This window comes from Tiliqua scincoides, chromosome 1 (assembly GCF_035046505.1).
Source record: "Tiliqua scincoides isolate rTilSci1 chromosome 1, rTilSci1.hap2, whole genome shotgun sequence".
NCBI lineage: Eukaryota > Metazoa > Chordata > Lepidosauria > Squamata > Scincidae > Tiliqua > Tiliqua scincoides.
In genome coordinates, this window is record NC_089821.1 from 234885861 (window position 1) to 235010996 (window position 125136).

Here is a 125136-nt window from a genome sequence, read left to right on the forward strand (position 1 = left end):
AGCCTGTGCTTTACTAAGGAATACCTTATATTAACATGGATGGTACCGGTTTTGACTCCACAGTTCACGATTTTTAAAAATATGGAGTAGCAACATTCACCAGCATAGAGTGGGGTGGTAATTCATAGGGAGTAGAAAATCTTGATGAAGTGAGGATGGCTGAAATTTCTGTCTGCAATATTTGCGGTAAACATAAAATGGTATATTCAGTTAAAACCCTTAAAGCCTCCTTACACTCAGTGTAGGTAAACTGTAGGTTGTTAGGAAATACTGGAAGTACCTGTTCAGAAACATTTGTGATTTGTTCTAAGGCTTAGTGTGAAGTAAACAGTAACACACGTGTCTCTGGAAGGAATAGACAGTAAAAGGTTCACATTAAGATAGCAGTACTATGCTGACTTGCATGGGAGTAAATCTCAAGGCACTCAGTTTGACATCTGAATAAAGATTCATAGATTCCAGCTGCATTACGTGCAAGTTAATTGGTACACATGTGTACACAGTGCATGCGTGTAACTGTGGGGACTGAATGTGTTCAGTGAGCACACTGAGGCCCAAATTCTAACCAACTTTTCCACACTCACACAACTGTGCCAATGGGGCATGTGCTGCATCCTGCAGTTGAGTGGCAGTCACAAAAGCATCCTCAAGGTAAGGGAATGTTTGTTTCCTTACCTCGGAGCTGCATTGCCCTTACCTTGGTGCTGGAAAGGTGGTTAGGACTGCATTCTGAATGTCCTCCATAGCCTTGCCTTCAGTTTCACTCCCTCTGGCTCTCATGTGGGATTACTTTATCATGGTACAACAACACAGTCCTGGAACGAGCTGGAATCCCCAGCATGTATACACTGCTGAAACAGAGACACCTGCGTTGGCTTGGTCATGTCGTGAGAATGGGCGATGGTTGGATCCCAAAGGATCTCCTCTATGGAGAACTTGTGCAGGGAAAGCGCCCTACGGGTAAACCACAGCTACGCTACAAGGATATCTGCAAGAAGGATCTGAAAGCCTTAGGAATGAACCTCAACAGATGGGACACCTTGGCCTCTGAGCGTTCTGCTTGGAGGCAGGCTGTGCAGCATGGCCTTTCCCAGTTTGAAGAGAAACTTTGCCAACAGACTGAGGCAAAGAAGGAAGGCCCACAGCCAGGGAGACAGACCAGGGACAGACTACACTTGCTCCTAGTGTGGAAGGGATTGTCACTCCCGAATCAGCCTTTTCAGCCACACCAGACGCTGTGCCAGAACCACCATTCAGAGTGCGATACCATAGTCTTTTGAGACTGAAGGTTGCCAACAGGTATAATAAAAGGAATGGAACAAGATTGGTCCTTTTTTCCCCAGTAAGAAGTACAAACCTGCCAAAGCTACTGATTGCTTTGAGATATAATTATCTATCCTTAGTGCTTGTAGTCATGGCTGTGGACTCAAATGACTCATGACATAAATACCTCATGACTAGGAGTTGTCAGCCCCTGAACTGGTTACCCTTCCAACGGAACCAACTAATGAATTCATTTGAGATTCACTTCTTAATAGAGAGTGAGGAAAATTTCAACAGCCTCAAAAGTTGTCAGGCAGCATTGCAAAATGTTTCACTCATTTCCAAAAACAGCCAAGTTACCGAAAGTGAAGAGGTTGGGTTTCTCAACATTGTGTTGCCTGTCTGCACTGCAAGAATTCTGAAAAGGGATAGTGGTTGCCATTGCAAAATGACCACCAAGAGAACTGAGAGCAGGCACAAAATAAGACCTCACACACATACATACTCCTTCCACCCACCCATTACCTGCTTGCAGGCCCGAAGCCAGGATTCTACAGGTGGGGGGGGGGGCAACCATTTTTTCAGGGGGGGCAAATATGTCAGGTATCTATACTGGTGTGCAAAATGAAGGATAAGTATGGAGAAACATCAAAGACCCATAACTAACCCAAATTTCATTAGGAGGAAATATTTTGGGTTGGTTTTTTTTTTTTTGAAAGATGCATTCATTATCTGATCTGCATAGAATAAATGCATCTCTGTATGCAATGTAAAATCTATTTGTCTACATAGAAATAACATGCAACTTGTCCTTTCATTTTGGACACCAGTGCAATACACAGACTTGCAACACTGCAAAAGTAAAACATATCACTATGATACAAGTAGTATTTACTTGTATTGAAAGCCTTTCATTTGCTGATGACAAAAGTAAATTTACTTTACCTAAAAGCAAGAGGAAAGATATTGAAGTAAAATATAGCAATGCCATGGGACATTAGTTTTTTACATTATTCATTACTTTTAAAAAGCAAGGTACAGAAGATTTGAAACTACCTAGTAGAGCTGAATTATCCTATCTTCCTGAGAATTGAATCTTCTTAGAACCTTTCCCACACTTAAATTCTTGGTTCTCTTTAGCTCAAAAGCTAGGTATACTAAATTAGCCATTCTTGAGTGAGACATTGATAGTCTTTGAGGTCTGTTAATTCGTGTAAGCACTGAGAAGGTCAATTCACAAACTGCTGTGCTACTTGCAAAAGTTCTTACTGCCGCTAACATACTGTAACAATCTTCAAAGGCACTCTGGTGTTTGTATATTTCACTGAAGAAATTTCGCTTTTCAATTTTGTTCTTCTCAAGGAAATGTTTTACTACTTTCATTTCTCCTTTACTTGGAATGGTAATATTGAATTTTTTTAGAAAATTAAGCCTACCATTTTCATCATCTAAATTTTCTGCTGCAATTATTGCCTGAAGAATCTCTTCATTGTCATGGAATCTTCTTTTTATTTCGGCTAGCACTACATCCAGAATTTCAAAAAAGTCATAAGCATGCTTACTGTGGGTGTCACTACATGATGCTCTGTTACCTATTGTTTCAGGCAACACATAATCATCAATTAAGGAATTAAATTTCCTTTTCCTTGGCATTTTTACTTCTTCCTCTTTAGCCAGTTTTGATTTTTCCTGCAGAATTGATTTCAAAGTCTCACTGTTTCTTAAGTCTTCTAGTGAACTTTCTGTAGCTTGAATTAAGTTATAGGCCTGCTCCAAGGAAATGTCATGACTTTGGAGTCCCTTATCTACTGGAGAATTTCCAAAATATTTTTCATTACCACTAGACAAAATCTAAATTCTTGCTTCCGCACTATAAGATGGAGACCAGTGCTAAGAACCACATCTTCCCCAGCAAATCTTTTTCCATTATTTATTAATATTAGTTCAAGAGTTTCTGATATATGTTTGTATTCTTCAAAAATTGTCCTACACACCTGAAGATGTCCGGACCATCTCTGTTCCAGCAGAGAGAGCTTTGCCTTCATACTCAGCAGCTACTACCCCACGGGACAAAAAGTTGTATAATTCCACACATTGTCCCAAAAATTCCCTCACCATTGGCACAACTTCAACTGCTTTAACTACAACTAAATGCAGCCTGTGGTTAAAACAATGGACGTACGGAATTTCTTTCTTCAGTTTTTTTTTATTAATGCCTGGACACCACCTTTCTTGCCACTCATAACTGATGCTCTAGCGTAACATTGGCTCAACAGATTGTTAGGATTTAAACCATACCTTTGGAACATATCTAAAGTTGTGTTTGTAAAAGTCTCAGCATCCAAAGCAGTTGTTGTCTCTATGGATAGCACGGATTTGTAAATTTTACCATCTTTAACATATCTAGTAGCAATTGCTATATTTTCTCTTCAATTTTTATCTTTTGTTGCATCTCCAAGACAGAAAAACTCTCTGCAACTAGCCAAGGCTACTGCCTAGCCCTTCCTTGGATTTATAGGTCAGATTCTTTCCACTTTTGAACCAGGAGATTGCTGTGACTTGGCAAACTAGTCCCATGATTCCTGCAATAAATGCAAGCCTCATCTTAGCAGATACTGATGAGTAACTTGGCCTTTTCATTGGCCTCCAGATCCCCCCAGCACTTGTGTCTGGTGTGCAGTCAGATTATACTATTATCCTCACAATAAAATAGAAATATCATGGTACCTATATCCTCCTCATTTCATGCCAGCCTATTGTGTTGTGCCAGGAATGCATGCTGTTATCCCAGCACACATAGTTTCCCCCCATGTGTGCATTTTACTTGCACACATGCCTGGTAACACCAGAGCCACCAAAAGGGGCAGAGCAATAACCCAGCTTATTTTAGTTACATCTTTTGGTTTTGTACATATTTTATAACAATGTAAGCAGCAGGCATGTGGGAACAAATTGAGACAATGACCTGGTGGGGGGGAGCTTTAACCCATTACCCCTACAGCTAACCTGGTCCAGATTGGGACTCCTATGCCTGCTATTTGCTGAGGGGGGAAATGGGTTAAATCTCAGTGGTAGAGCACATGCTTTGCCTGCCAAAGATCCAGGATCAATCCCTGGGGGGAAAAACCCATCAGAGAACTCGGGAGAATCACTGCCAGTCAGTGTGGACAGTACTGAGGTAGATGAACCAATGGTCTGACAGTATAAGGCAGCTTCTTGTGTTTCCTGTCATTGATGCCAATTGGGGGGGCCTGAGGTGGATTGCAGGGAAAGGTGGATTGCAGGTGGAAAGGGAAAAGGTTAAAGCCTTCTTTCCCCCATCTTGTGATTCCCAGATTGGGTTACCACATGCTTTTTTCATTTAAAAAAAAACGAAAGCAGGAGAAACTATGGCTGACAATCACCAGACAAGAGGAGGCAGCCTTTGGCACACTGCTTCAGGTATGAAGAAGTCTTGGGCTAGCCCTGAATTTTGGGCTAGACAGATTAATGATCTGATAGTATAAAGTGACTTTATATGTTCACATAACTGGGATTTTTCCCAGACCTGCCTGGTGATGCCAGAGACTGAATATGCAGACCTTCTGCATGCAAAGCAAATGCTCTGCCACTGAGTTGTGGCCCTATATGGCATCCGTGCCTTTTGTTCCAAGGAAAATTTTCCACTGGGATTGCACAAACAAAAATATCTAGATACTTATGTACAACACTAGAACTCTAAGGGCATATCTGTCCAAATAAACTGGCTCTGCACTCATTCTCTTACTCAAAGGAATGCTGGGATTTGGGGGGAAATAGGATTTTCTTAAGAGATTCTCAGTGCCATTATAAACTAAAGTTCCCAACATTTGTCAGGGAAATTGTCAGAGGCCTAGGCACACTTTCCTGGGAGTAAGCCACATGCAATCCTATGCACACTTTCCTGGGACTAAGCCACACAATGGAATTTATTTCTTAGTAGACACACATAGGATTGTATTGTCAGTCAAACTGGTACATAAAACCAATATAAGGTAGCAGTGTAGATATATCTGTATGAGTCAAGGCGAGTGGATGAATCATCATAAATCTACTTGTTCATGAAGGGAATATAAATAAAGGAGGCATATCAGAAATCTAGACCTCAGGTTGACCAGATATATGTAATCTCAGATCATGACAAAGAACAGCTATTTCTGGAATCGGAAGAGAAGAGGCTTTTGATCTGATGAAAAAAGGGTTGTGGTTTGGGACCACTGCCCACATCACTGTGAACATTCAGTGGATATGAGTGGGTGGGAAGTTTCTGCATGTTCAAAAACAGGATCAGTCTGTTGTACAATAGCAACCATGAAGAGAACTGAAAACATCTGTCATCAATGTTAGCTGTGAAAAAAAAGAATTCTGGGTAATTGTTCTTTAGTTACATATTTTCAGCTTTCCGGCTGCAATATAGGGATAATAATACTTATCTTTAAAGGATTGTTGTAAAAACTTGATCAATATAATACATGTGAATAGATTTGCACATTTAAAAGATTGTGAACAATTTAAGAATTAATAAAATATTGTTGCCACTTTCAGATGTTATGTCTGGTTCAAATTCTGAGAAACAGTTCTCTGTCATTGAAATACAGAAGGGTAGAGATCTGTCTAAATCCAGTGATTCTATTAGGAATGTTCACATCTCAGTTTACTCAGAGCTACCCTTGTATGTCTTTAAATCCTGCAGATGTACTAGGTAGGGTTTACCTGGATTTGCGATGGTTGTGCGTGTGTTAATTTAATGTTATCTCATCAGTGCTTGAATGATAGAATGTGGAAGGGGTGAGGGACACCTTCCCCCTTACCTTCTCTAATAGAAGAGTACAAGGAGCATTATTTGATTGACACTGATGGAGAATAGAAGATGGGAAGTGGATTTCATTAAGGGTCCCCAGTTGTCCCCCATAATTCAATCAATGTCTTGTTTGTTTAAAAATATTTCTCCTTTCCTCCTGTAACTGGAATGCACAAGGCGGCTCACAAAAAATACATTAAAACACAATACATACACTACAACCTAAGCACAATAAAAACAGAAAAACCAAGTAGCAAATAAAAAGTACCTAACACTTTCTATTTTTTTTTTACTTTTTTCCTACTTTTAAAGCTGTGATCTCAGGTTAGTTATTTTATTTATCTTGCATCAATTATAATTGAAACATTAAGAAAAATAAAAAATGGTAGCAGGCAATGGATTGAGACACAAGACAGTTGAGTTTGGGCTATTTAGCAAAAATATTCAGAGAAACTAGCTTTTTCAGCACCTTGCTCCAACTTGTGAATTATATTAATTGACTTGCTCTGATTTTTAGTTAGTCTTTTGAATTGTTCTGTGATTCTGCTGGAATATTCTGTTATTGGTATGGCATTTGTTTTTTGGATACCTATCAAAATTCATTTTTTAATTACAACCTACAGTGTAAATGAAACCGCATGCACAAGTTCAACTATTCAGGGCCCTAATATAAGAAAAATTTGTCCTAAGAGCAATTTCTCTTTCTCGTCAAAACAGGCTTTTAATTAAAAAATGCCATTGGATTAGAAAAAGGATACAACACAAAGACTGGAAACAAACAGCAATTTCTACTATATATCTGCTATATATTCCACTATATCCTGCATTTCAAGGATTAGTCCCAACTTTAACCCTTGCTAATTGGGTAAGAGGCACTTTTCAAGAGGGTGCTCCTCTTTTTTTTAGCAGGGGGAGAGTAACTGGCCCACTTCACCCCAGCAGTGTCTGTTTTAGTGGCTGTCTGCTGGTATTCTTTTGCATCTTTTTAGATTGTGAGCCCTTTTGGGACAGGGAGCCATTTAGTTATTTGATTTTTCTCTGTAAACCGCTTTGTGAACTTTTAGTTGAAAAGCGGTATATAAATACTGTTAATAATAATAACTTTACATCTACTTTCAAATGGAAAGGAAAAATGCAAAATCTTGGATAATGTAATAAAGCATTGGTACATTAGGGGGCCTAGTGCTTTGTGCATCTGTAAGTGCATGTGAGAGTGGAGGAAAGGGCTTGATATCCATTCACCTCTGTGCCACAACCCAACCTGGGTCAGAGGCCTATGCAATTGCTATTTTAAAACAACAACCCCCCCCCGTCCCCAAAGAAAGGACAATGACATTTGTAGCAGCATCTCTCGATTAGCTCTGCACGATAATGTTGTGTCAGAAAAAAACAACCCAAAGTTCCTCAATTTTTTCAGTTCCGTAATAGTCAGAAACTGAGCTGAAATTGAGTTGGGTTTTTGCTTCAAGTTTCTCTCAAAAGAAGCCCTTTTGAAATGTATGTGTGACTTATTTTTCCTTCCACCTGTCCTACCCAATACAGATCATATAAACTAAGCAACATAGACATGAATGACAGCTGAATGACTGGAATGCTGATGATGCCTGGCAGCTGAACTGAAGATTGGCATGGATGGGTACACCACAGCTGAAGCTGCTTAATATGTAAAGGCCCCAGAAACTTTCCTATGAAGTTCTTTTAGGTTCAAAGTTTGATTTGGTAGAAGTTGAACAGCTATTTCGTGTACTACAGAAGCACTCTCATCCAAACCCACTACATCACAAATAAAATGGGAGATCCTGGGACTTAACATTACTGGAAACTACCTCTTTGAATTTGAGAGAGAGAGAGAGAGAGAGAGAGAGACACACACACAGAAAGGCTGCTTTCATTTTTCTAATGGACAATATAAGGAAGTGATGTTTCTAGCATGCCTCTAACATGCTTCTAGCATGATTCATTAAAAAATGGAAGGCAAATGGTGTCGCATGTACTTCAGGGTGTTTTTGCACAACACGTTTTTTGTTAATTGCGCCGAGTCATGGAATGGAACTAACGCAGATAAACAGGCTCCACCTGTATTGCAAAAAACATTCACAGCTTCCATGGTTTTCTCTTCTTTTGTGAAGGATACTGGTAGAAATGTATTAATAGATCACTTCATTTATTCCAGTGGTTAGTACTAGAAAATGAATCATGGCCATTTACCCCCTTTGAATTCTGGGATAATTCAGAAATGAAAAGTTTAGAAAAAACCACTTGCAAATCTGACTTAAGTAAACCTGTGAATGTTCTTAATATGGCACAGAAAATGGAAGCGGTGTTATTTACATGTAAAGGACAGAATAGAGACATACACTCCTCCCTTCCCCCCTTTGCATTACAGTACAGTGTTTGCAAACTCTTGTCTCTGTCATTTTCTGGATGGTTCCCTCTCCTGGCCATTCCTCTGCCTGCACTGCCTAAAGTTTAACTAGAAACATGAGCCAAATGTCTCAGAATATATAAGCATTACAAATAAATAGCTGCCATCAGAAAATCTTTTACTTATTGGGAGAATATTTATGTCCTTATTTTAAAAGCTGATAAGACACCTTTCTATTCCTATAAAGGTGGCATCAGGGCCACTTATTTCATTAAAAACAGTTTTAACACCACACCTACTAAAAGCACAGGTGGCACAGTGAGCAGAAACCAGCCCCCAAATGGCCAAATGTAAGTCAAAGTAAGTACGGTCAAAAGCATAACAATCAAAGAAAAAACCAGATAAAAACCTTTTTTGCTCACTTTAAAATGTGCAGTGGAGGGGCCAGCTGGGCCTCACGGGTGAGGAAATTCCACAGCTTGAGCAGCAGCCTCTGAAAAGATCCTGTTCTGAATCCCCATCAGCCACACCTCAGCAAGCAGTGAAACTCCACAGTCTCAGATGATAAATGCTACTTGTGGACACTCAGGTATCAAGTAACACAAGGCTTTATGGGTAATAACCAGCCCTTAGAATGCAGTTGGAAAGGTAATAGAAGCCAATGCAGCTTGCAAAACACCAGCGTAATGTGTTCTGCCTGATGAGAGCTTGAAAGCACCCTAGCCTAGCTGCTACATACTGGGCCACCTGAAGAGACGGTCTTCATGGGCAGCCCAAGCAGAGTGTGTTACTGTGGTCTACATGCATATGAGTGAAGCATGAATCACTGTGTTCCAGTCTGCTTTCCTCAGAGAAGGAATGTGTACTAGGCTGGTACACCAACTGCAGCTGGGCAAAGGCACTCCTGGTCACAGCCACCACCTGATCATCAAGGAACAAAGGGAGGTCCAGGAGCACTCGGCGACTGTAAACCTGATCCCTAGAGGTGTTTGTTTCCCATGAATAAGAAAGGATTACAGTGCAAGTCTTACTGAACACAATGGGCTTTCTTCTGAGTAAATAACTCATTTTTCAAACACTTCTACTGATCCCTCGAGGAGTCCAACCCTATCCAAACAATTGTATACCACTGCCAGAGTCACATTTCTTATTGACTTAACACTTTCCTGAATTAATCCATTTCTGCCCGGCCCACAGGTATACACATTTGATCCCTATTGTATATATACAACATTGAGCAGAAATGGCTTAAGTTCAACGTATTGATCCACATCCAGTTCTGCTACATGGTTAATATTTTCTATGTTGATTTCCTCTTAAGGTGTGCAGGACACACACATCTAAACATACATGGTGCCATGTGCCTGCCTAGGCAGCAAGGGCCAGAGTAGTAATGTTGCTGTTTGTAGGAGTGATGGCAAGAGTCACAGATCTTCAGGTCAGGAATGCCACACTTGACACTGAACCATGTAAACACTCCATCCCCTGTTAATCTGTGGACTTCAGCGCTCCAGATTTGAACAAAGGCTTGTTCCTCCTTAAATTCAAATAGAGTTTTCATGCCTCCAAAATTTAAATAAAGATTTCCAGGTCTAAATCCTGCTGAAGCTGCATAGTTGGTACCTTGCAACAATAGCTACCTCCTAAGGACACCAGGGGAAAAAAATCACTTTTGTAAAACAAAGGTTTCACACCTCTAACAATCCTCTCAAACCAGATAATTGAGCCCAATCTTGGAGCAAGTCTGTTGGTCTCCAACTAGCTGTCTCAACTTGGAGAGAAGACAAAGGCAGGACCCAACAGGAGTCCTTCATCAGCAGTAAGAAATCTAATTGAGTCAACACCACCTAGAATCCCAGAGGTTACTATGGGGCAAGACATCTATAAAACCCTGTGCTTCAGAGCCTCGTATTGTTCATTCTCCCTTCACCTTTTGGATCCTACTTTGTTGCTGATCTGTGGAACATTAACCTGCTGGTTCTGCATTAAGCCATCCCCATTTCAGCTGTCATCCAAAGACCGGTGTCTGTAACAAACCATAACCCCTCTTCTTTCCTGGCTTCTCTCATTTGCAGGAAAATGTCCAAAGGACTGCAGTCTAAAACATTGCTTTATTCTACTGAATAAAGCTGACTGCCTTTTGAAGAATATTATTGTTCCTGTTCTTAGCAGGATATGATTTATTGTATTCTGTTGCCATGTCTTTTTCATACTACATAGTATTGAGATACAGTTCTATACACTGCAACTGCATGTTACCATTTTGCCCTAAAGCTGTGCAGATATTCTTTTCAGATGTCTTAAGTGACCAGAGACCTCAAAATTGTCCTCCTGAATTATTTGTTGATTTCAATGACACCCAGGAGTCATTTCCAGTACCTTGTACCTCTTAACTATCAATCACTTGCTGTCCTATATTCAGTGAAGAACATGTTCTGATGTAACAATGCAGCAGCTTCTTTGATTCCCATCTTGCATGCAGACTTTTCTAGCACACAAAAAAACTGTTCCTTTGTCATGTTGGTGTCAAGCAGATGTGAAGAACTGTTACGGGGAGTGCTTTTTAAAAACACATGTAACACGTGCATGTGGGGGAAAAACAATTGTGTGCAGGGATCCTGTGTAGTGACAGTGGCACAGCGGTATAATTTGGTGGGGGGAAAAACAGAGGTGAGGTTGAAAGGTGCAAAAAGAGTTATTGTAATGATCAAAAATCAAAGAAGAGGTCCAAACTGGAGTTTAACTAAAATAAGTCAGTTACGCTTCACTCTAGCCAGGGAGAATTCTATGGCTAACAAGAGTAATAATCTGAACATACAGAGTTTAGATGGGATTGCCAGTAGAATGTGGGAGAAGGGAGGATTTGTGGTGCAGGGAAGGAGGAAGGAAGAGAGGAAAATATTTTAGGGTTCAGGCTGCAGCAAATGGCTAGAAGCTGCTCTCTGTAGCCTGAACAGAGGGTTACAGGCAAGGAGGGAGCCTGGAGACACACCATGAATGCACTTCTCCACTGGTGGTAGGGGCGTTACTCTCTACCATTATAAGCACTCCAAGCTTGATGCTTCAAGCCTCCAAGGGGATGGCAACAGAATATTCTAGTTCTGGAGAGGTTAAGGCATACTTAACAGCTTATTCCCATTACAGTTTAAGCAGTGAAGCCAAGTTACATGCTATGGAGATTGCTGCCACTTGCCCAAATACTATACAGCCACAAGGTCCAGTTACCGCAACATCCGTAACATTTTTATGCTGCAGTTATGCTTTACATAAAACATAAATCACAATTCCAGTTTTGCTCAGCTGGAATTGATACCAGGTCTGCCAGACTAGACCACAGTGGCTCTAGCTATTTTTTGTACCTAGCAACCTAAACCTCAGTGTGGTGCCTTGGTAAAAACCATGTTTAATGGGGCTTGCACTAGTCAAGTGGTTTACGAATGTATATTCTGCATATGCTTTAGCCAACTGGAAAACAAAATGCTTTGGAAAATAGTGAATTATACAGCCATTATTCTGCATAACATTCTCCTGCTTGTCCAAGTTTGTAAGAAACAGAAAATTCAGTATTCAAGGTTAGTTCTGTGCAGACTTATCCAGAAGTAAATTCCCAACTTCAATAGTACTTACATTCAAGCAGATGTACTAGATAGAAGCGTTATTATTTTATCCATCTTTAAACACATGAAGCTAACTTAGAGGCAAACAACTGGTCCACCTAGCCCAGCGTTTTCTCTAGCGTATTGCATATTTTGTAACCCAAGAACTCAAGAATCTTTTCAGAGTAGAGATACTAAAGATTGATCCTGAAACCCATCTGCACACAAAAACATGCTTTCCAGAGGTGTATCACCCCTTCCTCATCAGAGCTTGAGAAGCCAGCAGTATGATCAAGCCACGTAAACAAACAATATGTATGTACTAATTAGTTAGCTACAGTGCTTTTATTTAAACCACCTTAATCCCATTCAAGTCAACAAGATGAAACCAAGTACATCAGTTTAATGAGTTCGGGGTCATTGCCAGTCATGAACTGGCAAAATTTTGAAATGCGCAATTCACTATTTTTTTAAATTCTCAATATACCTTCCCAGGAATGTATACACTATCAAATCTCAATGGCAGCTGAAGTAAACTATAGTACTTCTAGTCTGCCATAGCTGATGTTGAGGAAGACTGCAGGCTTTCGGACACTGAGTTCCGATACACACTACTTCTCAGTGGACTATTTTCACAAAAACAAATTGTGATCTGCAAGGGTAGTACAGGTATATGTACACTTTCCTGAACAGATAAACCTGTAGGCCATGCAGGCAGAACATACTGGATATCTTATTAGGAGAACAATATTCCTGGCTGTTCAGTAGTTTGTGATCATTTCCCCCATGTTACAGAATTCATATATTATGGTTACATACTCTATTAATAATTATTCAGCTACAGCATAAATCCAATGTGAAGCTTCAAGATTTTTTTTTGAAGGCCCTTTTTCTTAAATGCTAGTTTAAAACAAGTGAACAAATAAAATGTAAGCTATTTTATTAAATAATTCAAGAAAAGCTAAAGAAATGGTGTGCAAGTGAGATTTTTGGTTTTGTAGGATTTATACATCAGACAATGATTCATGGTTATTTAGCATATATGCTAGTAAGTCAAATGGTCCTCTTCAGATTGAATTAATTTCGATCCTCAAACTGTGCCTTATTTTTTAACAGATATGCTGCTAGGAATTCAATAGGATTCGGTGGTCTGCAAAAAAAGAAAGGGGGGAAGGAATTTCTTACGTAGCTATTATCTGAACAAATCTTTGAACTTTAAAACACCCAGAAAAAAATTCAGGACTGTGTCCCTGAACATACTAGATATAAAAGATGAAAAAGTACTTGAGCTGTGTCTGAGATCACCAAGCAATTTATTTTAATACATAAAGGTACATGGTATTTGGCACAGGCAGAAAGCCAACAGTAGACAAACAAGGCTACTTGCTGACTTTACAAATCTGGGTAAGAAATTTCAGATACCATGTGTTTGTTTTCAGCTTCATCTTCATCTGCTATTCCAGTACCACTAACACAGGCAAATAACTAGTAGTGTCCTTTCTGTGCAATATCATCTACGTCAGACTAAATTTTTAAACTGCAAAGGATAAGATTCTAAACATTCATTTGATGTGCTTTCTTATTTTAACTTGGAGATAGCACTGAATTCCTGAAAAAGTAATTCATGTAGCCCAAATTATTCTTGTCAATAGAATAATAATTCATTTGTATAAACACAAGAGTATCTGGCTGGAATTAAGAATGGAACATGAGAAGAGCTTCAATTTACTTCCAGATACAGTCTAACACTGCCCTTTCCTGCTTTGGGAGGAAAGAAAGAATTGGTGAGGAAATTGCTCTATGCATATCCATGAGCACAGAGAAGGGGAAGAAAGATCTGTAGTGGGAGTGAGAATATTTGGCACCAGGAGCTCTCATATTATCTTAAATTGTGTGCTCACCCTCCCATAGAGCTTTTGCTGTAAAAAGGGGTAAAATATTGATCCACAAACAGCTCTACCCTCCAAGACTGGCAAGGAGAATGAACATTGCCAGAGTAAAATGGGGTTGTTTATCACAGGTCTGTCTTTATTGCCACTTCAATTATTAACAGCTCCTTTTGGTTATTTCCTAATCTGACAATTAGCATCTATGTCATATTATTTCTAGTGCTCATCAAATGAAGGCTGACCAACAGTGTCAGATGAGGTCAAAGCAGATGAGGTCAAAAATCTGAGTGAAGGTTCACATGAATGATTTCTTAACCATACAAAACAATCCCCTGCATACAGAAAACAAGCATGTCAGAGAGAAGGCTAAGCCACAATACTTCACCCTAACATGCTACTTTCTGTGTGCAGAAAATTGTTCTTACTTGTAGCTATTATATAGACCTAGTTTTCACAAATAGATGGGGTGATAAATCTGTATGTGGACTAAACCAGTTCAGACTGGAGGTGGGGGCTCACATGAATGATTTATTCACCATATATTCATGTGAGCCCCCACCTCCAGTCTGAACTGGTTTAGTCCATATACAGATTTATCACCCCATCTATTTGTGAAAACTAGGTCTATATAATAGCTACAAGTAAGAAGTCAAGTAAAATATAAACATGAAAGACAAGTAGCTTACCTCTCTTTTGCAAGCACTGCAAGTCCTTGTAGTAAGATAGGCACAACAGTCTGATCCAGATAGGCACGTGTAGGCAATGACTGAAGGTCCACCTTCTGCTTTGATGTTTTCTCTGCATTAGCCTTCTCATTTTCTACTATCCGCTGAAAAATACATACCAGATGAAGATAGCAAACCAGTGTTTCACTGAAACAATTAAGTCCAATTTGAACTAGACTTATCACCCCACAAATAGCCAAAGATTTGTGCATTTTACTCCTCCACTCATAAAGTGAAACCAGTACATTTTTTTTAAATATAGCAGGCAGAAACTCAATTAATTTCGAGTAACACTTGCTAGATAAACACGAAAGTTTAAATATCTTCTTTGAAGTGTTTAATCAGTGACTGTGGCCATGCATAATGTCTGATTTTACAGACATCAAACATTTCTAGATGGGATTTAAATTTCCACAAAGAAGTTCACATAACTGTTTAAAGAGCAAAATAAATGAAAAATAGTCCTCTATCCCAAAAGGGCTCTTGATCATTAAAAAAGACAAGAAAAACCAGGAAATAGCCAATAAAAAGATGTTATGCTGAACGAAAAGGGGTATTTTCTGTCCCCATGCTAAACATAAATGAAACATCACTCAAAAGGTGTATCCTACCATGTAAGCCTATACAGGTCTAAAAAGTAAGCACCACTGACTTTAATTGAACTTACTTCCAGGTAAGGTAAAGGATATCAGGACTTAGGGATTTCACCCTTAGTCTATATCTATACACCAACAACATTTCTTGTTTGGGAAGTTAAAAAAAACAATCTCTGGAAGGCCAGTTCTCAATAATGCAGGTTCCTCCTCCCCCTGCCCTACAAGGTTTTTAGAAAAACCTCATTAAAATTCCATCTATTCTTAGTGCAACTACCCGCATTTCAACCATTTGTCATAACAAATAAGAGACTATGTGCACATCTGAGCAATAATGATAATAAAATCTAAGGAAAATCTAATTACCTCTACATTTTCGGTAAGACCATATTCTGCATGGGGATTTTCTGTAACCTGTAACACATCACACAATTAGAAGATTTGCAAAGGTGAGTGGCTCTTAAAAACAAGATATACTAAAATGACTGTTGCATTACCTGTGGCTGTCCCTCCATAATCTGTTCTGTGTCCATGGCTTGATGGGGAGAAGTGACCAAAGACAAACTAGACTCCCAAAAGAAAAACAAAACACTGCTGATATACAAGATACATTTAAAAGAAATTTATCTCTCGTTTGGAATGGGTCCTTGTGAATTACATTTTCTCATGTTCAAGTGTTTTGGGTACGCAAAATATGTTTTGTAAAAATGGGATCAAGTAGAAAATAGCCTTTCAACAAAATTGCATTTTTTTATGTGATCTTTCACTACTGATGTTACCAAAGGAAAGTGGTTTTTGTTCTGATGCTGCCTACTGAAGCACTAGGAGTGAACGAAGCAGTGAAAATTGAGACTGTAAAATAAACTAGATTTGTGAAACACGAGCGCTTCCTCAAGGCTTGATTCAGATGTAATGCTAAGCCATGAGCTGGTGCTATGTGAATAAGGGCACAATCCTATCCAAAACCAAGGCGCCGACTTCCAGTTCAACAGCATCTAGTTACATCCTCGCTGCACAGTGGCTGCAAGAAGACATAACCACAGATCAGTGTTTCTTACTGTTTGTCACCCACTGAACCGCTTCACATGGTCCGTCTATTGGAAGTACCACCAGAAGCAGTTGCGATTAGGTCTTTGCCAGTTACTTCTAGATTGGGAAGCCAGATACAATGTGACAAACGTTGGCAAAAGGCTCAGGGCAGACAGAAAGGCGTTTTTGAGCAAGTGAAAAGCGCATGCTGGCCGAACTGAGCAGAGCCTCCTCCGAGCTTGTCAGTTGCACTGCTGGTTTCACTGGCAGGTGGTGGAGGATCTGGAGTCCAATGAGTACCACCCGACATCAGCTCAAGTGAGTTTGCAAACGGTGTGCTGCAGGGCAGTGATCGAAGCTTACCAAGAGCCCAACCCATGCACATCAATTAGAAGTAGTCCCACTACAGTCGACGGTCTTCCTCCCAGGAAAGCGTGGAGAGGAGCGCAGCCCTAACCACACCAATGATCCAGCCCCCTGCCTGTCTACTCAGAAGCAAGTCCCACTACAGTCCACGGTCTTCCTCCCAGCAGTGCAGCCTCAGCCCTCGTTCCAACCGCAGCCTGGAGGCGCCCTTCAGCGCCGAGCCGCCGCCCGCCACCAGCAGCCCCCGCACGCGGGACGTCCCGCAACGCCCGGAGAAAAGCGCGAGAGGACCGGAACGCAGCGGCCTGCGGCTTTCAAGCACGGGAGCTTCGGCTCGCAGCCCCTCCCCTCTCACCTCCTCCCGGCCGGGGGGCGGTGGCTCGAGAACGAAAACAACGCGAAGGGCCCGTCGCGGAGCAACCAGCGAAACAACCGTCTGCGCGGGCCGAAAACCACGGACGCGGGGATCGTGAAGCACGGCGCCGTAAAGCGCGACAGGAGATGTCGCGCCTCCGGTGCGCCTGCGCAGAAAGAACTGCGCCTGCTCCTGAGGGTGGGGCGAGGGGAGGCGCTGAGAACAGCTCTTCCTCTGCATGGGCGGCTCTGGCAGGTCCGCGCTTGGCTTGGCGCAGTTCCCGCTTCTGGTTCCAGAAAAGACACTGGAGGAATCAGAGAGGAGGGTCTTTCATTTACTGTTGCATGACTGCAGCTAGTCCCTGTGCTTTTGGGTTTTCACACACACACACACACACACACACACACACACACACACACACACTCTCTCTCTCTCTCTCTCTCTCTCTCATATATATATGTGTGTGTGTGAGTGTGGAGTGCCTTTCCCATGCCAAAGCAAATTCCCAAGGCAGCTGCAACTGCTGCAGTTGCAGCTGGTGCAACTGCAATGCAGCCCCAGGGGGATAAGGGAACCAATGTTCCCAAACCTTAAGGAGGCCTCTGTGACTGCACCCCCAACACAGGGAGCAGTGCTTCCCCCATAGGCACAGCAGCACCGGCACTGGACGTTTGGATAGGACTGGGCTGTAAGGCAACAAACATCAAATGATATTGATAAATATTCTATTTTTTATTATTACTGTAATAAATTAATAATTTTATACCCCCTCCTTGTACAAAACCAAAGCTGTGTCACCCACTGTCAGGGACCAGACAACTGTAAATTGATAACAATTTAAAAAAAATTGATCTATATTCAAGTCATGAGTGAAACACATTTTGCAGGCAAGTAATTTCCTGGTATCTTCTGCCTTATTTTCAGGAAAGGTTTCCAGCAATCCGTCTGAAGGAGAGATGCTTTGTCATATACAGAGATGAGTGCCAGTGGATAATACAGCAGTAGCAAAGGCTATAATGGAGGCCATGCAAGTCCAATATTCTCCCCATTTTGTCAGCATATGGACAGTGACCATTCCGTCTTGAGGAAAGCATAAGGAATCACTGGGACTCCCAGATACAGCCTGCCACATTGCCCAAAAAGCAGGGTCTCAATCCTGAATCATCATCATGCATAATCAACACATTATTTCATTGGTTTCTGATCTGACGCTAAAATTTTTACTACCATGAATCACTTTTCAGGCACTTGCTGAAGGCTTGCTTCATATTATTGTTATTGCAGCTGTTTATAGTATAAGAAATATAACAGATGTCTCCCCCTCCTCAATGTATTTCCAGTATAAGGCTGCAATCCTATCCACAGCTACCTGGGAGTAAGCCCCATTGACTATAATGTGACTTACGTCTGAATAGACATGCATAGGATTGGGCTCTCAGTGATGGACTGTATAGTTTCTATGTTTGTTTTCTGTGAACTACAGTATTCACCCACACCCTTTGTAAGCAGTGAAGCTAAAAGGCCATGAAATGCAAGAGGCATAAGGGTCCAATCCTATCCAATTTTCCAGTGCCAGTGCAGCTGAGCCAATGGTGAGTGCACTGCATCCTGTGGTGGGGTGCAGGCCCATAGTCAGGATTCTAGATGTGGGTGCGTGACTAATGTTTCAGGGTGGGTAATTACATTGTGTGTGTGTGTGTGTGTGTGTGTGTGTGTGTGTATATAAATATAAATATAAATATAGCTCTGGCCCTGGTAGGGAGTTAATCATTGATGCTTCATCAAGGTATGTTCCCTTACCTTGGGGTTGCATTGTGATTGCACTGGTGCTGGAAAGTTGGAAAGGATTGGGCTTAAGGGCCAAATCCTATCCAACTTTGCAGCCCTGGTGTAGCTGCGCCAATGGGGTTTGTGCTGCATCCTGTGGTGGGTGGGTAATTATGGAGGTCTCCACAAGGTAAGGTAACATTTGTTCTCTTGCCTAGGAGCTGCATTGCAGCTGCACTAGGGCTGGAAAGTCAGATAGGATTGGGCCCTAAGGCTGCAGTCTTATAACACTGCAATGGGAAATAAAGTGACTACAGGTCCAGCCTATTTATACACGGATTTGACTCAACACGAATGGCCTGCAAATGAGAAGGAATGTGCTGATCCCTAGAGAAAGAGAAAATTGCATCCCTTTAAAATCAATAAAAAAAACTGAACAGTCCTTTAACAATAGCCTCCTTAATGAGAGAGAGAGAGAGAGGGCAGCTGGCTGACAATCCATCAATCCTCTTTCCAGCAGCCCCTCCCTTCCCCCTGAGCATGTTTGCATTGGTGAAGGGAGGGGCTGAGTGAAGTGATTGGAGGAGGACTGATTGATGGATTGTCTTAATGACTCTTATCTTAGAGTCAAAAGGTCATCAAAGCTGTTTTTAAATCACTGGAGCAAAGAAACTTTGTTTTTTAAATTGGTTTGCTATAGTGCTTTTTTTGCCATCCAGGTGAGTGCTTGGAAAGGACCCCTTGTGAATAATTAGTCTCAACCTGTATTCACAATAGTAATTGGCTGTGCCACAATTTTCCACTTTTGCTTTGTTAATGTAACACTTAGCAGCAGGAGAAAAATGTCTGGTCTCCATTTAAATGTCAATGAATATCAAATTGCTTAGGGCATAATTGTTTTTGGAATAATAACCCTGTAGCTGTTTGAAATTTTAGGCCTACCATTAAACAGAAGGAGAAAGACAAACAATTCTGCCCTGCAGCACAGTCCTAAATATGCTTGTTCAGAAGAAAGTTGAACTGAGCCCAATGAGGTTCACACTGTCTAGTTAGCGCATATGGGCCCAGTCCTAACCAGCTTTCCAAAGCTGATGCAGCCATGCCAACGGGATGTGCACTGCATCCTGTAGTGGTGCAGGCAGTCATGGAGGCTTCTTCAAGGTAAGGGGATGTCTTGGGACTGCATTGCAGCTGCATTGGCGCTGGAAAGTTGGATAGGACTTTACTATTTTAGAGCCCAAGCCTCTGTGTGTCTACTCAGAAGTAAGTCCCATTAAAGTCAATGGGGCTTCCTCCCAGGAAAGTGTGGATAGGATTGTAGCCTAAGAGCCCATGCCTATGCATGTCTACTCAGAAGTAAGTCCCACTAAAGTCAACGGGGCTTACTCTTAGGAAAGCGTGGGCAGGACCGTAGCCCTATAGTCTGCCAAAAGGAGAGGAAATCCTCGGTAGTGTTTAGCAAGGCGTTCCTCAAGGACTACATTTCCCAGCGTGCATCGTTTCCACACAAAGAGCCCAGTGTGCCAAGAGAAAAAAGACTGGCGAGGCTTCTCGCGTTTCAGGAGCCTCCCGAAGAGGAGGGAAGCATTGTATGATGGGATAGGTAGTCTTCAGGCCGCCCCTTATGAGCGCCCGGTGTCAGTCACGCCCCTTATTGTGGCTGCTGGGGCCGCTCTTCTAACAATAGGCTGCGGAACGCTGGCACGCCGCTGCCTATTCAGGAAGGGCAGCTGCGCAGTTTCCGTAGCGCGCGGCTACACCGGGCCTAGCGAAGGGGGCGTAGCGGCTTGTCATGGCAAGGCCGCGCCGGCGGGGGTTGTCAGTCGCTGGCAGCGGGTTATGGCGACGGCCGTGAATGAATTCTCCGGGAGGGAGAGGGAAGAAGAAGGGCTTCGCCGGCTCCAGCTCCCCGCCCCGGGCCGCCGGGACCTCCCCTTCGCGCTCGTCCGCGGCCGGGCCGGCTCCCTCCGGCCAGCGCCCCCAGCAGGCGGCGGCGGCGGCAGCGGCGTCTCCCCACAAGCGGAACCTGTACTATTTCTCCTACCCGCTCTTCGCCGCCTTCGCGCTGCTGCGCTTCCTGGCCTTCCAGCTCGGGCTGCTCTTCGCCTGGCTCTGCGAGCGCCTCACCGGCGGCGCCGCGCTCATGGCAGCCGCCAAGGGAGGCCCCAGCAGGGCCGGGGACGCCCCCGACGCCGTCCGCGGCTGCCACCAGCGCGCCTTCCAGTGCATCTCCGCCGCGCTGCGCATCGACGAGGACGAGGCGGGTGAGTGCAGCGCCGCCGCGGCGCCCGAAGTGAGGGAGGGCCGAGGCCACCTTGTCTGTTGGGCGTCGCATTGCTGCCCGAGCCTAGGCAGGTCTCCCCAGAAGGAAGGCCCACTGCAGCCAGTGCGGCTCGCTCCCTGGTAAGTGTGGCCGGGACTGCAGCCGTGGGAGGCACCCGAGCACCCGCCACCCACGCGCGACGCGCCTCGGGTGCCTCCCACGGCTGCAGTCCTGTCCACACTTACCTGGGAGCGAGCCGCACTGGCTGCAGTGGGACTTACTTCTGAGGAGACATGCATGGGATTGGGCTCTGTGACCAGCTAACTCAGAGTGAAAGGTTTATGCACACTGTAAGAGGAAGAAGCATGTTGGTGCCTGTGGAGGGTGTTGATGGGATGGTCTTGTGGGTGGAGTCTGAAGGAGGCTCTGCTGCTGTGAGTCTGAAAGGCACTTAGTGCCACCCTGTCCAGCTCTTTGTTCTCTGGGTTCAGCCTGTACTTGGGGTATCCATTATGCCAGCCGTTCAACCACTGTGCCATGGCACACTGGTGTGCCACGGGTGGGCTGCAGGTGTGCCACAAGAGTTTGGTGGAGGAGCATTTGTTAATAGGGCTGTTGGGGAATGTGAGCCCCTGCTATCAGTGTGGTATACCTTGTTAATTGTCAAAAAACTGATGGTGTGCCTTGACAATTTTAGTGCCTTGTCAGTGTGCCATGAGATGAAAAAGGTTGAAAATCACTGCATTATGCAGTTCCTTCCCTGAGGTCCTTCTGTCCTGCTCATCACATTGAGCTTTCTCAGGTGTTCTTAACATCTGGGATCTCTGCTGGTATTGAGGAGAAAACTGGTATCTATATTATTTCCAGTGCAGGCAAGTTATTCAGAATGGCCTTTTTGAAATTCCCATCAGGTAGGGTAGGAACTTAAGTGAGAGTTGCCAGCCTTGTGAGAAATCATGAAAACAAGTTTTGTTAGTCCTGATGCAAAAGTACAAGCTCTTGCTTGTTGCCTGCAGACTTTAAAGGAATAATGTGAAGCTTCCTGACAGTGATGCTTTGGGCAAAATATAAGGCATTGATAGAAGGCTTTTAAAAAGTGCTTTGGTATGTAGACTCTTGATCCTTTTAGTTGGCTTGAGCTTTAGTTTGGCTGTAAAGTTTGAAGGGATTCAGTGAATTGTATAATCTTGGTGATGATTCTGTTGGCAGTATTTTGCAACTCCTTATTCAGCTATATCAAAGTAGTGACGAAAAATAGCCTTTCTAAGGCAGTTACCTTTAGCATACATAGTTTGGAAAAAATGAATATAAAGCAATCATATTGGCAGTTACCACTGATCTATCTAGCTCAGGGGTGTCATATTTATTTCATATAGTAGGCTGAATAGCACTCGTGGTGCCTGCTGAGGGCCAGAAGTGACATAATTAAGCAGAAAGTGATGTCATGAAGCAGATGATGGCTAGAAATGAGGACTTTGTTCTCATGTAGAAGCTCATTGGCTGCAAATGACAGAAGAGAAAATATGTGGATCTTGATCATATTTTCAAGATATGGGAGAGCCCAATCATCACATGGGCTGCCCTTTTAGCAGCACCACTTCTGTCAAGGCATCGCTTTGCAGCTCAGCAGCTGAGGGGTGCTCTGCAAAGTGACACCTCTGCAAAAACAGTGCTGCTGATAATGGGGCAAAAGCAACCCATGTGATAATTCAACTCTCCCAGTGCCTCCACAGCATCTCCCTCTCTCACCTCCCTTGGTCTGCCCCTTCCTCTGTAGCATTCCTTACCTTCAGTGGTCTCCTTACATCTCTCCTCCCACAGTCTCAGCAGAAATGGCGCTGCTGAAAGGATGGTGCTGGGAAACCCAGTTATCACATGGCCAGAATAAAGAGCTTGTCCAGGCCTTATCCACTGGCCTCACATTTGACATCTTTGATCTAACCCAATATTGTTGCCTCCTCCAGTGAGAGGTCCAAGTCTTTGTATGAAATGCCATGTAATAAACATGTCACTAGAGATGCTATATAATAAAACTGATGCCATGTAATAAACCTGAATGTAGTAAATTACATTCCACCAGTGAGCTATATAGTTCATGTATGCTTATTTCTAATAGCACAATCTCTAGTTGTTGTATGATCTTTTGAAAACTCAAGTGTGCTGTATACCTGGTAAATATTTATTACATCCTATGATAACTCTTGGAAGTTCAGCCAGTTTGCTTGAGCATATTTTGTCATTATGTTGAGCAAACTTTAATACAGGAAAGTTCTTTTAACTGTTACAGGTACCTGGAAATATTCTTTGATATGTCTAAGTTATTGTATTTTGAATATCACAGTAGATGAATAAAATGTAATATTGCATTGTTTACAGTGCATTTAGTTCTAATACCTTATTTCTTCATAGTAAAAAAATATACAACAAACTTGTTTCTCAGCAGGACAAAAGGAACAAGCTGTTGAATGGTACAGAAAAGGAATTGAAGAACTGGAGAAAGGAATAGGTGTATCAGTTACTGGTCAAGGTAAGCCAACCTTGACTGTATGAAATTGGGTGTACTTAGTATTAATCTTTTTGTCCTGCAAGTAGACCATATTTGAGAATTCTGAATAGTGGAGAGGGCAAATGAAATAATTCAACAAAAATAACTAGTACAACAACATATTTCTTTAGTTGAAGTGAAAATAAAAACATCCTCATTTTCTCAGAAAACAGAGAAAACATTTCTGTTAAGTTCTCAGTTCCGGAAAATGTTATTGGAGGTTGCATGCTGTCTGTTTTGTTATAAGGGGGTAGGGGCCCTGTATCCACAGATCCTGTTTCTGCAGTTTCACTTATCCATGGGGCCCCCCCGCACCCTCTCTGGAGGCTCTTCTGAGACCCGTAGAAGGTGCATGCATTTGCCCTCAATCTCTGCGGAGCTAGAATGACTTTACAAGTGACAAAAGTTGCTTCTAGTTTTTCAGCAAAACCGGAAGTGATGTTTTAGAAGGCATTGTGAAGACTGGGGAAGTCCCAGAACCACAGATTCAGGTATCTGTGGAGGGGTTCTGGAATGGAACCCCTGCGGATATGGGGACACGCCTGTATTCTTTAATAGGATTTCCCTGTAATTATGGGTGTGTGTAAGCTGGCCCTTTTGTTGTTGTGCCTTTTAACTGCAGTGTGATGCTGTTTTGAGTGCTTCTAATTGAAACACAAAAGCAGGATACAAGTTGTCTTATAAATACATAAATGTGCAGATATGGCACTGAATATTTCTGCCTTTGTGCATGCTATTACCCCATGATTTAGTGCAACTAGCAGCCAGCATTGGTGTGTGCCAATATCCCACCAATACCCAGCAGGAGCGCCAGCCAGCACTCACTATCTTTATCTTCTTCCAGTGCTGCTGCTTATAAACTGGTAATAGGGAGTGTCTGGGATTAGAACCTCTCAATTTCCAACCTTAGAAGAAGCAACTCTGGAGAAGGAGAGTTTAGACCCTGCCCTGTACATATCACTCATTCTCCAAGACAGCAAGTGAGAGAGGATCAAGGCAGGAGGGCAGGTGCCAGTTTGCTACCTGCCCCAGCCTGCTGCTTTAGTAAGTGCTTTGGCTGACCTCATAGCTGGGCTGTGCCAGAGTCAGTAAGTGAAGCTTTTCACAGAATGAGGAAAAAACGTTATCACTTGCTAATGTATGCTTGTTGAGGAATTAAAGGAACAGCTACAACAGTCAGTTGAAAATTTGGCAGCCCTTCCGGTAAATACTGTGTTTGGCTAAAGTTAATCTATAATTCAGGTTGTACTGGAGTATTTCTGGATCAAGCCAATCAAAGTCTGGATAACTATTTGGCATGCTTGATCCTGAATTGACTTATAGGAGAGACTGTAACTAGCAGTAGAGCGTGTGTTTTGCATGCAGAATGTCGTAGATCGAATCCCTGGCATCTCCAGATAGGGCAGAAACAGTGGAGAGCCCTATCTGAAACAGTGGAGAACCGCTGACAGTACTGAGCTAGATGAAGCAATTATCCAACTTGATAGAAGGCTGCTTCCTATTTTCCAAGTTATGCAAGATAATACTGATTTGTAGAGTGGAATGGAAGAAGTTTAGGGTTGCTGCCTGGACAAATTAGACTCATAAACAATGTGAGATTGCTTCAGATCCATTAAAAGGCTATATCCCAAGAAAGTCAGTCATGGCTACCTTGTTTTCTTGATTTCGCTTGTGCTTAGCCTTGACTAATTTTTTTAGGCTGCAACTCAATAGGCTGAAGTAACATAACTATGCAGCGTTGCAACTCAATCCTGTTATGCATGTTTACTTACAATTGAAAGTAGGATTCTTGCTTCTAAGTAAGCATACATATTATTGCAATTTTATAGCCCAGTGCTAAATATCCACATTGGGAAGTCAGTGGTAGCCTTGTAAGCATGTACAGGATTGTATCTTGTGCACACCAATGCACGTTTACTCAGAAATAAGTTCCAGTATGTTCAGTGAGGCTTATTTTCTAGAGCAGTGGTTCTCAAATGTTTTAGTGCTGGGACTCACTTTTTAGAATGACAGTCTGTCGGGGCCCACCGGAAGTGATGTCATTAACCTGGAAGTGACATCATCAAGCAGGAAAGTTTTCAACACCCCTTATGCAACAAGATCAAATCAAGTAAATTAAAACTTTACAATAAGTAAAAAAATTTCTTTAAAATAAAGACGAAACCTCCTAACCCTCCCAAGCAGTTGCTGATCTATTTTTAAAAAATGCTCCAAACATCCCAAAGGTTGGAATCCTATCCACAGTTACCTGGAAGTAAGCCCCATTATCATTGTTAAAAGCATATACATGGTAACCTATTAAAAGTGCAGATGAGTAACATTTCCCCAAATGCAGTCACATACCATGGTAGCACCAAGTCCAATACAGTTCCAGCCTTGTTATACACGGATTTGACTTAACACGAATGACCCCCTGCAAATGAGAAGGAATGTGCTGATCCCTGGAGAAGGGGAAAAATGCACCTGTTTAAAATCCCAGTTTAAAAAACTACTTTTTACTGTTGCAGAGAGACAGTCATACAAATGATTACAGTATTACCTAAGTATCTGCAGATTTTTCTATCTCAAAGCTTATGAGAAGGGCCCTTTAAATTAGAGGAAAACAATTGTTTAATAATGCCAGAGAGGGCAGCAGGCTGACAATCCATCAGTCATTCTCTCTGCAGGCTCCACTCCTCCCTTCCCCCTCAGCACTTGAACTAAGGCTAAATGGCAGTGATTATCACCTTCTCCATTCTTTCCCACTTGCTGGGGCTCCTGGTGAAGGGAGGGATTGTTGCCTCCTAGTGAAGCCTAAGCTGCTGCAGAGATGCTGATTGCCTCTGTGTGCATTACAAAGGTCAGCAAGGCTGTTCTTAAATCACCAGAGCAAAGAAATTTTGTTTTTTAAATTGATTTGCTTTAGTGCATTTTTTGCCATCCATGTGAGTTCTTGGAAAGGAACCCTCGCGAATAATGAGGCTCAACCTGTATATTGAAAATAACTAAACAATGAAAGGAATGGGGACCCACCTGAAATTAGTGAGTCCTGACCCACAGTTTGAGAAACACAGTTCTAGAGTGCATATTTGGAATTGTAGACTCTGTCTTTTGATACTACCTAAAATACAGTAAGTGTTTGCTCTTCTGTGTGGTTAGGGACCACAGCATGGATGAAAGTTAAAAAATGGATGAATGGACATCCAAGTATAACCTTATCTATCTTGCAAATTTACTCTGGCTGATGAAAAATGGAAATAACAATATAATACATGCAAATGCATGCAAAACCTAAATGAACTGAAATAAAAGCAAAATAAACAATGTTGACAGACAAAAGGGGAAAGCACATGGATGAAATTTGAAATGTGGTTGTTATTGAAAATGGCTGAAAGAGCAAAGCAAGTGGATGAAAGTCAAGGTATTGCTGTACTGGGAGGCAGCTGCTCTTTTACTGCAAGCATGCAGCAAGTTTAACCATTGTGAATGCAACCTATCTGCAAGGGAACTTGCTTGCTAGTAAAATGTGTTTCAGCCCACATCATCCAAGAGAATTACGTACATTCCAGAGTCAGCATGAAAGGGGAAAATCACATATAGCCAAAATTGCCTTAATATGCAAAATATATATGGTCTCTTTAAGAACTAAAATCACACTGGGAAAGATGTGGTAATTGGGGGAATAGCAGATTCAGAGCCTAATCCTATTCAATATTCTAGTGCTGATGCAGCTGTGCCAATGAGGTGTGCCCTGCATCCTGTGGTGGGAGGGCAATCATGGAGGTCTCCTTTAGCTAAGGGAACAAACATTCCCTTACCCCAGTCCTGCATTGTGGTTGGATAGGATTGGGCCCTCATTTTCCTATCTTAGTCTCACTCCAGGGCATATAGTTAGTGAATGGAGTGGTGGGTGGAATTGCCCACATTATTTAAATGGTTTTTCTTTTCTTTTTTTGTTTGCCGAGCACATGATTTGTGCAGGTTGAAGGCACTTGAAGCACACCCACTGTATTCACCTTCATATCAAAGTTCAGAAATAAAGATTTCAATGACAGTTCCTACAGTTGCTGAGATTGGCAGAAAATGAAATTGGAGGGAGGCTCTCTGTCATGTACAGATACCCTTTTTCACCCTCTTCTACTAGGACTCCTTCCTGCCTGCTGCTTCCTAACCCTTGAAAAGAGCAAAGAAGCTTGGAAAAATCCAAAATATAAAAAAAATATTTTCATGTGGATAGATGTGCTTGTTCATTCTGGTTGAAGTCAGTGGGTGTATCATAAAGGTTTTTAATTGAACTCTTATGAACAGTAACTTATGGCTGTTTGATCTTGATTTTGTTATGGTTTGGGTCCCACAGGTTTCCTCTGACATTCATTCAGCTTCTGTTCGTGGGGCGGGAGGGGGGAGGCTTCAATCTGGCTTCTGGTTTTCCATTTTGATTCCCTAGTACATAATTCTTTGTTCTTGATATTAATGGTAAGACTAAAACTTCAAATACATGTTTCATTTTGATGTCAGAGGAGAGCTGTTTTGAACCTAATTAGCAAATTATATACGTATTAAAATTTTAGTATGACTGAGAGGAGGCTAATGATTAACCTTCAGTGATATCTTGGATGTTTCTTTTGATTATACACTTTTTTGGAGCCAAAATCCAACCAAAGCCAAGCAGGTGCTTAATTCTCTCTCCCTTACACACACTGAAATTTGTTAGACTGAAAAGTACATGTCTTTGACTGACTCTTAAGATTGGTTTATGTAATTGAATATGCTATTTTTCTAAAAGAATCTTTATATGCATTAGTTCAATGTGAGCATTTTAATATGTTAACAGGGAACAGCAACTATGAATGGGAAACAAACTATGCATATACTAAAAAGTATAACTGGTCTGTACATACTCTTACTGCTGTGTTCATTTGGATCCCTTCCTTGTATGTGTGCCTGTCCCAAAAGAGGGGAGAGAATGTGCTCTTTTTTCAGTTGTTCTGCATAGTCACCTAACATTACTTAATGGAGTCTTCTGGCTACCTTAGTCACTTTTAGAAACATTTACATTTTTAAAAGTTGATTCTAATTTTAATTGCGTATGGGAGAGACGTTGCTGATGTAACTGAGTATTTAACTTTCTCTTTAAGGCGAACATTATGAACGAGCTCGCCGTCTCCAGGCTAAAATGATGACAAATTTGGCAATGGCCAAGGACCGTTTGCAGCTGTTAGGTACTACTTAATATTGTTGTTTTGTAACACTGTAGCAGTGATACTTACCCAATGCATAGTTTTTTGTTAATACTGCACTGGTGAGAAAAATGCTTGAATTTTTTATTTTTTAAAGCCTATCCAAATCCACTGTGTCTATACATATATACTTTTTTGTGGTTTAAAAAGAGAGTGGGAAAAGAACTTCCCTGGTCTCAAAGACCAAGAACTAGAAATGTTGCCTGAAAGGGTGGTACTACTTGAATTCAATCTGCTTTTGAAGCTAAGAAGTTTGATTTTTTTCCTACTCTAAGTGCACTTAGGGCCCAATCCTATTCAGCTTTCCTGAGCTGATGCAGCTATGCCAAGGGAGCATGCGCTGCATCCTGCAGTGGGGGGCCAGTCTCGGAGGCGTCCTCAAGGTAAGGGAACAGGTGTTCCCTTGCCCTGGGGCTCCATTGTGGCGGCATCAGTGCAGTGGCGTAGCAAGTGTGGCAGCCCATCCTGGATGCCAGATGGGGTGTTGCATGAGGACCGTCAAAGATGACTGCAAGAGAAGCTGCAGCACTTTGATGTGACCAGCACGTCCTGCTTCCCTGCTGACACTTAACTGTGCTCTGAGAGAGGGAGACAAAGCACCCTTTAGCTTCCTGTTGAAAGGTCTTCTTGAAAACCTAGCAATTAATGAAGCAACATATCACAGCTAGATAATGCTCATATCATTAATGTTTTAGGTTATAAAAATTTTTTAAAATGTTTTTATGTTTTACTCTTCCTATTCTGACTAGCCTTCCTTTTTTACTTTGTTGTAGTCTCTCATTATCTTAGTCTAGATTGTAAATAAAACATGCACCTATGTTAGGGGTGCTCAAACCCCGGCCCGGGGGCCATTTGCAGCCCTCGATGACCCCCAATCTGGCCCTTGGGGAGCCCCGAGGCTCCAGTGAGACTCTAACCCTCTGGAGACTTGCTGAAGCCTGTGCTGCTCAACGCGACTCTCAGCGCAAGGCTGACTGTTTGACCTCTTGTGCGAGCTGCGGGCCAAGGGCTCCTTCTGTTGCTTGCTGTTTCACATCTGTGAAGCAGTAGCAAAGGAAAGGCTGGCTTTGCTTTGTGCAAGGTCTTTTATAGGTCTTGAGCTATTGCGAGACCTTCATTCATTCATATAAGTTCCATCTCTAATATATTCATTTATGTATATTTATTCAAATTGTAAATATAAATTATTTTCAACCCAGCCCCCGACAGAGTGTCAGAGAGATGATGTGGGCCTCCTGCCAAAAAGTTTGGACACCTCTGACGGATGTTTTACTTGTGCTACTCTGTCAAACACCCTGTATATCAATGGTGTTATACTTACTAATAAAATAATTAGTTGTAGATGGATCTTTTTCCTGTAATTGGGTGCTTAGGTATCATTTTGTTCTCTCCAGTGGAATTTATGGTTCAGGGAACAATTTATTGCCTTTTGAAAACTCCTCACTGTTGGCCAATAAGATGACTGTATTCTATCAGGAGAGAAACTTGGTATTGCTTATTCAAAAAGTTATTGTCGTTGTAGTATATGCTGTGTTGATGTGAATTGTTGTCTTGCATATGGGATACACATTTTAAGTCAACCTTGTTAAGCCCCAAAAGTCTACTTGCCTGCAAATCTTAGTTGCTTGGTGGTATGTGGTGCAGAGGGAGCTTTAAAAAAAAACTTCTTTGCCATGCATACCACTTGAGTCAGTGGCTTCATCAGTCCTTCAAAATGCTGCTCCTGTTCCCAAAAGGGACTCAGTCATTTTAAACAAAACATTTTACCACACTTGTGCAGCTGTGATAGTTTTAACAGTGATAATGTCCTTGGCTACTGGCTCTTGTGGTTGCTTCCCCCCTTCTCTTTAGAAAGGGTAAGTCAAGAAATTACCCTATGTTGTGTTGTAGGATCCCTTCCTACATATTCTAAAAAATAAAGAATGGTGACTAGCAAGAGTCAGTATCTCTTGTTCACTTCTTTGACTTCTCATCTTCCTCACCTGTGTTTCCAGTCACCAGTGAATTTCAAGTCTTCTTTGCGTGATCCTTGCTTAACATATGAAGGAGGAGAACGCTTTTGCTGTGGAAGCTCCCAAATAATTTTTTCTACTTTATGGAAGTTGGGTTAATGTTGAGTCCTGCTAAAGAATGTGGTAATAGTTAAGTATTTAAGGGACCACAGTATTTTTTTCTTTGCTGCAGAGTCAGGGTGATAGTATATGCCTGATTTCTGCTTGTTTTTGTTTATGCACCATGTTGAGAAACTGTTTTTAGTTCGTAGTTTTTATTCTTTGAATTTTAAGAGTTGTCAAATGTTGTATTATGACGGCAATAGATGAGATGAACAGAAGTTTTTGGCATAAGGCCTGGTACTTGCATGCCTCTTATTGTACATTATACCTCATCTGATTGAAATTTGGAAAAAAAACTCTTGTGAAGTTTACTGATATGCTCAGATATATTTATTTATCACATTTTTATACTGCCCTTCCTCCAAAGAGCTCAGGGCGGTATACACGGATGCTCCCCTCCTGTTTTCCTCACAACAACCCTGTGAAGTAGGTGAGGCTGAGAGAAAGTGATTGGCCCAAGGTCACCCAGGAAGCTTCATGGCTGAGGGAGGATTTGAAACTGGATCTTCCAGATCTGAGTCCACCTCCCAAACCACTATACCACCCTGGCTCCTAATTAAATAAACTAAATGTCAGTCAAGTTGATGGTGAACATTCTTTCTTTGATATGCCTTCAAATTTTGATGTGAGTTTTGTCTTTGCTTCCTGTTTCTGGTACCCTTATGCAAAATTGAGGCAGAAGAGTGTCCCTCTTTTATTCATTGTTAGGGTCTGATATGAAACAACTGGCTGAGGTGACATGCCTTTCCTCTTTGGGAAGTGGAATGCAATCATTACCTAGAGCAGGGCTCTCTAAACTTTTCGGCCAAAGGGCCGCATCAAATTTCTGGCATAGTGTCGAGGGCCGGAAAAAAAAATTAAATATAAAATTTAAATCCATACATTAGAGATGGAACTTAGATGAATGAATAAATGTCCAGGACTTCTTCAAGCATGAACACAGCCCAAGAAATAAAGCACACACTTAAATGGACCCCCATTTCCCTCACCCCACAAGCACAATTGTGGTTGTGTTTGGTAAACTGGGCCAGAGGCACTCAGGGGATCAGAGGCTGGCCGCAGGCCAGATAGAGGCTCACCTCTGCGTCTGGTGGGCTGCATCTGGCCCCCAGGCCGGGTTTTGGAGAACACTGACCTAGAGGATAGCAAGATGGATTGTTCTGGTAATTTTTTTTAAATTTGTGTTGGGGATTAGTAAATTCTAGGAAGAAAGATATAATACTTCAACGTGCTGCAAGTATGATTCCTAAAAATCCAGCACTACACAGAACAGCTCTATGGGAGACATCATTGCTCATACGACAGGAAACTAGCACTAATTGGCCCTGTGCTGCTGAGAATGCATGGCTCTCACTTGTTACAATAGTTGTCAATCATATCCAGGATAAAGAAAAAAGTAAAAAAAGGCTAAAGGGTGCTGAAGTAAAAAAATACTAGATGTAGTGTTTAGTACAGGAGTGTCAAACACATTTCATACAGAGGGCCGAAGTTAGCATTCAGGGTGCCTGCTGAAGGCCAGAAATGACATCATTAAGCAGATGATGGCCAGAAATAAGCACTTTATTCTCACATAGAAACTCATTAGTAGCAAATGACGGAAGAGAAAATACACAAATCTTGGTCATATTTCAAAATATGGGAAAGCCCAATTTTCATGTGGGCTGCCATTTCAGCAGTAACACCTCAGCAGTGCTCAGTAGCTGAAAGCCTGAGGGCCAGATAAAAAGCTTCTGGGGGCCGCATCCGGTCCCCTGGGCCTTATGTTTGACACCCCTGGTTTAGTACACGTTGCAGCAGTACTTATTAGATTTGGATATTAATGAAAGTTGAGAAACCAGATTATGAAATGGTATTGAGAGCTGAGTCATAACAATGGTTCTAGCTACCTAATAGCCTGATGGTGAAATCTTCTACAAGGCCCTGAAATGAGAGGTTCTGAGCTTTTGGAAGTGTTGAGAAAATGAGAAGCAAAGGAAGTGTGAAGCTAAATTTCACACGCTGTTTAGAAATATCTAGCCAGATGTTTGGCTGCGGGTCATTCTTTAAGGTGTGTGGAGGCATATGTGTATGGATGCTCCATTCACGTATGTCTTTTAAGAAGTCATGGAATGATATATTGGAGTCATCTTATTGACTAAGACAGCTGGGTTAACAACTCAGTGCAAGGAAAGTAACTGGATTGAGAGGCGGTTGCTCAAACATTTTTATAGGATGGCTTGATAATAATCTATTTTTATTAGAATCTTCCATTATACAGCTTATCATTCCATGGTTGATAATTAGGACTATCTTTGTGAGAAAGTTTAGGAGTTAGAATATAATTTTTAACTTTGTGTTGCTAATGACATTTTTTATTAATGGCATTTCTTTGTTAAATATACTTTGCAGTAATCCTTTCTGTGAACGTACAAGTGACGATAGCTAATGGAATCGTAAAAGACACAGAATGTTAAATCAAACCAAATCAAAAACCTTTATTGGCATTAGCAATAAAACCAGGATGTTGAACAGAAAATTATCCATGTACATTAGACTCAACTTCTTGAGACAATTCTTGAATATATACAGTAAAAGTACAGTACTTTGCCATGATGGTAGTTAAAATCTCATTTCTAACGGTTAGTAAATATCTAACCATGTCATTTTCAGACACAGAATATGTGCTGAGATGGGGTAGGGTGGAAGGAAGTGGTAGTTACAGAACACTGTACGTTTGTGAGCCAATTTTTAAATTGGAAAACTACTACTGTTTGACAATAGTTGTTTTAAAATTGTACTCATACGAAATGGGGGTTGACCTCTTTCTAAAACAGAGGAATGAGAAGATCCCTAAATAAGAAGCTGACAAGTGTGGATGCTGGTGATTATTGTGGTCAGTCAGGCTGAGGTGCGTATTTAATAAGAGAAGTACATCGGAGTATAAGGTCCTTCAGGAAGGTGACAGTTAATGACAAGTGTAGAGGCAGTGTAGAAATTGAAGCAGTAGAACTGCTTAGAATATGATATCATGATTATGAACTGGTGAGATTTATTTTCTCATCTGCTACCTGTGTGGTAATGTGATATCCTCTTCAAGGTGTCCATTTTAAGAACATTTACATTCATGTAGGTAATAACTTTGGGATTTTAATTTGAACAGAAAAGATTTAACTTATTCTTATGAGAATTGTTTGGCAGCTTGTAATCAGCTAAACATTTTGTACCATAGCATATATTTGACAGCTAATGCTAGTTAATTGTCCACACGAAGCAGTCAACAAAGCTTAATATGTTAATATAAGCAACTAGATATCTGGTTGCTGCTTGAGCCAATTATAAGTGTTAGATTAAGAATTATGCCTCTAAGATTAAGATACATGCCTCTTCTTCACAGAGATGATCATTAGTTGTTGAATATTGCAGTGAAAAGTTCCCCATCAGTCTTTCTCATTCTTTCTTCTGATTAACTCAGTTACTGACTACAGTTCACAACCTATTCATAATAGTACTTCATTCAGTAGATTTTCTTGTAATTTCATAACATAGTGAATGTAAGACACATGTTTTTTAACTTTTATTCATATCAAATCAACTGAAAGCAAAGTCATGTTGGTGTGATTTAGTGTGTGTAACTTTCATTGGTTCATTTTTTTGTTTTTTATTTGTCCTTTTCCCCCCTCTGTTTTGTTACATAGAGAAGATGCAGGCAGTTAAGCAAATTCCCAAGCCGCAAATGGAAGTCTATAGTGACAGTACTAACCTGGTATGCCGCAATGGACATCTCCAGTCAGGTGGGTTTGGTTTTCACAAAATGCACGTGGGAACATAGAGGAAGGCCACATGGATATGGAAGTCAGGGTACTATTGATTTAACTAGGAGTTCTGCATGTTATGCATGTATGTAATCAATTTGGAAATCTGTTTAGTTAAAGTTTTAGTTAGCTTCTCTGGCAAATGACAAGTAGAAAGTTAGCAGGAATTTGTGGCAATCTTGGAGCATTTGTCACACTTTGTAAGAAAGCTGTTTTCAAAGAGTTGAGAGAGTACTGTTGAATGCATGATTAAACACAAAACATTTATTTTTCCACCTAAAGTAGTAATTGCTAAAAGTCTGGAGGTTGTACACAAAAGCTCCAACACCAACCCTACCCAAAATTGCTTCACAGAGTCAGTTGGAGTTGGTGTAGGAGTCAGAAGCAGTTTTGGGTGGCATTGGAGTGGGAGGTATGGAGTTGGAGGTTTTGCATATTGATTTCACAGCTCTGCTCTTTTGGTTATCATCCAATCAGCAACAGTATGTCAGCAGGGCTGAGGAATCATTATGCAAGATCTCCAACTTCAACCCCACCCAATATTGCTTTTAACTCCATGGTCCTGATTGGTGCTACTTGTTAACACTTTGGAAAGCTGGTAATTTAGACTCTTATCCTGCTCTTTTCAAAAGAGACCTGGTTTGGGGTCCGGTCTAAACCTTTTTTAAGCACTTGTTAAAATTAGGCCAAAATAGGTGTTTTCTGCTGTGTCAGAGCTTCCTTGAAAGCTGCGGACTATCTTTAGATGGTTTAAGGTGATGTGGGGTATTAATTGCCTGATAGCAAACAAAAGTATTGGTGCATATTTCTGCAACATCCATTTTTTTTCCATTTTGGTAATTCTGTTACCCTGCACATGCCCGATCTTGTCTGATCTCAGAAGCTAAGCAGGGTCAGGCCTGGTTAGTACTTGGATGGGAGACCACCTGGGAATACCGGGTGCTGTAGGCTTATACCATAGTCTTTCGAGACTGAGGGTTGCCAACCAACCATTAAAGTATCTATAATTTCTGTAAGGGCAACAGAACTTTGCTCAAAGTGCTACAGTGGCAGTAGTTGTGCTTGCACAAATGCAATGAGAATTAGTGTCAGGATGTTCCTTCTTACAGTAGGAAAGCTCTTTAGTTGCTTTTCCTAGCCTTTTATAGCTCAATGGATTTGTGGAATTTACTAGGACTCGGTGGTTCCCAAACTTAACATTGCGATCCACCTGAAAAAGTTTCTCTTTACTGGCCACGCAAGTCTATGTGGCTATAATGGCGATTGGGCAGCAGTGCTCCCCTCAGGTAGCAGCTGGTTTAACTCTTGATGCACTTCGCCTAATCTGCCTTATCAGTTTCTTGGCCCACCAAAAATTGGGTTGTGACCCAGTAGCAGACCATGGACCCACAGTTTGGGAATGGCTGGACTAGATCGATAAGTTCCACACAATTTCATACCTGAGACATTTGTAAATGTCCTTTTGAATTTGAGGGCATTGTTGAGAGGGAAATTTGGTCTTGTAGCTTGTTGGTCTTGGTTGTGTTCCTGTAAAACCTAAGTTGAATTATGGGAGACATACTAAAAATAGAGTTCTGCAGTAGAAAACAAAAAGGGCAACCTGTTATCTGAGCCTGAGAACCTTCCTGTTCTCACTCTTTCCAGTTGTTAAAGGGTGTTCATCATGATACAGAGAAAAAAATTGTTGATCCTTATCTATATATCGTAAAGCTTACATGATGCTTATAAGAATAAAACTTGCTCTTTTCCCTTTAATTTTGTATTACAGTCTGTAAGGAATTTCAACCTCATAGTACCTTAACGACCGAAATTGGGTTGATAAGCTTTTAGTGCCATTTGAATTTCATCTGAGCATCTGGTTCAGATGCAAGTACTATTAAGCTGCAATTTGTACTCTCTCCTTGTGGTCATGAACTTGGTCAAATGCAGAGAGACCCCTACTTCTCTAATACCACATATACTGGCATCTTAGTGATCCTGTGGAGAAATTGGTCATGTTACAAAAAGTTGTTAGACATACTTGACAATCATGTACTGTACATGTTTGTGCAATCTTATTTGTGCAATCTGCTTTAATGGAGTAGTGCTTGTTGTGAAATATTTAATACATAGTAGCAAATAAATCTGATAGGCAAATTTTAGGTGACATTGTGAGGAAATGCCTGTAAACTCTAAACTGACATTATCTGATGCTTGATCTATCCCTGTAGTTCTCAAATTTCCTGCTGGAAATCCTTTTCCAAATAAGCATCTCTGTGCAATTTCCTTGTGCATTGTAGTGGATACTATTATGTGTTTTAGTTCATGCTCTGTTTGCATGAAGCACTGAATCCTTTTAGGCCTAACCATTTCCCTGCATGAATTATGAGTGCACCCTAGAACAGGGGTTTTTTTAAAACTGAAGCCTATTAACATATTTCAGGGTGTGTGTGAACTAGGTACAAAAAAATTGTGCATATGTGTATTTTTCTGAGGAGGGGGTCCATAGCTTTCAACAGATTCTCAAAAGGGTTTGTGACCCCAAAAAAGGTTAGACACCACTGCCCTAGAATGTCTTCTGTATACCCTGCAGCTGCCTGTATCAGAGAAAAGTCCAATAATGGTAAGCCATCTGTCTTTCAGTCTGTCCGCTGTTGTTGATCTCATTGCAGAATGGTTCTCTAGAACAGCGCTTCTCAAAGCGTCTGCTGTAATGGATTGGCAGTCTTCCCATGTGCCATATACCTATGCTATATCATGCCAGCCTATGACAAGAACCTTTTTCTGCTTCTTCTAGGTTCTTGGAGCCTTTCGTGAGGGTTGTCATGTCCCTTCCCTTACTAATGCTAATTCTAGTCCATAATCATTACAAAGACTTCCTACAATCTTAAATGTATAACAGCTTGTTTCATGAACTGAGCTGAAACTTCTGTATCTCCCAGCACTGTCAGGCATCCAATGGAATTTATTTATTTATTTTTAGGTAGCAGTATAAGTTTATTCAGTTATTTCAAGCTTATGTTATTTTGAAATAAATAGTGCTGATGGACAGAATCAACAATGGAAATCCCTTGGCACAATGATTGAAGCAATTAATATGGGAACAAATTAGCCTTTAGTAGACAGATTTGGGAGAAGTCTATGTGAAGGACATGTTCAGAAGAAATCAGATTTTTAACTGCTTCCTCAACTTTTACGCTGGAAGCCGAAATGTTGCAAATGTGACTATGTAAAGATAAAGTACAATATGGCATAGATTAACTAATACCTCTCTGCAATGACTCAGCCACTGAGATGGTATAGGTTCTTAAATTGATTGTTTAGGTGTGTTTTGAACTTGGAATGCATTTTAATTTATAAGTGTTAGTAAATTCTCAGGCCACAAGGGCCCATTTAACCCAACCCTCTTCCTTCCCATCTTCTCTCTCCTGCTACTTCATATCTTCCTTCTCTGTGTTCTCTTTGGTCTCCTGCTTCTACCTCTCTCCACTTTGTCCTTGCATTCCACTTCTTGACCAGCTCAGGTCCCCTGCTGTCTTGGAATGGAGGCAGCTTGTGACATCATCACAGATCCCTACAGAACTCTGTCAAGTGCATGCATCCTTGTTTGCATGCACAAGTTGGTGTTGATACGCAGATACTGTATTATTATTGGAAGTTTTCTCATCAACATGGATGTTCAGAAGACATTGTTCATATTACATGTTTTGTAGAGTCAGGTGCTTGTCAAATTTGACTGATATTGACAATCGTTATGTTGGTTGCCAGTTCTTACTTGGAAAAAAATTGCTTTTTGAAGCTCTAGAGGTCAGCGGTTCTCAAACTTTTCCATCTCCGGGAGCCCTTAACAGTCCTAAAAGGACTGTTAGGGAGACCTGTTGGCACATGCATTAAGTCTTGGAGTTCACCAGTGCAAACTGGGCAGGGGACAGATGGCAGCCACTTACGGTGTGCTCATGGAGCCCCTGAAGGGGTCTTGGGGAGCCTCAGGTCTTCTAGGAGCACACTTTGAGAAATGCTGCTCTTGATAAAGGGTGGCATCCCAGTGAGTGCTTCCATCATTGGAAGCTCCCTCTGTGAGTGGAAGGAGCGTTTCACTTGCACAAAGAGGTTTTTGGAACAAAATGCTCCTTCTGTTCATGGAAGGAACTTCTGACAGCGCAAATGTTTGAAGGGATACCACCACGTTGGGTAATTTACTTCTTGTCTCATACTGGTATAGTGTCGTAATTAAAACTGAGCTTTGAATTGGAAAGTCCCCAGCAAATGTTCTGTGATAATTCAGTAAGTAGACCTGGATCACAATCTATGTATGTTTACCCAGAAATAAGTCTCACTATGATCAGTTGTGTTTACTCTCAGGATAATGCACCTTGATTGCAGTCTTAGGCAAGTCTTGATATCAATGCCCATTTGCCGTATATGAATAATACTGATTGACCTTATGAGCCATTGTAAGGATTACATCAGGGTAATGTGTGTGAAGGTCTTTGAATGCTCTAAATTAGTGGTTCCCAAACTCCTACAGGAGAGTTGGGAACCAGGAAAGTGTTTGCATGGGTAGGGAGAGGGGCAGTGACAGTGCCAGAGCAATCACAGTGCTGCCGAAACCAAGGACTGTTTTACTTACCTGTTTTCCTGCAAAAACCAGAAGTAGCTTTAAATCAGACATAAGGGCTTTGTTAAGCAGCTGTGGAGGAGATCAGAGGGAGCTGCAAGCCTCCAGGAGCTTGCAGGATGCCAGTGATGCCCCCCAAGTATGTAAAATAGCCCCTTGGTAGTGGCTGTGCCGCAATAGCTGTGGCACCATCACTGCTATTGGAGCAGGGCCACTTCCCTTAAGGGGAAATGCCCTGTTTCTGGTTCTCCTAGTGGGTTGTGATCCACCAGTTTGGGAACTGTGCTCTAAAAGTTGTCAAACATAAGTCCTGTGAGCTGAACGTGCCCCCCTGGAAGCAATTTATCCACCCCCTCCTTATAATTGGGCTCTCATGTTTTGAAAATGTGAACAAGACTTTTACATTTTCTCTTCTGTCATTTGCAGCTAATGAGTTTCTATGTGAAACAAAGTGCTTATTTCTGGCTATCATCTGCTTAATGATGTCACTTCTGGCCCTCAGCAAGCAGCATGAATGCCAGCTTCAGCCCTCTGTATGAAACAAGCTTGACACTCCTGCTCTAAAGCACTGTATAAATGTCAAATAGCTGTATTCTCATAACATAAGGCAGTAACTGCAGTAATGTATACTATGAGGCTAGCTATTTATAGGATACTAAGCACTAGGACAGTTACTGCCAACAGTTTGTATTGTGCTAGTTCAAGCAAACCCCCAGTTTATAACTGAAGAATTTATACAACTGTAGAGCTTAATCTCTCCAGTGGAGACCCAGGAGTGGTGAGAATTGCTCTGGATTTAGAGGAATTTTGTACCAATGATGCAGGCAGAAAAAGTATTCTGTGAATGTTATGAGACTAAGAAGAAAAAAATAGCATTGGTAGTATTTGCAAATAGGGCCTATTTGAAGAAACTGTTGTAAGGTAGGATGTTCAGTCACGATTCTTCTTGTTATTGTTGTTAAGCAATGAAGATATACAAATAGCTGTTTTATTTTAGTGTACCCCATAGTGATGTCTGTTGTTGGTGTTTTTTTTTTTCTAGAAAGTGGAGCTGTTCCAAAAAAGAAGGGTCCACTGACTCAAACTAGTAACTCACTCCCTCGCTCAAAATCTGTGGCAAAAGCTGTAGGCCCTTCAGGGCACCAAAGAACACCTAGTAATAGTGGAATACCCAATTTTTCTGCACCTAGACAAGGAACCACTCCAGCAACTTCAACTCAGAAGGTAAAGTGGTAGCTTCCGAGCACAGTGTATGCAATATTTTGCGTTTGGTGTTTAATAGAAATGTTGCAATTCCAAACTGAGGTATTTGATAAAGGCAGTTATGTGGGGGAAACATTCTAAAAGCAGAGAAACTGATGAGAATCTGAACTGGCAGTGGCTAACAGGAGAGAGTTTATTTTCATTCACTTTACTATTAACCCCTCTTACGAAATTAAACTTTTTCCCCACACAGCTGCACACATAAGTTGTGCTTTTCATTGAATTATCCAATACAACCCCAAATCTATTGAAATCATAATGTGATATAAATGTGATGGAGCCACATTTGAAGCCACATTTGTCAGGTGCAAATCCTTCCAAGTCCAGTTCACTGGAAAGGAAGGAAAACTTCAGCCTAGTAAATACCTGAAGCATTGAGAACTATCTTCACTGTCAATCAATACTGAATATTTGAAATACTTGTTTCTTCAGACTACCCCAAAAAACAATAGAGCCAACAAGCCTTCAACGCCTACATCTGCTGTGCGAAAAAAGAAAGATGTGAAGATTTTTAGAAATGTGGATAGTAATCTTGCTAACCTAATTCTCAATGAAATTGCAGACAGGTAAGTAACAGCAATGCTTGACTTTATTAAAATTTAGGTAATTTCAGTGAGGAGGATGCTGTTGAGGAAATGCCAAATCATTTCTCAGGGCAACTGATACAAACTATTATTTCCACATTCTTTAAAAGCAGAATTATATGTACATGGCTAAATAAAATACAGATGCATGTTCTTAGGAAATGTGGCACAAATTGTGTAAACTTCGTAATCTTAATAGGTTAAAAAAAAGCCTGAGACATATGAAACTAGCCAGCTGCTCCCGAACAGAATGAAATCTCTATTATCACACTAATTAGTATTCTTTATCTGTTCAGTGGGCCATCTGTCAAATTTGATGATATTGCTGGGCAAGAGCTGGCTAAGCAGGCCCTGCAAGAAATTGTTATCCTTCCTTCCCTTAGACCTGAGGTAAGAAATTTGTTTTCTGTCAGTTTTTATATTGTACCTTGGAGATATTGGTTCAATAATAATTAGAATGCACTGTATCAACATTCTCCAACCACAGCTTGCTACTTAGATGACACATGCAAAAGAAGATCAAAATTATTTCCAGAGATACTGTGCTATATTTTCATCACTCAATTGATAATAAAAATCATGATTCTTCCTTTTAACCCCTGTCTCCAGGTCATTTATGAGGAGGTTGAAAAGCATCAGTCCCAGGACAGATCTTTGGGGCACACTGCTTTTCACTTCTCTCCATTGTGAAAATTGCCCATTGACACCCACTCTCTACTTCCTGGTCTTCAACCAGTTCTCAGTCCATGAGAGGACCTGTCCTCTAATTCTCTGACTGTGGTGTTTTTTCAGTAGCCTTTGGTGAGGGACCATGTCGAACGCCTTCTGAAAGTCCAGATATATAATGTCTACGGGTTCTCCTGCATCCACATGCCTGTTGACCTTTTCAAAGAATTCTATAAGGTTTGTGAGGCAAGACTTACCCTTACAGAAGCCATCCTGATTCTCCCTCAGCAAGGCCTGTTCATCTGTGTGTTTTGAGATTCTATCTTTGATGAGGCATTCCACGATCTTACCACAATCTTATAGATGTTAGGCTGACTGGCCTATAGTTTCCTGGGTCCCCCCTCTTTCCCTTTTTAAAGTTCAGTGTGACATTTGCTGTCCTTCAATCTTCTGGCACCGTGGCCATTTTGAGGGACAAGTTGCATATTTTAGTCAAGAGATCAGCAACTTCATTCTTCAATTCCTTAATAACTCTAGGGTGGATGCCATCAGGGCCTGGTGACTTATTGATCTTTAATTTATCAATGAGGTCTGAAACATCTTCCCTTTTAACCTCTATCTGACTTAATTCCTTGGTCAGGAGGGGCCATTCGGGCAGCGGTATCTGCCCGAGGTCTTCTGCCATGAAGACAGATGCAAGGAACTCATTTAATTTCTCTGCATCTCTAAGTCTCCTTTTATCTCCCCTTCCCCTCCCTCACCACCCAGAGGGCCAACCACTTCTCTGGCGGGTTTCCTGCTTCAAATATGTTAGAAGAAGCTTTTATTCTTCTTCTTAATGTTTCCGGCCATGTGTTCCTCATAGTCTCTCTTGGCCTCCCGTATCACCTTCTTACATTTCTTTTGCCACAGTTTATGTTCCTTTTTATTCTCCTCATTAAGGCAAGATTATGGAAGGAAGCTTCCTTGCCCTTTACAGCCTCTCTAATTTGGCTCGTTAGCCATGCGGGCACCCTCCTGGATTTAGTGGAGCCCTTCTTCCTTTGTGGTATACGCCTCTGCTGGGCCTCTATTACTGTTGTTTTAAGCAGCCTCCATGCACACTGGAGAGCTTGGACTCTTTTTACCTTCCCTTTCAACCTCCTTCTAACCAGCCTCCTCATTTGAGGGAAGTCTGCCCGTCGGAAGTCAAGGGTTTTTGTGAGAGATTTGCCTGGTATTCTTCACCCAACGTGCATGTCAAAATGGATCGCAACATGATCACTGTTCCCCAATGGCTCCGTAACATTGACATCTCTAACCAGGTCCTGAGTACCACACAATATTATTAACAGTATTTATTATTAACAGTATTTGTATGCCGCTTTTCAACTAAAAGTTCACAAAGCGGTTTACAGAGAAAAATCAAATAACTAAATGGTTCCCTGTCCCAAAAGGGCTCACAATCTAAAAAGATGCAAAAGAATACCAGCAGACAGCCACTAGAACAGACACTGCTGGGGTGAGGTGGGCCAGGTACTCTCCCCCTGCTAAAAAAAGGAGCACCCACTTGAAAGCACCCATATTAAATCCAGAGTCACCTGTCCCCTGGTGGGCTCCATGACTAGCTGCTCTAAGGCACAGTCATTTAGCATGTCAAGGAATCTGGTCTCCTTTTTGTGACCAGAACACAAATTGACCCAGTCAATATGAGGATAATTGAAGTCCCCCATGATTACAACCCTGTCCCTCCTTGTCACCTCCCTGATCTGTTTCCTCATTTCAAGGTCCCCTTCTGATTTCTGGTCTGGAGGATGATAGTACGGCCCCAGTATTACATCGTTCCTCAGGCCTGGTAATTTAACCCACAGAGAGTCTACAGTGGAGTCGGACCCACCTTCAATCTCTACTTTGCTGGATTCTATCCCTTCCTTAACTTAAACGGCCACCCCACCTCCAACACGCCCCTGCCTGTCCCTCCTGTAGAGTTTATAGCCTGAGATTGCAGTATCCCACTGATTTTCTGCATTCTACCAGGTTTCCATTATGCCCACTATGTCAATGTTTTTCCTAGTCACCAGACATTCCAGTTCTCCCATCTTTGCTCAGAGACTTCGGGTATTTGCATAAAAGCATTTGTACACAGAATGCCCCAGGATGGGCTGCTTATTCGCTCCTTTGTCTCTGCATCCTCTTATTGTGCCAAACCGTCTATCACATCCCATCACACTACCATTCTCAATTTCTTCTCCTACTCTGCCTTTGTCTTGTTGTTCTCTAATCTCCCCATCCTCGCCCCATAGGGATGAGGAGTCCCAAACCGGATGCCCCTCGGCTCCTGTCGGCCTTCCCCCAGGGATCAGTTTAAAAGCTGCTCTGCCACCTTTTTAATGTTATGCACCAGCAGTCTGGTTCCATTCTGGTTCAAGTGAAGCCCGTCCCTCTTGTACAGGCCCTGCTTGTCCCAAAACGTTCCCCAGTGCCTAATGAATCTAAACCCCTCCTCCCTGCACCACCGTCTCATCCACGCATTGAGACCCCTGATCTCTACCTGCCTAGCTGGCCCTGCACGTGGAACCTCAAACGCTACCTTTGAGGTTCTGGCTTTCAGCTTCCTATCCAAAAGCCTAAATTTGGCCTCTAGGACCTCCTGGCTACATTTGCCCACATTGTTGGTGTCGACATGCACCACAACTGCTACCTCTTCCCCAGCACTGTCTACCAGCCTGTCTAGACGAGAAGTGATGTCCGCAACCTTTGCACCAGGCAGGCAAGTCACCATGCGGTCCTCACATCCGTCGCAACCCCCCCCTCTATGTTTCTAATAATCGAATCCCCCACTACAGGAAGCCCCCGACCCCCTTCCACTGAGGAGTATCCTGAGTGCATTTGGATACGGGCCCGTCCCCTGGAGAAGGGGCCCCCCCTAGGGCATTATTTCCCTCCTCTCCAGGATGATGTCCTCCAGCCCAGAGACTTCCCACCTGGGCAGCTGAGGAGCTGCACGCCTGAGGTTGGGTCGAAGCCTGATCGTCCCTGGAAGTCTCCCCATGGTCCTTCTCTGCCTGCCTCTGCTTCTCCAGGTCGGCCACCAAGGCTACAAGGGAGCAGACGCGTTCCCTGAGACCCTGGAGCTCCTTGCACCGAGGACACACACATGACTTATGCCCCAGAGGCATATAGTCATACATGTTAACACTCGATGCAACACACTGGATAGCCCTCACCCTACTGCTGGCTGTCTGACTGCATAGTTTTGTTTTTTTTTACTTTAGGGGTACTTAAAAAACCCTAGACTGGTTTGCTGCCCTCTTCTCAAGGGAAGAGAAGGGCGGTGTCTGGGGCCCTGGCTTCCTCGCCCCGCTGCTGAACTCGCCCAGATGCTAAACTCGCAGTGCCTTACCTGGCACTTTGTTCCCAGAGGCACTTGGTGTCCCAGAGGCCACGCACACTTCTGCAGAGAGTTGACCTATATGTTTGTATGTACCAAGCAATAGGATGCTGCCTATTAGAGCGAAAATGAATTTGTCCAGAAAAATTCTGCTTTGTGAATATTGATGATGATTATTCTCTGAACAAAGTGAATAAAGGGCTTAAAGGCAGTCTTAACTTGAACACTCACTAGTTGTTAATTTGCAACTTGTAAGTTTTGACAGATGTGTGGTCCTAACAGAGCAGTTTAAAAAAGAAAATTCTTGCTGCACTTGTGTGGGCAGCATTTCAAATGCTGACAGCATTCTCATCTTCTAGCTCTTCTCAGTTGTCATTTGTTCCTCGGAGAAAGGGCTAGAAAACTGCTTAGTGTCATGCAGTGGGGCCATTTCCTGGCACATTCTAGAGCAATGCTTCTCCAAATTTTTAGCACCAGGACCCATCTTTCAAAATGATAATCTGTCACAACCCATTGTGTGCGCACACACACACAACTGGGTTCACATGTAATCTATGGCATGCCAATTACTGAAGAAAATTGGAAAATGTGACATCTTAATTGGGGGGTATGGAGATTACCTCACACCACAGGTTAGCATTCCCACTAACAATTTTCTTTTGCAGACTGGGAAGGGTATTTGCAAAGGTTATTTTTTAATGTTTCAAAAACTTTTTGTGACCCACCAAAAATCAGCTCGCGACCTATAGGTGAGTCCTGACCCACCATTTGGGAACCACTGTTCTAGAGGAAAAGAAATTGGTGACCAGCAGAATTGGTGCCATAGATTACATGTGCATAAAAACATAAGAACAGCCCCACTGGATCAGGCCATAGGCCCATCTAGTCCAGCTTCCTGTATCTCACAGCGGCCCACCTAATGCCCCAGGGAGCACACCAGATGACAAGAGACCTCATCCTGGTGCCCTCCCTTGCATCTGGCATTCTGACATAGCCCATTTCTAAAATCAGGAGGTTGCACATACACATCATGGCTTGTAACCTGTAATGGATTTTTCCTCCAGAAACTTGTCCAATCCCCTTTTAAAGGCGCCTAGGCCAGTCGCCATCACCACATCCTGTGGCAAGGAGTTCCACAGACCGACCACACACTGAGTAAAGAAATATTTTCTTTTGTCTGTTCTAAGTCTCCTAACACTCAATGTGAACCCTCTGAAGTGCAGGAATAAAATAAAAATTTTTTTTTAAGTTTCATTACCAACCACTCACTTGTCAAAATTTATAAGTTAATAAGTGGACTGTTGTGTAGCAGAAACTTTTTTTATATATAAAGAAAAGCTGCCCTCCTGTCCTGCAGCTGAAGAGAAACTAAATAGTAACCTGGCTGCTGAATCTGTTGCCACTAATAAGCCCTCTGCCGGTAGGAGAAGAAAATTTGAGGCGCATTGTTAAGTTTTCAGACCTTTAAAGTCTGAATTGAAGTGATACCCAACCACACAGGATAGAGAGAGCATTAAGTGACCAAAATCTGGTGGTCGCAGAGAGCTTAAAATACCAATACATAGTGATTAGGGAAATATTTGTTAGATTCTTTCATTTGTGCTGACAAAATATAGAGGGGGCCCCCATATATGTGGGTCCCATATCCACAGAGGTACTTATCCTCCCCTTGCCTCCAGAGGGTTTTCTGAGCTCAGGCACTGAGCCTTAAGATGTAAAAAATAAATTGCAACTTCCAGTTTCATGGAGAAATGTTTCACAGAGAAGCCAACTTCTGGTTTCACGATGTGTTGTGTTTTTTTTACCTTAAGGCTCAGTCTGAGCCCAGCAGAGGCTGTGGACAGACGTCTGCAACCTCTGTTGTGCTCAGAGGATGCTCCGGAGGCTCAGGGAGCAGAGCTCCCTTCGGCTCCAGAGGGTGGGAACTGCAGGGGGTTCCAGAACAGAACCCCTGTGAATACGTGGGCATGCCTGTATTGATGTCACACTTGATGTCACACAGTTTCATGCAGAATCTACTCTTTTAGTTGTTTACAGGACTTAGGGCTCCTGCACGTGGACTACTGTTGTTTGGCCCACCAGGAAATGGGAAGACGATGCTGGTGAGAAATCTTCTTTGCTCTAGTGCAGGGGTCTCCAAACTTTTTGGCCAGAGGGCCGCATCAAATGTCTGGCATGGTTCTGAGGGCTGGAAAAAAATTTAAATATAAAATATATATAAATAAATTAGAGATGGAACTTAGATGTGTGAAAAAGTGAATGAATGGGCTCATTCATTCAACCTCTCTGGCCCTTAGAACACCCTCCAGTTGCAACCAGAGCATAATTCCAGTCATGTTTGGCAAAGTGGGCCAGGGGCTTTCAGGGGACAAGAGGCTGGCCACGGGCCGGATAGAGGCTGGCCGCGGGCTGCATCTGGCCCCCGGGCCAGGGTTTGGAGACCCCTACTCTAGTGCATCATCTAACACATTATTTTAAAAAATTTCTACAATTACTTTACTTTCTTGAGGAAAATATTCTCTAATCTTCTGGAAACAGGATCTTATTTTAACATTGGTCAGTTTGTATTCTGACTGGAAATTTTGCTAGGAAAGTTTGTGGGAATTAGCGCAGTAGTTTATTGTCTTTTATTGACAAGTTTATTTAGCATCTGTTTCTTGCATAGTTCAGCAAACAACCTTTAATCCTGGTAGTGTGCCACAGCTCTAACTTAGCACTTTGTTTAATTCCAGGCCAAAGCAGTGGCTGCGGAATCAAATTCAACCTTCTTTAACATAAGTGCGGCAAGTCTAACCTCAAAATATGTGAGTAACAATTGCACATTTTAGCCATGTGCTTAAGAGAATACCCCAGTAGCAGCTGGTTTATTGGGTTCTGCTTTGGAGAAATACTTGCACTGGGTTCTGCTATTCTGGAATTGCTTTCTTTACTGGCTTTGCTGCCAGCTTTGTTTTTTTCCTCCAGAGTTGCAGCTATGAGAAACCTAAAGCTTCATGAACAGAAATAGAAAGACACAATCCTGGGCCTCCAATAGACAGTCATTAAAATATAATAATGACTTTTATATGTCCAGAATTCAAATGTAGTGTACATACTCACCTGTCCTCAGACTGACTTCTGAGCTGCTTTGGCAACAGTGACAATGAGGAAAAGAATCTGTATTTGCAAGCAAACTTAACAAAAGATTACAAACTGTACACTTTGGGAGGATAATCTGTTTCATTAGATTCCTTCATTAGTCTGCCAATAACACTCATGTTGACCAGAAGTTTATCCATGAAACTGAGATGTACATAGACATTGGTTTATGCTCTAGCTCTCTTCTGATTAGAGTAGCTTCTGGTTTAATTTACAGCAGTGATTCTCAAACTTTTTAGCACTGGGACCCACTTTTTAGAGTGACAATCTGTCAGGACCCACCCACAATGATGTCATTAACCTGGAAGTAATGTCATGACTGGAAGTGACACCATCAAGCAGGAAAATTTTTAACACCCCCTTATGACAAAATCAAATCAATTAGTTAAGTTTATGATAAGTTTAAAAATTTATTTGTTTGGCTCCAAAATTGAGCCATTTTGGTACGAGGGTGTAGTGCACGAGCATGGGGGTAATGTGGTGATGTGGGGGGAGGTCATGTTGCTGTTGTGCCCCACCCTGGATGCCATTAGGCCCCAGGACATGGCAGATGGTTGTATTCAGAATATTACTTCTGTGAATGCAAGCTCCCTCCAAGAACAGAAGGAGCTTTGCAAAGGAAGCTTGTGTTCATAATGTGTGCTTCCGTTTATGGAAGCATTACTCTGGATACAACCCAGGAGTAAATACATTTGTTTAGAGCATGCAATCTGGATTTTTCAGTTATTTGGCAGCGTTGCAATGCAATTCTAATTACAATTATTTTACAATTACATTGTGTTACAATTATTTTAAGTTACTATACATAATCTTTTGGACAACTATAAGGAGATTAACAATTTTACTTTTACTTTTGTCACAGTCATTAAATGAAGTAGTTTTTGGAAGATGGCAGAGAGCATATATCAGAAGTACAACTTCAAAGCTGGAACCATGAGTTCATGAATGGAAGTTTGTCAGACTGGTCTTGTTTCAACAAATTCTGGTGATAGGAATGAGCAGAGGTTAAAAGTACTTACCTTACGGACCTAAAGCAAATCTTTCAATTCTCTCCCTTCAGGTTGGTGAAGGAGAAAAACTGGTCCGTGCTCTTTTTGCAGTGGCCAGAGAACTTCAGCCTTCTATAATTTTTATAGGTAAGGCCTCATTTGCCTAATAAGCTTTTCTGCTTGCTTTTTTAAAAATGAACTTAAAAATTTGCTCTGATTAGGTAAACTTGTATCTTAAGTTATTGTCCATTAAAAAAACACGAAAAAGAGAAAACTGGAACCTGTGGAGAAGTTCTGCTAATAGTGTGCATGAAGAGACTAAGAGAGAAAGATGAGAGAAAAATGATTTTTAGATAAATGTGTTCATGCTAGATGGTGTTATTACCTTTTTTAAACAGCTATTTAAGTAAACATTAGATGACTTTGGTAAAAAGATACATTATTTTAGTTACATTTTCTATGCTAAATTAAATAGTACTGACACATTTATTTTTCAGATGAAGTGGATAGCCTATTATGTGAAAGACGAGAAGGCGAACATGATGCTAGCAGACGTTTAAAAACAGAATTCTTAATAGAGTTTGATGGTGTAAGTACAGTATTTGTCTTAGTAGAATATAACAGTACTAGGAGTTGATAAGAACATGAGAAAAGCCCTTACTGGATCAGAGAAGGGCCCATCTAGTCTGGCTTCCTCTGGTCCACCAGATGCCATCTTGAGTGCACACAAGACTGCAAGATAGCTGTATCCTGTTGCCAAGTCCTTGCATCTGGCATTCAGAGAGAGGCTATCTCTAAAACCCAGATATTTCATACAGTTGTCATGACTTTTCCTCCATAAATCTGTCCAATTCCCCTTTAAAAGCATCTCTGCCTTGACAGCATCATGTGGCAAAGAGTTCAACAGGTAAAGGTAAATTACATGTTAGGTAAAGAAATATTTCCTTTTGTCCTGACTCTCCCACCATCAATCTGAGTTACAGCATGACATTGATTACAGCATTCAGGGGGTTGTATCTGGAGTTGGCACAAGTGGGAGGAAATTTGCTGTCCCCTCCTCTCTGAAGTGGCCCCCTTCTTACCTCAGCAACTTCTGGAACATGGCAGGATGGGATTTGAGTGATTGAAGGGGAAATCTGTTGGAATCATGCAGAGGCACTTTCCGTGACACTAGGTCAAATCTCATAAGGTGCGTCCACCCAATTTTGACCGACTTTCCATCTAGAGCAGGGGTGTCCAAACTTTTTGGCAGGAGGGCCACATCATCTCTCTGACACTCTGTCGGGGGCCTGGGGAAATTTACATTTCAAATTTGAATAAATTTACATAAATGAATATATTAGAGACAGAACTTATATGAATGAATGCATTTTACTGAGCTTTTTTGTAATACACATGAGATGCAGAAAAGGGGGGTTGTTAAAATAATTCCTGACACATATAACACACCTCTCTTCTCCCCTGCAGTGCCAGGGACTTCTCCCCTGCAGTGCCAGGCCCGGACCCCAAGCACATTCACAGTCCAATCAGATCAACACTTTCCTGGGAGTAAACCCCACTGAGTCTGATGGGATTTACTGCTGAGTAGACATGCTCTCCAGAGCATGAATTTCTCCCTTGCAGCGCCTGCCCCCCAGCACACACAAGCAGCACAAATAGAATGACAGTTTCCCCTCCCTCCTCAGTGCCTGCTGCCCCAAGCCAAACTCAGGCAGGACAAACAGACCCAGGACTTCTCACCCCCATCCAACGCCTGCACTCAGCTGCAGCCTCCTCAACCTAATGGGAGGGTTGCAGATGGTCAGGGCTCCTGCTCTTCTGTGAGTGCTTATCCTTTTCCTTGCTGTCACTGTAGCTGCAAAGAGCAGTCGCCTCTGCTGCCCGGGTGGCCCTGAGTGGCCTGGGGGCCGGGGTTTGGGCAACCCTGATCTAGAGGAATTCCCCTCACTCACAGAAGAGGCCTTTTAGAAGGCTGCTCTGCAGAGGAGGTGGCAGCAAATTCCTTTGCATTATCTTAGTTGCATTACAGGATGCACTTCACTTTTATTACTAAGCTCCTGTCAGAACAAAGATAGCAAACTGGGAGAAGTGACAGGGTACTTCTTGCTGGAAAAAATGAATTGCTACTTTTCTAATTTTGCCAGACTTCCCAGGTGTTCTCCAAAGTGGTCTCTGAACTGGCATAGTATGACCTCAAATTGATTTAAACAATGAAGTCAGATTATTCCAATACTTATCTAAGTGCAATATTTGTATTTTGTATACATTTGTACAGCTGCGAGGTCTGTGCTGAGCAAAAACATATCAGTTTATAATACTGATATATCGTCATTTTAGGGGGTGTTCACCTCATTACAGCATTCTTAGTTTTCTGTCTATAAATTTCTTAACTTGCTTTTTGGAAAAAAAAATAGGTACAGTCATCAGGAGAAGACCGAATACTTGTAATGGGAGCAACTAACAGACCGCAGGAGCTTGATGATGCTGTTCTCAGGTACTTTAAACCATGCATTATTTTATTATTTGCACTCAGCCTAGTTGCTGTTTTTGAACTCAGTAACTTGATAAGACATGTGGGTAGGTTCCAGTATTTCTGAGAATAGTTCAGCATGCTTGGCTAGACTACTTTTGATTCTGATGAAAAATGGGAAGAAAATCTGCCTTGTAAATGCACCATCAGAAAGGAATACCTGACAATATTTCAAAACGACACAAACTGTTCTTGGAACAGCAACACATCTCTTAATTTTACGATGCAAATTTGCTGCCCTAAAAATGTAAGGCAGTGGTTCCCAAACATTTTTGACTGGCAGCTCCCTTGACCTATTAGGCCATTCATTGGCCACAGCTCCCCCTTAGGGCTACAGTCCTCTACATTGTATATAGTGGTGGGTTTTTCACAAGGATTCTGCTGCTTCCCTAGTTGGTTTCTGCTGCTTCCCAAGGAGTCACAGCTCACAGTTTGGGAACCACTGATGTAAGACATAGTGATAAAAGCTAGGTCTGTATGCTTTTGACATGATATTCATAACTTTGTTAGGCCCTGTAATAGTATAGTAACAGTTGAGTTTATTGAAAAAATGTGTATCCAACCTTTCCCTTGCCTAAGCAAATGTCCAAGGTGGCTTACAAAGTTCAGTAATAACACAATAAATCAATTGATGAAAACAGTTGGGGATTGGCTATTTAGACTGTAGTTTAAAACAAAGCAGCATCTATGAAAGAATAGCAGCAAAATGATAATCATGTATAGAGGCACAGGAGGTTACCACTAACCCATCACTCTAATGTCTGACAAAACAAAAAATGTTTTGATCCCTTGCTGAAAAACCATGAGGGAAAGGATAGGTCTTAACTCTCTAGGAAGGGAGTTCCATACTTGGAACTATAGTTGGTCATGATGCCCTATTCCTTGCAAATTCTGATTTGTAGGGCAGTTTCAGGGTGATTTCAGGGTGGCTTCACACACAAGATGTGTGAAGATAGCTGAGGGAGTGCAAGGCAGAAATGTGATGAAGATGCAACAGTTCAGGTTCTGCAGTTGGGAGATAAGCTATCCTGAGAAGAACAAATACTATTAGAAATTGGACTCTGGGAAAATACCTGAATTAATCACAGCACTTTTCTTCTCTTTTGTGCATAAGAGGAGGAGAGTGAAACTTCCATTTTTAGTTTTGAATAAATCACAGTTCCCCATTATCTCTGAACCTGGGGCAACGTTGAACTGTTCTAATTGTGGTTAATTGACAAACCAGATTTGCAATTACAATTTAATTCTGGTTTGTTTTTGGTTCAGTTGATCAGTTCCGTTTCCCAAACTTGGGCATAATGGGAAATTGCAGTTATTCAAAACTGAAAATGTAAACTTTCGGTCTCCTCCTTTTGTACGTGAAGAAGGGCGAGGGAAAGTGAGCTCATGGCTTGTTCACCATATAAACCTGTCCATATAGTAAAGGGGGGGGGGGAGGTACAGGTCAATCAACGTATCACTTGAACTTTCTACTTAAGCATATTTCTTTTATGTGAGTGTGTGTCTTGGTTTCCAGCTCCTCAGATGTTATAATGGGTTTACTATAACAGATCTATGTGTAAATAACATGTTTGCTAAAATTATTTTCTCACCTTAGAAAACAGAACTAAATTCATATTGCCTTCATTTTAATATGACTTGGCTGTTGGTTTGTGGCGTCCCAGAGTGTTCTGTTCTGTCTCCCATGCTCTTTAACATCTAAATGGTTGCTGAGGGGAATCACTCAGGGGTTTGGTGTGAGGTGTCCACTAGTATGCTGATAATGCCTAGTTTTACATCTCTGTGGCACCCCCTGCTGGATACCTTGAATCAGTTCTTGAGTCATTGATGGGCTGGATGTGGATGAATAACCTGAAACTAAGTCTGGATAAGACAGATCTTCATGACCAGAAGACTTGTTGGTCTAGTGTAGTGTGTTCACTTCTTCTAGAGGGGGTAACACTCCCCTGAAAGAACCACATTCAAAGGTTGGGGTTCTCCTGGACCCATCCTTGCATCTGAATGCCCAGGTGTCCACCATGTCTCAGGAGAGTTGTTTAGCTTCAGCTGGTGCACCAACTGTGCCCATTACTGACACAGTTCAGTCCTAACCCCTTATGTCAGTGCTTTCCAGCACTGGCATAGTGGTGCCAATGGAACATGTACTGCATCCTGCAGTTGAGTGTAACTCATGGAGGCCTTCTCAAAGTAAGGGAATGTTTGTTTCCTTACCTCAGAGCTGCATTGCTTTTATGTCAGTGCTGGAAAGCACTGATGTAAAGGGTTAGGATTGTGTCCTCAGACTCCTGTGGTTGCCCGTGACTTGTCTTTACTGCAGTCTGTTCTGTATGGGGCTGCCCTGAAGACCATCTAGGTGGTTCAAAATGCAACCACAAGGATGGTAATAAGGGCACGATATTGTGATCATGTTATGCCCTTGGTGTTTTGGCTGCATCCAGTTTTTCAGAAATAAACTCCTAACAGTTTGGAACTAGGATATTTGGAACAGTTTGGAACTTTGGAAACTGTTCCAAACTAGGAACAGTTTGGAGCTCTTAATAGTGTGAAACTAGGACATCTGAGCAACCACCTTCTCCCATGTGAATCTACCTACACCCTGTGATTATCAGGGGAGGACTTTCTTCCATGTAATTATTTAACATAAGATCAGAAAGGACACACAGGGGTTCCTTTTATATTGTGGCTCCCTGCTTTGGGATTTGCTCCTCTGGGAAATCTGCTGTGTGTGTTCCTTTTTATGTTCCATTGTGCCCCAAGAAATAATAATAATAATGGATTTCCCAGGTATGTTTAGTTGCTTATTTGGTTACTGTACTTCATCTGTAGTCTTAATGCAGGTGTTTTTTGGTGTCTTATTTGTTGCCTTTTGTTTTATTGCTGGCCATTACATTTTAAACTTTTTTAGCTGCCTTGGATCCTTTCTGAAAGAGGCAGGATAAAACTTTATTAAATAAATATGTAAATTTGAAACTTCAGCAAATTTTTTTTTGAAACAAAGTGTTGGAGCCAAGGAGACTGCAGGACAAGTGTAAGAAACTTCTCCTACAAGAGTGTGCATGTGCCCCTAATTCCCCTCCTTCCTCTTGCAGTTTCCATGCCACATCCCACATGATTCCTATGGATCCCCTGACTATCCCTGGTTGGTTTTCCATAGGTTACAGAACTGTCAGTGGGGAAGAGGGGGCAGAGAAATATCATTTCATAAATGGAACCCCATTTGTGGGTTGTTAGGATACAAACTGTAATTTCGGTGTGTAATTCATGTGAAGGATAATTTCCTTCTCTGTCTACAACCATTCTTTTCCATTCTTAGTCAGAAAAGTATGGTGTCCGGACTTAAATTTTGGCACACATATGAGATGCGGCTTTTGCCAGATGTTACTCTCATAACGATAGCTTCAGCTGTCAATTTATTGTATTTTTCAGACGATTCACCAAACGGGTGTATGTATCTTTACCAAATGAAGAGGTATGTGATTAGTGAATATACTGAGTATACCTCTGTACTAGTTTCCTTTGGGTGCAAATTATGTGATAACATAGTTCCTAAAATTATTCATTCTCAGTGTATCTTGTTCATGAAAGGTTCATGTAGCAGGGAAAGCATTTGTTTAATTTATAATTGGATTGTGTTTAGCTTTAGAAAATCCTAGCTTTCTTTTAAAAAAGACTTCAAGTTCATTTTTGTGAAAGAAAAAGCTAGATATGCTGACAGGATTTAAATTTGAGAAACTCCCTGAGACTGCACATGTGCCAGTGGGACTCCCTGAGACTCCTTTTAGGAAGGTAAAGGGCTCTGGAGACCAAAAATTTTGAGAACTGCTGCTGTCGTGCATGGTATCAAAATACTTCCATGAGCAGAGGAGGATATCTTTTGGGTCCAACCTAAGCTGTGAACATCACAAGGAGAAAATAATTCTACATTGTCATGTTTAGAATGTAGAACTTTTAGAACTTCAAAACTAATTATACACTGAAAAATTCTGAATGTTTCTTTTATAGACTCGGCTGCTGTTACTGAAAAATCTCTTGAGCAAACAAGGAAATCCATTAACCCAAAAAGAGTTGGCACAGCTAGCCAGGTGAAAAACTATTGGGTAACTTTGCTGATGTTCATATTTAGTGGTATTCAGAACCAATGCTCATCAACAGGCATACTAAAATGTTTGTTCTTGAATATGTGTTATGCCAGGGGTTCCCAAACTTTCCAGCGCCACAACCCACCTTGCCCTCTGCAGTGGATTGTGTTGCTGCTGGCTGGAATGAGCTTCCAGAGGCCTCTTCCAGGTTGTGCCGAGCCTGCGACCTATTGCGAGCCTGCACTCTATTGGCCTCAGAATGGCCTTCAGAAGCATCCAGAAGTGACTTCTGGTCAAACCGGAAGATGCTTCTGAAAAGCTGGACACTTCTGGGGCCATTCTGAGGCCTATGAAGGCCAATAGAGTGGGTTGCGGGCTTGGTATGATCTGAAAGAGGCCTCTAGAGCAGTGGTTCTCACACATTTAGCACTGGGAAACACTTTTTAAGAATCTGTTCAGGACCCACCGGAAGTGATGTCATGACCAGAAGTTACATCATCAAGCAGGAAAATTTTTAACCATCCTCGGCTGCAGTCCTACCCACACTTACCCAGGAGTAAGTCCCATTGACTATCATTGTTAAAAGAATTTACAGAGTAGCTTGTTAAAAGTACAGGTCTGTAACATTTCTCCAAATGCAGTCACATATCATGGCAGCATCAAGTCTAATATATGAAAAATAAAATATTGACACGCATGGGGACCCACCTGAAATTGGCTTGTGACCCACCTAGTGGGTCCAGACCCACAGTTTGAGAAACACTGCTCTGGAGGCTTCCTGCCCAGCTGCGTCCCTGGTCCAGCTTCCAGAATGGCTCCTATTCAAAGCCAAACTGGCACAAGTGTGGGTGGGAGTGCACAACTCACGACCCAGCACACATGGGCTAATGACCCACTGCTGGGTTGCATCCTACACTTTGTGAAGTGCTGCATTACACAAATGCTTTATTTTCTAGCTTTTCATTAATACTTGCTGTATTACATATCATTCACAAATATACTAATGACACTGACATCTGGATACTTAGGCAAAAATTTAAGTGGTAGGATTTTAAATCCTTCAATAAAACACATTTTAATGTATTATTAGTTTTCAGTTAGTATTTAAAACATTATAGGCTTCTTATTCATAAGGTCAATTTGGTATGTGATATATAAAGTAGCACTGAAAAGAGACTACAGCTTTGTTCAGTTTTCTATAAGGCAGTGTTCTTCAACCTTGGGGTTGTGACCCCAGTAGGGTCGTGAAGCCTCAGTTGTGGGTTCACGGCCACATATGGTAATGAAAGATTGAAGACCCACTGGACTAGAGCACCACCAGGTAAAGGGGGAGGCATCTGGTGGGACCCCTTCAGGTACCAGGAGATTGTGATGCAGTCCTGCTCAAGTTCTCAGCAATTGTTCTAAAATAGCTTTCAGTAGTGCCAGGCTTCATGGTAACTTTTTCTGTTGTCTCTGATAAGGATATTTGGTTACAGTGAACCATGCTGTATAAACGGTATGGAGAGTGATGGGGAGAGGTGGGTTGATAGGGTCCCAGGATGGGGGCTGGGTTCAATGGTGAGTCCCCAGTATCATACTTATTTATTTGATTGAGGTTGTGGCATGAAAATGATTGAAGACCACTGCTGTAAGGCATTGGTACATTTTACATGGGTGTAAATTGTGTTCACTTTCTCTTTCCCAAGAATGACGGAGGGATACTCAGGGAGTGACTTAACAGCATTAGCAAAGGATGCAGCACTGGGCCCTATTCGAGGTATGCAAGATTTATGTTTAGTGATAATTGGAATTGAGAAATATACGCTTGTAAAATTGTTAGAAACACTTGCTTAGGAATTCCTTTCCATGAACCAGGATCCACAAATCTACTTCAGGTATGCCCAAGAGCTTGAGCATGTGAACAGGAAGCTCACATGCCATGTTAACAGACTGTTTTTGAAACTCTGCTTAATTCCATAAAGGTTTGCTATGCAGGTTGAAGCACTAAATAAGCATTTCTTTGAATCCCAACCATTCAGTAGGTCTTTATAGGAAAGTCATATTAAGAAACCTGAGTCTCTCCCATTCTGTGTAACTTTGTTTTCAAAGACTTTTTAAAAAGTCAAGTTGTTGTTGGTAGAGACAATGTTCTTGTTGTGCCCTGTATTGTGCAGAGGTTACAGGATACAGATGGTGAAGTACAAAATCAGAATTCTAGGATAATTTATTTCTCCAGGCAGTGTTGAATAATACTCATTTGGACTTCTGTATCCACAGAACTAAGGAATACAATGTTGGCCCATCTTGACAGTTTTTGTTTCACGATCCCAAATATTTAAACTTGGATTGGTGATATTTATATTCTCTTGAAGCGAGCTGATTCTGATTTCTTTTACTTACAGAATTAAAGCCAGAGCAAGTGAAGAACATGTCTGCCAGTGAGGTATGCTATGCAACATTTGGTTTGGGAAACAAAACAAACCCCTTTCTTTGCTTTTTATTTTTAGTCTTTATGAACCTGAATACACTCTTCCCTCTCTATCTGTACATTTGCTATATAGATTTTCACATATCCTTACTGCACATATTAAGACCATCTCTCTTTTTCCATACCAAGATTGTCAGGACACACCTCCGGAAGCGGCTGTGTGAGACACACTGCTTGATGGATAGCAAGTCACCACGCTTTCAAGGCACATACACTGTAAAACAGAGTGTGTAATACATCTGCGTTTGTGCTGTGTTTATGAATAATTGTGAATATGGGTCCTAAAGAACAGAAAAAGATGAAAAAACCCCATGGGAAAAATGGAACAATATGGAAACCGTAATTGTTTGGGGTTTGCAAGTAAAAGTTGGGACTAAACCTCATTATGTAATAGTACAACTTTTTTCTTTTTTATGTAATGCTACAACTTCTGAAACACTTACATTATTTAATACTTTCTTGATGCTGTATAAAGTTGTTGGCTATTCTATTACTTGTAGTTTGAGATACTCCTCTGAAAGCAAGACAAATTTGTATAGCTTTTGATATTTGTTCTTATAACAATTCATATTGCAAAGTGAGTTGACTGTTGTGCATGAACTCTCCAATGTGGTCAAAAGCCAACAAAACAGCATGAGAACATTTCATTTCAGTAGAATGCTTCTTTCTTGATCATGTGCCTTTAGGATGAACAAAGCTAAAAATGGTCACTATTTCCTTTCCCAAGCAGTGTAAAGTTTTTTAAATAAGAGAATGCCTTAGGATGTATAGTAATCCTGTCACTGGCTACACTCAGATGTACCACACACAAAACAAGAGGCAGCAACTCATTTTAGGAGCAAGAGGAAGAGACAAACTCCACAAAAGTGCAGAAAAATGGAATTTTAAAAAAATTATATGTAAGTAGGCCCAACATGTTCTGATGAATGTCTTCTTCTGGAACACAAAATTCCTTCCAATATGCATTTCCATAAAGTGGGAGTTTACAGCAGATTTATTATTTATGGGAATTCACCATTTGTGATAAGCCTGTGTCTCGTTTTGTCTCAGCATGGGAAACTGTACAAATCATAGTTCGTTACCAAACAAGGTAATCAAACCAGGATTGTTACAAACTATAGACAGAGGCTTCAGATATTTTCTTTTGTGCAAGGAAAAGAAGATGGTATGCACAAGCTTCAGGTTCATCTTAGGGCCCGATCCAGATCTTTGTGTGCCAGCACACTGCTGCCATAAGGCACGTTTGCAAGCCTAAAGAGCCACCGCATAATCGAGTAGCCCCATTGCCGGGTTATTTCCTTTACTTGGTGGAAGGGGACAAATGCCCTCTACTCCTGAGGAGCTGCCAGTGGCTGCCTGGCACGCTCAGGATGCCGTGGTAACCTTTTTGGCACCATGGCAGCCCTGCGTGCTGGGCAGCTCAGGATATGGCTTATAATGTGTGTTTTTTTTATTTTATTTTATTTTATTTACTTACTTTAAGACATGGGTACAGGAAAAATCACAAACATATATGTACAGGGTAATACACAAGGGAAAAAACACCAGGAAATCGCAGAACTGTAGCCGATACTCTTATGTTTCCCTACCTATCATCCTTGAATAACTTATTGTTTATCTAACCACTCATACAATGGTTTCCACAATTTCTGTATTCTCTCTATTTCGCCATCTCCCAATCTTTCCGTCAATACATCTATTTCAACCATCTCATATAATTTCTCAATCCACATCTCTACAGTGGGAGTATCAGGGTTCTTCCACAATCTAGCATACACCAATCTCGCTGCAGTAATTGCATACAACAAAATATGTTTAAGATCATTGTTATAACTTTCAGGAAAAATACTCAAGAGAAACAGTTCTGGTTGGAAATGTATTTCACAATTAAAAATAATTTGAATAGTTCTATATATTTTTTGCCAAAAATTTTTGGCCTTAGGGCAAAGCCACCACATATGATAAAAAAAACCTTTCACCTCTTTGCATTTCCAACACTTATCGCATGTGCCGGGATACATTTTTGCTAATCTATCTGGAGACAGGTACCATCTATAAAACATTTTGTATATGTTTTCTTTCATTGTTACTGCCTTAATTATCTTCATATTTCTCTTCCAAAGCTGGTCCCAATTATTCATTGTTATATTATGTCCAATATTTTTTGCCCATATAATCATTACCTCTTTTACCGATTCGTCTACCATTTCCATACTCAACAAATATTGATACATCCTTCTGATATAATTTTGATATAAATTTTATATCATATATAAATATGATATATTTAATATATGATATTTAATATCATATATTATATTCTGATATAATTTTGCTCTAGAGAGTTAAAATTAGAACTACACGATTTGCAGGTTGGTCCACATGCCTTTTTGATTTATGATAAAGCCAAATATCATAGTTACTTTAAACAACATCTGATAAGAAGAGCATTGTTGTTTGTCTGGGAACAAATCAGATATAAAGTTTACGAGAAGATTCCAAGATGGGTGAAACCGTTAGAAATTGATACTAGGCCAATGTGGTTGCGAGGTTCACAGAATAGGAGATATGATGAATTATTAGATGAGAAAGCAGTTATGTACTCAAAAGAGGTATTGTGGGAGAAAGGGATTGAACTGGATTGGTTGACGGAGTTACAGATTAAAACAAGATGGTTGAAAGATAAAAAAGAAGGAATCTACCCAGAGGAGACGGAATTTGATAAAATATTTTTATCAAATGAGCTTATAATGTGTTTTGAGAATGTCTGCTTTTGACCACTGTGTTTGACACTAAAACCTCAAAATTCAAGAGCAAGAACAGAAGTTAGAGATCTTCTATCCATAGTACTTGTGAAAGGAATCAACTCCCTAGCTAGTGTTGGGTATATAATAGTCACAAAATATTCAATGTAATGTCAAGCAGGCATGCAACTGTAAAGTGTGTTAAAATGAGTTCAGTGTTCAAATCATTCAAATATTAAGTGTGGACACCCAGAAATTCTTGCTACACTGAGTTCAGGTGTATTGGCACCACCTAGTGGAATGAGTGGACCAGTAACATTGGCACAAATAAAACTTGTCATCTCTGCCCCTTATCCTGCTGCTTTGTCCTATCATTTCTTTTTTAATTGTATGTTCATTAGCATCTTAAAATTAATTTTAAGTTTGAGTTTTAAACTTTCTTTGTTTTAGATGAGGAACATCAAATTGTCAGACTTCACAGAGTCCTTGAAGAAAATAAAGCGTAGTCTCAGCCCTCAGACACTGGAGGCTTATATTCGGTGGAACAAAGACTATGGAGACACTACAGTTTGACATGTAGCTTTGGAAAATTGAGGGGAGAATGTTGCCAGCAAAGGACAGTTGATACAAACTGCTACTGAAATGCAGCCAGAGTTTACAGAACTTTACGGATCTCTAAGTATCTGCACTAAACAGAAGACTGTTAAGGAGAAAAAGGTCTAGAAATGTGGTGTTCAAGTTCTTATAAATTTTAACATCTGGATTTACGCACAGGGCACTGTAAGAGCACAATAAAATATTGGGTAAGAAGTATAGCAATTGAATGATGCTAGGAAATGTAATTTGTATATTATTGCAGATGGCAATTTTTCAAATGGCATTATGAGTTGGAAAAATTGTTTTAATTTGTTCATGGTAATTATTTTCAATTGCTTTCAGTTAATCATTAATGGTAAATGTCAGTTTCATTTTCTTAGCCTATATATTAATAGTGGGCCAAATCAAAATCCCAGTGCATCAGGAAAAACAGCACTATGAATAAAATTAGAGAAATCCCCAATACATGCAGCTGGCCTGTTGCTCTTTGTTCTAATGGAAGTCTGCAGTCAATAGAACAGTTTAGGTCTTTGACAGCAGCACAGCAAAGACCACTAAAACTGATGGAAACACCAAATGGCTTTACATTGCCAAAATAATTCATTTCCTGCAGTATTTCTCTAATGTATTTGTAAAACATTCATGGTAGGATATTTGTTACTTGTTCTTTATATTGTAGACTTGCAGAACAAGAAATAAGAGTAAATGGTGTTAACTGTCAACTGAACTTGGTGTTTGTTTCATATTTACAATGATGGAAAGCGAGAAGTTACTGCTCTGATTTTTTTAAATCTATGCAAGTGATCGTATCTGTGATTACTTGTTTAATTGCATTCACCTTTTATATCTGTCATGTGCTTTAGTTTTTTAGAATGTCTGAAGATGCATAACTCTGTTTATACAAGTTGATTTTTATGATATGAACAATGTATAAATCTATGGCCTTTTAATATTAAAGGGACAGGCATATATGCCCCTTTGTTTGATGTGTTTACAAAACTGCATTTGTTCACCTGTTCAGTTACTTAGGATTAAAATACCATCAAGTAAATGTAAGAACAAATGTTCCATTTTTGAACACTTGATGAGGTAGTGGGAAAGACAGAAAAGACTGAGGGAGGGAAATGTGAAACTTTCTATTAGGATTAGGAAAATAAAAGTACAAATCATTTTAATTACTTTTAAAATAGTAAAAATTTTTCTGAGAATATGTTGCTCTCTGCAGCTGAAATAAAACTACTGACCTTGAACTGATAAGCATTTAGCACTTCTGAGCTCATGCCTAGATATCTAGTGATGAAAGCAGAGAGCACACTGTAAGTGCATGCTACAGGTGCACATGGAAATCTTAAGTGGTTCTCAAAAGTCTACCATGAATGCTAAAAACTAAGACATGTTGATATTACAATTGGATTAAAACATGATTTAATATTGCATTACAATGGCTCTTAAGTGGCTTGATTATACATGACAGGTGCCCATGTGTGAATGTCTAAAGCTTTTGGGTACATGAATTGTGATTCACCTCCTTTTAGGAGCTGGAATACTCTTATTGGATGTCTTCCATACTTTCTAGAATTATTTATTTTTCTCTCATTTGATGCTCTGCTTTCCACTGAAAATGTAAAGTGTCTGGCATTGTTGCCCAGCTGGATTAAAATGTGTCCTATGCACTAGCTATGGATCATCAATCTCCTCAGATGCCTAACTGGTCAGAATCATAGAATTAGAAAGTGCCCACGAGGTCATCTAGTCAGTTGGACTCTCTGCCTGTAGCAGGAAATACTCCTATAGCATCTCTAGCAGGTGCCTGTCAAACTTCTGCTTGAAGATATCCAAAGAGGGAGAATTCACTACCTCTTTCTCTCCCACTTCTAATTAAAAATAGCTTTTTTTCCCTTCGACATCATCTGAAGGCAGAAATATTGTGAAGGGTTAGTTTTCTCCAAAACTCTATTAATTGTAAAGTAACCTATTCACATTCACACGACTTCACTGCCATCTTGATAGAAAATCAGCAGTTTTGATAGGTAAACATGACTAAGGATACATACCTGCACTTCCCTGGTTTACTGTAGGAAAATGCTGGTGTAGTCAAGACAACTTGATTGTGAAGTGGCTCTAATTATTCATTTAAAATTCTAAGTAGGACAAACTAATGTAGTTTTAACCTCAGATTTTACTGGTCCAAACCTGTCCCGTTCTGAATTCAGTTTACATATGATATCGGGCAACTGAAGAAAACTTTTATATTTTCACTTTACCTTTCTGATGTAGCTGAATTTTGGGAGATGTCAGTTAGGAAGGGAAGAAGCCTCGGTAAGGGAAACTAGTAGAAATGCTATTTTAAATGCTCCAACTGAAATTTTTAATACCTCTGTTATGGGGTATTCCCAGTCATTGATTGCAGGCTTTGTTCACAGCTAATCATTTGCCTTAAGCTTCAATAACTTCAGTAGGACTGAGCACTTCCAATTGAATTTAGGATTGCAGTCAAGGTAACTGCCTAATGAATTCCAGAGAAAGCAATTTTACTAACAGTATAAGAAAGAACGTGACTGCCTGGGATATTGCCCTCTGTATTCACCAAATGGATCTTTCATGCTGTTGGAACCAGAAGTACTGAGAATCTGTAAACAGATTACTTGATGACAACAGTTAGTGAAATACTTTTAGACTGTATAGGGAGGACTTCAGCAGCAACTGCTTATTTGAATAGAATAATGCTCCCTGTATCCTCCTTGAATTTTCCTTTCTGTACTTTGCAGTCTATAGTTTTTATTATGTGTATTACATGTTGTCCCACAGGAGTTTGAATTGATTTAGTTTGCATTATCTGTATTGGGCAAGGAAGGCAAGGCTTGTAGATGTGTTCTTTTTATATTCATTTTGTGTTAAGAATTAGTCCTTGTCATTCAATGTTACATAAATGCATGTCTTTAACACATTAACAAATACACTAAATTCCCTATGTGCGTACAGATTAGGGTCCAGGAAACTATACCTAAGTTGAAACAAATGTAGATTGAAACATCTGGCTCTTGCTGGCCCAGCGCTATTGCGCCTGTGTGAGGACATACTGCACCATTTAGCCATCCATAACTCAGCCAATGTACAACAAAGCAGAAGGGCTACAACCATGTGAAGCAATTGGTAGCTAAATAATGCTGTCACCTTTTTATAGTCCTGGTACTACTTTATTTCAAGACAAATGTGGATGTCACTGTAATGCAGGTTCATTCAAGCCTGAATGAGTAGTACTGAAATACAGTAATGAATATAGTATCAACAATTACTCATTTGTTTCAAGTCTCACTAGAAGAAATTCATAAATATATGCACTTTTGTAACATACCAAAATACTCCATTCTAACCCCTTCCTAGTCCTCTGTCTTCTGTCATTTCCCTGGTTAAATGCATATTGTATTCCCACTAGTCTATAAACATTCTGCTGTTTGTAGGAACCTGGCAATAACTCTTCTTCTCAGGCAGGGACTAGATTTTTGTCTTTCATTGATCAGATGTACATGTTATGTCCGTATGTTCAGAGACTTATTCATTACAGTACTGGGGCTTTAGGCAAATGAGAAGAAACTAGCAGATTTTAAAAACTGCATATAGCAAAGAACAAATATTCATACTTCTAGATTACACCTATTTTACTTCTTGAAAATGCTATTTTGTAAGTGTTATTTGATTTCCTTTGAGAGGTTTCTTCTAAAATAGTATCCTCTACAAAGGACCCAGAGATATGAATGGATAGTTTGAATTTAAAAACAAAGGTGCTGCCAAAACTAATTTCTTCATAGTGGCCAGATTTTCAGTTATGGAAAACCAATTTCTGTGTGCTCTGTGAGAGAATTCTCAGATGTTCTTTCCTAAACTTGTTTTTCCTTACTGAATTGCGATCTTTCTAACTTTATTACATACAACAATTTTACTGGGAAAACAATGTGTTAAAAGCATAAGATTAGAATTGATTAAATTTAATTTTTCTTGATAAAATGCTGAATGTGTCTTATTGATTTTTATTCCTTACTAGGTTCAAACTTTCAAACCTGTTGCCTGTTAAGTTACCAGTACTGTTTATTTCTCATGTGAGATAAGATCATGGAAAGCTTTTTGCAGATTTCCATTTCTCTGAGACAAAACTAAAAATCTTAACTAATGTAAGTTCCAATTAAATAAAATGTGCTGAAATAAGCTTTTTACTACCTCGATTTTGTTAGTCTAAATAAAAAAGGAAAACAATAATTTGAGTAACTACTTTAATAGCAAATGCCTTGTTTCCCATGGTGTATAAACAAGGCTACCTCTGGATCTATACAGATTAGATGGATTTGAGCAGCTCAGTTTGGTATTTCAGAAGTTCAATAACTTCTCTAAATATTAGCTACATGATTTCCCAGATATTTGCTATAATGAACTTCATTTACCAGAACCACTTGGATTCAAGCTTTATATTGATTTCTAATCCTACAGAGGGAACTGGTTACCATAATTGTTTCAATTTACTTTGTTAAAAAGTCCGTTCCCTATATTATACATGTAAATTTAACACTGATTCATGTGATTTTTAAATTTAAGAGTCTTTCCATTGGTTTTCAGTACTACCAATATTGTATTGGCAACCTTCAGTCTCGAAAGACTATGGTATCGCGCTCTGAAAGGTGGTTCTGGCACAGCGTCTAGTGTGGCTGAAAAGGCCAATCCGGGAGTGACAATCCCTTCCACACTGGGAGCAAGTGCAGTCTGTCCCTGGTCTGTCTCCCTGGCTATGGGCCTTCCTTCTTTGCCTCTTTGCCTCAGACTGTTGGCAAAATGTCTCTTCAAACTGGGAAAGGCCATGCTGCACAGCCTGCCTCCAAGCGGGCCGCTCAGAGGCCAGGGTTTCCCACTTGTTGAGGTCCATTCCTAAGGCCTTCAGATCCCTCTTGCAGATGTCCTTGTATCGCAGCTGTGGTCTATCTGTAGGGCGCTTTCCTTGCATGAGTTCTCCATAGAGGAGATCCTTTGGGATCCGCCCATCATCCATTCTCACGACATGACCGAGCCAACGCAGGCGTCTCTGTTTCAGCAGTGCATACATGCTAGGGATTCCAGCACATTCCAGGACTGTGTTGTTAGGAACTTTGTCCTGCCAGGTGATGCCGAGAATGCGTCGGAGGCAGCGCATGTGGAAAGCCTTCAGTTTCCTCTCCTGTTGTGAGCGAAGAGTCCATGACTCGCTGCAGTACAGAAGTGTACTCAGGACGCAAGCTCTGTAGACCTGGATCTTGGTATGTTCCGTCAGCTTCTTGTTGGACCAGACTCTCTTTGTGAGTCTGGAAAACGTGGTAGCTGCTTTACTGAAGCGTTTGTTTAGCTCGGTATCGAGAGAAAGAGTGTCGGAGATTGTTGAGCCAAGGTACACAAAGTCATGGACAACCTCCAGTTCATGCGCAGAGATTGTAATGCAGGGAGGTGAGTCCACATCCTGAACCATGACCTGTGTTTTCTTTAGGCTGATCGTCAGTCCAAAATCTTGGCAGGCCTTGCTAAAACGATCCATGAGCTGCTGGAGATCTTTGGCAGAGTGGGTAGTGACAGCTGCATCGTCGGCAAAGAGGAAGTCACGCAGACATTTCAGCTGGACTTTGGACTTTGCTCTCAGTCTGGAGAGGTTGAAGAGCTTTCCGTCTGATCTGGTCCGGAGAGAGATGCCTTCTGTTGCAGTTCCAAAGGCCTGCTTCAGCAGGACAGCGAAGAAAATCCCAAACAAGGTTGGTGCAAGAACACAGCCCTGCTTCACGCCACTTCGGATGTCAAAGGGGTCTGATGTGGAGCCATCGAAGACAACAGTGCCCTTCATGTCCTTGTGGAAGGATCTGATGATGCTGAGGAGCCTGGGTGGACATCCGATCTTGGGGAGAATCTTGAAGAGGCCGTCCCTGCTGACGAGGTCAAAAGCCTTCGTGAGATCTATGAAGGCTATAAAGAGTGGCTGTCGTTCCCTGCATTTCTCCTGCAGTTGTCTAAGGGAGAATACCATATCAGTGGTGGACCTGTTGGCTCGGAATCCACACTGCAATTCTAGATAGACGCTCTCTGCAAGTACCTGGAGCCTCTTTAGTGCAACTCGGGCAAACAACTTTCCTACAACGCTAAGGAGAGAGATGCCACGGTAGTTGTCGCCTTTGTTCTTGTACAGCATGATGATGTTTGCATCCCTCATGTCTTGAGGTACTCCACCTTCTCTCCAGCAGAGACAGAGGTTTCATGCAGCTCAGTGACGATGATCTCTTTGCAGCACTTTAGGACTTCAGCAGGGATGCTGTCTTTTCCTGGTGCCTTGCCAAAGGCAAGGGAGTCCAGGGCCACGTGAAGTTCTAGGGTTGGTTAACTGTCAAGCTCCTCCAACACAGGCAGGCACTCAATGTTGTTGAGCGCTTCTTCGGTGACTACATTTTCTCTGGAATATAGCTCAGAGTAGTGCTGCACCCAGCGTTCCATCTGCTGTGCCCGATCCTGGATGACCTCGTCTGCTGCAGACTTCAGAGGGGCAATTTTCTTCTGTGTTGGACCTAGGGCCTGCTTGATACCATCATACATCCCCTTGATGTTGCCCGTGTCAGCTGCTATCTGTATCTGGGAACAGAGCTGGAGCCAGTATTCATTAGCACATCTCCTGGCAGCCTGCTGGACTTTGCTGCGAGTAGCTCGGGGGTCCTGCAGGTTGCGCTCACTGGGACAGGCCTATTTAACCTATTTAACTCTCACCTGCTCAAAGTTGTCATTTACATCCACTTTCATCTCTAAAAGCCTCTCTGATATTTCTGCTTGGAGACATTTTAGACTCACAATTCAGTATTCCCAAACCCAGTGGGGATTGCTTGCACCAATATAGTCCTCCTGGAGTGGGAGCAAGTACCACTCTGGGACAAGCCAGAGCAAGACAGCTGCTACTGCTTTAGGTGTCCATGGAGAAGAATAAGAGAGGAAGATGCAGGACCAGCCATGAAGGCTGGACCATTAGTTCTCTGCTTTGTTTAAAGGGACAAAAGCTCTTCCTTTGGATCTGGTAGCCTGATGTTTATAAAGCAACTTTCCCTTGCTTGGCTTTTCACCTTCTACCATCTACAAAATGATTTCAGTGAGTGTGCACACAGTTCTAGTCTCTTTGAGAAGGGCAAGAGGGCTGCCTCTGGCCACAAACTCTTTAAAGAGAAGGTAAGATTCTGCTCTCCCTTCTTGCCCTTGACAGTGTGTGGGGTGGGAACTTCAGGAAGATACAATATAACAAGTCTTCACAGAAAGCCCTTATATTTTACTTTGGTAAGTATTCCAAGCTATTGTTCGTTTTATCACAGTCTATTTTGCCTTGTCATTTGGTTGCTCTGCCTATTTTGGAAGTTGGTGATTCTATCCCTTTTCCTGAAAACCATTGCCTAGATTGGCTTTTGAAATATGGATTTTAGGTCTCATTTTATTATTTGCACATAACATGGTGTTTTACTTTGTTTGGTGCCTAAAGGACAGTCAGTCAAAGCTGTTGGATTTAAACAGGTTTGGGTTGAGAAGGGGTTAATGCAAGTTCCAAAAGATTTGTTTTTGCTTACCTAAAATATGTGGCTGTGTTTTGCATAATACTGAATCAGATAATGTCTGTTTTGATATGTTCAGATGGGTTTTTGCTGGGAAGGAGTTAATAAGCTTTCAGGTCTAAAACTACTCTCAAGTGTAATGCTGTGTATTGCGTCATTTATAAATGGCCTTTTACACCATCTCCACTTTTTCTTTTTTTTGCTCCAATCTGTCTCACAAAGGGTTAAGCTCTCTATTGCTGAAAGCCTGAATTTGAAACAGTGAAGTGAAGGAGGAAGTGAGGTGCTTCAACCATTTGCTTCCAAATCCCTTTCTTCATCTGCTCCCACAGTGTAATTTGGTTTACTCCCACAAAAGTGCCCAGTACTACACACATAGAAAGTTAGCAGTTTTTAAATGGTGATTAAAAGGGAATGAAGCCATACAGTGCTAAAATTCTGGTGGAATACATAGGTGTCATCTGATTGCTTCCTCAGGAAATCAATCACCAACAATCTTGTTTCCCATCTATTTTTAATTCAGGGAGCTAAGTCAAAATGACTTACTTGTTTTGATTTGATTTGTCATTTTGACTTAGCTCTCTGAGTTAAAAACTTACTGTTGTTGGGGTTTCTTTCAGCCATCTAACAGAGGAAATGGTGTGTTTATATCTGCTGTTTGTAATACTGAAATGCTCTAGTTCAGCAGTTCCCAAACTCTTCGGCACTGCAGTGGATCACAGATGCTGCTGCTGGTTCTGGAGGGAGCATCTGGAGGAAGCCTCTAGGTCAGGGATGCCCAAACCCCGGCCCTGGGGCCGCTTGCGGCCCTCGAGGACTCCCAATGTGGCCCTCAGGGACACCCCAGTTTCCAATGAGCCTCTGGCCCTCCGGAAACTTGCTGGAGTCCGTAATGACCTGACGCAACTGCTCTCAGCGTGAGGGCGACTGTTTGACCTCTTGCATTCGCTGTGGGATGAGGGCTCCCTCCACTGCTTGCAGTTTCACATCTGTGATGCAGTAGTGGCAGCAAAGAAAAGGCCAGCCTTGCTTTGTGCAAGGCCTTTATAGGCCTTGAGCTATTGCAAGACCTTCATTCATTCATTCAAGTTCCACCTCTAGTATATTAATTTATGTAAACTAATGTAAATTTATTCCAATTTTAAATGCAAATTAATTCTTTTTTTCCTCCGGCCCCCAACACAGTGTCAGAGAGATAATGTGGCCCTCCTGCCAAAAACTTTGGACAACCCTGCTCTAGGTCATGCCAGGCTGCAGACCCAGTCTCTGTGTTACCTCAGAATGGCCCACAAAAGCATCTGGAAGTGGCTTTCCAAAAACCAGAAGTAGCTTCTAGAGGCTTGTGCGGGCCATTCTGAGGCCATGTGGAGGCCAATAGACTGGGTCTACAGCGTGGCAAGACATGGAGGAGATCCCCTCCCCACGCTCCCAGTAAGTTCATCTTCCAGAATAGCTATTTGGGGCAATTTGGGAGCAAGAGTGGGAGGGAGGGAACAACTTGTGTGGGCTCGCAACCCATTGTTTGGTAACTCCTGCTCTAGTCATTGTGCTTATACAATACATTGTACATTCATCTGATTAGGAACCAGAGCATGAATGAAAGTCAAAAAATGAATGGATGTCAAAGCTTAGCCTGCAAATTTATTTGGGTTAGCGATAAACAAAAATAGCTATATAACATATGTGAATGTGTGTGTAACCTAAATAAACAAAAGAAAAACAAACAAAACTAAATAAAATGATACTGTACAATACCTTGAAATATTTTTATTCTTGCATAAGTGGATGATGAATATATTTGAATATTGGTGATTTATGGATAATCTAGAAGCCATCTCATTCTTTTTGGAGAAGGGGACTCTGTTGGAGATGAAACAGGGGTTGGGGCTGATGTTGATGGCATGGAATCTAAAGAGCAAGGGGGAGGGATGATTGGCCATGGTTCTGGTGGTTCCTCCTTAAAAAAGGAAATCAAGGAAGTTTGCCGCATTGATGTCTTCTTCCTTTCTCTAAGAAGTTCTTTGTAACAGGCTATTTGGTTTTCTAGGCCCCTATTTACTTTAGAACTTCTTTCAAAATTGGGATCGACCTTTTCCCAAAATGCAATTGCGTCCTCTACTTTGGCAATTCCTTCTTCTAATTCTTTGGTTGTCAATTCCCTAGGCTGAGCCATATCTTCAGCCTGAGACTCCTCTTCATTGAACAGTCTTCTCTGTTCATCAATCTGCAGAAGATCCTCATCAGTTAGGGGCTGGTCATGTGACTTGAGCAGTTCCCTAACATCTTCAGTCTCTACTTGTAATTCCAACTGTTTTGCCATGTCCACAACATCTGAAATGACTGCCTCCACTGTCTCGCCAAACCCTTCAAAATTGTACATAAAGGAGGGGATCAGCTTCTTCCATACCCCTTTCAAATTGGTTTCTTTTACTTCATCCCATGCATCTCTGACAGTTTTGATTGCATCCAGAATATTAAAACCTTTCCAAAATGCTTTTAATTTATTATGCTTACCTCCCTCATCAACATCTGCAGTATCTACTGCAGCTATAGCCTTTGCAAACGTCCTTCTCAGATAGTAAGATTTGAACAATGAAGTTACTCCTTGGGTCATAGGCTGCAGCAAAGCAGTTGTCTTTGGAGGAAAAAACACAACTTTAATTTCTTTGTGGGCCTCAATAACAAGTCTTGGATGGCTTGGGGCATTATCCAAAAGCAATAGAATCTTAAAGGGAATTTGCTGCTGTTTGCAATAAGTCTCAACTGCAGGCTTAAAATAATCACTGAACCAAGTTGTAAATAAATCACCAGTCATCCAGGCTTTTTTATTTGATTTGAAATGAACTGGGAGGCTAGACTTGACATAATTTTTAAGGGCCCTAGGATTCTCAGAATGGTAGATCATCATAGGCTTTAACCTGCAATCACCAGCTGCATTAGCCCCTAGCAACAGAGTGAGCCTATCTTTGGCAGCTTTAAATCCAGGCATTGATCTCTCCTCTCTAGCTAGGAAAGTCCTTGATGGCATTTTCTTCCAAAAGAGGCCAGTTTCATCTACATTGAATATCTGTTGCTTTGTATATCCACCATCTTCTATAACTTTTTCAAGTTCTGCTGGGAAAGTTTCTGGAGCAGCTGTGTCTGTACTTGCTATTTCACCCTGCCCTGCTATAATATGTAAATTGGACCTTTTCTTAAAGTTATCATACCAGCCTCTGCTAGCCCCAAATGTTTCTTCTGCTGATGCCTCTCCTTTTTCAGCCTTCATTGCATTAAATAGTGTTAGGGCTTTAGCCTGTATAAGGCCCTGGCTTAAAGGAATGTTGTGGCTGATTTGATCCTGAATCCACAAGTTTAAAACTTTTTCCATCTCACTAATTAAACTGTGTCGCTTTCTAATGAGTTTAGTATGCACTGGTGTAGCATTTTTTATTTCCTCTAACACTTTAGCTTTATTCTTAAGAATTGTAGTAACTGTTGTGCGAGGGATGCCTAGCTTGCGGCCTATATTAGCATGTGACATACCTTGCTCATTAAGTTTGATTAGGTCCAGCTTTTCTTGCAAGGTGAGAACATTATGGGTTCGTTTTGCTTTAGTATCACCACATTTAGGACCCATTATGAAACACAAAAAATAAGTACTGTATTTTATAGTACTGTAATCACAAAAATAGGCACAGTGTGTAACTACTGTCCAAATACTGTAAAATGTTATCACAAAAGTAACAATGAATTGTAAACAGCTGCCTGCTTCCAGCGGCCGGGGTGCTTGAAGGTCAAGGCTGTCTCTTGCACCCTGGCGTCTGGGACCAAGTTGGATGAGAGAGACTCATAGAAGGGTCCGACAAGGACAGACCAATGCGATGGTGAGGAGGCCCGACTTGTAGTGGGGGCTGGAAAGGCAGTAATTGCTCGTGTTGGCCGCTTCCGTTGGGTGAGCCAGGTAGCACTCCAGAGTTGGCAATGTGCTGCCTTGTGCCTGCTGCAACTGATTTCAGTTTGAAGCGTTGAACGAAGAGTGGGAGGGGCACACAGAACGCTGCAGTTGGACAAAAGAGGAAAGCACGTGGACAGAATCTGAAATGTGGTTATAAAGTGGAGCGGCCACACAAGTACAGTGCTGCAAGTCAAATGCATGCAATCCAAGGGCTGCATGCGCTAGCAAGCGTGGAAGCCCATGTTGGGAAACGGTACTTGTGCACTGCTTATTTTTTCACAATTTATACCATCCTTCCTCCAAGGAGCTCCGCGTCATGGGCGGGGTGACCTCCTTTTGTCCTTACACCAACCCTGTGACGGAGGCCAGGCGGAGAGACAGTGACTGGGCCCAGGTCAGCCAGGCTGCGAAGTTCCTTCTCCCACTAACCAATGCTGGTAGAGTGGCGGCTCAGGGGCCGGGGCCGGTGCCCTCCTGGCAGAGGCAGGAGCTCGCCTCCCTCAGCGCCATTCACGACCACTGTTCCAGTCCAGGGCAGCCGACGCGGCGCTGGCAGTGCCCGTCCGGAGGGTGAGGGCTGCGGCAGCAGCTCCCGCCTGCCTGGTCCGTCTCCGAGGGCTTGGCCCGGCCCAGGGTCTCCTTCCGGCGACGGCGTCCGTCCCGGAGGCCTGTGAGGCAACGAAGGGTCGCGCCCCTTCCAGCTGCGGCTCCTGCGACCGAGCCCCGCGCGGCGCTCCTTGGGAACTTACTCCCGAGTCGTCACGTCAGCGCTCCCATTGTTAAGCTGGGTTCAGCTGGGCTGCGGCAACGGCGGCGACGTCCGCTCTTCCGGGCTCGTCAGCGAACTTCCGGTTGACGGCTCCGGGCACGGTCCGCGCACGCGCACTTCACTCCCACCGCGTTTGGAGCCACGAAGGAACTTGCCGTCAGTTCCTGTCCTGGCCCAGCCCGGCCCGGGCCTGACCAATGACACATCAGCTCACGCGCCTGCCGCCTCATCTCCATGGTGACAGGGGAGCCCGCCTTTTCCGGCCCCTTGGGGGAGCCGCTTGTTCCTCAATATGGTGAGTTGGGTTCTATTCACCCCAATGGGGAGGGGGGAGGGGTGCGAGGCGACGGTTAAAGCCTCGTGCAGGGCTGCGCGCGCACACCCACCCAGCGGCACTGCTGGTGTCCAGTGATGGGTTGCAGGGTGTGCCTGTCTGAGGTCCCTCCCCACTGTGGGTCGCCTTCCCCTCCTCTGGAGCAGGGAAGAGGCTCTGGCTGTGTGGCTGGAACCCGTTTCTATAGGCCCTTTGCTGCCTTTTTAGTAGCTGCCAACAAATAGAAAAGAGCTCTACTCTGACCCTTTTCTACACAGGCAGTGTGGAGTAGTGGTTAGGAGGGCCAGAGTAGGGGGTGCAGGCTTTGAACCAGCCCCTGCAGCTGCTCCTTTAGCAGCAGTTGAATCTGAAGTAATTCCAGGAGTAGGTGGTTGCGCTGAGATTAAGATGCTTCACCTTTCTGTATATCAAGTCTCTGCCTAAGCCATTTTTGCCCAAAATATTGTGTATGTGCAACAGGGACCAAATATGTGCACCTCTGGCTGGTCGGAAATGGGTTAAACAGGCAGGGGCAGTCCAGGGTTGGTGGTGATGGTGTTGTAGTGACCACTTTGCCACTGTAGCAAGGAGACTTGGGTTCAAACCCCACTCAGCTATGGTTGCTGCTGAGCATTACTGCCAGCTTAAAAGACCTCATAGGAGTGTTGTGAGGATGATACCTTTGAGGGTCTGTTAAATAAATAAATAAATAAATAAATAAATAACCTGCTCACCCAAGTAAAAGGGTGTGGAGGTTAGAAATGTGGCTGGAAAATTACCGATATGGAGCTATGGTTGTTGTATTGCTGCCTGCCATGCAGCTCTTAGAACACAAGAGCTTAAGAAAAATACTAAACAGTTTGTTAACCCATTTTTGCCCGTCCCACAGGTGTACACATTTCGTCCGTGTTGCTTATATGTAGCATTGGACAGAAATGGCTTAAAATAAATTAGTGGTTGTGTTCATATAGGAGCTGAAAATACTTAATCATTGTATTGAAGATAATTCATCATTGTATTGTGTGTCAATGAAGATTCCCACACCATGGGTTGGATCCTAAGGAGGGGTGGCTCCATGGGGCATGCGGCAGGGATCCATGCTCACATACAGGCCCGCACCTGTGCTTAGCAAACCCCTGAGGCAACAAAGTCTTCCTGCTGCTTACTGAGCCACTATGAGGTAGTGGTGGAAATGTACTTTTGGCCCTCTTTTTCTCTCCTGTACCATTTTACGATTCCCGGATCTCTAGTCTTCCAATGCTGTGTTGGGGGCATCCAGAAATTAATGGCCAGGGAAGAAAAGATGGACTACTGCTGCTGCCTGTGTGTAAGTCTTCCCATAGGTGCCCAACTGGGAAGGCCAATCAGGAGCTGGCCGACGAACTGGAGGGAGTACTTCATTATTGCTGTATCAGTGGCCACTGACATGAAGGTGGATTCACATCTGTATGCTGCTAGACACCATGGTTTTTGAACACCTTGAGATGGTAACTGGTATGCACATGTGCTTTCCAAAGTATGAGGTTGTGTACCATGTGGAGACCATGCAGATCTTTTGCCGCAGGGTCCTCCCAAAACTAGAGCCACTGCTGATCCAAAGTGGTTGGGAGAGAACTTTTGCCACCTTCCATATCCATGGAGGAGAGATTGGGGAACTTTTGTTGTGCGGACTCTCTTCCATTTAAATAGGATCCAAACCCATGGTTCTGTATCCTAATTTTTCAGACTTGTTGATTGTTGTGCTTTGCTCTAGTCAGTCAGCATTCAAAGATGAAAGAGCTTGTCTGATTCCATAAGCAAGTATTGTGCTGTTGTGCCTTTGTTTTTTGCCAATGGCCAAGGCTGGTAGTGTAATATTCTATTACAAAAGAATCTTCAGAGATCTTGTCTTCAGAGATCAAGCTCATTTAATGGGATTGTTGGTAAAGACAATTGTGATTACTTTTTTGTTTGCAGGGAACGATACATTTATTTCGCAAATCACAGAGATCGCTACTTGGCAAGTTAACACAGGAATTTAGATTAGTTGCAGCCGATCGAAGGGTGAGAGTTTTTCTTTTATAATACAGAAACCAAATTCTTGTTCAAATACGTGCCTTTTCAGGAAAATGTCTAACTTGTTGTTTTTCAAGTTTTAAAACACGTATAAATGTTTGTTTTTTGGACTCTTTATCTCAATTTTGATTTTAATTTCAATTGAAATATTCCATTGGGGGCAGTCTCCTATTTTTTCAATTGTTTCATTGAATGGTTTATAGGATTAATGTGTATGAGCTGCTTTGGGTGCTTATTTTGGAGAAAAACAGGTTATAAATTGAATGAATAAATAAATAGATCAGTGAATTACTTTCTGCTTTATGTATCCACATTCTTCTACCCAAATGATTGCTCTGGTTATATCATTGATCTTTTTTCTAAGTGTTGTTTGCTTGCTGACTTCTCTGTCTTGGAGATCTAATTCATATAAACTCCTCGCCCTATACATGAGTAGCTGCAGCCCTTCTTTTAACAGATGTATGCTCACCATTGTATAGCTATTGTGAGCCAAGTGGTATTATACTGTATAGCTGAATCCAGGCTATATAGCTACATCCTACTTTTGTTTATCATCTGAATGGCTGGAAAAAGTACTTCTGTAATTTGTGAAATTGTTGCTGGCTCTCTGTGTCCATTATGTGTATGATGCTACTGCCTCCCCCCCCCCCCGCAATCTCAGACCGATAGCTATTCATGTGAAAGGGAACCAGATTCCCTTTCTGATTCTGGATTTCTCCTGGATCACTTGACCAGTTTTCACTTGTTTCTCCATCTGGCTCTTTCCATGTGTCATTCCTTCAAATTGCTCCTTTAAAGCCAGTTGCTTCTTCCTCCTGCTTACTTGCCTGTTTAAAAAAACAGTTGGGTGAGCAAGGAGCATGGAGTGCAGCATATCCTGAACAGCCCCCCTGCTGCTGCTTCATCTTGACTTCCATTACCTTTCACATGTTCCCACCTGGCCAGATTCAAACAAAGACTGAGCAGAGTGCTTTTCTGTCCCCCACCTGCTCTGCTCTGCTTGTTTGTTTGAACCCAGCTGGTTGGGAACAAGCGGAAGGCAATAGAGGTAAAGTGGAGAGCCCTCTGCTGGCTCCTTGTCCACCTAGCTGAGGCTGGGCAGGCAAGAAGGAGGCAAAGCAATCCTGTTTTGATGGCTTGTGGATGGGAGGTGATCAGGATTGCTGTGGCATCATGCTCTTTTTCTATTGAAATTGCTTGTGAAATTGAAATTTGAAATTTGCTATTGAAATTGCTTGTGGCAGCTGCATTGGAAGATTGCTGTTGCTGCCCCAGTCCTTCTCCTGCATGCTCTTAGCAAGCAAGAAGGGTATTGGAGCATAGGATGAAGCAGCTGGGTGGGTGACAGGCCAGGGGAAGCAGCATACAGATGCAGACACCCCTCATCAGTTTGCTGCTGCCTCTAGTCCACAGCTCAGCACAGCTGCTTTAGTACTCCTCATGGCTGGGTTGGCCCTGTCTGGGATCAGTAAGGGTTTGAAGTTGAGCCCATTCAATATGTATATGTACTGTACTTCAGGTTTGTGTGTGTATCAAGTTTTTCTTTAATTATTTTTCTAAGTTGTTTAACTATTTTCTTCTCAGTCTTGGAAGATCTTGCTATTTGGTGCAATAAATGTAGTATGTACTGGTTTCCTGCTTATGTGGTGCAGTTCTACAAACAGCATAGGTATGTTTTTGTTCTTTAAATGCTTTCCATTGTTGGAAATGTACATGGACTAAGAGCCTACAAATTGGATATTAAGGCTGCCACTTGTAACTGGAGCTGAAAATGACCTTGCCTCTTCTGTTGTCATTTTTGTTCTCAGTTAGGCTTGACACAGACTTCCCTTTCTTTCTTTATGTGGTTTTGTCCTGGTGCTATTATTGTGACAAATTAAATTGAAACTTTAAATTTGTGGATCAGGGTGAATGAGATAAAGATTTTTAAAAACATAATGCTACTCCCTTATCTTTGTCCTTATTGCCCTTCCTGCTGTCAGACCTGGCAACAAGACAGTCCTGATTGCTGTATGCATGGATCCAAACTGAAGGACTGGAACAGAAAAATTCACCCTGCAGCTGCTTCTTGTCTTCCAGCAGCAGTGGATCAGTCTGAGTTTCCAGTATTTGTAGATATTGTATTTCAGAATCCCTTTGGAGCCCTAACTCATAGTTTCACAGTTTAGGTGAGGGTTTTAAAGGGATGCCTCTAGATGGAAAGTGTGTTTGTGTTGAAAATGGTATGTAGTCACATACTATTTTTATTCTTAAAAATAAGCCTATTTTGTAATAGGTAGAAACAGACGTAGAATGTTTCTGTAAGATAATAATGTAAATCTCTTTGTTTCTACAGCTTTAACTGCATATACCTACCTGACAATCTTTGATCTTTTTAGGTAGGGTTGACTTTTTTTAACATCTTGATCCAATTTTGTAATGCTAATGAGAAATGTATATATCCTTTATCCTATTGTCTAAAATCTTAATTAAGGGCAGATATATATATATTTTACTAAATAATAAATATTGCTTCTCAATTGGAGAACAAACTTCAGTTCCCTAGCATGTGCTTTAATGTCCTGATTTGCTCTAACTGTAGTTACATTAACAAACCACAGTTCCCCAATTTTATAAGTATTGGGAACTGTGACTTGTTCTTATAATAAGACATGCCCCTCCTCATGTATAGTAAAATGAAGTGGAGTGGAGAGGATATCAAAAACATATGATCCCAAGACATGCTGTGACTCTTTCTCAGTAATCTAAACTGTTATTTAGATTATCATCTGAACTAGGCTTTTATGTTCCTATCTTAAAACATCAACTTGTAACTCATCAGTAAAATAAAATTGTTACAACTTCATTATGGTGGATGTAATCTAGAAAAAGTATGCTGATGTCCCACTAATCATAAATCAATAGAAGCTTTATGTAGACTTCCCCTGAAATATCTGCTGGGTTGCTTCAAGAGCTGGTATAATGTTTCTGTTAAAACGTTTTTTGTTGTGTTGGAAGAGAAGGGACATCTGATGGAATTCTTCCATTTGCAAATCTACAAAGGGCTTGTTCTTGTGTGGAACATAAGAGATCCTACATCTGAAACCCAGTTCCCTGTCTCCTGTTGTTAATCATGTTGCACTTCTGCTGTCCTGAAGGAGGGTCAATGTGAGCAGCAGGCATACCTGTAGGAAAAGCAGGGAAGGTCCCCATCTTGCTTGTTTCAAGACAGTATAAGCATCACATTTGCACCTGAAATGGGGCTTCGTAGTCTTCTCGATTTGTATGCTCCCAAGCAGTAATGGTGCCTGCATTACTGATACTGTGAGGAGAAAGTGGCAGCACCTTCCTTCCTTTAACAAAGCCTGGCACGTTTGGAGGATAATGCACAGCTGTATTGTGCTCCACCCCACTGAGATCCTTGTTACCAGCTGTTTCTGATCATAATGTGTTTATTTTTTTTATTTTTACTTGTAAAATGCTTTGCATTAGTTGTTTGAAAGGGAGGGCATTCACCTTGCTAAATACATGACTCTAGTAGAGGTGTGCACCGCTTAACAACCGTTTGCTTAACGACAGACTGCATATATGACAATGGTCAAAGCACAATAAAGATGCTCTTAATAAGGCAATCGCGTCTCCTATAGCCTGCAACAGGGTGTCTGTTTACACACAGAGAGGCTCTTAATGCAAAGAAGAGGCAATCTATCTCCAGTAGCCTGTGCAGCCAGCAAGTGTCTTGCAGGGAGTGTCTGTTTACACGACAAAAGCAATAGATTGGATTGAATGTTTACTTAATTACCTAATCAAAGATCAATAGGGATCCGAGAATGTATCCCTGTCATTAAGTGATGCGCACCTGTACTATGTAATCCTTAACTGATAGTAATTTTATTCGGTGAGATTTTTTGAAAGTGGTTTCAGTACCACAGACTGGGTTGAAAATTTTACCGATGCTTTATCAAAATATTAAAGTTATGCTTTGAAGTGCAGGAGTTCTTTAAACTCTTATGAGTTTTTAATAGCTAGATTGTACCTAATTTATTTCAATTGCTTTCTTTTAAATTTAGCTTAATCACATGCTTAATAAATTATTGGGTTATGATGAAGAAGCCCAGCCCAGTCTATTCATTTGGGTAAGTTTCTATAATTCAGTGGTGTTTCCTGTGCCATGAAAATACAACCTAATTATATTTGCAGCCAGCCGTGTCTAAAGATTCATGGCAGGTAACAGATATACAGAAAGAGCAGTTTAGCTATTATGTAACCTCACATTCTTAAAAAGATTAAATGTCCATTGCTGAAAAGCACAAAATCAGCCAGCATTAACGATGAGGATTGTTACAGCCCACCATTCAGATTTTAGGCTGAGGATAGGTGTTGGATTGATTATTTTAGGAAAATGGTACTCAAGAATGTATAAGAGTGACCATATGCAATATATCTGCCAGTCTTGAATTAAAAATAAAAAGATGGGGCAATATGTGAGACTATATTCACATTTTCAGATTTAAATACATAATTCTTAAACAGCTTTATAAAATTTTGTTTCTAAATATCCAGGTTGTTACTGTGCATTGAATTCCTGTTGATTTCAGTGATGAATCATCCAGGATTCCAGCTATACTTATATGACTAGTAGAAAATTTTATGATCCTTCATTCTAATTTGGTACAGTTGTTGGTGGGGTAGTAGCTCAGAATGAATGATATGTTATTGTATTTAAAACATTTGCTTTTTAAAATTTCAGGTTTGAAAGATTTGAAGTTGTAGCAGTCTTTGCCTCCACAGTTCTTGCACAACTTGGGGCTCTTTTTATACTGAAAGAAAGGTAGGAATATATCCTTCTTCATTCTTGGTAGACAGAGAACATTGGCATTTTAAATGTAATATGTCAGTATTTCCAAAGTTGGATGAAAAAAAGAGCAGTAAGAAGAAAAGGGGCAGAAGTGGCATGAAGTTTTATAGCATGCCTGATGTTTGCTGATTTCTCCTGGTAGTTGTGTATATAATGAGTAATATTTTTATTAAGAATAATTTTAATTTGACATAAATTATTATATTTTATAGTGCTGAACGATTTGTGGAACAACCAGAGATTCACACGTAAGATACCATTCTTAATATAGAAGAGTATTGTAGTGAATATCACAGGAATAAAATGTCAATTAATAGTGAGTTCATTTGGCATAGCTTAGGATCTAACCCTGCAGATCTTTTGCACTGTGGCAGTCCAAGCTCCTTCTGTGAAGAAGGAAAAGAGAATTGCATTCTAGTAAGGGTCCTTTTGAATGCACAGTTCTCCTTCTATTCACAAAGGAGTTATTGGCCTCGAAGTGCTGACACTTCAAAGTGTAGGATCCAACCCGCACTTAATAGCACAGATATGTAAATCAAGTTTATGCTGACCAGATAGGTTGCTGTTCACATGACACTGAAATTGTGACAAAGCTCTTTTAATTTAATGACTGAATTGTGTCTGCAGTTATAAATCAACTTGCATAATTAAGTAACTGGGAGAAGCAAATGACTTGGTTTTGCAAAGTTGTGCATTTGCTGAAGAGATCCTAAAGTTCATAGGTGTATGTTATGTAACAGAATATATACCCTTTCATATAAATCTATTTTTCTTACACTTCAACTGTTATGGTAAGGGGGAACTTTCAGTTCCCTTCTGGTTTCAATAATAGTTGCAGGTGTTTTTAAATACAGTTTTGATTAGTATAAAATGTAATGATAAATAAAGGATGACTAGAAAAGAACTAGCTAATGTAACTAGTAATTGTATTTAGCGGCATGTTATGTGGTTGGTGAATGGTGTTAAAAATGAAGATGATTTCCTTCCTTTTTTTTAGAGGTCGATTGCTGGTTGGTACCTTTGTGGCACTCTCCTTCAACCTCTTTACAATGCTTTCTATTAGGAATAAGCCTTTTGCTTATGTCTCTGAAGGTATGCAAAATGTGAAAGAAAAATAATCAATGCTACAATCCTGTACCCACTTTCTTGGGAATAAGCTCTTTTAAACACAATGAGACTTATTTCTGAGTTGACATCTCTTATATGCTGTAAGAGAAATTGGCAAATATTCCTGTGTCCATAATTTTGGTTTGATTTATTAGCTATTATTTGTTGTTGCAACAGTCTCCTCCCCTTCTTTTCCCTGTCTGAGTCTTCTGGCATATGTAGAAGAAATGGAACTTCTCTTATTTGTTTTAGAATGTGGGAAAAGTAATAAATGGCAGGGGTTATTCCTACCTTGATCTCTTGACTTTGGAGAAAGTATAAGATGTGAGATATGAGAGTTTCAGGGGTGGGAATCAGAGATCTGTGTGTTCTGAAAGGCCATAGCACATACAAGCTGACAAATTGCAAGAAAATAACACAGTTGCCGTGCACATGCCTTTTTCTAAATGTGCATTGTTAAATAGTTAAGTGTTTGATTTCAGATATATAGATACTTGATAAAATTTTTTGCCAAGTAATCAAGCTCCAATTATCACTTCACCTTATCTCCAGGTCAGTCAGAGGGCAGAGCCTTTCAACTCTGAAAAGTTTTCTTGAGTTTGTTTCTATAGTAACTTTTCTGGGAAATTCCAGCCAAAGTTAACTTTTTATTCTTCTGCAACCTGGTTCCTTTTTGCAAATGCATTTGGCAAAGGTCTCTTTTTTCAACACCAGGATCCTCCTTCCATTTGAAATAAAGTCACAGGCTACAACTCAGTGCACTATTATTTAAGAATAACTCCCATGGAAAGCAGTGGGTCTACTTCTGAGTAAAAAGGTTGCAAATATATGCAGCTGCATCTCTCTGCTATGAATTGAATTGCACAGTCCCAGTTATGTGGTATGGGTTGTGTGTTATATGTAGAGTTTCTGGCTTAACACACCAGACACCTTAAAGGTGGATTTGATTCATGGTTCTCCTGCAGTGGTTCCCAAACTTTTTCTTGGGATATCTTATGGAAATGGCTTGCATATCTCTTGGCAAGCCATTTCCATAAATTGTGCCCTTCATATTAGCAAAATGTTTGTAATAATACAAGCCCTCCTCTCAGACTTCATGTATTCATCACATATTTTCTCTTTTCATCTGTTTGAAGAACAGAAGACTCTGCCTCTGCACTGTTTTGCACCAGAAGTGTGCTGAGAAATTCTGGGTGATTGATCACTTTTCATATTATGTTTCAGCTTTTTTACTGTGCTGGTTTTCAATCACTGGTTCATACATGAATTGATGACCAAAAACTAGCTATTGGTGGGGCTTTCACAGCCAGCTAGCTACCTCCCTTCCTGCCATGCTGGTCCTTGCAAGGCATTCTGGAGCACAACCTGCTTTTTTCTGCCATTCTGCCATTCTTTTTCAAGTACCCCTAAAGGTATTGTTGAGTGTCCCTGGGAGTACATGAATACCAGGTTAAGAGCCACTGTTCTACTGGTATGTTGCTTACAGTGCACTTACTCTGATAGTGTTTACAAAAAGGTGGTGAAGACCACCTTTGGCAAATATTCCTGTGTCCATAATTTTGGTTTGTCTTATTAGCTGTTATTTGTTGTTGCAACTGTCTCCTCCCCTCCTTTTCCCTGTCTGAGTCCTCTGGCATATGTAGAAGAAATGGATCTTCTCTTATTTGTTTTAGGATATGGGGAAAGTAATAAATGGCAGGGGTATTTTAAAAGAATAAAAATGTATCTTATGATCTTTTACGATGTTTTTAATAAATTAGAGGCTACAGTTCTTAGGTAACAGTTAGTGGTAGGTTATTTTTCAGGATCTGTCCTAGGGTAAAATCAGACAAAACTATAGTCAGATACCCCCCAAGTTTAACCCCCGACTTATCCGAGGGTCATAGGAAATTCCATGATATTTTTTTACTCAAAAGCTGCCCTCGACTTATCTGTGGGATTGACTTATAGGCAAGTATCTGCGGTAATCTAGTGGCCCAATTCTGTGGTCATTCTGACATTGGGCTTAGACTTGAAAGATCCAGGTTCAAATCCATGCTAAGCCGTGAATCTTTCTGGGTGACCTTTAGCCAATCATTATCTTTCTACCTAACGTACCTCACAAGGTGGTTGTGAGGGCAAAAAAAGGAGCCATGTATTCCACCTTGAGCTCCTTGGAGAAAGGGTGGTATAGAAATGTGAAAACTAAAGAATGCGCACTTCTGTGTCCCTGCTTACGCTAATGTAAGCTAGTTTCTTTCCTGCTGTTGACTAGTAATCATAATTTTAGTTTGTAATGTTAGAAGAGCACTGTGTACTATGCAGGTGCTGTGGCTAAGTGGATTTTGCTGGTGCAAGGATACATGTATTTCATCCTATTCACTTTTATGCAGATCTGACTAGAATATAGGATTGTACTTGTAATTTGTTAGACTAATTTTTAAAAATGCAGTGGTATAAACATGCCTGAGCATGCTAATAGCTGTTACCTGGCAGAGGAAGGGGCATTCGTACTGAATGAGAATGCCGTCTTGCACCAGCCTCTTGCACCTTAGATAGATAAAATTTTAATGGAACCTCCTTGAGATTCTATGACTGAACACAGATTTAGGGTGATGTCTGAATCACAATGAGTGTTCCTTTAATGATAACCAAAGCTACTTTTTTGTATAGCGGCAAGTACAAGCTGGCTTCAGGAGCATGTTGCAGATCTTAGCAGGAGGTAAGAGAACATTTTATAATACATTTTGTAGGTATCAGCAAGCCCTGGCTCTTGACCCACATCTGGCCCCCTCAGTATTGCCTTCTGGTCCTCCAGTTGCCAAGCCAGGGAGAAAGGGTTTATGGAGCAAACAGAGACTGGCCTATGAATCTTGTGGATAATATACTTTGACGAGATACAGGTTACTTCTAGTTTGCCTCCAATAGTAAAATTTCTCGCTGGTGTGTGTGTGTGTGTGTGTGTGTGTGTGTGTGAGAGAGAGAGAGAGAGAGAGAGAGAGAGAGAGTGAGAAAGGTGTACAAGTTACTTCTGCCTAATTTTTGCCAATTTCCCCCCATCCTGCTTTTGATGGATCCCATGACCCTCAGGGGCAGATTTTGAGGGGGACGAAGGGCCGTGAAGTAGGGAGGAGGGAGTGGGAAAGCCCTTTTCTGTGAGCAGACGTGGCTTCTCTGGATCCAGCCTGAGACGTTCAAAAGATAAGGTAGTCACAACTTCTGTGTTAAAAATATTCCATTTGCTCTAGCTTTGAGGCATAGTTTAGAAACTGACATACTTATTAAGCCATCTCCCATCTGGTCTCTTGAGGGGCAGGTTCCTGGAAAATGTTTCAGGCCACATTTAAAGAATTTTAAGAAATTTAAAATTTAAAGAAATTTAAAAATGCAAGTTCAAATATGTTCAGAATTTGTTTCAAACTATGTTAAAGCCTCCTAATATATTTTTGAAATATCCTTTTCTAACTAGCGAGACTGTTTCTGTTTTGTGTGAAAGAAAACTGAGTCTGGACTATTTCCTGGTGTGGCTCTCTTGTGTTGTGTTGCTGTCATATCTGAGCCATTTGTATATATGGAGTGCTGTTCTGCTTCTGCCACCAGAGTCTGATTTAGTAGAATGTTGCCTTCCTGCCTTGTTTGCTCATAGCATTTCCTCCCAGATGGAAAGATGGTTGTATTTTCCTTTGAGGGGGCTTAGCAGAGAATCTCTGCTTAGTCTGCAGAAGACTGCAATGCAACTTGTGATCAAAGTCATAAGAAGATCTTTGTTGGAGATAGTGAGAAGGATACTTGATAGCATTTGTCTATTTTGATTGACATATCTTAATACCTTACTTTGAAATAGGATCTTGCATTGGTCTACATGGAAATGAATTTTCCAGTAACCAAATGTCCGTGTCTCTCTCCCACCACCCCCTTCTGCTAACTATCAGGTGGTAGAAATGAACAAGTTGACTTTGCTACATCCTACATTTTTTTTTTAATCCTTGAATTCATCCTAAGTCAGAGGTTCCCAAACACATCAGTCACAACTCACTAAGGGAACTGGAAGAGGTCCATTCTCCCCTAAGTGGTGTGGCCCGGAAATGGGTAACCTGACAGTGCCTCAGCGATAGTGGTGCACCTGGGAACAAGGTTTTTTTTTTTCAAAAAAAACTTATCTGGGGAGTGATGCTGGCCTCTGGGAGGTCCAGGATTCTCATAGCCCCTTCTGCGGGTCTCACCACTGCTCCAAAGAGCTCCGATTGCCAATTGGAACTATTTGGAGGAACGGGGAGGCTCACAGAGGAAGCTGCAAGCCTCCTGGATTCTCCCGGAGGCCAGCACGACCCCCCTCCCCAGTTAAGTTTTTAAAAAGCTTTTGCTCCCGGGTGCACTGTGATCGTTGTGATATTGTTAGGGAATTTCCTGCCAATACTTACTGCAATCCCTGTGTCCAAGACAGGTCCAGTTGCATCTCTTGCAGCAGAGAGATACTGTAAGAGTCAATAATGTACATAAGAATGGGGTGCGTTGCAAACTCAGATGCCTGTACTTAAGATTAGCAAATTCATTTTATTTCATGCTTTCTCCTAGTTTGTGTGGTATCATTCCGGGGTTGAGCAGCATCTTTCTTCCACGAATGAATCCTTTTGTACTGATTGATCTTGCAGGAGCTTTAGCTCTTTGCATTACGTATATGCTAATTGAAATTAAGTAAGTATGCTTGAATTTAGCAATAGTATTTATAGATATTGAAAAACAGGTACGTCTTCTAATATTGCACTTCTTTGTTTCAGTAATTATTTTGCTATAGATACTGCCTCAGCAGTAGCCATTGCCTTGATGACATTTGGTACCATGTATCCCATGAGTGTCTACAGTGGAAAGGTATTACTTCAGGTAAGATGACAACAGCCAGTGTAGTAAAATGTTAAGCCAGGACTGGCATTGCACCTTCTATTCAATAAAAGAGCTGCCAGAAACAGCCAAATACATTTTTATCTGTATCTGGCGAAACTCAAATATACATTGTAGAATATTGGTTTACAGAAGGCAGTTTTGAACCTTTTAACGTTATTTGGGAAAAAAATTGGCTTTTGCTTTGTGAAATGTTCAAAAAAGTGTTAATATAGAAAGAAACTTGCTGAAGAAAGCACGTTTATGAGAAGGTTCAAAGTACTGAATTATAGTTCCTTCCACATGAACTAATTGCTGACAATATACCAATTAAGAGCAAAGATCTTGATACTACTTTGTACATGATGAAAAGCTGCACAAAGCAGAAGTGTAAAAAATGCTCCCAAGAGGAAACTAGCAATCTAAGGAATGATTTCCTCAAGCAGCGTAGCTTTTGGCTTTTCCTGCCCTACCATTTATTGCTTTGCATTTATAGGCCCATTTCCCTTGTGCTTCAGTCCTTCTTTCCCAGTCCCTTTCATCCCAAATTAATGTGTAAACTCATTCACAAGAGATAATTCTTAAACTACTAACAGAACAACTGTTTAGGCATAAGTCAAGATATGAAGTTAAACTTCAAAAAGCTGAAACATAGACAGAGTTCTTGTCAAGACTAATTAGAAAATCATCTAAAGAAAAATTGCCTAAGACTCTTTAGAGAGACATCTACTTAATACATAGGGGGGGGGGGAAAAACGATTATGTTTCTTTTGAAGCAGAGGGCATTTACTATGTACCAAATGGGGAGGAGATATTTTTTCTATTAGGGATAGTGGAGAAGATTTGCAAGTAAAATGTATTTGACTACCATCAGTTCTGTATTCTTGTGACTTGTTTCCAAAAATTTTTAAGAATAGGTTTAGGACGTTACAGTCAATTTCGTATGAGGCTTAAGGGTACAATCTTAACCTGCACCAGTACACGCAGGCTGCATAGCCTACACAGTTTGGGAGGCTGCTGGAGGTCACCTCGGGGTAAGGGGGTATTTGTCAAGCCCCAGCCTGCTATATGGGGCTACTCAGATCTCTGCCAGCTATTTAGCTGGTGCAAATCCAAGCAGCCTGTGTAAGGCTTCCTCGGCCAGGGACAGGGTTTAGGATACGGCATGATCTTTAATGTTATTATTTGATGTGATAATGTTAACAATCTTTCACATTGGTTAGCAATAATATTACTGAATAGAAGTGGAAGGGGAATAACCCAGGGAGAAAGGGATCTGACAATCCATAACATTTTCTACAATTACTGGCCTGATCATAAGCTTAGTATAAACTTCTTGTCTTATAGTTTTTCTTGTAACAAGGTTAAAGAAAAAAAATTAATTGTATTTTGTTTTTCCAGACAACACCACCGCATGTGATTGGACAGTTAGATAAACTTATAAGAGAGGTAAGTTTGGTATACATTGTTATACTTGTACAAAACGACCAGTGCTAAAGTTCTCTTCTCTCAACCCCCCCCCCCCACACACACACACAATGTGTTCCTGAAAAACACTCTGGCCTTGAGGAGAGAACAGTATTTCCTTCTACTGGTAATCCTTCACACCTCATGAGATGCTACTGTGGAGGGTCCCCTGACCTTGTGGGGATGGTGTGTTTGAGAGGTGGCAGTTAGAGAAAGAAACTGCAGTTTCTTTACTCTTTTTTAAAATGCTGATTTGGAAAGCTGTTCTTGGAAGCTGTCTGAGACAGGTGCCCCTGAAATCAACAACTGTTCTGAAGAAACAGAGTTCATTTTGATAGGCAGGAAATCTTTGTGAGAGATTGCGTCTTATACATCTAGTGCATAAGTGAACACACCCCCTCAAGTGAAATGAGGTGGAGGGGGTGGAAATGTGCTTTTAAAAATGTACCATTTTGTGTATTGAGCTAGGTTTCTACTTTGGATGGAGTATTAGAAGTTCGAAATGAACACTTCTGGACATTAGGATTTGGGACTCTGGTATGTATGTTTTTTTCCTCCCCAGAACAACAATTTTCTTTAAAAGCAAAGCATGAATCAGTCCTACTGAACCATAGTTCAACAAATAAAATCCACTAGTTTCTCATGTAGATTGAGGTTATATTATGTAATATGTTAGTATGGAAACTATGTTATGCAGTATCTACTATAAGTGTTGATGTCCACTACCAGACTCAAATCTTAACTTTCAAGGGACTGATGAGCTTACTTTTAATTTCTTTTTAGGCTGGATCAGTCCACGTGAGAATTAGAAGAGATGCCAATGAACAAATGGTGCTTGCACATGTGACTAATCGGTTGTATACTTTAGTATCTACCTTGACTGTTCAGATTTTCAAAGACGATTGGATCAGGCCTACATTGACTTCTGGACCTATTGCAAACAATATACTGAACATTTCAGATCATCACATCATTCCAATGCCACCTCTAAAGTCTTCAGAAGATTCTAACCCCACTACATCTACTCCAGCTAAACTAACCAGCCCACCTCCAGAATTCTCATTTAACACTCCAGGAAAAAATATGAATCCGGTCGTTTTCCTGAACACTCAGACAAGGCCCTATAGACTAGGCTTCAACCGTGGAACTGTACCTTACAGCAGTATGTTTACTCAAGGATTTGGAATGCCAGGAATGGGGACAACCCAGGGATTCAGGACTGGCTTAATAAATGCCCCACACAGATATGGAGCTGGCAGTCGAGGACAGTTCAGACCCTAGCAAACTATTTCCATATTTATTGTTTGAATTTTTGTTTTTTTCACTTGTTGTAGTGCTCACCTTTTTACAAGACCAATTTTCTGGATGACTGGGAGAAAATGTTTTTCCGTAATCTTGACATAAGTTCATAGTTTCATTTTCATTTTTGATGCAGTTCTTCTCATAAAGCTCTAGCTTTATGAATAGTGAGCTTACTCCATTGTTTACTAGTGATTGCAATATAATATGAATGGAACTCCTGAAAAGAACAGATCTGCAACAGAGTAAGATCCTTCTCATAACCTGATGATTATTAAGGGACTGTTATTGTTAACATAAAATTCTATTATTATTTTTCAAAAACTTTGGTGCCTCTTTGATGCAATCCTATGATCATTTTGAGAGATACATTTTCCTTGGGTGGAAAAGTAATTCACATAAAAGGGTCCACTTGAAGGTCAACCAGACTCCTAAAATTCATTTTGACATTATGAGATAATTATTTTATATATATTGATGCCAAGTTTATAAGAGTTTTGACAATTCTTCTGTGGTCATAGTTATTGCAGGTTCATTTTTTATGTGACCCTTGACTTCCACCCAGTGAACTTCCCTCAAATGAGGAGGCTGGTTAGAAGGAGGTTGAAAGGGAAGGTAAAAAGAGTCCAGTCTCTACAGAGAGCATGGAGGTTGCTCAAATCAACAGTAATAGAGGCCCAGCAGAAGTTTATACCACAAAGGAAGAAGGGCTCAACTAAGTCCAGGAGGGTGCCCGCATGGCTAACCAGCCAAGTTTGAGAGGCCGTAAAGGGCAAGGAAGCTTCCTTCCATAAATGGAAGTCTTACCCTAATAAAGAGAATAAAAAGGAACATAAACTGTGGCAAAAGAAATGTAAGAAGTTGATACGGGAGGCCAAGAGAGACTATGAGGAACACATGGCCAGCAGCATTAAGGGGAATAATAAAAGCTTCTTCAAATATGTTAGAAGCAGGAAACCCGCCAGAGAAGCGGTTGGCCCTCTGGAAGGTGATGGAGGGAAAGGGGAAATAAAAGGAGACTTAAAGATGGCAGAGAAATTGAATGAGTTCTTTGCATCTGTCTTCACAGCAGAAGACCTCGGGCAGATATCGCTGCCCGAACGGCCCCTCCTGACCGAGGAGTTAAGTCAGATAGAGGTTAAAAGAGAAGATGTTTCAGACTTCATTGATAAATTAAAGATCAATAAGTCAGTGGGCCCTGATGGCATCCACCCTAGAGTTATTAAGGAATTGAAGAATGAAGTTGCTGATCTCTTGACTAAAATATGCAACTTGTCCCTCAAAATGGCCACGGTGCCAGAGGATTGGAGGATAGCAAACGTCATGCTGATCTTTAAAAACGGAAAGAGGGGGGACCCGGGAAACTATAGGCCGGTCAGCCTAACATCTATGCAGGGTAAGATGGTGGAATGCCTCATCAAAGATAGAATCTCAAAACACATAGACAAACCAGCCTTGCTGAGGGAGAATCAGCATGGCTTCTGTAAGGGCAAGTCTTGCGTCACAAACCTTTTAGAATTCTTTGAAAAGGTCAACAGGCATGTGGATACGGGAGAACCCGTGGACATTATATATCTGGACTTTCAGAAGGCGTTCGACACGGTGCCTCACCAAAGGATACTGAAAAAACTCCAGTCAGGGAATCAGAGGGCAGGTCCTCTCCTGGATTGAGACCTGGTTGAAGAGCAGGAAACAGAGAGTGGGTGTCAATGGGCAATTTTCACAATGGAGAGAAGTGAAAAGTGGTGTGCCCCAAGGATCTGTCCTGGGACCGGTGCTCTTCAACCTCTTCATAAATGACCTGGAGACAGGGTTGAGCAGTGAGGTGGCTAAGTTTGCAGATGACACCAAACTTTTCCGAGTGGTGAAGACCAGAAATGATTGTGAGAAGCTCCAGAAGGATCTCTCCAAACTGGCAGAATGGGCAGCAAAATGGCAGATGCGCTTCAATGTCAGTAAGTGTAAAGTCATGCACATTGGGGCAAAAAATCAAAACTTCACATATAGGCTAATGGGTTCTGAGCTGTCTGTGACAGATCAGGAGAGAGATCTTGGGGTGGTGGTGGACAAGTTGATGAAAGTGTTGACCCAATGTGTGGCAGCAGTAAAGAAGGCCAATTCTATGCTTGGGATCATTAGAAAAGGTATTGAGAACAAAACAACTAATGTAATGCCGTTGTACAAATCTATGGTAAGGCCATAGCTGGAGTATTGTGTCCAGTTCTGGTCGCCGCATCTCAAAAACGATATAGTGGAAATAGAAAAGGTGCAAAAGAGGGTAACTAAGATGATTGCTGGGCTGGGGCACCTTCCTTATGAGGAAAGGTTACGGCATTTGGGCCTCTTCAGCCTAGAAAAGAGACGCCTGAGGGGGGACATGATTGAGACATACAAAATTATGCACGGGAAGGATAAAGTGGATAGAGAGATGTTCTTTACACTCTCACGTAACACCAGAACCAGGGGACATCCACTAAAATTGAGTGTTGGGAGAGTTAGGACAGACAAAAGAAAATATTTATTTACTCAGCGTGTGGTCAGTCTGTGGAACTCCTTGCCACAGGATGTGGTGATGGCATCTGGCCTGGACGCCTTTAAAAAGGAATTGGACAAGTTTCTGGAGGAAAAATCCATTATGGGTTACAAGCCATGATGTGTATATGCAACCTCCTGATTTTAGAAATGGGCAATGTCAGAATGCCAGATGCAAGGGAGGACACCAGGATGCAGGTCTCTTGTTATGTGGTGTGCTCCCTGGGGCATTTGGTGGGCTGCTGTGAGATACCGGAAGCTAGACTAGATGGGCCTAAGGCCTGATCCAGTGGGGCTGTTCTTATGTTCTTATGTGTCTTCTATGTTTGACAGTCTGCTGGGAAATAAAGAACAGAATTTAAGAGTTCTACTTTTAAGCGATTGTTAATCTTGTTTGAATAATTCAAGGGGATACACTGGTGTGTAGAATGAATGCTTTGGTTAACTCACCAGGTGCCTGATGTGTAGTATTAAAAACAGTCTTCAACTGTTGTCACCTGGGAGATGGCAAAGTACATACACTTCTGTGTTGCCCTTCTATGGTTTTTCCATAAAGAGGTAATGATATTACCAAAGATGGTATGGATTATTGGAATTTGATTAAATGGAAAACATGCAACCATTGTGGCTTATTCTAAGTTAAATAACTCATCACCAGGCAGAATGCAAAGTTTGTATTCTCTGGGGGCCTACACCAGAGATCACCAAACAGGAAACCTCTGTGTCCCCCAAAAGCCCTCCCCATCCGGAGCTGCGCTTACCGTTCTGCCACAACGCTGTGTGTCTTTCAAGCTGGTCTGGGCACAGGGATGCAAAATGGTAAGCGCTGCTCTTGGGGGGGGGGGTTTCCAAACCCCAGATCTGGCCCATGGATTGGGGTTTGGAGAGCCTTGGCCTAGATCAATGTAAGTTGGTATAGTAGAGAACATTATCTCATCCATAATCTATATCTCATACCATAGTCCTTCAGACCAACATTACCTGTAAACATGGGGGGAAAATTAAGAGGTTTCAGATGATTTTTAACAAGGTTTATTTTACTATACACTGATAGTCTATAAGACACTTGTCAATTCAAAAGGAAACAAAACATCTGGTGCCCCATTCAGGTCATGACATTTTAATGAGATCAGACTTAACCAAAATGATGGCCTCTGTTAAAATGGTAACCAAGGACTGTAAGGTGCTAATTTAGTTTATTTTCTTAGAAAACATTTTTGTTCTGTGGCATATGCAATGCAGTCTGATAATGCTGAAGAATGTTGGTGGAAAACACTTCTGCTTATATTTCTGATTTTACATTCCTCTTTCTTATGTTGCACATTCTGACTGGTACACTTAAGCATTCCATGATGTAAAGGAGTTCCTGCAATAACAGGCATGTTTAAATTTTCATTGCCTATGGGCCTGCTGCTCTCCCTTCCTGATACAGTATACGGAGGCTGTTTCCAAGAAAACTGTAAAGTCTCTTGAATGACCTACCCTTTACTGTTCTTATTAGTGTAATCTAGCTAAAACAGATTTTTCCATCCTTATACATAATCCACAACTTTTCTTCTTCTGCTATGATGGGCCAGAATTTAATCTTTCAGTGATTTTACATTGGTGTGATCAATTCTGGGTTTTTTTCTCTGTTTATAAATAGTGTCTGTTCCCTTAATCATGGTGATTTATACCAACACGTGATAATTTCTCTGGAATTTTCAGCCCAATCCTATCCCCTCACCGACTGATGCAGTTGTGCCAAAACAGCTCATGCTGCATCCTAAGGGGGCAGTCCCTTTGGTCTTCTCTGGGTAAGGGAACATTTGCTTCCTTACTCAGGGGTAAACCTATGCAGCATGGAGGGGTCTCTTCAGACCTGTCAGAAATTGCTGGTGGAGGTCTGCATGGATTCGTGTCAGGTTCAGGAAGAGGGTTTGGATTCAGCAGATGCTACTGCTGCCAAACCTGCCCCCTTCCCAGACCTGATCTGACCTCCTCACCTGTGTGAATTAGGAACCTGTTCGTGTTGCCTAACAGTGCTTGATCTGAAGCAACTCTTACGAGTGTGGTGTTTCAGGACAGCTTGATTGTGTAAATGTTAGAGTGACTGTCCAAAATTGAAGATTAACAACCACAAAGGAATGCTACCAGTCCTGCACATACCTAGTGTATGTCTAAACATTTTCCTTCATAAATGCACTCCCCCTTTAAAACCTATTAAAAGGTAAATTATGCTAAAAGTTTCACCCCTGTGTATACCAGTGTCTAACATTACAAACATATAGAAGTATGTAATTATGTGGACAATGCTTGAGGCAGGGAGGTTTTAAAGCTCACCTTTATGAACTTGCACAATAACTCGTGTGATTGGGCACTACAATTTTTCCAATCAGCAGCTGCCATTGGAAAGGAGGAGGTAGAAAGTGAGTGCAGGGCAGACAATGCAGCATCTCAATAGTGGAAATGCCTGGTACAGAATTTTCAGTGGATGGGAGTCATTAAGAGAAGGATGCTTTAGCTATAATGGCTAAGCCATTATCTGTGCTGCTACAGCTAAAGTGACATTAGCTGAAATTAGCAAGACCCATTTTCAATCTTGATTTCCACTACTGAATAGTTTGAGATACCAAGGTGGTGAGCAAGACCAGCCTCTCCTCTAATAAATGGTTGTAGTTGACTGTGTATGGATAATTATGTTTTCATCTTGTACACAGTGTTAACCCATTTGGAGACTCCGTGTAGTATCCCTATATTAAGCTAAAATACAGGAGATGGAGCCCTGCTTCAATGTAGCATCTGTCCTAGTTATTGTAGTAAACTGCCATATAAAGTGTGCTCAGAATTCTCATCTTTTAAGGAAACAGGACCCAAACACATGCTGCATTAACTAGGTGACAATGAAATATGCGTCTTTGGGCACAATCCTAACCAGGTCTACTCAGAAGAAAGTCCTATTTTGTTCAATGGGGCTTACACTCAGGAAAGTGTGGTTAGGATTGCAGCCTTTGTTTTACTCAGGTGTAGCAGCTGTGCAGGTGTGTGGTATGGAGGTAAGGGGCATTGTAGCAAATAACACTTCAAGGTTTAATTAGTTGCTTTGGAGGCACAATTTTCAAGAGGAAAATAGTGCAGAGATGACAGGTTAAAATACCCTTCTACCTCTACACCGTGGTACTAAGTCACGGCCCTGTGTGACTGCAACACATGGGTAAAACTGAGACCCACACTGTACTGTCCCATGGAGAATGTAGCACAGTTTTGGTCTAGTACTTTCTTAGGTTCATTACTTTAGGCATATTGAAATATCAGTGGGTAGAATAATGAAACTGAGAAAATCACTTGGCTAATCTATGATTCCAGTGTGACCTAGTGGCTAGTGTATTGGACTTGGACAAAGAGAATGGGGTTCAAATTTATGGTAAGCCATGAAGCTTGCTGGGTGACCCTGGGCTATCTCTCAGTCTAACCCAGGGGTGCCCAAACCCCGGCCCTGGGGCCACTTGTGGCCCTCAAGGCCTCTCAATGCGGCCCTCAGGAAACTCCTAGTCTCCCAATGAGCCTCTCTCCCTCTGGAAATTTGTTGGAGCACACACTGGCCCGATGCAACTGCATTCAGCGTGAGGGCGACTGTTACTGTTTGACCTCTTGTGTGAGCTGTGGGATGAGGGCTCCCTCCACTGCTTGTTGTTTCACATCTGTGACGCAGTAGCAGCAGCAAAGGAAAGGCCAGCCTTGCTTTGTGCAAGGTCTTTTATAGGCCTTGAGCTATTGAAAGACCTTCATTCATTCATATAAGTTAATCTTTAATATAGTCATTTGTGTAAACTTATGTAAATTTGTTCAAATTTTAAATGTAAATTAATTATTTTTTCCCCGGTACCCGACAGTGTCAGAGAGACAATGTGGCCCTCCTGCCAAAAACTTTGGACACGCCTGGTCTAACCTAATCTCTTCCAGGGTGGTTGTGTCCCATTCCCCACCCCCCATTATTCTCACACCATATACATCACCCTGATTTCCTTGGAGGAAGGGTAGAATAAAAATGGAGGTTAGTCAGTGTTTCATTGTACATATTTGGATTTTTTAGGTTAGAGTATGGTATAAATGGGTTTCTTGTTAGCGCAATTGCCACTGTGCCATAATCAGTTGCTCTCCTCTGTAGGCTACCTTAGAAGAAATAATTAAGTACTACCTAAAGATTTTACTGTAATATTGAATCCTGAAAGACTTATTCTGTTCCAATTCTCATCTAGAGCAGGGAGTAAAATAAGAGATATTATTTCTAAACAATTTGGAAACTGCAGAGCACCTGATGATAGTATTTAAAAAAGAACAGTGATTTGGCAGATACAAAGAGAGTATTAGGGCAGGTTGAGGTACTCCAGCACAAACACTTTTATGATTTTGTTGAGGTTGTCAATGGTGGGCTTGTCAAGGTTTTCTTCATTGTCTTTCATGGTGTGCCACACTCTAGGGAAAGGAGACGGTATCAAGTGAAGGATTGGAACACCTGATTGGAAGAGAAAATCAAGTAAGTAAAGATGATGACCTAAAAATCAGCCCACTTTACTGTTTGCAATGAGGATTGAGTTGTACCAAAAGTTGGGAATGCAGTGTGACTTGATGGCATATATATTACACAATTGCTGTGAGAAATTGTGTGCTAGCTAGAAAACAATTCATATCAATTTCCCTACCCCTTCTTAAAAATGGAACATGATCGTCCTCAACCGGATGTCTTCGTAAGTCACCCTGGAAATACCGACTTTCAGAAGAGTAGTCTTTCAACAAGCCGAAATCATAAAGAGTTTTTTCTGCAGTTAAAAAAAAGGCAATGTTTGTAACCATTAATGGCAATATAATGGCTAAAAAAGACCTGAAACCACATTAAAAGAGGGCAAGAAGTTCCTTCCAGTGATAATGTTCTACACAATTTGATGCAATAAGTGTGAACAAAGCCCAGTTTGCTATGATTGCTAGCTTCCCCTTTAGTATTTACTAATTTAACAGTAAGAGCTGTTTAACAATTACCTATGGGAGAGGTCAGGGGTGAACTCTCTCCCTCACTGGCAGTCTTCAAGCAAAGGCTGATCAGCCATCGTATATTGGGGATGTTTTATCTGCGGCATAAAGCAGCAGGGTTGGACTAAACCTACAAGGACTGACTCGATAAGTCTGCTATGGTCTGGAAAGCTACTTCAGAACTGGTCAGAATTAGGTATTTCACAGGAAATACTGATAAATCCTGTGTTAAAATCTTGTTAGCTACCATGTTAGATATTCACAGTTTGGTTAACATTTGTGCATAGTTCTTTATCTTAATGTGTGGACCCTGTTTTTTTTAAAAAAGATATAGGGAATGTATGTATGAGTGATTTTGTATGAGTACTGACATTCTGATGGTACAATAGTTGTGGCACAAAGGATTTTTTTTCTTATATTTTCTGTCAAGAACTTAACCTCTGGCACACATAGCTCTTAAGAGCTCAGTTTCTACCACTGTATTTGAGATTCATAGAATAGGTTTTGTTTTAATTGATTTCTTTTTGTATTAGCGGCCCTTACCAATTGCTTCAAGTCTCCCAAACCACCGAGCTGTATTCATAAAATAAATGGGAAAAATTGGATTTCGAGCACCAATTAAATCCAGTAACACAAAGAGGTCCTGTAAGAAATCAATAAAGAAATAAAATGTCACTTTCAGGTTTCAGTGGATACATTACTGTAGTATATATACAAAGTTTGTTATGGTCAAATTCCATTCTACTTAATGGGATTTAGGTTAATCACAACTGACTTGTCTTATTGATTCCAGTGATGCTTACTCATGACTTATGCAACCCACTGACTCCAAAATTTGGTAAATGTTGACAATCCCAGAAAAAAATTGTCAGTACGTCACTCAGTAGACACATACTAGTGAATGTTGACAGATCTCACATAGGCAATGTCAACATTTATTGGTTTCTGAACATCTGCGCTTCTGGACAGTTGCAAAAATTCATCTGAGGTTGTCAGTATTTGTCTGTGAATAGCAACATTCACCACATTTCAGATAATCACTATTTAACAGAACTATCACATGATTACTGATAACATTAAATGAACAGAAAATCTTGCTCCTTTCTTATGATCATTCTCACTAAGGAATTGAGCACTTCATTTTATGTTGCTGGCTAGAACAAATATGGGCGGCATAAGTGAACTCTGCATAAAATCATAAGAACAGAGAAAACATCAACATGAGACCATGAGAAATACAACAGACCTGATTTCAAATAACTGCCTGTTGGCTGCATATAAGAAGCTGTTGCAACAGATGTGATTGGCTTGGAGAGTCTTGACAGTGATCCATTGCCCTTCATCTTTAGTGTTATCAAGTTTCCCCATATAGTTGCACTTCTGCAGATTGGCTTTAGTATATACAGGATATTATAGTTTTACTTTTATTATACAAGAGCTTTTGTTGAGAAGCGGTATATAAGTATTCTTAATACAGACTGGGCATTCTTTATCCGAAGTGCTTGAGACCAGAAGTGTTTTGGATATCAGATTTTTCCATATTTTGAAGTATTTGCATATACGTAATGAGAGATCTTGGGGCTGGGGCCCAAGTCTAAACACAAAATTCATTTATGTTTCATATGTCCCTTGTACACATAGCCTGATGATAATTTTATACAATATTTTTAAATAATTTTGTGCATGAACACAGTTTGTGATTTCCGTTTCTCCTCAAACTTGAGAGCAAGAAGTATGTTGGCTTCTTTTGGTACATAAACCCTAATTCTTGGGATTCTATGTCAGCTCTTACTGTGCTAAAGAACATACTGTGCACTCGGTAGTGTGCTTGCAGTTTTTCAGGTTTCTAGACATATTAGCTGTGGACTGTGGTTCATATTATAGGCAAAGGGTACAATGCAGCTTGCTTCATTTCAGTGGGAGAGAAGCAAGTGCTTAAATGCTTCCACTAAGATCAATGAGACTATTACATTTTTGGCAAAAAGACAAAATCTGCCAATGTGTCTAAGGGCACAATCCTAACCCACTTTTCATCACTGGCATAGCTGTGCCGGTGGGGCATGTGCTGCATCCTGTAGTTGGGCGGCAGTCACAGAGGCCTCCTCAAGGTAAGGCAACATTTGTTCCCTTACCTTGGAGTTGCATTGACTTTACTTTGGTGCTGGAAAGTTGGTTAGGATTGCGCCCTAAGATTGATACACTCTTTTCTGCCTCTATCTCACCATAGTCCCAGAGTCCCAAAAGCTTTTTCTGAAATAACTGCAAAACAGTTCAGACAGTTGCATTCAGAGAGTGGTGTCAGAGGCTGGCCAGGTTAGGCACTGGCTGAGGGTCCACAGCTGTAGAGGGCCTACATAGCTAGGCCAGCTGCTGTACCACCCCCCACTATTAGTGGCAGTGCCCCAATGTACCACAAGGGCACGGGTGGAATCCATGAGAGGCTCAGAGCAAGGTTTTACCTCAAGGCTCCCAGCAACCCGGCACTGGTTGTACCAATGAGAAATCAGACCAAATATTTCACAAGCATTCTTCTGCTGCCTGGATCAATGGCTTTAATGTCCCTCTCTCCACACAAATTTCACTTACAATGCCCTGGATCTGATTTGTATTTGTGGCACCCGGTGGATGAGGGGTGGACGCCATTTTCTGGGCCAGGTGGCGAGCGCCGTACAGAGAATCGGAAGGGGACCATCGAACAAAGGCTTCTTCACCATCAAAGAAAATGAGTTGCAGGGAGAGTTCTGGTGGGGACTTTGAGCCAGCCTGCTTTTCAGAGGGTGGGGAAACACAAGAGAAAGTCATGGTCAGTCCAGAAAGCCATGACCCATGTTTTCTTGGTCACAGTCAAGGAAAAAACAAAACGCAACATGCTAGAGACAGGAATACCTTCAGAGAGCGAAGCTGTTTGTCCAGGGAGCGTGCCAGTTCCAGCAGCATAGCACAGGGCACCGCTGAGTCGGTGGCTCCAACAAACACTTGGCCGTCCAATCGGGGAGGGAAATACTTTGAATCATAATGGCAAGCGAGCACCAAATGGCGCTCGGCAAGGGGGTTGAGGGTGCTGATGATGTTTGCAAATGTGCGGTATCCATAAGGAGTGTAGCTCTGAAATGTGTCTTCTTCCACCACCCAGCCAGCCTTGAGTCCTTGCAGTCGGTGCTTGATATGCTGAAAGGGAGATAGGCGCAGGGCAAGTGAGATTAATGCTCTGGACTTTCCAGCAGGTGCCTTGCAAGTGAACTCTTACAGCTAAAAGTACAAGATGCATGTGGCTAATTGAAATGGGATTGTTTTGACTTTTCACCTCGTTTTTATTTTCAGTCGTAAGCTCCTTTGGTGGCCTAACGTGCTGGGAAAAGCAGCTAGAAACGTCAGTAATATGCCGAGATCTGCCTGACAGCGGGTGTGACTCTCTTCCGAAATGTTAGATTAGAGCAGTATCTGTTTACAGCTTTCCTATCAAAACTCAACTGTATCAACTCAACTCAAGTGCAAGGTGCGCCTGATGATGAAGTCAAAGGGCTGCTGTGCTTCAGACTGGGTTGATCTTTAAGGCGAAGGAAATTTTGGAAGAGGAAGTTGCACGTACCTTTAAGTCTTTCGTAATGAAGCCAGTTGCCTATATGGCAGTGGTTCCCAAACTGTATGCTGCAGCACCTGAGGGTGCCAGAGTGAACTCACAGAGGTACCAGAGGATGTCCCTGGCAGTCTTTTTTTACCAGCTCTCCTGGACACTGCCATCTTGGATTGTGCAAGAACTTGCATGCTCCAAGATGGTGGTGCTGCAAAAAAAAAGGTGCCGTGACCATGGTAAGTTTGGGAAGTGCTGCCTATATGGAGAAGCTGGCTCAGGGGGAAAACCAGAGGGGAGTCAGTGTGCAGGTGAGTGGGTGGATGGGCCGGCCAGGCAAAAGGCAACAGAAGCTTGGAGAACACGAGTAAATATGTGGGAACATATCGATATATTTTCTCACACATTCTTGGGGGGGGGGAGAAGAAAGCAGTTAAAAATGTAAGGGAGTGGCATGTTTTGCATGCTACAAGTCCAGTTTGAAATACACAGGAGAAATTCTATGAAAGCAACCACATGCTGGGCTCCAGCTGCTGTTCACTTAATGACATTTAATTGCCCACCATTGATGATAGAGCTTTAGATGTTTCCTTAGCAATATGCTCCATCTGTGTTGGCAACAATCCCTCTGGTACATTAACTGTTATTGGAACCAAAGACTAAATGTGCCTTCAGGCTGGTTTATAACATGTAGCTCCTTGCCCATAAGAAACATAGATATATGTGAATTACAGGGATGTGATTGAGGGCTAGTCATTTACTCACAAGGTTACGAACTGTTATGTCTATAGAAATTAAACTAATGAAGAGGAAATCCAAGACTCAGTGCTTAGCAGAATGAAATCACACAAGTCTGAATTAAATATGAGTACGCCACTGGACTTCCTTCTCCCACATGACACTGCATATATCCTGCATTCTTCATCAGAGGCCCTGCTCTGTGTCCTGAAACATGGAGTGCAGAGATGTGCAGTGAGGTCCAAGCCAGGGGAGGCAACATACATTCACTCTCCCCCCTTAAGCTCAGTCTCTGAAATACATTCTCTCTCCCCCCCCCCCAACAAAAATAAATAAATCTCAGCTTCTGGAGCACTCTCCCTCCCGTTTTTTTTTAACTCAACTCACCTCTCCCCCCCCCCCCCCCACTCATAGCTAGAGACAACTCAGTTCAGGGCTCCTGAAGCAACTAGAAAATGGCTGCTCCTGGTGTTTTGGAGAGTCAGCCCACTGTGCAGGCGCCCTGCTTTTTCATGGTCTGTTTATGTTTTTTAACAGAAGAGAAGCAACTCTTCCTGCTGCTTCCCCAGAGCTTAATGATACAGACATCCTGCTGTTTTTTTATTGGCTAGCTAGCCGCCCTGCTTCTTTTTTCTTGAAGCTAGCTATGAATATAGCCCTAACCTACTGGAGGCAAGTCTTCCTAATGCCTTTTCAGAGACCAATGATACAATCGCTGTCTTTTTTATTACTGGGCAAATGGAAGCAGCTTTTCCTGGTGCCCCTCCTCTTTGGTGTTTAAGTGCATAGGTGTTCCGACCTATTTTGTACCTTGCAAACTATAGCTACTAAAATGATTGGTAGCTCTCATTCTCTCTATATCTCTCTCTTTGTGTGTGTGTTGCTTAAACAGACTGAGCTGAGCAGAGAGGGCAACTTCGGAAAGGGAAAGAAAAGGTATGTTTTTTAACGTACATCACTGATACACTGGTCAAGGCCAGCCTGTCCATGAAGTGACGTGAAACCATCACCCAGAGCAGCAAAGTTGGAGGACAGGCCAACTTCCTCCTCCTCCAGAAAGCTGAAGCAGGTGGTGAAAATTCATTTATTTCAGTTGGCTTTCTGTTGACATTGCTCTGATTTTGGTTGCTTCTTGGTTATCACAGTATTTTATTGTCTCTTAATTGTTGTTATTGCAATTCTGTTGTATTTTTAAGTGATCCAGGTTTAAGATCCAGGTTCAAATCCCTGCTCACCATTCCTGGGAGACCTTGGGCCAGTCACTATCTCTCAACCTCGCCTACCTCACAGGATTGTTGTGAGGACAAAAGGAGGGGAGGAATGATGTACACCACCCTGAGCTCCTTGGAGGGAGGGTGATATAAAAATGTGAAAAATAAATAAAATTAAACAAAATTAGTAAGTGTTGTTAGCTGCCATAATGGTCCTTTTGGTAATGAATAGGCAGGAAACAAATATTTTAATACATAAAAGTCGATCAGCATAGGACTCTGTGTATTTTCTAGGAAGGAAATCCCAATTAAGTAAATGGTTCGGAGAAACTATCTGGACCAATCTGATGTTGGCCATCTCTGAAGTTGAGAAGGTTGAATCGTTTTTGGAAAAGATTTTTACACTTTTTACCTTTTACACTTTAGAAAGTACTAGAGAAGCAACAGAATACAGACATAACAAGAAGAAAAGACTGATCAATATTAATACAGTATATGAACAGGGAACCCAGAGTGGAGTTCAGCGAATCAACTGTTTGGGGACAGTTTGGGAAACTGATTCTAGGCACATACCCACAGGTGATCAGTGTTATCCTAGCTGACAGCACTGATAACCTATTTGACTGTGAAATCCTCAAATGCAGAAGACCCTTTCCTAAGGGCAAAACTGGCAACTAGGCATTGAATGTACTTTCGAGGAAGCTTTATTTTCAGGTACCCACAGAGATACAGATTCTTGTTTGAACATGCCCAATGGTTTCTATGCTTGCGATGTCACTGTTTTTCTCTTTGCTTAGGCTGTCTGCCAGTAGATCTCCAAGGAAACAATAGAATTAGGTGCAACAGACACACAGTCTTTCAAACAGGTTCTTTCTGCTTCATCAGTTGCAGGTCACTGAGCTCACCTGTCATTACATCTGCTCTTTACTGAAACAGATTACTACTGCTTTAGCATCTCTCCTGCTTATCCCATTTTAATATGATAAATGTTCAATTGTTACAACTAGGTTTGGCCACTCTGGGTACCTGTCTTTTAACTTAAGGATTTCACATTTACCCAGCACCAAATGTGTGATATTTTGTGGCTGGGGAATTCAGATCTTCCTTTAGCTAGCACTTCAATTGCTTTTTATGTTGCCAATATAGAATGTGGCTGTTGATTTAAAAAGACAAACTACTTTTTATACTGCCAGCAATGCCATGGCATCTATGTTCATGTGCAAAATGGAAATATCTTTGCTCTGAGAAGCTTACATGCTAAATTCTTTTTACATCAGGGAAGATAGAGAAGGCAGGTGATGGGAAGATGAGATGGGGTGGAATGGTAAGGGATAAATGTGAACACAGGCACTGAGCTCTTGTTCACAGTTGGGAATGAAGATAAAAGGTTGCACAAATGTCATAGGCACCTATGGGTTTGTCTGTGATGTCCTCTAGAGATGATGATACAACTCCTTCTTCCAGGCCTTTAATTTTTATTTTAATTGTGTGATTTTTTTTTCAACCCTGTATTCTCACTGTGATGATGCGCTTGATTCAGTGTATAGAACATTTAGGGAGGACTTGCAGCTACCATAAATGAGAGCCTCTGCTTTGCATTTACAAATGCTTTTGCATTGACTTATTGATCTTTAATTTATCAATGAGGTCTGAAACATCTTCTCTTTTAACCTCTATCTGACTTAATTCCTTGGTCAGGAGGGGCCGTTCGGGCAGCGGTATCTGCCCGAGGTCTTCTGCCGTGAAGACAGATGCAAAGAACTCATTTAATTTCTCTGCCATCTCTAGGTTTCCTTTTATCTCCCCTTTCCCTCCCTCACCATCCAGAGGCCCAACCGCTTCTCTGGCAGGTTTCCTGCTTCTAACATATTTGAAGAAGCTTTTATTATTCCCCTTAATGTTGCTGGCCATGTGTTCCTCATAGTCTCGCTTGGCCTCCCATATCACCTTCTTACATTTCTTTTGCCACAGTTTATGTTCCTTTTTATTCTCCTCATTAGGGCAAGACTTCCATTTATGGAAGGAAGCTTCCTTGCCGTTTACAGCCTCTCTAACTTGGCTCGTTAGCCATGCGGGCACCCTCCTGGATTTAGTGGAACCCTTCTTTCTTTGCGGTATACACCTCTGCTGTGCCTCTATTACTGTTTTAAGCAGCCTCCAGGCACTCTGGAGAGATTGGCCTCTTTTTACCTTCCCTTTCAACCTCCTTCTAACCAGCCTCCTCATTTGAGGGAAGTCCGCCCGTCGGAAGTCAAGGGTTTTTGTTAGAGATTTGCCCGGTATTCTTCCCCCGACGTGCACGTCGAAACGGATCGCAGCATGATCACTGTTCCCCAATGGCTCCATAACATTGACATCTCTAACCAGGTCCTGTGTACCACACAATATTAAATCCAGAGTCACGTGTCCTCTGGTGGGCTCCATGACTAGCTGCTCTAAGGCACAGGCATTTAGCATGTCAAAGAATTCGGTCTCCTTTTCGTGACCAGAACACAAATTGACCCAGTCAATATGAGGATAATTGAAGTCCCCCATGATTACAACCCTGCCGGTCCTTGTCACCTCCCTGATCTGTTTCCTCATTTCAAGGTCCCCTTCCAGTTTCTGGTCTGGAGGACGCCCCCAGTATTACATCACCCCACAGGCCTGGTAATTTAACCCACAGAGATTCTACGGTGGAGTCGGACCCGCCTTCAATCTCTACTTTGCTGGATTCTATCCCTTCCCTAACATAAACGGCCACCCCACCTCCAACACGCCCCTCCCTGTCCCTCCTGTAGAGTTTATAGCCCGGGATTGCAGTATCCCACTGATTCTCCGCATTCCACCAGGTTTCCGTTATGCTTCAGGGCGTTTTGCTGAAGGCAGAGACAGCACATAGTAGGATATTATCATAGGCCATCATGTGCAGAATAATTTACTGTGAATCGGTGTGAACCAGTATGACTAGAAGTAGGAGATAGATGATGACAAGGAGAGAGAGGGGGCAAGGGGTAAGGTTTACTGTGGAGATCAGCATGGTCTGCATTCTAAACTGTCCAGTCTTACCTGCCGCACAGCATAACTCCCTGGTGATCCTGGGTATCTCTCAATCAGAATGGGCTGCAAGTCATTCTGCCACATCTGATTGATGTCTGTGTGTGCAGCAACTTGGTGGATGACTGTCGCATTTAGAATAGTTGGACGGTGGGAATACTGTGGAGGGAATCAAAAGCAAGGTTATGATAACAAGCAGGCATAAGAAAGAGTGGGTGCCTGTCATACATTGCTTATGAAGGTGTTTTTGTTTTTTGTTTTTCTAGCAGGAGAATTAGACCAAGCCAGTGTATGGAAATACACATACACTTAGGCTGCAATGGTGTCCACAATCAACCTAATGTTGGCCTTCAGATCCACCATAGTCACTGGAAGGTGCCTCTCTCTACCTGAGGAAGTATGATGAATTAGGTTCACCTAGAGTCCATGTCTATTAGAGGGCACACATGGCTACGCGAACCCCAGAACCTTCTATATTGGTTGCAGTGGTCACATCCAATGTGACCTATAAGGTCCTATAAGACCTATAGGTCCACATTGGACCTATCCAATATGACCAAATGGCCTATAAGCCATTTCTGCCCAAGGTTGCATATATACAACAGGGACTAAAAGTGTACACCTCTGGGAGGGGCAAAAATGGGTTAAGGGGCAAGTGGAGACCATCATGGGGGCTTTGTCGCAGGGCCTAGGGCACTCCTCCTTGATACAATCCCACATGGATGCACATGAATAGCAGAATCATGAGAATGGGGCCAATTATGTGGATCTTTCCAAGCCAATCAATGGCAGCTCCTGGGGGGGGTGCAGGGGATGGAAATCATTAAATGGGATAAACCTTGATGATGAGCCCCCACCCACATGATACTGGTGTTCAGATACCACAGCCTTGTGGGCTTGCACTGCAGAGAAGTGATTTCCACCCAAGTGTGTATGTGATAGATAATTAGTTTGTAATTACTATTATTATTAAGGTTTATATACTGCTTTTCAACAAAAAAGTTCACAAAGTGTCTTTATTTATAAATAATAAATCGCCCCTATCCCAAAAGTGATCACCATCTATTTTGTTCTATGCCACAAAGTCCAATTAAATGGGTTGCACTTGCTGCACAAGAGGGGAGTGTCACAAGAGAAAATAAAAAGCAGCTACACAGCACAGCTGGTTCATTAATTTTGTTCCCCATTTCACTCTAAATGCTTGGAACACAAAATAATGCCATTGTATAAATCGATGATAAGGCCACACCTGGAGTATTGCGTTGAGTTCTGGTCTCCCCATCTCAGAAAGGACATAGTGGAAATGGAAAAGGTGCAGAAGAGAGCAACCAAAATGATTCCTGGGCCGGGGGCACCTCCCTTAATGAGGAAAAGCTACAGCGTTTGGGGCTCTTCAGTCTAGAAAAGAGGCGCCTGAGGCAGAGACATGATTGAGACATACAAAATTATGCAGGGGATGTATAGAGTGGATAGAGAGATGCTCTTTTCCCTCTCACATAACACCAGAACCAGGGGACAGTCACTAAAATTGAGTGTTGGGGAGGTAGGAAAATATTTCTTTACTCAGCGTGTGGTTGGTCTGTGGAACTCCTTGCCACAAGATGTGGCATCTTGCTTAGAGGCCTTTAAGAGGGTATTATGGAGAAAAGTCCTTCATAGGTTACAAGTCATGATAGGTATATGCAAGCTCCTGATTTTAGTAGTAGGCTACCTGAGAATGTCAGATGCAGGGGAGGGCACCAGGACGCAGGTTGTGTCTTGCTGTCTTGTGTGCTCCCTGAAGCATTTGGTGGGCCACTGTGAGATACAGGAAGCTGGGCTAGATGGGCCTTTGGCTTGAGTGGGGCCAGTGGGGCTCTTATGTTCTTTTGGGTGCAATCCTAACCCACTTTCAAGCACTGACATAGCTGTGCCAATGTAGTGTGCACTGCATCCTGCAGTGGGGAGGTAGTCAAGGGGGCCTCCTCAAGCTAAGGACATGTTTGTTACCTTACCTTGAGGACTGCATTGTGGCTAAGTCAGTGCTGGAAAGTTGGTAAGGATTGCACCCTTTATCAGTTAACAGTGGTGTCACTAGAATTTGTGTGCAGTGGACCCAGTGCGGGAGGCCTGCGCATCACCCCATGCAGTGGGCGGGGCAATGCCCCAGGTGGTGGGTATGGTGAGGTACCATCGCCCTGCCCCCACTGGTTTTTTGGCTGTACCTTTTGTTAGAACACAGTTATTTCAATGTGTTTTGTTTCATTGCATTCTGCATGAAATTACGCATTGATTGATATATAACATGATAGTATTATTCCTCCAAACTCTGATTTTAGTGATTTTGGAAACTTGTAGAGTCTCTCTCTCTCTCTCTCTCTCTCTCTCTCTCTCACACACACACACACACACACACACACACACACACACACACCCCGTGTCAACTTACTAACACCTTATTGCAGCAGTTTCAAACTTTTAGCACTGGGACCCACTTTTTAGAATGATAATCTGTCCAAGACCCACTGGAAATGATGTCATGGCCAGAAGTGACATCATCAAGCAAATTAAAATAAAAGAAATAATGAAATAAGGGGGAGCCAGTCCTGTTCCACCAAGTGAATCTACTCTGAAGTAAATCCTACTGTGGTCAATGGGGCTTACTCTCAGGAAAGTGTGGGTAGTATAGCAGCCTGTGAGCCCAGTCCTATGCATATCTACTCTGAAGTAAGTTCCATAGTGGTCAGTGGGGCTTACTCTCAGGAAAGTGTGGGTAGAATTGCAGCCTGTGAGCCCAATCCTATGCATGTCTACTCTGAAGTAAGTCCCATAGTGGTCAATGGGGCTTACTCTGTAGTCTGCCTGCAGTAACACCCACCCAAAAAGAATCAGAGAGATTTCCAGTCCTCCCCAGTGCCCAGTTTAAAGTTCTTCTATTTCAGGCACATCAAGACAAAGACCCTCCTGGCTTTGCAAGTGCAAAATAGAAAACTTTCCCCTTACCAGTTGAAGCCTCTTTTTTGTCCTTTATAGGGGGGGGGGGAAGGCTGCCTTCTGGAGCATTTGTTGCACTTCAGTTTCATTGGAACAAGACCATTCTGGTGCCCTCACATTCCCCTTTGCCTGGCCTGACCAGCAGCCAAGGCATGTCTGCCTACTCGTGAGTAAACACGACCATGAGGCTGCTTCGCTTTCCATAGGGCTCAATAGATTGCAGCTGGGAGGCAGGGACCTCCTTCTCAGGTGTTTTGGGGGGCTGCATTCATTGGATCAGGACCATTCTGACACTGTTGGAGTCCGCTCAGCCTGCCCTTTCCGACGGACTATGGCAAGTATGCCTACTCATGAATAAACACAGCCACATGTCTTTGTTTCCGGTTCAATAGACACAGCTGGGAGGGAGGCAGGGACCTCCTTCTCCCTTTTGTGTTTTTGGGGGCTGCATTCATTGGATTGGGACCATTCTGGTGTCGTTGGATTCCTTTCAGCCTGCCCTTACCGACAGACTATGGCAAGTACGCCTACTCACAAGTAATTGCGTGATACGGCTCACTTTCATTTTCCATAGGGCTCCATGCATTTTTTCCTTCCGGTTTTTTGGCCATAACTTTTGAATGAAAGGAGCAATTTCAATTCTGTTTTCTTGCACTGCACTCCACTGGCCATTCCACATCCAACGGTGTATGGCATGATGCGGTAGCTCCTAAAGCGACGATTTTAGTGCATCACCCCTCTGGTGCGACCCGCACCCCCCACACCCCCATAGCGATGCCAGTGTCCATTAATCACTTCTCCCATGTACCACACACAGTAGTGCCCAGCCTGTGGTGCTCCACCTCACTCTCCCCTACATTCCACACCAACCTGGGCCCACATGATAGCTGACTACCTGGTGTGCAAATATCTGAGTCATTATGTGGTATACTGTGAGTCAATCTTTTTGAAGGAGAGATGTACAAATCTCTCATTTTCTGAATTTTTTTTCTAGAGATTGGCTAGTCTTAGACTATGTGTGCTCCACATTTCAGGGGTTGAATTGTTGGGGAAGTGCCCTAATAACATCAATATCCCTGCTAGTGGAGGTCTTAAAACTGAACAGAACTGATTGCTAAAAGTTTACTGTTTGGGATTCCGTGCTTTGTTTCATCATCATTATCATCATGGAGCGGCTTTCGATACCATCAACCATGGTATCCTTCTGGGCCGATTGACCAGGTTGGGGGTTGGAGGCACTGTTTTGCGGTGGTTCCACTCCTACTTGGAGGATCGGTCCCTGATAGTGGTGCTGGGGGATGCTTGCTTGACGCCCTGGCCCTTGAGGTGTGGGGTGCCACAGGGTTCAATTCTGTCCCCCATGCTATTTAACATCTACATGAAACCGCTGGGAGAGGTCATCCGGGGATTTGGAGTGGGGTGCCATCAACATGCTGATGACATCCAGCTCTATCTCTCCTTTCCTCCAGATTCCAGGTTGGCGGTTGAGGTCCTGGAGCGCTGTCTGGAGGCAGTGAGGATCTGGATGAGGGCTAACATGCTGAAATTAAATCCAGATAAGACGGAGGTTCTCCTGGTTCAGAAATCCTCGATGCAGGTGCTGGAGTATTGGCTTGTGCTGAATGGGGTTGCACTCCTCCTGAAGGAGCAGGTCTACAGCTTGGGGGTCCACCTGGACTCACAGCTGCTCCTGGATTCCCAGGTGGCATGGGGTGCTAGGGAGGCTTTTGCTCAGCTTCAGCTGGTGCACCAGCTGCGGCCGTACTCAGCGTGTGGTTGGTCTGTGGAACTCTTTGCCACAGGATGTGGTGATGGTGACTGGCCTGGACGCCTTTAAAAGGGGATTGGACAGGTTTCTGGAGGAAAAATCCATTACAGGGTACAAGCCATGATGTGTATGCGCAACCTCCTGATTTTAGAAATGGGCTATGTCAGAATGCCAGATGCAAGGGAGGGCACCAGGATGCAGGTCTCTTGTTATCTGGTGTGCTCCCTGGGGCATTTGGTGGGCCGCTGTGAGATACAGGAAGCTGGACTAGATGGGCCTATGGCCTGATCCAGTGGGGCTGTTCTTATGTTTTTATGTGCAGACCTGGCCATGGTGACCCATGCCATGGTGACATCGAGGTGAGCTATTGTAACACACTCTGTCCTTGATGACGGTTCGGAAACTGCAATTAGTGCAGAATGCGTCAGCCCATGTAGTTACTGGAAGTAGGCGGTTTGACTCTGTCAGATCGCTTCTCCAGCGGCTGCACTGGCTACCCATTTGTTTCTGGGCCCAATTCAAGGTGCTGGTTTTGACCTTTAAAGCCCTATACTGCTCAGGGTATCTTAGAGATCACCTACTCCCATACAATCCGGCTTGTCCTCTCAGGTCATCAGAGAAGGCCTTTTTACAAGTGCTGCCACCCAGAGAGGTACGTGGGGCAGCAGCAAAAAATAGGGCCTTCTCAGTAGTGGCACCAATGCTATGGAACTCCCTCCCCCTTGACTTATGAACTGCTCCCTCTCTTGAAACTTCTGTCGAGGCCTGAAGACTTTTCTTTTCAGACAAGCCTTCTGAGTCCTGGCCTTTTAAACAACATTTTTTAAAAACACTTTTTACACCTTTTAACACCTGGTTACAGGCCATGGGTCCTTTTTATAAATTGCTGCTGGCTGCTCTTTTAAACTTTTTATCTGATTGCCGTTTTTAAGATGTCTGTTAATATTTTTACCTTGTTTTAAATTGTTTTTAATGTGTGTTTTAATTATTGTTGTAAGTCGCCTTGGGTCCCTTCGAGGCGAAAGGCGTGATATAAATAAATAAATAAATTCCAGTTTCCTGATTTTAGTGTCCACAGTTAAGAATTGTGTTTATAGCTTTACATAAGAAGTACCCTGCTGGATCAGGTCAAGGGCTCATCTATTCCAGCTTCCTTTACCTTTCAGTGGCCCAGTAGATCCCACAAGATAACGTTATCTGTATCCTGTTACTACTCCCTTACATTTGGCATTCAGAGATAGGCTACCTCTAAAACTTGGAGGTTTCATACAGTGCTCATGACCTCCTCCTGTGATGGATTTTTCCTCCATGAATCTGTCCAATCCCCTTTTAAAGACATCTAGGCCTGGTGCCATCACACATTTATTTAAGGATGAATGATAAAAATAATTATCTTACTTGTAGTCTTATTGGCAATAATACCACAGATGATACTAGCCTGAAGGGCTCTCTGAACCCAGTGAGAAAAGGGTCAAGCACCTCCTCCCCAACAGCTGACCCTCTCTTCGGCAAGGAAACCTCCCACAGTTCTTTCCTCAAACAAGCCGACCCTTGGGAGACGGAGTCATGCAAGTGAGCCTCACTTGTGGCTTGGCTTTGAGTGAGTTTCTCAGGCAGAAAAAGCGATTGATCTGGAAAAGGGCAGGGGAAACCAACATTTACATGTCTCTAGAGTTCCAGTAAGTGGTATGAAGAACTGGAACAACAGTTTATTTATAAAGGATGACTAGAAGTCTGTGAAAACTGAGCCACTTTTCATTTTTGGCCTGCTTGGGCTTTGTCCCATGGCACCCCAACCTTCCTTCTGTATCCCCCTAGAGCTGCCAAACCTCATCTCCCAAGTTGCAGGAGTCAGTTAGCAGTCCCATGTTTACAACCCCCCCTTGCTCTCAGCCCTCCCATGTTCTCAGCCCTCCATATTACCCCCCCCCCCCCCAAATTCTTACCAGTGCTGTTCCCAACTGCATCCCCAGGGTCACCAGTGTCTTTCGGAGAACACCTGTGCATATAGCACAACAACCCCCTCCTTGTTACTGTTTTTTAAATCCACATGTACTGTATTTGGGGATTTTTAAATTTCTGATGGGCTGTTTGAAGTATTCATTTTTAAAACAAATTCGTGCATACAAGTCTGTGTGCTTTTCGTAGCTACTGACAGCCTTTTGGGATAGAATGGCATGTATACAAACTGGATGGGTGAACAAAGAAACACACAAATAACTTGCACAGCAGGAGCTGTGACAGGAGCTGTGTTTTCACATGATCTCAATGTCTTTTGGAGGAATTTGTGAGAAACTATTTAGGACAGTAATTTGATTTTTCTTAACGTTCTCCAAGCATGTATGTTCTGTACATACATGTACAGATCTATCATTTTTGAAGACAATAGTAAGTGCTCTAATATTATGTCCATACAGATGTCAGGACCTTAATAAGAATATGTGAAAAACATTTTGTGTGTGTGTGTGTGTGAGAGAGAGAGAGAGAGTTGAGGAGGAACTCCAATTAGTAATTGACTTTGGTTCTTGTGATAGTTGCCTGAGACTGCACACCTGTATAAGTGTGAGGGGAACAGGACACATAACAATCCATAGCCCAGCAACAATACTATATATCTGCTTATGTCCCTCCCAGTGGCATCACTAAGGTTTGCATCACCTGGTGCAGGAGGCCAGTATATCACTCCCATGTTGGACCTCCCCCCATGCAGTAGGCGGGGCAATATCTCAGGCAGTGGCATAATGATGATGCACCATTACCCCACCCCAATGGATTTTGGCTATAACTTTTGATGGAATAGAGATATTTCAATGCAGTTTGTTTAACTGCATTCTGTATGAAATCACACATTGAATGAAATATAGCATGATGGTATTATTTGAAAGTACCAAGATTTAAAAATTTTTTGGCCATTAGTGGTGTCACTTCCCCCACGTGCGTCACCTGGTGCAAACTACACACCCCCAGCGGCACCACTGACCACTGAGTCAGTGGCGCCACTGCCAAAGTCACTCTGAGAGTCTTCCCAAGCCATCCTGGCAACTTCTCCCAGAACATGGTTTGCAGGAAGGCACATAATGCAATCACCTTGCTGAAGTGAAGACAACCTGAGTCTCATTTGGGCACTCTGTGTGTGCCACGTTGAATGCCATGGTGGAAGGAAGACAGAAAGTAAATGTAAATCCATTTGTTTCTGAATTCTGGTTGATAGCCAACTGATACTCTGATGTGAACACATCTTAACTCAGGGGCTAATAACTTGCTTTCCATTTGCTTTCCAATGGCATATTTGGTGCTATCACTGCCACAGGTACTGAGGGTTCAAGGGGAAGCTCAGCCATGAGGGCCCTCTAACCTGGCTGGTTCCTGATCTCATGCAGAATGCTAAATTTTGGGTTTCATAGTAACTAGCCCCAAGCAAGTTACAATTAACAGAAATTAGAAAACAAAATAAAGCAGGTAAAATCAGGTAAAATCAAAATACAAACAGCAAAATACATCAATAGGCCTCCTGGAAAAGGCAACTTCAAAGCTGCCACTGCTGAGAATGGCCGTTCCACATATCCTCCAATTTAACCTCAGACAGAGATGGGGCATGGAACAGAGACTGCCTGATGATTTCAGTGGGCAAGCAGAATCATATGGGATTCTACATGTGATTCTATTTATTTGAACCGTGAGTCACCTTCAGTGCCCCTTGTGGGAGAGAAATATTTTAATTAATAAATAAACACGTTGCCTGAACTGCCTGTGGGCTCTGTGTGTTGCCACATATTGTTTCACTACAGAACACAAATAACTTTCTCTTAAATAACTTCATAACTTATGGTGCACTCCTTCTGCATGTTGATCTAGAAGAAAGTGTCGCTGAATTTACTTCTGGGGAAACATGTACAGCATTGGGATGTTACATCTGTGTTGTAGTACACTCTAGCTGGATTTTGTGGTGAATTTATTTATCACAGCCTGTTCCACCTTTGTTCCATTTCACCTAAAACAGTATACATGGCATCCTAAGACAGGTTTGGCTTTCATACGCTTGCCACATCAAGGGCGTGCAGGTTCAGAACCTGCTCTGTTTTGATTCACTGTCAGCCTCTACTGAATGTGCATTTTCTTTTTCTGATGTGCTCTGGTTTGTGACAAAACAACTGGGCTGAATGGGTGGAATTTATTTCTACGTTTGTCACCTGTTTTCAAGATAAACGACACCCCCCCCCTTTCTGGGCAATCTATATACAGAGAATTCAAGACATAATAACACGGTCGGTAATAATGCAAGCAAGGCACATGAGCAGCACAGAGAGTTCAGCCCTCCTACGTACTGTATTATCACCACCATCAAGATGCACATTCAAGTCAGTGCCATGCTAATGGTGCTGAAATGATCTGGAGTGCTCTTTTAAAGTCTTCCCAAACCTGTCCCTGAGAAGAGCCCACAGCCCCTCCCCACCAACTGCCTTCCTGCCAACCATTCCCTTTCCACTCCCATTGCACCCAGAAAGAGAGAAGAAACCCCAAAGGGGCCTGACCCACCTTCTCCAGAGTCCAGTCTGCTCTTCCTTCCCTGCCACTCACTTTCCAGGGCAAGGAGGCTACAGCCAGGGCCAGCAGCCAGGCCAGGCACAGGGATGCCAGAGCCTGGCTGCCCCTGACTCTCCCGGCCATGCCTCTCCAGCAGATGCTTCTCCGATTGATGTGGCAATAACTGGCTGCCAGGTCTATTGCGGAGGACGCTCTGTTAGTACATGATGAGAGGCAGCTTCAGGGAGCTGGAGGAGGAGAGAAAGGGGCAGTACTGGGGGAGTGGTGCAGCCGCCCCACAGAGCAGCTGGAAGAGCTGGCGGCTGATGTGGCTGCCTGTGATTCACTTCACAGTCTCTACCTTTGCATCTGCTTTCAGGAGGCTCAGCTTGCTTCCTGTCAGTCTGGCCTGCAGTCAGTGGAGGAGAGAGATGTTTATTCACACATCCAATCCAAGCAGCTTTCCTTATCATTTCCTCAGGGAAGTGAATTTTGTCCCTGGCACCACGTCAGCTGCATCAACCGGGACTGCAGATGACTAATCCCCCAGCCTTGGCAGCAGCCACAGCAGGGTGGTCTCTCCCCTCTCTTGTTTCCTCTCCCCTTCCCCCAGAGATGCAGAACAGCTAGAATAGAAGCCTGTGTCTCTGGCCACAAATGGGCCTGGGGGGGCACTTTGGGATCGCTTCTGGATTCTTGCAGAGTGTGGAATCCAAGCATATTGGAATGAGCAAGACATTTATTTCTCTTGAGAGGGTGTTAGTCCAGAGCCAGCAGCTACTGGCATTCAGTTACATAAGGCTTGAAAAAAGAGTGGGCCACTTCCTGCAAGCCTCAATAGAAAGTGAGCGCTGAAGTTTGGGATCCTGGGGGGGGGGGGTGGATCGGCAATGATAATCCATGTTATTATGCTAAGCTTCTTCCATTAGCCTGGATAATACACTCAGGATGCAATCCTAACCAACTTTCCAGCACTGACATAGCTGTGTCAATGTGACGTGCACTGCATCCTGCAGTGGGGAGGCAGTCAAGGAGGCCTCCTCAATATAAGGGCATGCTTGTTACCTTACCTTGGGGCTGCATTGTGGCTAGGTCAGTGCTGGAAAGTTGGTTAGGTTTGTGCCCTCAGAGTGCGAGCGAATAAAAGAATCACCAAAGCAGCAGCATAGAATTTGGTGGAAGTCCACTTGCAGCAGTGGAACGTGAGACAGATCAACACTGCTGCAACTACGCTGGTGGAACATCACGGAGAGGCCAATGGAATGCTCCTGCTAAACTACATCGCCAATGTGCTGGTGTAATAGCTCCAAGGTCACCCAGCTTGGCTGAGCTAAGTCTCTCTCAAGTTTGAACACAAGCACAAGTCAGTTTGATGGGTGGTATTTTGGTATTTGGCTGTGCTCTTACTCTTTCGCTAGCAGGCTGGGTGGCTGGAGGGCAAGTTCTGTTCCCCCCCCCATTCAGCCCAACCCAGCCCATCCCCTTGCAGATGGCGTAACAAGCTAGGCATACAGGATGATGGGGATCTGCTGGCAGAGCACAAAGAGGCTCATTGTAGCTGCTGACTTCTGTCCCTGCTGAAAGTTCATGGGCAGGAGGAGGGGAACAAAGGAACACAGCCTTCCGCAAGGCTTTCTTGTGGCAAGGCCTGCCTGTTTGCAAGAACATGAACATAGAGAGGGAAGTCAGGCACATTTGGCGGTTGTGCAAAAGGATCTGGCTTTCCTGGGGACTGACACTCCTTTTACCTACCTTCATTTCACAGCTGCTGTTGTGACCTCTTTCCTCCCTTTCTGGGGAGAAAGAGCTTTAGAGGTAGTGCCTTCAGAAAGAGTAGTCTTCTATTCATGGCTGGCACAAGACCTCTAGATACCTGAGGCCACATGCCAAATGCCGCACTCCCACACCCAATGATGTGCCAGCCTCTGCACCTCATCCTTTCCGATGTTCTGGCTTGGCATTTCCTCCACATTTCCTCTCCCTATCTGCCACACCACTTCCTTTCACTAACTGGGAGAAGGAGGAGTAGTGATGGGCAGAGATGGGCACCTCCCACCAATCTGCTGCCCGATAAGACTGCTTCAGGCTGCAATCCCATCCTCCATGTCTCGCTTGCTCTCGCCCTGGCCCTGCTAGTGCTAAGGACTGGCCAAACCACTTGCTGGCACAGCAGGCTCCTTCCCACCCTCTCAGCACTGCATTGCGCTTTTGGAAGGCAGCTGCACATGCCAAGATCCTATCCCCCTTTCCCGGCTTGTCCCATTCCTGCCCCCAGGAATCTCTTCAGACTTATATCGACTATTTTGCTGGCATAGGTCTGAGGAGTCCCTTTGGAGACCAGGTGTTCTTAGGTGGCCAATGGAAAGGTAAGTAAAAATGTTTTTAGTGACGTCCCCCCCCCCCAAATAGCATGCAGCACATGCTCCATTGATGGCATGGTACTGTCTGGGCTGTTAAGCGGACAGGATTGGACCCTCACTACCCTATGATGGGGCACTGTGAGAATAAAATACTTTTTGAACCTTTGAAGTATACTCTCTGTGATAACAGAGTAGAAGCAACATACCAGATTCATAGGAAAGTGTCCAGAAGCTCTTCCTTGGCAGGAACGGAAAACAGGCATCGCATTGAGGTGTTTTTGGAATGTAAAGACTCTGTGTGTGTGTGTGTGTGTGTGTGTGTGTGTGTGTGTGTGTGTGTGTGTGTGTGAGAGAGAGAGAGAGAGAGAGAGAGAGACAGACAGACAGACAGACGCTATGGAGTAACTGCTATGGCATAATCTACATTCTTGGAGCAATAATTTGTTGAGCTATACGAGAGGAAACCAATTATGAGTACATTTCCTGGTTGTTAGGTTAAGCAAAGCAAAGCTCTGTTTTCCCAAGTCTTATGCTAAGTTTTCAAAAGGCTGGGAACCTTCTTCTGGGCACATATCCAAAGCAACACACACAAGGAATCTTCCAAGAAGGAAACAATGGCCTGATGGCAGCTGATTGCAACTGTCTTGTAAGGAAGCTTATACAGCACGTTGCATTTCAAGAGGACCTTTGGGTTGGGTTTTCCCCTCCCCCTCTTTTCTTTATGGAGCCTGGTGGCAGCAACCTCTACTAGGTATCTGATGTTGGCGTGATTGTGTGCTTGAGGGTGTCAACAAACCACCTAGAAGGGGTTGGAGCAAACCACACAAATATTTGCATATATTCATAGTGTATTTCCCAAAACAAATACTACATGCAAGGACAATTTGCATTCATGTAATTTAAATTAGACTTAGTTTTGTTTATAATATGGCACATACCTAAAGGGACAAAAATTAGGCATATTTATCAAAAAGGAATGGCTAGAAAAGTAATCATTTATTGAACTGCACTGACAAAACGAAGCCCACTTGAATGATGATCTGGAAAAACCAGTCAATAATAATGAATATTGTAACATCATGGACCTGGTGCAGACAATCCTACAAACCATTGTTGTTTGGATTGTGGATGAGTCAGTCACTTGCCTGTATGTATTTGCATACTATTTGCATGCATGTGTTGCTGTTATTTTTGTATGCATCAATGCATGCTTTATTTGACTGACTACATATATGATCTTAATTAGTCATGTCCAGGACTCCAGGAATGTATGTGCCATGCACCATCCAAGAGGAACAGGTTATGCATTTGGGATGATTCAATACCGTGTTCCAAGAATGCATGGAGAATTAGAGGGTATCCTTACTCAATAATGTTTGGGCTATACTCTCCTTCATCAGATGTAATGTAGTGAAGTGACTTGGGGAAGATTCTAACCCAGTGGTTCCCAAACTTTTTATCATTAGTACTAACTTTTGAAAATGACACCCAATTGGGCCCCACCAAGCTTTAAGAGTTTCACTTTACCAGCTGCTCAAGTCTCTGTTTTTATCCTTTTTACCATGGAAGGGGCCTCCTTCTTGAGCATTTGTTGCGCTCCACATTAATTGGCTCAGGAACATTCTGATGGCCTTCTGTCCCCCTTTGCCTGGCCTTCAATAGGAGCTGAGGCACTATTGCCTCCTCCGGTAAATGTGCATGTGCAGCTCAGTTTCATTGGATTTTCATAGAGCTCAATACATTTTCCTTGTCAGCTTGGAGGGGGGACGGACGGACTTCCTTCTCAAGTGTTTTTTGGGGCCTGCACTCACCGATTCAGGACCAATCTGGTGATGTTGCATTCCTCTTGGCCTGCCCTTCGAAGTGGACTCAGGCACGGTCACCTACTCATGAGTAAACACACACATGCAGCTCAGTTTCACTTTCCATAAGGCTCAATACATTTTCCTTGTCACTTGTCAGTTTCATGACCCACCAACAATGAGATCTCAACCCATTGGTGGGTCTCGACTTGAGGTGTGGCAAACACTGTTCTAACCTATTCAAAAGGGCTAGTCCTGCGCTGGCTTGGGTAATTAATTATGCCTGAGTTGGAGACCGTCTTGAAACACATTTCAGAGACCCGTCGGCTAACAGGCAGCTCTCAAGCTGGGAGGAAGACAAGGAGAATGGCCTAAATTTACATTCCTGATGGCAGCGTCCTACTGTTACATGTCTGAAGTTAGCATGAGTGCCTGTTCCTGTATGTGACCAAAAATGTGAAAAAGGGGGTTGGATTCACTGAGTTGTACCTAGTTAGGTTCCAGCATCACCCTTTGGACACCACCCTCCCCAAGCCAGTTCAGACATCTTGGAAAGGGTTGCGGCCAGGTTTTCAGCTAAGTTGTGCATTTGCATCCAGGCCTGCTTCTGGATTCTCAGGTGGTAACTGTCCAAGCAGCAGGCAGGATTGGTCCAAGACCTCCTTCTGCCTGAGTCAGTTTGTTCCTGTGCAGCCTCAGTCCCTGCCAAGTGCCACCTCTATGCAAAAACATGAGTGCACTCCCTCATGGATGTGGGGGAGGGCAGGCAAACAAGCAAGCGACATGCCCCTGATCCCTCTTTCCTTTACTTACCAGGAGTGCAGTATGCAGCTTCCCTGTTTGAAATGAATGGAAGTTGTGCAGACTGGGTTCCAGCCTCCACCACTTGTGTTCATTACAAACTTTCTGAGAAGGGAAGGGGGGCCTCCCAGATGCTTCTCTCAGTCGAACTTGATGCTTTGTAAGCACTGGATGGGTGCAGAGAAACAACTTGGAGATGTGGCAGCTTTCTTTTCTCTTGTCTGAGAGGGAGAAGAAAGCTGCTACTGCTGGAGTTCTCTTCCTGCTTGCTCTCAGCAACTAGGATCAGAGCCCCCAGTGGAGAGGATGGCAGATCAATGGGCTGGGATCTCATTCATTTGCCACTCCTTCAAAGGTGCCCAAGGGTACCTCTCCACACAACTTTTTCATGTTGCTTCATGGCAAGGCCAGCGCTGCCTGCAGGAGCACAGTGCTGAATTTTGAAGTGCAAGAGCTGTTCACTGCACCCTATAGCCATGTCCCATGATGATGATGATGATAAACTTTAATCAAGTTTTAACAAGTCCCCGCCTCTCTCCTGGTTAGCAAACCATCCAGGTTTTTCTGGCCTCTTCTGCCAGTTAAAGAGCTCACACTCATATTTCTGCTTTAAAAATTGTGAGAACTTAGAATTCACCAAATCTTTTCCCACCCACCCCCAGGCAATTCTTACTCATTTTTCTTACTCCCACTCCCAGATGCAATCCAACTCCAGATGATCTTGTCCTGTCCCAGGAACAGACTGCCTCTTGAAATGGGAACTGATTGTTTTCCTTCTGGGGGAATTAGAGCAGTTACAAAGAAAGGAGTGCCCTTAACCAACAGCAGCCTTTGTGCAGGAGTTCTGATTCAGCATCCTGTTGCCAATGTGGTAGTTTGAGCATGGTGGCTGAGTGGCCAGGAAGACCTGACATGAGAATATGAATGATTCTTGATTCCTGGTGATGTTTTCTGAAACGGGGAAGTGACCTGCAGGGTGCTGGAGATGGTGGAGGCTCTGTGACCAGGGCTCTCCCTATATATCTGTCCGTGAGAGAAAAGTACATGGGAAGAGAGAGTGAGCACTAGGAAATGTCTAGTTGAAGTTGGCTGAAACAGAGGCGTCCCACTGGAAATGTTATTTATTTCTTTTATTTGAGAAATATATATATCCTGCCTTTCCCAGGCTGAAGCAAATGCCCAAAACTGTTAACGGAAGGAGTGAATGAATCATATTTGCCTCCACTATGCTCTGCTTTATATTAGAAAATGAAACTGATATTACAAAGACACCATTACTGTATTTATTTATGTAGCACCATCCATGAACATGGTGCTTTACAATGAGTAAAGAGCCTTCACTGGCTCTCATCATGCCCATAGCTACTTTTCTTCCTGAATCAGTGGTGGTCTGGGACTCTGTGCTACCCTCGGGTGAGCCTGGAAGTGCGGCCCCCCCCCACGTTGCATCCAGAGGTATGGCCTCTCTGGCTCTCAGAAGTCCTTAGAAAGGTACTTCCTGTTTGGTTTGGTTTTTAAACTGGGAGTACTTTTCTATGGCCTTATAGAGGCCTCAGAAGACCTCTGATTGGAGACCAGTCCAACTGTGACTGGTTGAGGGGGTGGCATTTCCCTCGGAGCAGCGCAGAACTGGGCAGCGTGGCTGGGGGTACTCCCCCAGCCATGCCACCTGGGAGTACTTGCAACTGCTTACCCTCCTTAGGTACACCAGTGCCTTGAATATCCTGCCAGTCCCACAAACAAGATCTTTTTCTTCAGAAGACAATAATGCAACTGCTAAGTGCATTGCTGAAATGACATCATAGGACTTTGATGAATGTGACCACGGATGCTAACAACTGCTTGAGTGTTTCAGGTTGTTGCCTTCATAAAAAGAGGCTGGGCAATTAAAAATGATAGGCTCTGTGTGTATGTGGGAGGATAAATGAATGCTCCAGCTTTATGAGAGACAATGTGTGGCTTAAATATGTTCTGACTTGGTGAGGGAACTCCTTGTGTGCTCAGTAGCCAAATCCTACCTAAGACCTTGCATGGCGATGCAGTGGATCGAGTGTGGGCTATGCTGCACCCTGTGGGGGATTTTTGGATGCTGGAGGTTTCCTTGGGGTAAGGGAACACTTGTCCCCTTGCCCCACGATAAGCCCCAGCAGCTGCAATGGTTAACTCATATCTGCTCCAGTGAGATTGCTGGTGTAAGTTTGCATTGATCCATGCAGGCATATCAGGCCCAGACGGGCCATGTAATTTAAATTAGACTTGGCTTTGTTTTTGTTTATAATATTACACATACCTAAAAGTGGTAGAAATTTGGCATGTTTATCAAAAATGGCAGGAGAAGTAACCGTTTATCGAATTACCCTGACAAACTGAACCCTACCTGAACACTGAGCATGAATAGTTAGTCAACAATAATGAATATTGTAACATCACAGGCCTGCTTCAGACAATCCAACACAACATCCAACAGAGTTTGTTGGATTGTGGATGAGTCAATGAGCTTGCCTGTATACACTTGCATACCATTTGCATGCATGTGTGCATACATGTGTGTTGCTGTTATTATAAGCATACAGTTGTGTTCAATGCATGTTTTATGATCTTAGTCATGTATTTCTCCAGGAATGTGCATGCCATGCACAATCTAAGAGGGAAACCGGAAATTACTTTAGGAGGCATTTAAGGCATTAGGAGGCCCAAGGAGGGCTTCCTCTGGCATCGGAATGCCTTAAAAGACATAAAAATGTCACTTCTGGTTTTCCTTGGGAAACCGGAAGTAGCTTTTTTTTTTGTTGTTGTTGTTGTAAAGGCCATTCTGAAGCCTGCAGAGTCTGCAGGTGGACTGCACAGCCTCTGCAGGCTTCAGAAAGCCCTCTGGAGGAGACTGGAGCACATCTCCAATCACCTTTGGAGGGTTTAAAGGGGCTGAAACTGTGGATTTGGTTATCCGTAGTTTTTGGTATTCATGGGGGGTCCGAGAACGGATCCCCTGCAGATACGGAGGCCCCACCTGTATTTGGAATGATTCAATGAAGTAGTCCGGTAATGCATGGAGGATCCTGGGGTATCATTACTTAATAAATGTTTTATCAGCATATGGTGGTGCATCCAGGCCATACACAGGAGGGTTAATGTTCAAAGAACAGTGACACAACAAAAGGGTGTGGAAGTACTGAAGCATATGCTGGCTGTAACTTCAAAGCGTTCAATGGATGGGAATCACCTTAAGAATCACCTATTGCCAAGCAACTCTGCTCACCAACTGAGATCTTTCAGGTGCTCTCTGCTCTTCATGCTGTCCAGTTTGTGCGCACACAGAGCAGGGCTTTTCCTTGGTGTCGTTTCCCCCCCCCCATGCCAGTGCCTTTCTCTTTTCAGCATGATCCTTTTTGACAAAACAGGAAGTGTGGGCCATGCTGGGAGCTCTGAGCATGTCCCACATTTCCAGTTTTATTGCAAGGAAGGAGGAAGGTGAGTCGGTAGGGAAGTGGGTTGCTGCTGCCCTCTCAACATTTTTGAGCCAAGCAGTGATACGGTAACCTTCCCTACCGACTCACCTCACTCCTTCCTTGCAACATTTCCATGTTTGCTTCAACACAGCTCTGTAGGCACAGGTTGGTTTAGAATGGTAGTACCTGCTATTCCAAAGATGGGCTGTAGCTCTGTATGATGTACATACAAAAAGTCTGAGGATCAATCCTAGTAGTGTCTCCAGGGAAGGCTAGGAAAGAGTTTCTGCCAACCCCTGTCAACAATACTGAGCTAGATCATCTCACACAGTATCAGGATGTTTCCTGGGTTCCTGCTTATGAATAACTGTCTAATTTACAAACCAGCAGCCTCCACTCCTCCCTCCCCCAGCCTTTTTTGAGTAAAGAAAGGCAGAGACTGAGCCTCATGGTGTGACTTTGACTCATCCCAGACAGCTTCATACATTTGTTAAGAAACTAACTGGAATGATCTGCAGAAATTGAAATTGACATGTTCTCAAAGATGACATATGTGATCAAAGGATATGAAAGATTAAATGTATACAGTAGTAGTAGTAGTAGTAGTAGTAGTAGTAGTAGTAATGGTACAAATTTTACCTAAGGACATGTCCAGCTTATGTGGTTTTGATGCAAGGTAGACTGGAAAAACAGACTTTCCTATTAGAACAGAAAAGAAATTGAAATAAATCAGATTGTTTAAAATGGAAAGAGGACTTAAAACATTACTATCTTCCTTGATTGTATTAGAATTCTATCATACCATACTTATTGACATTTCAAACTTGTCCTGTTCTGTTGTTGGACAAAGTAATGTTACAGTGCCATCTGATGGTTACTGAAAAAAACAACTTATGCAAAAAACATTTTTATATAATTAATGCTTATCTTCACTTGGCTAAATGTCGGTCGCTGTGGATTGATCTGTTGACCTGTGGATTGATCTGTGTCTTGAGCTGCAAGTCGGATTCATTGACTGAGGCTTCAACACATCATTACACATAGTCTACATTACAAAGATCACCTCTGTGAGTCTTCCAAGGAAAATTCTGAATACCACAGTCAGGTAGTACCAAGTGCGGCAGAAGCTATTCCTGGAGATTTCATTTCCAACATGACTGAAAGCCAAATCCCATTTGGACACCACATTGATGCTGCACTAACACCAGTGCAACGGCTACCATATCCTAGGTCTGTCCTGACAACACCATGTAGTGCAGCCCTTCCCAACAATGCCCCCAACGTCCATGGAAACCTCGACACAGCCTATCATCCATGGAGTGGCATCCTGATGTGTCATCAGTGCAATGTTGGTGTGATGTCCAAGGAGCAAATCACTTCATCCAGCCAGCCACAACACTGACAACCAGAGAAGCAC

The 125136-nt window shown here is 42.3% G+C and overlaps 5 protein-coding genes and 1 pseudogene across 14 annotated transcripts; 3 read left to right on the forward strand and 3 right to left on the reverse strand.

Moving 5' to 3' along the window:
- Positions 1-12966: 12966 nt before the first annotated feature.
- DPY30 (dpy-30 histone methyltransferase complex regulatory subunit) lies at positions 12967-17138 on the reverse strand. 2 transcript variants are annotated; one of them, XM_066617812.1, is made up of 5 exons: positions 17001-17138; positions 15748-15814; positions 15617-15664; positions 14619-14761; positions 12967-13193 (listed from the first exon to the last, which is right to left on the reverse strand). In XM_066617812.1, the coding sequence occupies exons 2-5, from the start codon at positions 15781-15783 to the stop codon at positions 13121-13123; spliced, it is 300 nt and encodes a 99-aa protein (XP_066473909.1). In that variant the 5' UTR covers positions 15784-15814; positions 17001-17138; the 3' UTR covers positions 12967-13120. The 2 variants fall into 2 exon arrangements, with proteins under 2 accessions (XP_066473909.1, XP_066473917.1); XM_066617820.1 differs by lacking the exon at positions 17001-17138 and adding an exon at positions 16643-16965.
- Positions 17139-20466: 3328 nt separating this feature from the next.
- On the forward strand, positions 20467-65929 carry SPAST (spastin). 8 transcript variants are annotated; one of them, XM_066617755.1, is made up of 18 exons: positions 20467-21031; positions 23474-23557; positions 28693-28776; positions 34583-34678; positions 40339-40520; positions 40992-41125; positions 41440-41533; positions 47207-47281; positions 47912-47983; positions 49378-49453; positions 49804-49895; positions 51721-51800; positions 55263-55305; positions 55839-55918; positions 57604-57674; positions 58300-58340; positions 58515-58611; positions 61580-61713. In XM_066617755.1, the coding sequence occupies exons 1-18, from the start codon at positions 20623-20625 to the stop codon at positions 61633-61635; spliced, it is 1866 nt and encodes a 621-aa protein (XP_066473852.1). In that variant the 5' UTR covers positions 20467-20622; the 3' UTR covers positions 61636-61713. The 8 variants fall into 8 exon arrangements, with proteins under 8 accessions (XP_066473852.1, XP_066473842.1, XP_066473867.1 ...); XM_066617745.1 differs by having other exon boundaries at positions 20468-21031; positions 23471-23557; XM_066617770.1 differs by lacking the exon at positions 58515-58611 and having other exon boundaries at positions 20468-21031; positions 61580-65929.
- LOC136637582 (5S ribosomal RNA) lies at positions 35529-35650 on the forward strand (annotated as a pseudogene).
- Positions 65930-70957: 5028 nt separating the features above from the next.
- TIGD1 (tigger transposable element derived 1) lies at positions 70958-74045 on the reverse strand. Its single transcript, XM_066611517.1, has 2 exons — positions 73996-74045; positions 70958-73348 (listed from the first exon to the last, which is right to left on the reverse strand). Exon 2 carries the CDS (start codon positions 72926-72928, stop codon positions 71123-71125), a length of 1806 nt encoding a protein of 601 aa, XP_066467614.1. The 5' UTR covers positions 72929-73348; positions 73996-74045; the 3' UTR covers positions 70958-71122.
- A 178-nt stretch (positions 74046-74223) lies between these two features.
- Positions 74224-93101, forward strand: SLC30A6 (solute carrier family 30 member 6). Its single transcript, XM_066617845.1, has 14 exons — positions 74224-74310; positions 76285-76371; positions 77968-78052; positions 78719-78761; positions 80433-80498; positions 81113-81193; positions 81433-81468; positions 82218-82312; positions 84980-85028; positions 86882-87001; positions 87085-87187; positions 88586-88633; positions 89120-89188; positions 89435-93101. The coding sequence occupies exons 1-14, from the start codon at positions 74308-74310 to the stop codon at positions 89930-89932; spliced, it is 1383 nt and encodes a 460-aa protein (XP_066473942.1). The 5' UTR covers positions 74224-74307; the 3' UTR covers positions 89933-93101.
- A 431-nt stretch (positions 93102-93532) lies between these two features.
- QPCT (glutaminyl-peptide cyclotransferase) lies at positions 93533-115702 on the reverse strand. Of its 2 annotated transcripts, none has more exons than XM_066617866.1 (7): positions 115323-115702; positions 106058-106204; positions 100376-100657; positions 100076-100252; positions 98033-98132; positions 97165-97281; positions 93533-96977 (listed from the first exon to the last, which is right to left on the reverse strand). In XM_066617866.1, exons 1-7 carry the CDS (start codon positions 115452-115454, stop codon positions 96829-96831), a joined length of 1104 nt encoding a protein of 367 aa, XP_066473963.1. In that variant the 5' UTR covers positions 115455-115702; the 3' UTR covers positions 93533-96828. The 2 variants fall into 2 exon arrangements, with proteins under 2 accessions (XP_066473963.1, XP_066473953.1); XM_066617856.1 differs by having other exon boundaries at positions 100076-100255.
- Positions 115703-125136: the final 9434 nt, after the last annotated feature.

What these genes read in the sequence shown, in the direction of transcription:
- DPY30 (XM_066617812.1), bottom strand. Translation starts at nt 15,783, where the DNA reads ATGGACACAGAACAGATTATGGAGGGACAGCCACAG. An exon ending in GTCTTACCGAAAATGTAGAG is followed by an intron (nt 14,762 to 15,616) that starts GTAATTAGATTT and finishes TGTATTTTTCAG; the next exon opens with CGGATAGTAGAAAATGAGAA. An exon ending in GCAGTGCTTGCAAAAGAGAG is followed by an intron (nt 13,194 to 14,618) that starts GTAAGCTACTTG and finishes CTTTTTTTGCAG; the next exon opens with ACCACCGAATCCTATTGAAT.
- QPCT (XM_066617856.1), bottom strand. Translation starts at nt 115,454, where the DNA reads ATGGCCGGGAGAGTCAGGGGCAGCCAGGCTCTGGCATCCCTGTGCCTG. An exon ending in CAGACTGGACTCTGGAGAAG is followed by an intron (nt 106,205 to 115,322) that starts GTGGGTCAGGCC and finishes TTCCCTCCACAG; the next exon opens with TATTCCCACCGTCCAACTAT. An exon ending in GGAGTTATGCTGTGCGGCAG is followed by an intron (nt 100,658 to 106,057) that starts GTAAGACTGGAC and finishes TCTCCCTTTCAG; the next exon opens with CATATCAAGCACCGACTGCA.
- SPAST (XM_066617745.1), top strand. Translation starts at nt 20,623, where the DNA reads ATGAATTCTCCGGGAGGGAGAGGGAAGAAGAAGGGCTTCGCCGGCTCC. An exon ending in CTCAATGAAATTGCAGACAG is followed by an intron (nt 41,126 to 41,439) that starts GTAAGTAACAGC and finishes TTATCTGTTCAG; the next exon opens with TGGGCCATCTGTCAAATTTG. An exon ending in CACATACACTGTAAAACAGA is followed by an intron (nt 58,612 to 61,579) that starts GTGTGTAATACA and finishes TCTTTGTTTTAG; the next exon opens with ATGAGGAACATCAAATTGTC.
- SLC30A6 (XM_066617845.1), top strand. An exon ending in CAGTTCTACAAACAGCATAG is followed by an intron (nt 78,053 to 78,718) that starts GTATGTTTTTGT and finishes TTGTTTCTACAG; the next exon opens with CTTTAACTGCATATACCTAC. An exon ending in CTTTTTATACTGAAAGAAAG is followed by an intron (nt 81,194 to 81,432) that starts GTAGGAATATAT and finishes TATATTTTATAG; the next exon opens with TGCTGAACGATTTGTGGAAC.
- TIGD1 (XM_066611517.1), bottom strand. Translation starts at nt 72,928, where the DNA reads ATGGGTCCTAAATGTGGTGATACTAAAGCAAAACGAACCCATAATGTT.